The 144,179-nt window shown below is 41.9% G+C and overlaps 3 protein-coding genes and 1 long non-coding RNA gene across 13 annotated transcripts; 1 reads left to right on the top strand and 3 right to left on the bottom strand.

Annotated features, from left to right (window-relative positions):
* Positions 1-3,656: 3,656 nt before the first annotated feature.
* LOC143021908 (uncharacterized) lies at positions 3,657-38,844 on the top strand. 4 transcript variants are annotated; one of them, XM_076179731.1, is made up of 17 exons: positions 3,657-3,790; positions 4,170-4,250; positions 5,608-5,724; positions 10,218-10,346; positions 15,738-15,871; positions 20,040-20,182; positions 20,790-20,875; positions 21,552-21,644; positions 22,430-22,655; positions 22,763-22,957; positions 27,732-27,874; positions 29,725-29,841; positions 32,658-32,827; positions 33,946-34,051; positions 37,443-37,613; positions 37,752-37,838; positions 38,709-38,844. In XM_076179731.1, the coding sequence occupies exons 2-17, from the start codon at positions 4,188-4,190 to the stop codon at positions 38,787-38,789; spliced, it is 2,061 nt and encodes a 686-aa protein (XP_076035846.1). In that variant the 5' UTR covers positions 3,657-3,790; positions 4,170-4,187; the 3' UTR covers positions 38,790-38,844. The 4 variants fall into 4 exon arrangements, with proteins under 4 accessions (XP_076035846.1, XP_076035847.1, XP_076035848.1 ...); XM_076179732.1 differs by having other exon boundaries at positions 27,738-27,874; XM_076179733.1 differs by lacking the exon at positions 21,552-21,644.
* Positions 38,845-38,955: 111 nt separating this feature from the next.
* Uba2 (Ubiquitin-like activating enzyme 2) lies at positions 38,956-57,239 on the bottom strand. The gene is made up of 13 exons (XM_076179736.1): positions 57,073-57,239; positions 54,510-54,664; positions 54,107-54,260; positions 53,855-53,988; positions 52,743-52,914; positions 50,516-50,630; positions 49,796-49,914; positions 43,562-43,688; positions 43,052-43,164; positions 42,662-42,937; positions 39,887-39,969; positions 39,691-39,788; positions 38,956-39,367 (listed from the first exon to the last, which is right to left on the bottom strand). Exons 1-13 carry the CDS (start codon positions 57,214-57,216, stop codon positions 39,186-39,188), a joined length of 1,872 nt encoding a protein of 623 aa, XP_076035851.1. The 5' UTR covers positions 57,217-57,239; the 3' UTR covers positions 38,956-39,185.
* Positions 57,240-90,224: 32,985 nt separating this feature from the next.
* On the bottom strand, positions 90,225-95,770 carry LOC143021805 (uncharacterized). Its single transcript, XR_012966007.1, has 2 exons — positions 95,402-95,770; positions 90,225-90,774 (listed from the first exon to the last, which is right to left on the bottom strand). It is a non-coding gene; the product is annotated as an uncharacterized LOC143021805 (long non-coding RNA).
* Positions 95,771-116,332: 20,562 nt separating this feature from the next.
* On the bottom strand, positions 116,333-126,622 carry maf-S (MAF bZIP transcription factor K). 7 transcript variants are annotated; one of them, XM_076179541.1, is made up of 5 exons: positions 126,468-126,621; positions 120,363-120,442; positions 119,410-119,573; positions 118,358-118,611; positions 117,451-117,584 (listed from the first exon to the last, which is right to left on the bottom strand). In XM_076179541.1, exons 2-4 carry the CDS (start codon positions 120,375-120,377, stop codon positions 118,413-118,415), a joined length of 378 nt encoding a protein of 125 aa, XP_076035656.1. In that variant the 5' UTR covers positions 120,378-120,442; positions 126,468-126,621; the 3' UTR covers positions 117,451-117,584; positions 118,358-118,412. The 7 variants fall into 7 exon arrangements, with proteins under 7 accessions (XP_076035658.1, XP_076035653.1, XP_076035655.1 ...); XM_076179542.1 differs by lacking the exon at positions 126,468-126,621 and adding an exon at positions 122,295-122,313; XM_076179543.1 differs by lacking the exon at positions 118,358-118,611 and having other exon boundaries at positions 116,333-117,584; positions 126,468-126,622.
* Between the last annotated feature and the right edge of the window lie 17,557 nt (positions 126,623-144,179).

Consider the following 144,179-nt stretch of genomic DNA (forward strand, 5'->3'; position numbering starts at 1 on the left):
CAATCAGAACGCGAATTATGTCAACGGTCGTGAGATTCCTGCATTTGATGTAATTCTAGTTTATATTTTCATCTGTTTATGTATTTCTCAATTTATTTGTAGGAACCGTGTTGGAGTAAATTTCAAGGAGGGACATGGCTCTGTTTATTTCTAAAGCTTAAAGAGGGCAGGCCAGCAGAAGAGCTCTTATAAAGAAACAACAAATTCAAAATGCAAATCAAAGTCAAGGGGGAAATAGCAAATCTAATTTTCTTTAGCAAATAGGAACTAAGATATCTGACAGTAAATTTTACAAAAAAAAATGTAAGAATGTCGTCGTGTCAAAACTTATAAAGTATGTATACTTATAAGTTTGCATATTTATAGTTTATACAACAACTACTTTCATTGGGTTACTGATTTGTAAAAAAAAATCTACGTACTGCATAGAATGTTTAAGTCTACATTACTTTGCATTTAATATTTGTATATAGGTCATTATCAAATATTGCCAACAGATATTTTGGGTAGTCCTTTATCTACAAGGAGCTACGATACATAATACAACAAATAGACATTGGATCGGTGTTAGATAGGCGGAGGGTGGGTGGAGAGTGGGTGAGTCCTTACCTGGCTAATTTCCTTATAAGGAAAAGGAGATTTTTGGGTATATATATTAATAGGTCAAAGGATGCGCCATTTAGCATTCTAGATAACGAAATTTGTAATACATGCTTTAGACATCGGTTCTACTTTCTTATCTATTCGTTTATCTATTTATTTATTTGTCTATTTATTTATTTATCTATTCATTTGTTTATTTATCTATTCTTACAACTTATTACAAGCATTCAGTTCACATGAGGAATAGAATATATTGCATTGGCCATGATTATCATTTACCTGAGTGTATTAAGTAAAAACTTCTTTTGTGAAAAATCTTCTTTACTATTCCGATATTTTTTGGCCGTAAACTTTTGATCATGTATTTGACTTTTCCCATTATTGTGTATTATGTCGACTTTGTTGGCATGATTAAAGAAATGCCATCGATTTTAATTTGTGTATTTTAAATTAATCCGATCCTTTCATTAGTTTTGCAGTTTAGCCCCACGCCATAACCAGCTGTCGTCGTTTTCGTTGCCGCCATTTTCGTCGTCGTTACTCATTTGTTTTCAACAAGTCCTGCTAATGACGCCCGAGTAACCACAGCGCCCAGATCGGATATCTGCATAGCTCCCTTCCGTGTTCGCTTTGCCCTTTCAGTATTTCCTCAACCTTCGCCAGAATCCCAACTTCTTCAGGGTCATTTAGGCAGAATAATAACGATAATGCCATCTACTGCAAATATACCTGACAAAATAGTCGTCTTACCCCGGTGGGAAATAATCATCTAGAGAAAAAGTCACTACATCGATGAAATAATGAAATAACGACTCCATCACCTGGTATCCCACGAAATCGACTTTGGTCAAACACAAACACGATTTCTCTCGCCGCGAATAGATGCCTGGCTCCAAGCAGGAAGTAATTATAATTTTTTTCTTCTTCTTTTTTGCGAGATAATAGATGATTGGAAGCTTACTGCGACATAGAAACGCGGGCATCACCATGATTTCAGTACAGTATTCCGTTTCACCAGTTTGGAACTTTTTCTTTCTGTATTTATTTATTTTCTTTTAATATTATTCCAGTGAACAGGGTAACATTTCCTAGTCTAATTAGCCGGGGAGTTTTAACATCAGCAAAAAAAAAAAAAAAAAAAAAAAACTCTTGGTGGAAATGTATTTCTCTACTTTTTTTAGTTTATAGATTCCTTCGCCATTATGAACACTTCCACATAATTTGTTCATCTTAACGCAGCTGAAGGGCTTCAGTCTTGGGAATAAGTTAATTAGAAATTCGGCATCAACCATGCAATACATTCGCACATGTATTTGGTGCGTTGGGATTCGAGCTCGCCTTCCACAGCAACACATTGATCAAAGACTGTTTTTCGTCTGCGTGGAAAGGGGCAAACTTGCCATCTATCGTACACATAGTAATGTACTCTAGATATATATAAACCATCCTATGAATTAATGGGAATTTTCATGTAATGAATTTTCAACTAAAATATAATTTCGTAAATACCTACACACCATATATGTGTGTCTGTATGATTCAATTCTTCGATCGCGTCCACAAAATATTTCAATCCAATCTGCTCTCTCACCCAACTTGTCATCTTCATGTCTTTCTGTGTGGTATTGTGAGGGCAGCTTCGCACTGACAAGTGTTTATTTATTCATTTATTTATTTTTGTCATGTGGTTGCTATCTATAAGGCGGAGATATCCTTTTTTTAAAGCGTACTGTTAATGTTTCATGTGACTTGCTGGGTGTTATTCCCAACTGTGCAGTGATGTATTACTGGATGATTCGAAAGGGATTGTCAGCTCGCTTGCTGCCGGCAATATCAACATGAGATGATACTTGCATATTGATATGATGCTAGTGGATATTTGGACGATAATCGAATGGATTTTAAGGACCAGTCAAAAGCTAAACTTGAGAATGGAAACTGTTTGTAGGTTGTTTTTGAGAAGGGACATCCTTTTTCGCTCTATGGGTTGTGATGCTGATGTTCTTTGGTTTGTGAGATCAGATAGCATTGTGCCAGTTATTGCGTAGTCTTCTGTTCTTTTTTGTGCATGTTATTCTCCGAAAAGTTTTTCCAATCTACACGGGAAAGGGACCAGCGAGGTTGTGGAGTTCAGCGGCGGGTGTTTGAAGTAGGGAAATGCTCACTATGGTGCATGTCTGGTTAGGAGAATAAGGTTATTGTAAGTTAGTGGGAGAAAAGTTTGATGGTGACTGAAAATACTGCCAATCTCATCCGCTGCTTCACTCTCGGCATCAACTCTTGGGTGGTCGAATCCAAGGGAGGTAGTGAGGTAGCAGTCGACATTCCGCCTGCTTCCGAATCCCGCTGCAAGATCTTGCCTCCCTGAAGCCAGTGAAGGCTGCAAAATATCGAAATAGTATTCTCAACAGGAAGGAAAGATCCTGTCCCTTTGCAGTACAGAGGTTTATAAGAGAATTTATTCATAAAGATATTCCCAAAAAACAAGGCGATCATGAAGTCAATCAGAATAATTACTAGTGCAGCTGTCATCTTTATATCTGAAATAGGTTATGCCCTTGGAGCTAGTTTCAAAATATACGTGTATACTAATATATTTTTCTTGTCATTTTTTTTGACAAGAAAAATACAAATATCAAGCCAGTAATTGCAAATTGTATTGAAGGCACAGGCATACTTACTAGTTGATAAATTATATTACAATTTAGTCCAAGTACTCTTCCATACAGTACTGAACAATATATTTCACTCATCGGAAATTTACCCAGTACAGGATATTCAATATTACATAAACACACGTGTGTTAACATGTATTTTTTGTATGAAAATACGAGTTCGGAGAAACAGAATTAATGTACTTATGTGCCAATAATGCATGCATTCGATTTAAAGCTACTCCTAGCACATTTTTCCTTGTATCTATAATAAAAAATCCTTATATCCATTTAGATATTGAACATAAGAATATATAATTTTATTGATATTATCATTCATTCTTAGTGTGTAATTATCTGTAAATGGGAAATTATATTTCCAATGCTGTTCCCGCCTAAACTCAAATGTCGTCTTTAATTCAGTGGACGTTTCCCAGAGAATCGTTGTCTGTCGTTGTTGTGAGCATTCCACTAGTGTTTACAAGATAAGGGGAATCAATATATACTTGATGAATATTCATTGTTATTTCTAGGTAAGATATTGGTATGTAATTAGATGTTCTAAGCTATTCACGTGCAATTATGTAAATTCGAAACGGATATCGTGCAACCTTCGAATTAATCATATGTACACGAATAATTTACAGTTCCTATTATGCATTGTGACTGTCAAAACAACATATATATTGTTTAGATGAACATTGCTATTTACAATAGATATTTTATAAGTAAAATTCAATGGAAGCAGTGATGTCATGATAATGATTACAATTCTATCATTACTGTTTCATGTGTATCAACATGTTCAAAGTTCACAAGATCTCAATGCATGTAATATGCTCCCATTCATAAATTATATAAAAAATCAGTTTATATTTAGATATGAGTAATTTTACTTAAATATCCGTACAGGCGTTTGTTTCAACAAATATGGCGACGACACAGACAACCCGACAATCAAAGACTTCGATTGCACAAGCCAAAACCAACACTGTAAGTACCTCAACCTTTGTATCTGTGAATTACAAATAAATTACTTATAAACAAATTAGATGCAGCAGAAGTGACAACCTATTAGAAGAACATGGAGGTTTGTACATAAGCGGGCAAAGAAATTGAATATTGAAATTGCCTTTGCAACCGTCACAGTTGCCAGATAGTAAATTTTGTCTTGGTTATGTGAAATTGCGACGGTGCTCCTGAGTTAGGCAGTTGGAATTTTCCATTTCATTTTAACTCCTTGGTCACTAAGGGGGATGCCAGAGAAATTAATAATATAACATAGCGGCAGACAATAAAATAAATAGAATCAGACAAGAAACAATGGTCTCAAACTGTCCGGAAATAGATTCAATTTGGAAGTAGGTAGAAACAACTTTGCCAACCGTGTAGTTAATGAATGGAATAAACTTCCTGCACAGGTAGTGCAATGTAGTTCAGTTCGAAGCTTTAAGAATCATTTAGATAAATACCTAAGTAAGATGCTGTAATTATTATAATTTATGTTATATTATTTGTTTTTGTTTTGTTATAATTTGTCTGTCTGATTTTCATTTATTATTAGTTATATGTCAATTTATTATCATTTACTATTTACCTGTTTGTTTGTTATTCAACTATACCAATGCATTTATTTATGTATTTTAATTGTTATTTACATTGTTATAGTTTTAATTTATTATTAATATGATTTTTTTTTTTTTTTTTTTTTTTTTTTTTTTTTTTTGCATCCGACCTAGATATGGATCAAAAGGTCTCCTGTCGGCATGCTTTGCCTTTGTAATCCTTTGTAATAGTAACTCCAATCTGAAAGGAATGTCCACCCAAGGAATGCTAGAGACCAAAGGAATAGTATGAACTATGATTAAAGTTTGAACTATGTGAAATGTAATTGTAGAGATTTTTTCTATTGTTAATGGTCTGTATGTCTATTGAATTTACTAGTACATGCATGCGGCGCTACATCACCAGTGATTACATAATGGAAAATATAGATAAAATCTTAAATGATGGTTAGCAACATAATTCAGCCCATCTTTTTGAGCGTTGAAACAGTTTAAAATACACGGTCCTTTACCACTATCCCTGCCATACATCTGTTTTGTTTGCCCTATCAGATGTTTAGCGTAACAGAATATAGGGATAGTAGAATTTAAAATTGATCATCATAATTTTTTTAATGGAGACGTCACTAATCACAAGAATGGTGGATGACTTGTTACTTCAACCCCTCAAATGTCGACTGCATGAAAAATATGCACTCAACAATTAAGGTTATTGATTTTGTTAAATGTTATTTATCTAGTTATATGTTAGTCTTACGCAAGTGTTCCCTGCATTTCATCCCCAGTGGACATCTGTGTTCCCGCCCGTGCAGAAGACAGAACAGCAGTCTTTGCTGTTCGTGAAGAAACTGATAGCTGTCAGCATATCAAGCATCACGTACCTGCGAGCCATGTTCCCAGAGGTACGTTCACACAGACTATACTTACAAGATCTAGATTTAGGATGAGTAAGGGTTTCAGTGCATTCTGCCAGTCACCCTTGTGTAATATTATGGTATTTTATTTATTTACTTATTTATATTTTAATCAATATTGTGGTGTAACTAAACACGTACCGGCTAGTGACAGCCGGTTTTGTTCAGCTCGGGGGCGAACTCGAACCAAAAGTCTCACATAGAGATTCCGTCTTATCCCGAGTCTTCGGTGTCATTTAATAAATTATGTCTGATAATATTAGCTCTCTATATAACTAGGGTTTCTCCCCCTTATAAGGGGATAGCCAATCAAAACGCGTAGCCACCCATACCAGTCCCATCCACCACACCTTGTCTTATCACACCACTTTTCTTACCTCATGAATGACGAGTCAACCCTGTCTCCCGCCCACTGCCTCGGTCATAAGCAGTGCAGGAAGGCACAGCACATCCACAGAAGGGCGGCTTCACTTGTAAAATACCTGTTCATTGTATATATACAATATGATACAGTAAGTAAAAAAATAGTATAAAATCAGACTTACCATGGATGATGGAGAGGTGTTGCTTGTCGTGATCGTATAGTGAGACTTACAGACTAAGTTGGCTTTAACAGATTTTGTCAATTGCTTCCGACATACGTTAAATGGAAGTCCGTTAAAACGAAGATTAGTGTGTATAGGAGCCGCGCGGTAGCTCATTGGGTACCGTGTCGAACTCATGACAAGGTGCTGAGTTCGACTCCCAGGACCTATTAAACAGCGGTTTGCCGCAACTTACAGGGCCTGTGTTTACTTCCTTCTAAACATATATATTATATGTATATTATCTGTGTGTCACCAGGCTTCCCTATAGACCTTTTGGGAAGTCCGCTCGGAGACTATCACAAGTTCCCCTCATGCCCCGAAAGGGAAGAAATCCGAGGCAGCATGTATGTACGTTTCGCATCACGTGGCATGTGTATTTTCGTCCCCCCCCCCCCACTTCTGCTGATACCCGGTTTCTTCGTCTCCTCTGTTCCTCCCTTCTCTTCTTCCTATTTTTATCTTCCATCTGTTTATCCTCTTTCTCCACTCCTGTCCTCTCCTCATTATCCTCTTTTTTTTTCTTTTATAAGTTCATTCTCCTTCTGCTGTTGTATTTCCCTTTTATTTTTTATTTTGCCTCTAGTTCCCCGTGTATCAGCCTCCTTCTCCACTTCCTCTTCTCCCTCCTCTTCCACGTAAGCCGATTATGGGATTTGTTGGAAATATATATCAGATTTGAGAGTTTGGATGAGAGGCTGTGCTACCATGGGCAGTATTGATGATAATCTCCCCCTGCAGGTCAAATCCCGACTTTTATATGCGACGCCTCATCAGTGGCGCGTAGTATTCTGTTTTGCAAAATAGATTTTATTCTCCCCAACTTTTCAGCCGCACCACTCTGCCATGTAACTAAGCATTGTTGCCTTTATCGGGGCTCGGAGATTTAAGCATGCCATATGCACCCCCCCCCCCCCGCCCCGCGCGCGCACACACACACACACAGTGGTAGCGTTCGCGGCCGCCACTACGGTTGTCCGGGTTCGAATCCCGCCCAGGGCTGAAATAAGTTCAGTATCGCAGCGCTGTGAGTCGTTACTCCAACTCTCGTGGGCGGAGTGTTGGGTGTGTGTGTGTGTGTGTGTCCGTGTAAGGTCACAGCATTACCCATAGATCGGTCATATATGAGCTCTGAGCTCTCTTCCGGGAGGGAAATAGCTGTCGATCACAAGTCCAACACGTGATCCAAGGCCATGGTGGACACACACACACATACATTTATGCCATCACGCGTTGACTCTTAGCGGGACTTGAACCACCACACCTCTGGTTATAAATGTGTGCATGTGCCGTAATATGTGGCAATCGGACTCAATAAGGGATTAATGAGACTCGTGTGGTACTCTGATCTTCAATTAAATTTTGATTAAATGAACTGTGATTGTGTTATATATTTTTTTTAGTTCTGATTTACAACAAATACAAGAGGAATTGTACTTTCCTCTGGTGTCCGTCGCATATATACAGTAATACATTTGCAAGTCTTACTAATGTTTATTCACCTGCTGTATTTAATGAAAGGAATGTAGACTAACGGAGCAATTCGACTGTTCCCTGGGAACACTTCAACCACCGACTCGTGGTGGTCCCTGCAGGACAGATGTGACAGAAAGAACCACCTTGCTGCCCGGGCCCAAAATATCTGTCAACTTTGAACCATATTTCCTTCACCTTTTCACACAAAGATGACAAAAAACCATTGATTGCTTCACTCCTCCTCCCATTTTATGTCTGTGGCATAGAAAGAGCCCCACACCCATGCAGCACAGACAAAGTCCAGAGTTTCTTCCCAGGAAGATCCACAGGAAAGCCCGAGGACCGCTGCCAGATGCTGTGGGGCTTCGGGTTCCCGCTCAGTGAAACTCGAAGCCTTTAGTTATTGTTATCCTTAAAATATCACTTCTAAGATGAGAAAGGAACCCATCGACCAGCAACAAGACACCGAGAACCTAAGTTCGGTGATATTCTCATCTAACGGAAGAAGAATGATGTAAAACGTCAAACCAGCGTTTACTATGGGTGTGGTTGATGGATGAATATCCACCTGAGATAGTCAGTCCTCCCGGTGCAAGTAACAGCGAAGCATCATTAGCGTCGGTGAGAAAGGTAGTTCATGACATCACTTATGTCCAGGACTCGGCTGGATTACTGGACAAGAAGACGACAACGATCAGATGCATTGGCTGCTACGTGTGTTGGAGGCACTGAGCTGAGTTGGCCACACCCAGCAGGCCACGGGAGCTGGATGGAATAAACTTCCTGCAGAGTCGAGGGCACACTTTATTAATTGTATTTCAAGTTGTTACTTATTGGATAATCACCCAAGCAATATACTTCAATATCGTACTTTGTTGTCTGCTTGTTTACTTAAATGCTCGTGTTTGTTCACTTTTACTTAAGTTCCCGGATGACGTCAGAGTTCTATTTCTGAAACATGGACGTAACCCGATTTTTAATTGCACATCGTGTAATTATACCTTACGTCAACGCGCAGGTTGTGTGTGTGTATATATATATATATATATATATATATATATATATATATATATATAAATGTGTGTGTGTGTTTTAACCATGAACGGAATGTTACAAATGTTCTTATGATTACATATATACTTAAAGCAAATAATTCTGAACTCGTCATTCGTATTGCATAAAAATATAGTTAACTCTTGGCTTCGTCCTTCCCGTGGAATTTGCAGCCTACCGACTTCGTTTATTCAATTATATATACAGGTATATATATATATATATATTTTTTTTTTTGGGGGGGGGGGTCCAGAACTGTTCATAAACGCAATAGTGCAATACCTGGGGTAACTGATTCCCAAGTCACGTCATATCCGAGGTGAGCAGTGGTCGGGAGTTACTCAGAGTGTATGTATGCCCTGCCTGCTTATCATCTCTGCACCGCGGCCGGATTTCGAATAGACGATGAAATTACCGCGCAGGAATCGGTAGCACGCTGTACCAACCGAGGTAAGGCAGGCTTCCTGTCGATGTTCGTTTTCCTGTACGGCTTCGGCTGGCGCTCAGCGACTGACTCAGAACGCGCCGACGAAGGAAATTTGACTACCTGATCAAAATATAAAGTATTGAAGTTGGTGGTGTGGTTAAAGTTGACCACTGTCTTTGTAATGCAGGGTTCCAGCCTGCTCCCACCAATGAATCTGTACCGGATGGGGAAGGAGGCTACAAGACGTGACCCAACGCTGCCTTGCATGTGACTTAGGCCGCTTTCACACGAGCGTCTCCGTACGCGCGTTCGGGTGCGTCGCGTTTTAACTTTCAATGGAGTTCATTGGGACCTTTCACACGACGCGTTTTGCGGTCCCATTGAACTCCATTGAAAGCGGCCTTACTCCTGGTGCTTCGCGTCACCCCTCTACAGTCTATCGCGCGGTATTTAAGGTACCTTGGCAGTGAGGCTCATCAGACAGATATGCGGCAGTTAGGTGTGATAGATATCTCGCGACGGACAGCAACATTCACATTTTTGCGACGTGTACCTTTATTCTGGCTGCTGCAACCAGGGGGTTTTATTCGGCCGTGGAAAACCCACCTCGCAGCGGAAGGAGTGAGGGAAGTGAACAAGGGTAGGGTGGGGCCCTTTTCGCCCCGCCGAAGAAAAGGGAAAAATTCGCCTGTGTGTCTTGTCTTGGTACCATGGGGGAGGGTTAGCCATAATTGAATAATACAGGCAGCCAGAATGAAAAGGTGTGAATCGAGTGGGTCATCCACTGTTAATTAAAATCGCCTGGCAGCAGACGGAAGAGAAACTGCCAGCACTGTACTCCACTGATGGGATCGGTATACCCTTTTCCCTTGAGGCGCATTCACATCATCATTGTCATAAACATATGTGTTCTTTCTTCTCATGTTTTATATTCTACACAGTCGGCCTATGGGGACCGAGTTGCCGAAGGCATCAACCTCAAGATTCTTCTGGACGAATCGCACAGCCCCGAAGCTAATACTCTCATTGGATGGATCAAAGGCTGCTTCGATGCTCTGGAGAAGAAATACGTAAGTACTGCTATTCATAGTGTCTATTAGATCATAAAACTACAAAAATAGTAATAATGATAGAGCTAAAGTCATAGAAATAATAGTAAAAGATCATAGTATTCACTCTTGTGTTGTAAGAGTAAGATAGTGTTCTTTTTGCATGTTGTGTGTACGAATTATGACAAAATTAACCAGAAATACGTAAGTACTGCTATTCATAGTGTCTATTAGATCATAAAACCTCAAAAATAGTAATAATGATAGAGCTAAAGTCATAGAAATAATAGTAAAAGATCATAGTATTCACTCTTGTGTTGTAAGAGTAAGATAGTGTTCTTTTTGCATGTTGTGTGTACGAATTATGACAAAAATAACCAGATGAACTGTAACGTATGTTCGGTTGTGTGATTATTTCATTACTTGATACACATTGGCAGTTCCTCATCGTTTGGTTTCTATCATTACATAGTACCATGTCTCTTGTAGAGGAACGGGGTCTCTCGATTAGCAAACGTCTCTCATGGAGGGTATGCTGTACGGATATGATGAGAGCGGGGCAGTGCAAGATGAGATGTACAGTGTTATGATTACGTCTAGTGCAGTTGAGTCTGGTCAGGTCAATTCTGTGTTGGTATTTCTTGAATGCATCTATGGCTATGCCAGTGTGATTTGTCTCTCAGGGAGTGATTTCGTGACAGAGACTTTGATGGGTAAAATTCCAGTTGCACGCAAGCACGGATATTTAACATCAAAATTTCGTTGTTTGATATATCATAGCGTAACCATTCCATAGAAAAACAGGCATTTGAAATGCAAAAACGAAAGAAGTGAGAAATATGCTTGTGTGATGCTGGAATAATACCCATGGATGACTGGGGTTGGAGTCTGTTTCGTGTTTTTTTTTTTTTTTTTTTTTTTTTTTTTTTCAGTGTTTTATTTGTTTTATTTATCATTAGTATTGCTATATATATGTGTATATATATATAATATATATATATATATATATATATATATATATATATATATCTTACAAGTGGCCGATAGCAGTGGGTTCGAATCCTGCATGTGACTGTCTTAAAATTATCGGATATATACATATATTTTTTTCTTTTAAGCATATGCTACTCTCAGTGAAGGACTGGTTTCTGAGTACATATGGTCTATTGAAATAGTTTTGGTGCATCCTGTTATTATTATCAGTGTCTTGTATTGTTGTCTTAGTTTTCTTAATTATTAGAAACCATTGTTTTCTATGAGTGCCTGTATCAAAATATGTAATTCATGTGATAAATACACACAGGAGGTCTTTAAGAGGTCATGAAAATAAATTAAGAAAAACTACATTTCTAAAGGATATTTACTTAGTTGTCTTTACTTAGTTGTATTTTACTTAGTTGTGTCTAGTTTGCTCTTAAATTCATGAATGTATTTTGCACACACTTTTTTCATCCAGTTTGTTCCAAGTGTCCACCGCTCTATGTGGAAAACTGTTCTTTTTCAGATCTCTTCTATAACTATGTTTTTTGAGTTTCTTTCCGTGTCCTCTTGTGTTTCTCTTGTCCCAGTTTAACAAATTCTCTCTATCGAGTATTTCTGTGCCCTTCATGATTCCATAGATGGTCAGTAGGTCTCCTCTCTCTCTTCTTTGTTCCAGAGTCGGTAACTCCAATTTAGCCAGTCTCTCTTCATATGACAATTGCTAGTGCAGGTGCCATTTTTGTTGCTGCTCTCTGGATTCTTTCTATTTTCTTTATATTCTTTTGTGCAAGGATGGTGTGTGGAACAAGAAGGACAGGAGGAAATAGAAGGAAGGGTAGTGAATGGTGGGATGAGGAAACAAAGAAGGTTGTAGAAGAGAAGAAGCGAGCTTTCACAGATTGGTTACAAAATAGGACGAGGGAGTCATATGAGAGGTACAAAGAAAAGAAAAGAGAAGTAAAGCAAAAGGTAAAGGAGGCAAAGAGGAGAGCAGATGTGAAGTGGGGTAAGAGTATGACAGAAAATTTTGAAAGTAATAAAAAGATGTTTTGGAAAGAAATTAAGAGAGGAAGAGGAGGCGAATCAAGTAGAGAAGAAAAGGTAAAAGGTGCAGCTGGAGAGATGATAATGGAAGAGAAGGCAGTAAGGGGAAGATGGGCAGAATATTTTAGGGAGTTGCTAAATGTGAAGGAGGATAGGGAGGGAAAGATAGTTGGAGTGGGAAATGCTAAGAAAATGAGAGTGATGAGTGAGGAAAATGGAGGAGAAATAAGGAAGGATGAAGTCAAGGCAGTTGTTAAGATGATGAGAGCAGGTAAGGCACCTGGTCTGGATGGATGCCATGCAGGATGTCTAAAAAAAGGAGGTACAGTGATGGTGGACTGGCTGGTGAGGTTATTTAATGTTTGCTGGAGAGAGGGTAGAGTGCCGGAGGACTGGAGGAGTGCCTGTATAGTTCCACTTTACAAGGGAAAAGGGGACAAGTGTGAGTGTAGTAGTTTCAGAGGGATTAGCTTGTTAAGTGTAGTTGGGAAGGCTTATGGGAGGATCTTGATTGAGAGGATTAGGAGAGGAACAGAGGGAGTCATGGTGAGGAACAGTGTGGATTTAGGACGGGTAGAGGTTGTGTAGATCAGATTTTTGTGGTAAGACAAATATGTGAGAAAGCTATAGGAAAGGGGAAGGATGTTTTTTGGGCTTTTATGGATCTGGAAAAGGCTTACGATAGGGTAGACAGAAAGGCACTGTGGGAGGTTATGCAGATATACAGGATAGGAGGAAAGCTTCTCGGAGCTGTCAAGAGTTTTTACGAGAGTAGTAGAGCTTGTGTCAGGATTAGAAATGGAGAGAGTGAGTGGTTCGAGGTAAAGGTGGGACTTTGTCAAGGATGCGTTATGTCGCCCTGGCTGTTCAACTTATACATGGATGGGGTAGTGTGAGAGGTGGTGGGTCAGGGATATGAGATGTTTAAAGAAAATGGAGAAAAGTGTGAGGTGAGCCAGCTGTTGTTTGCAGACGACACTGCGCTTGTGGCAGGATCGAAGGAGGGATTGAGGAAGTTGGTGACAGAGTTTGGGAGAGTATGTGATAGAAGAATGCTAAAGATAAAAATGTGGGTAAAAGTAAGGTGATGAGATGTACAAGGGGTGAAAGTGGCAGTAGACTGGAAGTGAGCATTAAGGGAGGGCGACTGAAGGAAGTGGATAGTTTTAGATACTTGGGTGCAAATGTGGCAGGAAAAGGTGGAGTGAAGGTGGAGGTAGAATGTAGATTGAGAGAAGCAAGTAAATGCCTTGGTGGATTGAAGAGTGTAATGAGGAATAGACATTTGGGAATGGATGCTAAGAGGAGACTGTATGACGGAGTGATTGTGCCAACAGCACTGTATGGGGCAGAAACATGGAACATAAGAGAGGAAGAGAGGAGTTTGAATGTGTTTGAGATGAGGTGTCTGAGAAGTATGATGGGGGTTATTAGGCTAGATAGAGTGAGAAATGAGGAGGTGAGGAGGAGAACGGGGGTGGTAAGGGAGTTGGGAGATAGGGTTGATGAAAGAGTATTAGGATGGTTTGGACACATGGAAAGAATGAGTGAAGAAAGACTAGTAAAAGAGGTATGGAAGGCAGATGTGGAGGGAGTGAAGATGAGGGGACGTCCTAGGATGAGGTGGATGGATGGGGTGAAGGGGGCTTTGGGGAAGAGGGGAATGTCTGTTGAGGAAGGACGGGAGAGGACAGAAGACGGGTGAATGGAGAATGGTTGGATATGGATGATGTGATGCATGAAGTGGAATGGGCTGGGGATGGGGGGTGAGGTAGTATGTGTGAGCAAAATTTGACGCAGCCCGAAGAGATTTCTCCCCGTCTTCTCCTCTTATGCATGGGGGGATGGAGAGGGGGGGGTTGCCGATTTAATGAAGCGGCCTTGCTGTGGATGTGCTGTGTCTGGCGACACTGCTTCTGACCCAGGGCAGTGGACAAGGTGCAGGGATGACCCGTCATCCAGGAGGTGCTAAGATAAGAGGGAGGGTGGAGGGGTGTGGAGTGTATTCAGGGATGGAATGGGTGGGAATGATTTTATGCCTTTTCCTTTTTGGCTACCTCCCTTGTAAGGGGAAAAAAGCCTTGGTATATGTATGTTATATTCTTTTTGGTACTGGATGACCATAATGTCACCACATATTCTAGTCTAGGCCTTGTCAGTGTGACTAGTATTTTTCTAATCATTTCTTCATCCAAATATGTAAATGCCACTTTTATTGATCTTAGCAAGTTATAGGATTTTCCGACAATTTTGTTGTTTGAGAAATATAGATGCATAAATACTTAATAGCTTAGACAGTGATTTAGCCCAAGCTAGAACAATACATGAATTCAAATCTGTGAAAATTGGAAATTAAGGCTATAGACTAAGCTGGACCTGTACATGAGTTCGAGGCTAGGTGTGAAAAATTGGAGAATATGAGACAGAACTCAGCAAGCATTGCTCCTTTCCTGTTTGCTGCAATTAGGTAAATTAGGTAAATATGATTGAGATGAAGTGTCTTAGAAGTATGGTAGGGGTTACAAGGTTGGATAGAATGAAAAAAAAGGAGGTGAGGAGGAGAGCAGAGATGGATAGGAAGCTGGCAGATAGGGCCAATGAAAGATTATTGGGATGATTTGGATGAATGGAAAGAGTGAGTGAAGAATGATCAGCAAAGATATGTGGAAGGCAGAGATGGATGGAGTAAACTTGAGGGAACAACTAAGGATGAGATGGATGGAAGTAGATTGTGATGTATAATCTAATCCATATGATATTCAAGGTCAAATTAGAAGAAAAAAATAGATCTTGTTTCCTGAACTATCAGACACTCTTCTAACATATCTGTTCTCACCCTCACATTTTTTGCACCTTCCCAATGCACCCTGTGACATTTAGACACCTCAAAGACACAAACAAATGTATTTTGTCTTCACTATTTGATGTGTTGCTTGTTTATCCCTTCATGGGACATGAATATTTATTTAAAAATTTATTTGTGTATGCTATTGCAATTCCAGTTTACAGGTTAACAGCTACAGTTGAGACCTGTCTTGATCTGTACTTTAAGGCAGACCATCATTCTCAGACCTTTATATGGCTGTCACCAGGTGATTTTATTCAGTCAAGAAAATACCCCACCCAATAAGCAATCAAACTTATCTTGATTAATGCGTGCCTTTGCTCCAGTGCGAATCCTAGATTCTTCCAGGATATGCACTACATACATACATACACATACCAAAGGCTTTTTCCCCCCGCATAAGGGAGGTAGGCATTATAAAATCACTTGACCATAGCCAGAACAAAATATATAAAATATATTTTATCAAAAGGATTAAGACAACCAGTATCTTCTTCTGCCTGCAGTCTTATAATCTTCTCCACCCTTTTGTGATGATGCAGCTACAGCAGATGACACTAGGTCTGTACCTAGATCCAGATGCTCCCGATGTGGCTGTAGAAACATATACTTTTCGGTTTTCATACTCCAGAATGGGAGAAGTTGAGCTGGACATGATGGAAGCAAATTCAAAGAAGTAAGTGTTTTCCCAATATTAGAAAAACTAAATAAAATAAAACTTGTTTTGAGTTGCACAGACTTGAGCCCTGTGACCTTATCTTTTGCTATGGTTTTCATTAACGAGACTTGTGACCTTATCTTTTGTTTTAAGTTTCACAGACTTGAAACCTGTGACCCTATTTTAGCCAGCAATGGTCCTTGAACTCTTCCACAAATACCTGGAAAGAAACATGGAACTAATGCTTTGTAATAGCATGAACCTGTTTCTCAGTTATCACCTATATTCAGTTCATCTGAACTTGACAGCAAAAGCAGGGTGGAAGGTAGAGGTGGATGGAGTGAATTTGAGGGGATGCCTGAGGATGAGGTAGATGGATGGGGGTCAAAAGGGGAATGTCTGTTGAGCAAAGAAGAAAGAAGGCAGGTGTGAGTGGAGAACAGCTGTGTATGGATAATATTTTGATGCAGCCTGAAGGGCCTTTTCCCCCTTACAAGGGAGGTAGCCAAAGTCAAAGGTAAATCCACTCCTGCCCATTTCATCCCCACATACTCCACTCCCATTCACCAGTCCGCCCTCTTTTCTTGGCTCCTCCTGGATGATGGGTCATTCCTGCATCTCCCCCACTGCCCTGGGTCAGAAGCAATGCATCAAGACACAGCACATCCACAGCAAGGCTGCTTCATTTGATCAGCAACCCCCCCCCCCCTTCCATCCCCTCATGCAGAAAAAGAGAAGATGGGGAGAAATCCCTTTTGGCTGCATCAAAATATCATTCACACATACCACCTCATCCCCATCCCCTACCCACTCCCTTCCATGTATCACGACATCATCCATACACAACCATTCTATACTTACTCCTATCTTCTGTCTTCGCCATTACTTACTCAACAGACATTCCCCACCTCCTTCCCAACACCCTTTTTACCCCATCCATCCATCTCATCCTTGGTTGCTTCCTTATGGTCACTACCTCCACCTATGCCTTCCACACCTATTTTACTAATCTTTCTTCTCTCATTCTTTCCATGTGTCTATCCCGTCCCAATAATCTTTCACCAACCCAGTCTCCCAACTCCTTTTCCACCGCCGCTGTCCTCTGCATCTCCTCATTTAGAGCACTTATAATACCCATATCAAAATGAAACCAACCACAAGAGAACCCAGCATCCTACAAACTAATTTCATTACTATCCACCATATCCAAGAGAAAGACTAATCACAGAAAGAAACATAACTAATATACTTACCTCTTCAAGCCAACATGGTTTTATGGAGGGCTTGCACCCATCTCTCGTATATCATGCAAGTGCTGGAGAGGTTTAACAATAAAACACCACCAGAAAGAACTGTAATGGTGACAGTAGATATAGACAAGGCAAGTGATAGTTTGCAGTTGCATACTCTTCAAAAATATCATGAAAATGGACATCCCTAACAACAAGATATTGTACTTGCACTGGGTAACCAAAGCTGCTCCCAGGGATCTGTGTCACCTACAAGGATTGCAAAGGCTTCTTGCTGGGTTCCTTCCATTCTGGGAGTTGGGGGATGGTCCCACAATGTAGACACCACCACACCAGGACTATGCCAGACTCCCTGCTGTCCATCCCTCTGAATCTTCTCTCCCCCTGAGAGGACAGAATCCACCTGTCCAGGCTGCAGTGCAGCCACCATCTAGCCTTTCTAAGTTACCAGAGGAGGCTGGATGACCACATCACAGATTGACCAGGATGTAATACTTCACTCCATAGTATACAAAACATTATGGAATGCTGCTTTGTACACAATCATGCACACCAACCACACAATATACGCTCTAAAAAGGGATTTGTGGGAAAACCCCATTCCAACCATGATGTTCCTCAGGGAGACAGGATTGCTCAGTCAGACAGTTTAAGAAACAACAACAAATGGTTGACAAGTTTCTTAGGTGGTAGTTACTTGGTAGATAGTACAAAGTAACCCAAAACAAAACAACCAAATTTCTGAGACAAAAAATGTATTCAGTGGAGCCCCTCACACTTGGAGAGCTGACAACAGGCAATTGCTCTCCTCGCCTTACAACTTTCAGCCAGTGACATAGAAACTGTACCACAATGATACTGCACAGACAGCAGTCAAACATTTCTTCTCAGAAAGAACTGGGAATTTCCAAGGACCATTGCCAGCTACTGTGGGTTTTCCACGTAGTAAAACTCAGACATTTGGTTGATTAATTCTATTTGGACCAAGGTTGGATGTTTGGAATTTTATCTGTGGCCTCACCATAGGTGTAGTGGAAAAAAAATTAGTAACCCTACTATGTCTTTATTACTGGAAGGAAGGGTGGCAACATCTGTGTCTTTATTGTTATCTTCAAGTTTCTGGACTAGTGGGGCAGAAACTTGTTTTGGAGAAGTAAACATGCAGAATTTTGTTGGGAAATTCTATCCATACATACACATACATGTACCAAGGCCTTTTCCCCTTTCAAGGGAGGTAGCCAAAAATAAATTCTATCCAACCTTTGTATATACTTAACTCCGAGTGTAGAGAGCACTGTAGATCATATCTCCAGAGTTAATAAGAATGAGGATTAAATTACTTGTGACAAAAGCAAAACTTATATCATTGATGTTGTTTTAATCATTGGTATTGTTTGTTGTGATTTTTGTTTTTATGTAATTCCATCCAACCTTAAAGCTTCTTGAAAGCACTGAACCTAATGAACCCCCAGCTTACTTGCTGAAGCTTTCAAATATAAAGAAAAACTCCAGTTAAAAAAAAAATAGGCAAATTAAACCAAGATTCACTTTTATATTTGAAAAGCATACAAAAGAAAAAAAATAACATTCAATTAAAAGTACTCACAAAGTAAGGACAAATGATGCACATTAAGAAGAATTCCATCAACAACCCACCCCAGCAATGCGTTTTGAAGGACCTTCACTGAACCCCTGGGGTTCGGCCAAACCCAGATTTGTAACCTCTGTTGTAAAGAGTATCCTAATGACACTCCTTGAAAGTATTTAATTTGAATGAATGATTGATTTTGTTGTTGTTGTTGTCCTTCCCTAGAATGTCTGGCTGAGCAGTCCCATCTCCCTTAAGAACGCTATGGCTGGAAAGGGGTTTTCACACAAACCCTTCACATAGTGTATATTGTGTTGTTGCTGTGTGTGATTGCGTACAATGCAGTCTGCCATAATGTGTTGTATGGGGTGAAGTGTTACATCCTGGACAGTTATCTGCGATGCAGTCGTCCAGCCTCTTGTGGTAGCTTAGAAGGGATAGATAGTGGGTGCACCACAGTCTGGCCAGGTGGACTCTGTCCTTTTGGGGGAGAGAGGATTCAGCGTGATGGATATCAAGGTGTCTGGCATGCAGCAATGTATTGTCTTTCAGTTTGTTGATGGAGCAGTGAGTGATGTGATTCTGGATATGCTTCTTAAGACTGGTTTCTGGTGGATGTGGAGGAAGAGAAGAGAGTATTTGTGTGGGTGTTCTGCTATGTAGTGTAGTGGGTGTGCAGTGGCGGCACCAGGGGGGTGCTTGGGGGGGTTTTAGCCCCCCAAAAAAGTGGCCAGCCCCCCCATTAGCCCTCCCAACTGAACTGAGCAAATTGAAAATTTAAAACACTCATTGAAATAATTTTATTAAGTGGAATTTTTAATTGAAAGGGCTAAAGATTTGTCAGCCATCAGTGCTAGCCCAACCATTAACCCCCTCCCCTTCTGAAATGAGGATAATATATGTGTATTATCATATTACTCTTAGCCCCCAAAAAATTTGCTCAGCCCCCCCTTAGCCTCCCCAACTAAAAATTCCTGGCGCCGCCGCTGTGGGTGTGCTGTGTTTATGGAGACTGCGGAAAGTGTTTGTGTGTCTCTCATGTCAAGGTGATCCTTGACTTTGAGGACTTGTTTCATGGTGTAAATGGTCTGCAGGTGTTTTATTTGTGCAGTCTGTAATTGTCTTTAGGGCTTTGTTTTGTATGGTCTGTAAGGTGTTATGGTGTGTCTCAGTGAGATTAGGGGCCCATGAATGTCTTTCTTTTAAACAATTATTCTATTCTAAAAAGAGATAGCCCGCAAAGGCAAGATGTTAGTTGTGTAATTTTTTTTTTTTTTTTTTTTTTTTTTTTTTTTTTTTTTTTTTTTTTTTTTTTTTTTTTTTTTTTTTTAAACTCTCCAAATGCAAGGGATAGCTCTGGTTCTCCACAATTATTTGAGGTACGGCGCCCAACCATCAAGCTCCTGCGCACCATCATCATCCTGTCACAGTCCCTGCAGCTCCTGCCCGAGACTGTTTACCTTTCCATGAAGCTTCACTATTTTGATGATGGTATGTTCATTGCTTTCTCCTTGTCCCTTAGTTCCTCTTACATACAGCCCACAACCAGCACTCAAGATTTTCCTCTTAGCCACACTTGTTTCCTTTTCATCTTAGCTCTTTGCAGATGAAGGGAGATCTCTGTCTCCTGTCCACTACCCGGGTCAGAAGCAATGCAGCAAGACACAGCACATAAACAGCAAAGCCATTTCACTTGGTTGGTGACCCCCCCCCCTTTCTGTCCTCTCATGTGGAAAATAGAGAAGATGGAGCCCTTCTGGTTTCATCGAAATATCATTCACACAAAACCACTCCCCACTGTCCCCTACCCCCACCCTAAGTGCTGCATCACAGTATCCACACACAGCCACCTTTCACCCATCTCCTTCCCTGTTCAATAGATATTCCCCTCATGCTCAATTGGTATAAGTATGTATGTATTTAACATAGACCAGTCATTCAGTAACACTGAAGAAGAAACCTATTGCTAAGTTATTCTAAAATGAGTACATGTACTTGATCAAAGCAGTGGTGGTTTATATTTGTAGGAATTTATCCTTTGAGAGATGCCACTGAAACTAATGAAAACATGTATAGGTTTCTTTTCTTGTCCACATAGTTACCCCACCTGACTATGAACCCCCTGGGTTCTCACCCTGCAGCATCGAAAACTATGAGTTCCAGGAAGAAGCTGTGACAATAAAGGTATAGTTGATTGTATTACTTTAATCAGTTTTATCTCACTGAAGCACAGTTTTCAGACATGTATTATATTAGTTTGGAGTTATTTTTATGTCCCTGGCTCATAGTAGTAGGAGGAGGGGAGTCATTACTATTTGTCAGCTTTCCTCATGTGAAAAAGTTGAGGAGATACAGTCAAAATTGAGAGAAGGAGATTTTGGGCCTGGTCAAGAGACTAACAGTGGTATTCTTAAAAAAAAATCTTTCCTTTTATAAATCTTATATAAATCCTTGGAAGGGAAAGATTTATATTAGGAAAAAAAATTAAAGAATACCACCGTAAGAATCTTATGGTAGTACTGTATTCTTAAAAAAATGTTTCCTTATATAAATCTTTCCCTTCCAATAGTTTATATAAGGAAAGAATTGTTTTTAAGAATACCACCGTAAGATTCAGTCCCTTAGAGGTGGACTTCCAGATAGAATTGAGGGTGTTGATGGATTCTGAAGAGAGGTAGCAGAAAAATTATTTTCTCCAAAATTAATTTTGCAGAACCACCTCTTTCAAGTACTTGTTGATCCTTACTTACCTAGTACAGTATATAAACTGATGGATATATGTAGTAACCACTTTTTAAAAAATAAGTATTTCTCATGACAGGAGTTGGTCTTGTATTGAAAATAAGGTGTATATTGCCAGGTTGGAAGTGTATCTACTGCTTTCCATAATATCAAACTGCGGGTTCGCACAGGAGCTTCACAGTTTGACCTTACTAGTAACAATCAGCTCAAGGTAGGATGAATAGTAGGTAAATGCAATTAAACAAAATAGGTATGAGCATGTTATTTGTCTCTCTCTCAGTACACAAGTAGCTTTAAGATGTCATGGAAGTAAATTAAGAAAGACCACATGTCGAAAGGATGTGAAGAAATAGTTTTCCGTTTAGATGTATAAATATGTGGAATAGCTTAGATGGTGATATAGCCCAAGCTCAAACAATACATGAGTTCAAATCTAAATATGATAATTGAAAATCAAAGATATAGATTAAGTTGGAACAGTACATGAATTGAGTTTAGGTATGTTAGAAAGTTAAAGAATAGAAGACAGGACCCAGTGAGCATTGTTCCTTTCCTGTATACTACAATTAGGTAAATACAACAGATTCCAACTGCTCTAGATGCAGCCACCACTTAGAAGACACTTAAGTGTGAGGCAGTAAAGCATTATCTCAGAGATACACACAGGATTTCTGTAATATTTAAAATTTTGAAATAAAAGTCCTATTAGTGCATAATGTTTCACAGTACCTTTAGTTTCTCAAGACTTCATTCCTTAAACTCTTTTCCAAATTGCAGAATACTTAAGAAAATTCTCTATGTAAAATGGCAGTGATGGGTGAGAAGGGTGATTTACGTAGACATGAGTATGACTAGGGCATTCAAGGTGTAAACAAATCATAAGTTTTTTAATCATAATTAATGCACATAATATGTAGAATAAAATATGCACAGAACTTGCACTTCCAATGTATGTTAGGTAGCATTTATTTAGCCATTCATACCACTACTTTCCAGCAAAAAAAAGAAGACTTAAATGATGCACAGGACACACATGACATAAATTCTTCAGTCATGGTTAGTCCACCCTCCACCTCTCGCATGCTGGACACACAGGGCCCTCTGACACTTGATAAGGAATCGTGGAATTCCCAAGAAGAGAGACTTGAGACACTGTCCTCACACATGAAACGTCATCGGCGATCTGTGCACTCGTTGTTTCCTTCTGCCCAGGAACTGCCAGGTTTGGACACTATTTTGTTTTATTAGTATCACCCCTTAAGAAACATGAAAGGTTAATGTGAAATCTTGATGCAACTGTTATCAAAAATATTTTATATTTTTTCACAGATAAAAAATTGTCTTTGAATGGGGCAGCATTTGAGAACCAAGTGCCATGTCTGTCTCCCACACTGTCACAGACTATGAGTGATGTCATTACAAACATGAAGGAGGTACTTGTGGTGCCTTCTTCACCTGACAACCACAGCACCCCTTCTATGCTCTCAGCACCAGCAGTGCCTAATGCCAGTCCTGCCTGTTCAGGTTTGTCTATTGTGCCAGTTCATTTCCTACATGAGAAAGGCATTTGGTAAGGAATTGTGACCCACTCATTTTGAACAACTTAATTGTAATCTGAAATGAAAGCAACTTTATTTTTCAAAGAAAAAAATAGCATTATCATCTATAATTTTTTTTTTTTATGCCAATTTTTGAAAAGTGTATTTGAGTCTTCTAGACACTTTCAATATTGATCAGCATAGATATTTATTAGCTATGTGAAAATGGGAGGAAATAGAAGGAAGGGTAGTGAATGGTGGGATGAGGAAACAAAGAAGGTTGTAGAAGAGAAGAAGCTAGCTTTCACAGATTGGTTACAAAATAGTATGAGGGAGTCATATGAGTGGTACAAAGAAAAGAAGAAAGTAAAGCACAAGGTAAAGGAGGCAAAGAGGAGAGCAGATGTGAAATAGGGTAAGAGTATGACAAAAAAAATTGAAAGTAATAAAAAGATGCTTTGGTGGATTGAAAAGTGTAATGAGAAATAGACATCTGGGAATGGATGCTAAGAGGAGGTTATATGAAGGAGTAATTGTGCCAACAGCATTGTACGGGGCAGAAACATGGAACATAAGAGAAGGAGTTTGAATGTGTTTGAGATGAAGTTTCTGAGAAGTATGATAGGGGTTACTAGGCTGGATAGAGTGAGAAATGAGGAGGTGAGGAGGAGAACAGGGATGGAAAGGGAACTGGGAGACAGGGTTGATGAAAGAGTATTTGGATGGTTTGGACACATGGAAAGAATGAGTGAAGAAAGATTAGTAAAAGAAGTGTGGAAGGAGTGAATATGAGGGGGGCGTCCTAAGATGAGATGGATGGATGGGGTGAAAGGGGCATTACAAAAGAGAGGAATGTCTGTGGAGGAAGGATGGAAGAGGGCAGAAGATAGGGGTGAATGGAGAGGGGTTGTGTATAGATGATGCTGTGATGCATGACGGGAAGTGGGTGGGGGATGGGGGGGTGAGGAAGTATGTATGAGAAAAAATTTGACGCAGCCCAAAGGGATTTCTCCCTGTCTTCTCCTTTTCTGCATGAGGGGACAGAGAGGGGGGTTGCCGAATTTATGAAGCAGCCTTGCTGTGGATGTGCTGCGTCTTGCGTCACTGCTTCTGACCCAGGGCAGTGGACAGGATCCAGGGATGACCCGTCATCCAAGAGGTGCCAAGATAAGAGGGAGGGTGGAGGGGAGTGGAATGTATAGGAAATGAAATGGGTGGGAGTGGTTTCTATGCCTTTTTCTTTTTGGCTACCCCATGTGTAGGGGGAAAAAGCCTTTTGAATATGTATGTATGTATGTAATAAAAAGATGTTTTGGAAAGAAACTAAGAGAGGAAGAGGAGGCGAATCAAATAGAGAAGAAAAGGTAAAAGATGTAGATGGAGAGATGATAATGGAAGAGAAGGCAGTAAGGGGAAGATGGGCAGAGTATTTTAGGGAGTTGCCTTTTTCTTTTTGGCTACCTCCCTTGTAAGGGGGAAAAAGCCTTGGTATATGTATGTACATACATACATATACCAAGGCTTTTTCCCCCTTCCAAGGGAGGTAGCCAAAAAGGGAAAGGCATAAAAACACTCCCACCCATTTCATCCCTAAATACACTCCACACCCCTCCCACCCTCCCTCTCATCTGAGCACCTCCTGGATGACGGGTCATCCCTGCACCCCGCTCACCGCCCTGGGTCAGAAGCAGTGTCGCAAGACACAGCAAGGCCGCTTCATTTAATCGGCGACCCCCCCTCTCCGTCCCCCTTTGCATATAAGGCGAGGACGGGGAGAAATCCCTTCGGGCTGCGTCAAAATTTACTCACACATACTACCCCACCCCCCACCCCTCCGCCCATTCCTCCTCATGCAGTCACAACATCATCCATATACAACCATTCTCCACTCACCTCTGTCTTCCGTCCTCTCCCTTCCTTCCTCAACAGACATGCCCCTCTTGCCCAAGCCCCCTTCACCCATCCATCCACCTCATCCTAGGACGTCCCCTCATCTTCACTCCCTCCACATCTGCCTTCCATACCTCTTTTACTAGTCTTTCTTCACTCATTCTTTCCATGTGTCCAAACCATCCTAATATTCTTTCATCAACCCTATCTCCCAAATCCTTTTTCACCCCTGTTCTCCTCCTCATTTCTCACTCTATCCAGCCTAGTAACCCCCACCATACTTCTCAGACACCTCATCTCAAACACATTCAAACTCCTTCTCTCTTCTTCTCTTATGTTCCACGTTTCTGCCCCATACAGTGCTGTTGGCACAATCACTCATTCATACAGTCTCCTCTTCGCATCCATTCCCAAATGTCTATTCCTCATTACACTCTTTAAACCACCAAGGCATTTACTCGCTTCTCTCAATCTACATTCTACCTCCACCTTCACTCCACCTTTTCCTGCTACACTTGCACCCAAGTATCTAAAACTATCCACTTCCTCCAGTCGCTCTCCCTTAATGTTCACTTCCAGTCTACCAGTCTTCCAGTCATATGTATGTATGTATGCTAAATGTGAAGGATAGGGAAGGAAAGATAGTTGCAGTGGGAGGTGCTAAGAAAATGACCATGATGAGTGAGGAAAATGGAGGAGAAATAAGGAAGGATGAAGTCAAGGCAGTTGTTAAGATGATGAGAGCAGGTAAGGTACCTTGTCTGGATGGATGCCATGCAGAATGTCTAAAAAAAAAAAGGAGGTACAGTGATGGTGAACTGGCTGGTGAGGTTATTTAATGTTTGCTGGAGAGAGGGTAGAGTGCCGGAGGACTGGAGGAGTGCCTGTATAGTTCCACTTTACAAGGTAAAAGGGGACAAGTGTGAGTGTAGTAGTTTCAGAAGGATTAGCTTGTTAAGTGTAGTTGGGAAGGCTTATGGGAGGATCTTGATTGAGAGGATTAGGAGAGGAACAAAGGGAGTGATTGGCGAGGAGCAGTGTGGGTTTAGGACAGGTAGAGGTTGTGTAGATCAGATTTTTGTGGTAAGACAGATATGTGAGAAAGCTATAGGAAAAGGTAAGGATGTTTTTTGGGCTTTTATGGATCGAAAAGGCTTATGACAGGGTAGACAGGAAGGAACTGTGGGAGGTCTTGCAGATATACGGGATAGGAGGAAAGCTGTCAAGAGTTTTTACGAGAGTAGTAGAGCTTGTGTCAGGATTAGAAATGGAGAGAGTGAGTGGTTCGAGGTAAAGGTGGGACTTTGTCAGGGATGTGTTATGTTGCCCTGGCTGTTAAACTTATACATGGATGGGGTGGTGCGAGAGGTAAATGCAATGGTGATGGGTCAGGGATTGGAGATGTTTAAAGAAAATGGAGAAAAGTGGGAGGTGAGCCAGCTGTTGTTTGTGGACAGCACTGCACTTGTAGCAGGATCAGAGGAGGGATTGAGGAAGCTGGTAACATTTTGGAAGAGTGAGTGAAAAAAGAAAGGCGAAGATAAATGTGGGTGAAAGTAAGGTGATGAGATGTACAAGGGGTGAAAGTAGCAGCAGACCGGAAGTGAGCAATAAGGGAGAGCGACTGGAGGAAGTGGATAGTTTTAGATACTTGGGTGCGAATGTGGCAGGAAAGGGTGGAGTGGAGGTGGAGGTAGAATGTAGATTGAGAGAAGCGAGTAAATGCCTTGGTGGATTGAAAAGTGTAATGAGGAATAGACATCTGGGAATGGATGCTAAGAGGAGACTGTATGAAGGAGTGATTGTGCCAACAGCACTGTTTGGGGCAGAAACATGGAACATAAGAGAGGAAGAGAGAAGGAGTTTGAATATGTTTGAGATGAAGTTTCTGAGAAGTATGATAGGGGTTACTAGGCTGGATAGAGTGAGAAATGAGGTGAGGAGGAGAACAGGGGTGGTAAGGTAGTTGGGAGATAGGGTTGATGAAAGAGTATTAGGATGGTTTGGACACATAGAAAGAATGAGTGAAGAAAGACTAGTAAAAGAGGTATGGAAGGCAGATGTGGAGGGAGTGAACATGAGGGGGCAACCTAGGATGAGATGGATGGATGGGGTGAAAGGGGCTTTGGGGAAGAGGGGAATGTCTGTTGAGGAAAGACGAGAGAGGACAAAAGACAGGGGTGAATGGAGAATGGTTGTATATGGATGATGTTGTGATGCATGAGGTGGAATGGGTGGGGAGATGGGGGGTGAGGTAGTATGTGTGAGAAAAATTTGACGCAGCCCGAAGGGATTTCTCCCCATCTTCTCCTTTCCTGCAGGGGGGATGGAAAGGGAGAGTCACCGATTTAATGAAGCGGCCTTGTTGTGGATGTGCTGTGTCTTGCGACACTGCCTCTGACCCAGGGCAGTGGACAAGATGCAGGGATGACCCGTCATCCAGGAGGTGCCAAGATAAGAGGGAGGGTGGAGGGGAGTGGAGTGGATTAGGGATGGAATGGGTGGGAATGGTTCTTATGCTTTTTTCTTTTTGGTTACCTCCCTTGTAAGTGAGAAAAAGCCTTTGGTATATGTATGTGAAAATAAGTGTACAGAATCATGGTTGGTGTTTTACTTGTGTTCTTAAGTTCACTTTGTTGATGGTACTAGGAACAGCATGTTTGATGTTAAGCCCTCATGTATTTGCTTAATTGTAGCATACAGGAAAGGAGTAATGCTCATTGGGTCACATCTACTGCCCCTTTTATCATACCTAGCCTCAAGTCCATGTATTATTCCAATTTGGTTTATATCCTTAATTTTCTGGAGATTGTACAAGTGATCTGAATATTTGTGCACATTTCTGTTAGCTATAGATATGTTTATTCCAGGAACAGTTCTTAGTAGAAGGAGTACCCAGGGCTCCACAAAAAGTGAACCAAACTTTGAATACCCTGTGCAGTGCCCTTGTGGAGTCAACATAGATGATGACCTCATGATTCTGTGTGATGTTTGTGGGTACTGGCAACATGCGGTAAGATTCTTTTTCTTTTTCCTCTTCATATTATTATTATTCTTAGAGTCAACTTATGATTATCTGTTAATTTTGGGACTCCCTCTTTGAAACATCCCCACTCCTCCATTCCAAGTTGTACTCTATCCTTCACTCCCTCCCACTCTTCTCTCAGCTTCTTGTACTCCTCCTTTTCTTTCTCATGTAAGCAATTTTTCCTTAGCACCTCCCTACCTTTTGTCCTTTTCCTTTTTCTCCATCTATCCTCCACTCTCAGCTTACCTTCCAAAAAATTACCTGATATTCCCCCACTCTCTCCCCTTAGAACATGTACATCCAAAACTCTTCCAACTCTTCTCCTGGTTACCAGTATATACTCCATTAAAGCCCTATCTACTACCCTTTCATCCACCACCCTCTCCCATGTGTACTTATGCTTGACTTTCTTCCTAAACACTGTATTTGCTATCATCTTTCTAGATGCATCTTCATCATCTCTCCACTACAATTTTTTCCAGGAACTCCACACTTCCCAGCCACTCCATCTATTGGTTCATCTACCCTAGCATTGAGATCTCTCAATACCACTGCATTGACATTTCTCCTTAAACCCTCTGTGCACTCATTTAAATCCATCCAAAAAGCCTCCCTTTCCTCTACACTCTTCTCACTACCAGGCCCATATGCATTTACAAAGACCCACATCTCCCTTCCCAGTTTCACCTTCATCCACATTAACCACTTCAGTATGATGATGCCTACGTAGGCGTTGTAAGGTGCAAGTGGGTACACGAGGATGCTGGCATCGGTGTATTGATTATTTATATATATATTTTTTTAGCTATCTCACACCTTTTATTGAACCAGTCTTGTTTCTGCTTCTTCCCTCCACTAATTTTTGACACATGTTTGTTCATTCCCATATCGTAAATGTAAAGAAAATTTTCCTGTTTTTCATAGTTCCAGAGGTAGCCTATTCATGAATTTACTCAGTCTAGTTCTTCAAAGAATTTCTTCAAACCAGAGAAATCTGACTTTCCAAATTTGAGTCCACCTTGCATGTGCAATTCATTCCTTAGCTCAATCCCAACTGAAATTCAATTGTTACATTGTCACTTTTTCAAATGGGGCAAAGGAGTTTCAATGAGTCAAGGATGTTTGGCTTTTTGGTAAGCAGCAGATCCAACCTTGTGGAAATATCCCTCTTATCAGAGTCATTTAATTTATCCATTAGGTCATTGTGTTTTCCATTGCTATATTTTACAGGATATTACTCCAGGTATCTGCCTTGCTACTTGCTTCCTATTACTCTCTATTCACCTCATTACAACTGAAGTCTCCCACAAGGGACTATACTATTCTGTTCAATATGTATACTGGATATGTTATTCTTCTTAAGGAGGAGAGTTATGTCCAACATCATTTCTTGATATTCAGCTTCATTCCAAGCTTTCATCTTTGGAAGAACATATGCTACCATAAGGTCTCACTTATTCAACCCTCTAGTTTTAAATTTCATATGAATTGCCTCAGCCTTTCCCACATCCATATGTGTATGTATATATGAGTTTTTTCTATAGAATGGCAAAATAAACTAATCTGGTTCTTGAGTGATGAACTTATTTACATGTAACTCAAGGAAAGTATATGTCAATTTATTATTATTTACTATTTACCTGTTTATTATTTAACTATACCTATGCATTTATTTATGTATTTTATTTGTTATTTACATTATCATAGTTTTTATTTATTATTTTATTATTAATATGATTTTTTTTTTTTTGCATCCGACCTAGATATGGATCAAAAGGTCTCCTGTCGGCATGCTCCGCCTTTGTAATCCTTTATATGTGTTATTCCTTCACCAGGCCTGCTTTGCAGTGGTGGATGAAGAGGTGGCTCCTGAGAAGCATGTGTGCCAAGAATGTGCACCAACACCTCACATATGCACTGATCCTAGGCTCTGCTCCTCTGATTTTAATTTGGTAAGTATCTTGTTTCTGCTAGATTAAGAAATCCTAAAAAAAAAAGGCTTAAAAGTAAGGTTATAAAAAGTCAATAGAAGTTATAATTTTTACTACTTGGTAATTAAGATAGTGATTTTGCATGCCATGAATTGTAACAATCTACATGAGTACCAAAGGCCTATTTTTCCTCTTATAAAAGGAGTGGCCAAGTCAAATATACCCCTGACATCAAAAACATAAAATCTGCTCATGTGCCCTTCCCATCTCAACACATTAGGGATGAAATGTCACTGTTCCCCACCACAGTGCTTGGGTAAAAAATAGATCACTGAAGTACAACTCTTCTCCACAAGAGCCAGACAACCAAAGCAGGTTTATCTCTGCCACTTCACTATATGAAGACCCTCCACACCTAAATCTAAATTCATTGTTAAAAAGAATTAGTGGCTAGATGCAGTAATGATTTTTTCATCACTTACATGAAATGGATTGTATGGAAGTGGCAGTTGCTGACAAGTCTATCAAAATAAACACCAAGTGAGGACGGAGCCTTTATTGTATTAGTACAACGTTTTGCTTGTTACAGCTTTTTCCAAGTACATAGTCATAATACACATGACTGAGATTAAATAAGAAGAACTGGGGAGGGAGTGAGGTAGGTGGGAAGGGGTCACTGAATATTAGGAAAGGTTAAGGAGAAGATGGACCAAATGTCTGGGAACAGGAAAGGCTAAGAATAAGATGGACATTGGGTGGGTGAAGGACATTAGCTCACAACCAAGGAACAAAAAGAAGAAAATAAGAAGGGTGGGCAAATGTCTACTGGAGGGGGATTTTGGAGGACAACTAAGGATGGCTTAAAATTTTGTGGGCAATAGATATTAAAGGAATTGGGTGGGGGTGAGATATTGAACCTGCCCCTGTTTTGTTCAATTGTGTTGGTTCCTTGTATGATGGCTGCTTCCAAACTTTTTCCACAGATCTTGTTGGGTTCATGCACTAGAAGTTTGCATTTTCCCAGTCCATCAGGTGATTGCTACTGTTCCTGTGTACAACACATACGTTGGTACTGACATCACGGCGGATGTCACATTGGTGTTCTCATATCCGGGTTTTTAGATTACATGATGTTTCCCCAATGCAGGATTTTTCACAGCCTGAGCACAGAATCTGATAAACACCGGCTTTATTGGCCGGCATTTTGCCTTTGTTTATTTTTATCCTCATGATGTCTTTATTTGCCCTATTGGTTTGACACACTACTTCCAATTTGGTGGTTTCTTAGAATCTGAGTCAGGTTGGTAACACAAGACATTTGGCTGTCCCACCCTGTTGTCTACGCCCTTCCAGAATCTTGATGGCCTGTTTTCTGCCTCTATCTGTAAAGAAGTATGGAAATTTTAATTTTAAAAAAGTTTCCCTGATATACCAGCACTCTTCTTCTAAGTCTTCTTCACTACATATTCTGAGTGCCCTAAGGAAGAAGCCTATCCCTACCCCTTTCTTCACCCTGATATCATGGTGGGTGTAGAAATTAATTAAATTGTTTTTGTTTGTGGGTTTTCTGTATACTTTAAATTTCAGTTGGTTACCATGTTTTGATATGTGTATATCTAAGAAAAGAAAGGAATCGTTAATTCCTTCTAGGGGAAACTGAATGGTGGGTTCTACCTCATTCAATGCAGTTTGAAAGTGATGAAGGTTGAATCGCCTGGTGTGATGAATAGGGTATCGTCCACATAGCGCAGCCAGGTCACATGCTTGGGGATGATGTCAGCAATAGGTCCTACTTCAAAAAATCCCATAGACATATTGGCAAGGACTGCCAATATGTTTATGGACTCACAGAACTCATGATTAGGACAAGTTGACCAATCCTATTGAGAATTGTTTTGAGTGGACAGGGTGGATGGCTGCATAGGGGCTAGCTGAGAGAAACCATTGGGATTGGCTTGACTTATGAGTAAAGTGATGTACTTCCTCCCCCTGTGCCATATGCTACAATTTGAATTTTTATCATGCTGACAGGAGAAAGAGGGGAGTAGTCACCTGGTGTTGGTTCTTGGGTAAAGACATTGGGGGAAAATAGTCAGAGAGTTGATAGAAAAGCATCTTGGGTCTGGTCCAGAGTCCAAGTGTCAGCTCCTCAAGTCTGTATCTCTTGATGGAGGATGATAGATTTTGAGGATATGTGGTAAGTAGATGGTTTTCTTCAATGTCTTTCTTGCAGAATGACCACTAGCAGGTACCCTCACTTGTTCCATGGTATTATGTTTTGATAAATTAAATTAGGGTTAATGTTTCCTAACATGATGTACTGTTGATCAAAAGAAATACCACAATGTCATGAACTCTTGCTGGAAGAAGATAAGTGAGCTATGGTGGTAGTGTAAAATTACTTGTATAAAACCAGCTTTTATTCAAATTTAATGACTGCTAGGACTGGTGATGGATGTTTTTATGCAGTGATCCAGTGAGACAACCATCAAAAGGAGTTGTTCCACTACTGCATGTCTCCAAAGCCCATCAACACCCTCACCCATCTTTAGATGCTTCCCTCCTCATCTACCAGTTGGTGATATATAAACAGCCTCTCAAATACACACCACAAACATCAGTTTTACATTTCTTTCCATGTTTAGTGTTTTTATTATCAGAAGCACCCTTGACAAAAAGTACTACTTGAAAAAACTTGGGCTGCTTGACAGTAGTGGGAATTTTGAATCAATTCAAATTCAGTTTATGTCAGCCTTGAAAATACACTATTTTTCTTATGTCTCTGAATGGTACATTGTGACTTCTAAACTACTGTTATTCTCCATATTCCTGTGTAGGTCCAAGCCACCTGTTTGTATCGCCGTGCACTTGTGTCTTTGTCAAAAATGAGGGGAAGAATATCAGAAGAAACTATGGCTAGAAGGCTAAAGATTGATTGTAATGTGGCCAAGAAGATTTTGGATAGATTCATTGTTGACAAAATTGTTAAGCCTGGACGCACCCCAGGGTAAGTTAATTACCTGCATTTTTAGAATGCCACAGCCGAAACTGGGTTTTCCCACAAATCCTTTATAGAGTGTATGTTGTGTTGTTTGCGTGCATGATTGTGTATAATGCAGTCTTCCTGGGCAGCTGTTCACAATGCGGTCATCCAGCCTTTTCTGGTAGCTTAGAAGTGCTGGGTGGTGGCCACACCGCAGTCTGGCCAGGTGGACTCTGTCCTTTCGTGGGAGAGAGGATTCAGAAGGGTTGATATCAGGGGGTCTGGCATGCAGCAGTGTGTGGTCTTTCAGTGTGTTAATGGAGCGGTGAGTGATATGATTATGAATATGTATCTATCAGTTCAGTCAATGTCTCATTCATCTCCACAAGGGTTGGTTCTTGTGGAGATCAACCTCTCATGGAGGTGTGACCACAAGAGGCCAGTGCTTGGACTCCAGACAGGCCTGAGTCACTCTATTTGGGGGCCAACCTCAGACCACTGAATTAGCAGGCAAGTTCAATGCCACCATACCACCAATCCATGCTAGCAGTATTACTGGGAAAGAAGAAACAAGTTTTAATTTTCACATCAATTTAGCAGGGAAATTATTGTTGTCTCAAATTACACTGACTGAAAACCAACAGTTCCACACAGCTTGGAAGTGGTCCTTGGGCACTCCCATAGATCTCTGGGATGAATCTTTGGACTACTGCCTGTGCAGTGCGGGATTATTACTATTTCACAGGCTGAAAGTAGTAGGAGGGAAGTAATCAGAAGTTGTCAGTTCTTCTATGAAAAGGTAAGAAATACAGATAAAGTTGAAAGAAATCTTGGACCCTGACTGAGAACCAAGTGTCAGCCACTCAGGGCTGCACCCCAAAGCAGTGAGGAGGTTAATGGGTTTTGGAAATGGGAGGTGATTCTCTATGCTGTTCATCTTGCACAACCACCAATAACAGGTACTAGTCGTGGGTCCCTAGCAGGAAGGAGTGAAAGGGACAAAAAAGATGATCAAGTTCTCAAATGCCTAGGGATCTTTTATGGGTAGCAACGTACGTGTTAAAAAAAATGTAATTTGTACATACAATTATATGAACATTGCAACATTTCTGCTTCATACTCTGCCCTTTTTTTCATAACAGATCCCAAGTAATTGATAAAGATGTGCTCTTCAGTGATGCTTTCCCGAGGTATCTCAATAAGCAGTGGGACACTGGGACCCAAAAGACTAAAAAGCAAATTGGGAAGGTTAGTTGTATAACATTTTATTTTGATAGTGTTTATATTTATTGCAATGCCCTGGTAGACTAAGGCTTTGGTTCCAGTAAAGCACCTCCAGGCATAACCACCTCACCACACCAATGTTTGCTGATGGTTTGGGAGGTTTATCAAAACATGACTTTCCCCGATTCATGGAGAATGCCACCCCTCCTCATATAAAGACAGGTTTCCTAACCTTTGCAGGATGTGAGATAAAGGGACAACTCCTTCCTACCCAATAAAGGAAACTACACTATTACACCTCCATGCCCAGGTTCCCCTGCTGTCCCCTGGAAACAACATCCAGCTATATTTCCCCTCTCAGTTAACTTTATAAATCAGATTTGTTTTTACCACCCTTTATTTTCCTATCTTCATAGCTCCATGAGCTAAGATAAGAAGGTAAGGGTAGTGCATGAGAGTGGAATGGGTGGGAGTGGGTGTGTGCTTTTTTTTTACTTGGCTACTTCCCTTAGTATACATTTATTTTTTTCTTCAAAGAAAAGTTCAAATTCAAATTAGCAGGACTTATAAAGGATGAAATAAAAGCAGAATATACATATACCAAGGGCATGTCTACCAAGGTAGACAGGAAGGCACTGTGGGAGGTTTTGCAGAAATATGGGATCGTTAGAAAGTCGAAGGGCAGTCAAGAGTTTTTATAAGGGTAGTAAGAGCCTCCACTGATCCTGCTACAAGTGCAGTGTTGTTAGCAAACAACAGCTGGCTTGTATGCCATTTTTCTCCATTTTCTTTAAACATCTCCCATCCCCAACCCATTACCCTTGCATTTACCTCGTGCACTACCCCATCTATGTATAAATTGAACAGCCATGGTGACATGACACATCCCTGGTGAAGACCCACCTTTACCTCAAACCAGTCTTTCTCTCCATTCTAATTCTAACCCAGGAAGTTAGTGACAGAAATATGGGAAGATATGCGAAAGAAGGAAGTTGAAGATAAATATGGGTAAAAGTAAGGTGATGATATGTACAAGAAGAGAGGATTGCAGCAAATTGGAGGAAGCAGGTAGCTTTAGATACTTGGAGGCAAATGTGGCAGGAAAGGATGGAGTGGAGGTGGAGGGAGAATGTAGATTGAGAGAAGCAAGTAAATGCCTGGGGAATTAAAAAGTGTAATGAGAAATAGACATTTGAGAATGGATGCTAAGAGGAGATTGTATGAAGGAATGATTGTGCTGACAGCACTGTATGGGGCAGAAACATGGAACATAAGAGAGGAAAAGTGTAAATGTGTCTGAGAAGTATGGTAGAGGTTACTAGGCTGGAGGAGAGCAGGGTTGGAAAGGGAGATAGGGTTGAAGAAAGAATATTGGGATGGTTTGGACACATGGAGAGAGTGAGTGAAGAAAGACTAGTGAGAGGTGTGGAGGGAATGACTAAGGATGAGATGGATGGGGTAAAAGGGGCATTGGGAAAGAGGGGAAGTCTGTTGAGGAAGGGAGAAGATAGGGGTGAGTGGAGAATGGTTGTATATGGATGATGCATGGGAGTAGATGGGGGGAGGGAATATGTGTGAATGATATTTTGATGCAGCACAAAGGGCTGATGAAAGAGTATTGGGATGGTTTAGACTCATGGAAAGAACGAGTGAAGAAAAATTGTAAGAGGTTAGAAGAAATGCAGAAAAACACAATACATCCATAGCAAGGCTACTTCACCTAACTGGTTACCCCACCCCCTGATGTGGAAAGTAGAATTGGAGAGAAATCCCTTCAGGTTGCGCCAACATATCAATCGCACAACCATTCCTTACTCCCTGCCTCCTCTCCTTCCATCGAAGTATCATCTATACACAGCCATTATTCACTCACTTTTATCTCCTGCCCTCTTCCATTCTTGCTCAAAGCCCTTTTCACCCAATCCATCAATCTAATCCTTGGTCGTCCCCTCAAGTTCACTCCACCCACCTCTGCCTTCCACACCTTTCCCTGGCCATCAGCTCTACGCAGATGGCACCGATCCCCAAGAGGAACTCATTCCTTGGGGAGACGGGACTGCTCGGACAGACAGTCTAGGGAACGACAACAACAACAACAACACCTTTCCCTAATCTTTCATCAGCCTTATTTACCATCTCCATTTCCACCCCCCACTCTCCTCCTCACTCTATCCAACCTTGTAACCCCTACCATTCTTGTCACAGTTCATCTCAAACACTTCTCTTAAATTCCAAGTCGTCGCTCCTTCACATAAACTCTTTGCATCCATTCCCAGATGCCTAATCCTCATAACACTTTTTAATCTTCAAAGGTATTTACTTGCTTCTCTCTACAATTTACTTCCACCTCCACTCCTCCCTTCCCTATCCCATGCAACTCCAAACACCTAAAACTCTCCACTTCCTCCAGTCTCTTTCTTCTTAGACTTCCAACTCACTGCCATTTTCTCCACTCGTTTATCTCTTCTTACTTTTACCCACATTTACCTTCAACTTACCTTCTTGTATACCACATACATATACCAAAGGCTTGTTCCCCCGTACAAGAGAGGTAGCCAAAAAGCAGTCATAAATCCATTCCCACACATTCCATCCCCACATACTCCACTCCCATTCACCCACCTCCCTCCCTATTATCTTGGCTCCTCCGATGATGGGTCATCCCTGCATCTTGTTCACTGCTCTGGGCATATTTACATACATATACCAAAGGCTTTTTCCCCTTTACAAGGGAGGTAGCCCAAAAAAAAGTAATAAAAACTTCTCCCACTCATTCCATCCCCATATACTCTACTCCCATCCACCCCCATTCCTCCCTATTATCATGACTCCTCCAGGAGTTCCTGTGGACATATTTAACTTAAACACACACACACAGACATGGCTCAATAGAACAGTAGTACTGCTGTCAACCATTAACTCATCAATGCTGAAAATTACTGCACTGCCAGCCAGTTCTCCAACTCTGGTGGGCAAGGAGTAAGGTGGGAGTGTGTGTAAAATCACAGAATTACCCAAAGATCGAGCCATGTATGAGCTCTTGAAATCTCACCCAGGAGGGTAACAGCTGTTGATCACAAGTCCAATATTTGATCTAAGTCTGTGGTGACCCACATACATCTTTCAGTAGCATGGTCAATAGGGAGGCATGGTGACAGGTGACTAGTATACAGGCAGCTGAAGACAAGAACTTGGATTGCAACCAAAATCACACTGGGTGACAACAGTAAAAGTAGTCTCTATTCTCGACTGGTATATAGACAAATAGTATGGTCTTAAATCTTTCAACTCTGAAAAGAGCATTCATGCCTAGCCACTTTGCAGAGCAAGTAACGAGTGAACAGTTAGGAGGTTGCTAGCTGAGAATATATCTGTATCTCTTTTTCTTATTATTATTACTTTTTCTTCCAACAAGATTATAGATTGCTTGGAATCACCCCATCCAAGTCTTAGTCAAGATGTTCAAGTTGTATCATCACAAGAGCAACAAATGCTGCTTCAACCTAGTAATGATTGTTCATCTCTTGCCATACGAGGTGATAGTCAAACCCTGACACAAGATTTAATGACCGAATACAGTGAAGAGGTGAGCCTATTAATCAAGTCAGATATAGCCACAAACAGTATTAAAAAAAACCTAATACAGTTAAGAGGTAATGAGCTGAGTCAAATATAACCAAACATTAAAATATATATATATATTAATGCTATACTGGTATTTCAGAATGGTTTAAAGGGTAACAAGTTATCAAAATTGAAACTAGCTGCAAATAGAAAACGAAAATATGATGATCAGAGGGATTCCAAAATGGTAAGGCCACAATTTTTAGTTTTTAGCCCATTTCCTTCATCTTGCCCTTACATACTTGTTCTGACTACAACCAGGATATTTTATTTAGCTGAGGGAAGTGAATGGTTTGCAGTGAATGTTGGGAAATATAGATGTTACAAGAATGGATAGAGTGAGAAATGTCCAATCTTCTGCTGTCACCTTTGCATTTACCTCCTATACCACCCTATCGATGTACACATTGAACAGCCATAACAACATACACAACCCTGGCACATTCCCACCTTCACCTCACTCATTCCCAACCTTAACACATGCTTTACTGCTTGTATAGCTTTTGACTGCACTTAACAGCGCTCTCCCTATCCTATACATCTATAAATTCTCCTACAATGCCTTCCTGTCTCCAATCAGCCTTCTCTAAATCCATAAAGGCTTAGAAAACACCCTTACCTATTGCTAAAACTTTCCACAAATTGGACTCCCCACAAAAACATGATCCACACACCCTCTACCTTTTCTGAACCTACAGTTCCTCTCCTAATCCTCTCAACACCCTACCACATGCCTTTCTAACTAAATGAACTGATACTATAAAACTATTACATTCACATGTCCCCTTTTCCTTTATAAAGCAGGACTATACAAGCATTTTCCCAGAGGTAGTCATAGAAGTGGTAAAGTAGTATCATTCCTCTAAGAGTAGACTTAATGTAAGCAAATTATATGTACCTCCAGTTCACAGGGGCACCCTGAAACAACCCCAATAGCATTGGCTGCATAATGCTATGCAGTCAAGTACCCTAGTATAGTGGTTAGTAGAACTAAAGCATACACCCATGCAACTAACCCCCTAAATTGATACTTTTTTCTTACTCTTCCTTCTCCCAGGGGACCTTTGAAATTGCAGATTCACAAGAACCTAAAGTCAAGGCCAAAAAAATTTCCTCAGTTTCGGGAATAGAAGTCTGAACAGCCTGAATATGTATTATTTGGGCATCATAGAAGGATACTCTTTCAACTTTTTTTTCTTTTTTCTCTCCCTTTATTAACTGCCAAAAGGAATCTGGTTTCTTTGAAGGTATATTCTAGAATGTAAGGACCACATGTTTTCTTGTAACAGAAAGAAAATAATTAGTGCTTGAAACATGGAATTTTATTTGCACAGCTACATTCATTTGATGATAAAAATGGGACATAACAAATTTTCATTTATTCTTTACTTTCATCTTTCACTTACCAGTTGTCAAAACTATCAATCCTAGAGGAAAAAATATATATCTAGCAGCCTACTTCACTTGTCATAATCATTATGTCCAAACTACATTCATGGCTGACAAACACAAAGTACAGTTTCACTTTTTCATCTTACAACACTATGATATCGTCATTGTCAAGACAAGTTTGACGCAGTTTTTTGGATGGCTGTTCCACAACCTTGTCCTCATCGGCTTTCCTTTTCTTGGGCAAGTCATCTAAGCAAAGAAGGTCATCGTCATCATCATCTACCTTTGCAACTGTTGTTGTAGACAATGATGAACCTGCACCATCTATCAGAGGAGAAAATCAAATGGTCAGTACTTGGTTATCCTCTACATCTACCTCTAACACTAGGGAAACTGGTGCTACGGGAAACCTACATTAAACCATATTATCATGCCACAACTGATAGATGCACAAACTATTCTGGCTACTGTCATTTAGTGACAAACTTCATAGTAACACACCTAACACTATCTCATATTATTGATTAAAGATACATTCAGAATGTCATGGGGAAATCTTACAATAAAACCTCACATTCCATTCCAATGAAACGAGAACAACCCTGTGATGTTTCCCCCAAATAAATATATATAATGAGACAACTCACCTTCATTAATTTTAGTTGCAGATTCGTCTGCTTCCTTGGCCTTCAATTGGTCTTTGTCACCAATTACTTCAAACTCAACACCATCCTCCAATTTTTCACTACAATGAATGTATCAATTAGTTGTAAGCAGACTAATAATGCCCCAATTATTACAATGTCTCATAATATGCTGGTTTAGTTCATATTCACTACTAACCATTGCAAAATAGTGACGGATAGTGTGTAGTTTTGCAGAAAATCATCGCAGTTAAGTTGTGTGCCATCCCTGATATTAAATTCCTGGAAAAATACAAACATCTAAATCCACAACAATACAAGATCATTTTTCTGGATGTTGTTGTGCAATTAAGTCTACATTCAAAAATTCCACTCCACACTTTGAAATGCAAGTTTCCACCATAAAAATCAAATGGAAACTATTTCCTTTAAGCCACTTGTATCTATATTTACTTCAGTAGTTACTCTTATTGGCATATTGCCAAAGGAATCTTTTTTCAAATGTACAAATTACAATTTCACTTTATCCCCCCCAGCAGTCTCTTAACCATTCATAACTGAATACATATCTACCTGTATTATTTTCATTAAATACAATGACAAACTTAACTGTTTCATTTAACTCCTAATACGTTTTCAAGAAAAAAATCAGATTGCTGGTATCATTCAGTTACCCCGATTCTCTCTTGCAGGAGACCTACAATTATTAGGCAAGAATGTCAGTAAGTCAAGGCATTCTGTCTGTCTCTTCACTGAATGATCTATGGTTTGTATGTTTTAACTAGTCAACAAATAAAGAATCTGTGATTGCTACACCCCTATGTACCACATATCAAATTCATGCATACAACATCTGCCATATGTACAATGCATCACACTAATAAAATATAAAGTCACAAATACTCTCTCCTCTTCCTCCACAAGCATATCCATAATCATAATGTGCACTGCTCCACCAACAAAATGAAATAACACATTGCTGCATGCCAGACCCCCTGATTTCCATCCCTCTGAATACTCTCCCCAAGAGGAGAGTACACCTGGGCAGGCTGTGATGTAGCTACCACATGGCCCTTCTAATTTACCAGAAATGCCTGGATGACAGCACTACAGATAACTGTCCAGGATGTAACACTTCACCCTATACAACACATGGAAGACTGCATTGTACATAATCATGCATCATACATACATATACCAAAGGCTTTTTCCCTTACATAGGAGGTAGCCAAAAACCACTCCCACCCATTCCATCCCCTCTACTTTCTTCCCTCCCTCTTATCATGCAAACAATAAAATATACAATCAATAAAGGATTTGTGGGAAAAAAAAAAAAAAATCCAGTTGTGGCATTCCTCAAGGAGACAAGACTGCTCAGCCAGAAAGTCTGGAGTGACAAAAATGACCCATACCTTCACCCAGAGGTGTATCTGCAAGGAGCCAGTACCTAGTCTCTGGAACAGGCCAAATGCTCATTCACTTTCACAACACTCCAACTTTTTCTAACCTACTGGGGGGTGGGGTAGTATGTGTGAGTAAATTTTGACGCAGCCCGAAGGGATTTCTCCCCGTCCTCTCCTTATATGCAAATGAAGCGGCCTTGCTGTGGATGTACTGTGTCTTGCGACACTGCTTCTGACCCAGGGCGGTGGGCAGGGTTCAGGGATGACCCGTCATCCAGGAGGTGCTCAGATGAGAGGAAGGGTGGGAGGGGTGTGGAGTGTATTTAGGGATGAAATGGGTGGGAGTGTTTTATGCCTTTCCCTTTGTGGCTACCTCCCTTGGAAGGGGGAAAAAGCCTTGGTATATGTATGTATGTATGTGTACTTTTCACTTGTTAAGGAGAGCTGCATACTGGCATTTAACCTCCCTTATCCAAGCCACCGACACAGAAACAAGGCAAATACCCCAGCATATACCCAACATGGAACAAAATTCCTCTACCCAAGGGCTTTTTCCCCTTATAAGGCAGAAATTTTCAATATATACAAAAAAGATCACACCTATGCAACCTCTGCCATTTTTCTGTCTAATTAGAATACACCACATGTACTTGTTAACCTCTTGAATACAATGATGCCTATATATATGTAATGAGCCGCAAGTGGGGTATACGAGGATACTGGCATCAGCTTCCTGATTATTTTGTAGCCGAGTGACCCCCGTATTCTGTGAACAGTATTACATTTTCTGTGACATTATATTTATTCAGTGTGAAAGAGAATGAGTATAACAGTAGTAATTTCATATTTTGTAATGCACATATTGTGATGCACCATTGTACGTCAGGCAACCTGATGTGTGTGAATATTTGACTCATATTGAGAGGTTAACACTAAATAACACAAATTAAACCTGCTGCCTACACATGTCCAAACACTAAGCCAGAAACACCACAACACAAAATGGACACAACCTATACAATTATCCACACAAAATAATTAGACACAATTCTCCCTTCCCTGTTCGACAGACAATGACAAGAACCTGGTTATGTGGCAGTCAATGAAGAAACTGAACAGAGCAGCACGGGAATTCTTACATACATACATATACCAAGACTTTTTCCCCCTTACAAGGGGGGTAGCCAAAAAGAAACAGCTGTTTTGGGTTTACGAGGAAAGGGATGGATGAATAAAATATTGCCTAAGGAATACCTATCTATACCAAGGCCATCATCCCCCTTCTAATGGAGGTAGTTAGTCAAGGCACACACAAACTCCCACCCATTGTTTCCCTTTCATCTTAGCTCCTCATGAATGAAGGGTCATCCCTGACATCTGTCCACTGCCCAGGTCAAAAGCTATGCAGCAAGACACAGTACATATACAGCAAGGCCTTCACTTACGGTCACCCTCCTCACCCTATCATGTGGAAAAGGGGGAAGACAGGAAGAAATCCCTTAAGGCTGCAACAATATATTGTCCATACACAACCATTCTCCACACACCCTTATCCCTTATGGAATACCTACCTTCAAGAATTTGTCATTGTTTGAATCAGTCTCCCCTGGCTCAGATGAAATAATAATAGTTCCTTTGCCATCTGCAACCTCAACATCTGGTGCGACCATATTGAGGGCATTCTTCAAAATCTTTTCTTGCAGCGTGTGAATAGTAATGGTCTCCACATTGAGGCGAACACAAACTTCAGGTTTCTCCGAACATACATAGCATTTAGGATTGGGCTTATCCAGAATGCACGGCACCAACAAGCGTTTCTTTGGATTCGGTCGCCTATTCAAATACACCTGTAAAACAAGTTACTTAATAAGTTCACAATAATATAGCTTCATGAAAATGAACATATTAAAGCACACAAGAAAATACCATGGCCATCATTCCAAAACATTACATCCACTTACTGTTCTGCACTGCTCAATATTTCCTTGTAGTATTTTTATGCCTTCCAAGACTATAAGGCCAGCTATAATAGCATTTGTGGTGGCAATGGCTGGGATGATATTGCCTGCCATTGCTGAAATAAAGCAAAATTATTGGGATTATTCATACATTACAGTTTTCTATACAATGTCCCAATATTCAAAATCTATTTCAAGCGAGAAAGTGTGCATGTTTTACTGATGAAATTATGCCTTAAATTTGATTCTACATTTGTTTGTATAGAAGTTTATATTCCACTCCTAATTACTCATGAACTTTACCTAGGTCTTCCTGTAACAATTTATTGTACTATATTCTTCATATTCTAGGTATCCTCTGCAAATAAACTTGTGTTTGTGAGTGTGTGTGTGTTTGTATGAGGGAGAACAAAAAATAATAAAATAGTTTGGCAATATCCCAAACAAAAAAATTGTCACCATTTGGTTTGGAAAAAATAAAACTGCAATTTAATATTCTACAGTTCAACTTACATTTAACATCAAATCTTGTCTTCATGGTAATGTTGAAAATATGTGCCCTGATGTTTGCACAGGCTGTGACAAAATCCAAACAGTCTGCATCATCTTTGTCCCACACCAAATGATCATCATTAAGTTCCTGTGTACAAAAATCATGAGTTAAAAACATTTCACAACTTGGCACTGCCAAACTTGAAAACCATAATTTACTGCAGGAGGAGTAAGTGAATAGGATTTTTTTTCTTTATGTGGATATAGATTTTGACTTAACTATCCCTTTATAAGGGGCACCCTTCAGTACATTTATAACTAAGTTCATCCCACACTTCTATCACTCATTAACTCGTACAGTTAACAAGTCAGTGGAGAGATGGTGATGAGCTAGTTGCTCTACCTCTTGAGCACTATGTTGTCTCCAAAGATATAAGAGCTGGTTTTTGGTAGCAAAATGCTAATCCTCTATGTTGATGTAACCACCCAGATACAGCCCCACATTCACCACAAGCAATTTACTTTCTCCAGACCCTTCCATATGTCTGCTCAAGTAAAATTTTACATAAACATATTTTCCCCATTCTACAAACTTTTCTATCAGCCCTAGTATCTTTTCAAAGTGCATGAATTCCTGGAAAACGTTTTTGTATTTTGCTAAATACTTCTCACATACCTGTCTTATCAAAAAAACTTGATTCATGCACTCTTTTTCTCTCCTAAATAACCCACATACAAAGTCTAACCAGATTTTATCTTACCTGCACCACAACTGTGTAGTTAGCCGATGGTTACATAACTGGCGTGATGCAAATACCCATACCCATCTAGAACTTCCCACACTACATAAATGGTGTGCAGCAGTGGTGGCAGTCTGCTACCCCTCGACACCATCCAAAGAAACTGTTCGCACTGCCAATGTAGAGCCAAAGGCCCCTGCAACCTCACACCCCTACTACACTTACACTCACTTCACTCATCATTCCATGTGAAAGGAATTCTGACAAACAAAAGTATTTCATTAAAAAATAGTTATAGTGAACTCATGTTGTATAAGCAAATATTGAACATTTCCTGATAACTACAACTAACCAAAGAGTATTAATGTGTAAAGAAAATTAATACTAAAAACATTTCCATATACCAAATTGCCTCTTCCATCTTATATGGGAGGCAGTCAGCAAAGGCATGTACCCACCCTTCACCCATCCCACAACCATTTGTTTTCCCTTTTATCAAGGATCCTTATGGATGAAGAGCCTGGATCAGAAGCAAAGCAGCAAGACAACACCTCCACGGCTGGGCCTGAAAGCCAAAGCTTGTTTAACCCCTTCCCAGGCAACTTTTTGTATGTGGCTTATCTGGGATGTATTGTATCTTTTAACACTGCTTCTGACCCAGGGCAGTGGACAGGATACAGGAATGACCCGTCATCCAGGAGGTGCCAAGATGAGAGGGAGGGAGGAGGGTGGAGGGGAGTGGAATATGTAGGGGATGGAATGGGTGTGGGAGAGGTTTCTATGCCTTTTTCTTTTTGGCTACCCCCCCGTGCAAGGGCGAAAAGAGCCTTGGTATATGTATGTATGTATCTGGGAACTACTTATTTTTCAATTATATGATATTTCAAAAATAAAATGTGAATTAATTTCCCTATGTCTTGGATCACATGGACTCGTGATCGACAGCTATTACCCTCCCAGATGAGAGCTCAGAACTCGTATATGAACAATCTATGGGTAATGCTGTGACCTTACACACACACACACACACACACACACTTCAGCGAATGGACGGCTTGGATGACGTTCTGAAGAAAACTGAAGTCTGTGGATCCCAATGCAAAGAGAAGTGCCTAGTGTTTTTACAGGGTGGGGGGAAAATTGCTCGTGGAGTAGTGGGAAAGTAGGGAAAGAGGAAAAGGGGAGGGATTACTGAGGGAAATGGAAGGAAATGAGGAGGGAGTAGACTTGGCCCAGCCAGACAAGCGAAAGGTAAACAAAAGACTGAGCGATGATGAAATGTCTAATAAAAATGTAAAGATTAGAAGTATAGAGAGGAGCAATACAGTAGAAAGTGACGAGAATATGTTCCAGGGATTTAAAGAGGGTGGGGGGGACACAACCCCCCCCCGACTGATAAGACTAGAGGAGAGAGTTGATAAGGTGATCGAGGACTTGGAAAGTAGGTTAGGTAATGTTGACTCCATTTTCCAGAGAATTGAAAGGTTGGAACTAGAGAAGGCAAACAGAAACTTAACTGATGAAATAGAGGACCTAAAAAGACAGTTAAGAAATGTAAAGGAGGAGAATGAGAAATTGAAGAATAGTAATGAAAACAGAGAGACAATAGCTAAAGAAGCTAAAAATTGGAGAACAACCCAAGAAGGGAATAAGGTTTCATTCACTGACATAGTCAAACAGCAATTGAAAGAACATAATGAAGACTCAGTTATTAAAGTGATGAGACAGAAGGAGAATATAGTAAGAGAATTAGCTGACAAAAATAAATGTATAATCATATTAGGAATGGAAGAGAAACATAACCCAGATAGAACCGCAAGAATCAAGGAGGAAAATGAAAGAGTAAGCAGTTTATTAAAATTAGTCCAGGAAGATGAACCAGAAATTATAAAGGAAATTGAGGAAAAATTCAGACTCGGAAAATATAGTACAGATAAGACCAGACCAATTAAGATTAAATTCAGGTCACAAACAACGGCAGAGGAAATTCTATCCAAAACAGGGAAACTAGCAACAAATGATCAATATAAAAAGGTATGGATAAAAAGAGAAATGAATAAGGAGGAAAGAGAGGCAGAAAAGCAGAAAAGACTTGAAGCTAAGGCAAAAAACGAGGAAAGAACGGAGTCAGAGAAAGAGAGATTCTATTGGAGAGTAGTGAACATGAAAATAAAGCAGTTCGACATACAAAAGAAAAACATAAGGGAAACAGAGAACACAATGGAAGTGGCAGAAAACTAAGAGCGTCTTACACAAATATAGATGGATTGATAACAGGATTGAATGAACTGAATGATTATTTGAAAGAAAAAGAACCGGACATAATGGGAATTGTAGAAACAAAATTAAAAGGCCCACTACCACCCAACAGTGTAGGACATGATGCATACAATTATTGGATTAGAAACAGAGAGAAAAAACAAGGGGGTGGAGTTATGTTCCTGACTAAGAAGGATATAAACGTGAAAGGTGTCATATATGGAAAGAATACAGTAGAGATGATTATGATAGAAGTGGAAGACCGAGATAAGAAAAGCAGAAAATTTATGATCAATTATGTGCCTCCGAAAACAGCCTCATGGGAGGAGAGTGAACATAAAAGTATGTTAGAGGACACAAAGATAGCATTAACTAAAATAATGGAAGACGGAGGAAGAATAGTTATGATGGGCGACTTTAATTGCAAAGAAATCTGCTGGGAAGAAATGACAGTAAAGAGTGGTGATGACTCATGGGGAAATGCTCTACTTGAGATGATTACTGACCATTCAATGACACAATGGATACAAGAGAACATTAGGTATAGAAATGAAGAAGAACCATCGAGACTAGACTTAATAATTACATCTGAACCTAGAATAGTGGACAAGATTGAATATAAAACACCAATAGGTAAAAGTGACCACATATTGATTGAACTGGAACTTAATGAAGAAAAATATATGAAAAGAAATGAACAATATAGAAAAGGAAGAATGATGCATGAAAAAACAAACTTTGATAAAATAAGAGAATTCTTCCAACAAGAAAACTGGGAAGAAATATACAAAGAAGAAACATCAGTGGAAGAGAAATGGAATATTTTGACAAAAATTTACAAAAAAGGAGTGGAAAAGTATGTCCCAAGACAAAAACAAGAAAAAGAATATGTAAAATGCTGGTACAACAAAAGTTGTAGGGAGTTAAAAGACAAAAGAGACAAAGCCTGGACCAGATGGAAAAAAGACAGAAGACCTGAAAAATGGAAAATATATACTGGTTATAGAAATGAATATGTACAAAAGTGCAGAGAGGAAAAAAGAAAATATGAAAAAGATGTTATAGAAAAGTGTAAAGATCAACCAAAACTATTCTACAGATTTGTAAACAATAAACTGAAAAACAAACAAGACTTGGAGAAATTAAGACAAGGAGGAGTTGAATACACTGAGGAAATGGAAATGGCAGAAATTATGAACAAACATTTTAAATCGGTGTTTACAAGGGAAAATATACAACCTGAAGAGATTGAGTGGAAAGAAAAAGTCCCCCCTATGGAAGAAATAGAAGTAACAAAGAATGAAATATTGACACACTTGGGTAATTTTGATGTCAGAAAATCGCATGGGCCAGATGAAATAGCAAACTGGATTCTGAAAGAATGCAGGAATGAACTGGCAGACAAAATACATAGCATAATAAGCAGTTCCTTAAAAGAAGGAAAAGTTCCAGAAGATTGGAAAAAAGCAAATATAGTACCTATATATAAAGGAGGAAATAAAGAAGAACCTACCAACTATAGACCAGTCTCTCTAACAAGTACAATAGCAAAAATTTGTGAAAGAATTATCAAAAGTAGATGGGTAAAATACTTGGAAAAAAACAACGTACTAAATCCAAGGCAATTTGGATTCAGACAAGGACGATAATGCGTCACCAATTTAATATGTTTCTATTCAAGGCTAATAGATATAATACAAGAAAGATGGATGGGCTGATTGTGCATTTCTAGACCTAAAAAAAGCTTTTGACAAAGTACCACATAAGAAGTTGCTTAAGAAATTAGAATATGAAGGAGGAATACAAGGTAAATTGCTAAATTGGATGGAAGACTTTTTGCAAGAAAGAAAAATGAGAGTAGTGATAAGAGACCAGCACTCAAAATGGAATGAAGTAATAAGCGGTGTCCCGCAGGGAACAGTTCTGGCCCCAATAATGTTTGCTATATATATTAATGATATGGATGAAGGAATTGAAAGCTATATGAGCTTCTTTGCAGATGATGCAAAACTACTGAAAAGAGTGAAAACTGAAGAAGATTGTGAATCACTACAGAGAGATCTAAATAAAGTACAAGAATGTAGGAAGTGGGAGATGGAGTTCAATACAAAAAAGTGTAGTATAATGGAATTTGGAAAAAGCAAAAACAGAATAACAGGATCATATAATTTGGGAGAAGAAGGAATAAAAAAAAGTAGAAAATGAGAAGGACCTGGGAGTCATTGTTATGAATAATATGTCACCTGAGAAACATATAAATAAGATTTTTGGAGAAACTTATAATTTAATAAGAACAATCAAAGTGGCATTTACATACCTGGATGAAGAAATGGTGAGGAAAATCCTAATCACCCTGATAAGACCAAGATTGGAATATGCAGCAACGATATGGTCACCATGTACAAAAAAATGTATAAAAAAACTTGAAAGAATACAAAGAGCAATTACAAAATTGGCACCAACACTCAAAACTATCATATGAAGAGAGACTACAAAAACTTAAACTACAGACACTAGAGCAAAGAAGAGAGAGAGGAGATTTGATAGCTATTTACAGAATCATGAAAGGCATAGAAATTACTGATAGAGAATCTGATAAAATGGGATGACAGAAATACAAGAGGACACGGAAAGAAAATAAAAAAAGACAGCTATAGAAGAGATTTGAAAAAGAACAGCTTTCCTCACAGAGTAATAGACAGTTGGAACAAGTTAGATGAGAAAGTGGTGTGTGCAAAAACAATACATGAATTTAAAAATAGTTTAGATAAAATGAGATATGAAGACGGGACCCCACGAGCATAGCTCCCCTTCCCGTAAAATACAACTAGGTAAATACACACACACACACACACACACATTATTGCTTGAATCATTGTGTGTTCATTATGATCTAATAGTATTTGAAAAATAAAAGTAAAATGTTGTATGGTGAAGGGTGGAAAGCCAAGCATGTCTCTCAGAATGCCTTGCGGGGGACAAGAGAAATTGGTGCCAAGCATACATGTGACTGTGTTGCAAGACATAGATGACTCATCTTGAACAAGGAAAGGCTCAGAGTATTCAGGTGTTTATGAGTATACACACAGTGAACTCCAGAATGTAAATAAATTTTTGGAAAAGCATACTCGTCATTGCCAGAGAAGAGGTTAACCCCACTGTTTCATTACATGGCTACCCTCGCTCCTCACCCACTTTCAAGTTATCAGAATACTAAAACCTTTCATGAAAACACATAAATGATAGAAGAAAGTACCTTAAATCTGTCTCTTAGCTTCTTGACAGACTGTTCCAAGACATTCCGGCATTCTAAGATGCTCCACTGTTTTTGATCATGAATGAGTCCTTCTCCATTCATGCTCCCATCATCCTTACCTGAAAACGAAGAACATATCAATATGAATATATTTTATAACTTGTGCAATATCACCTGCAAAACAAGTTCCTTTACTCAGTCAAATCTGCATAAAAAAAATAAATAAAAATACTCCATGAATCATCCATACACAACCAATTACTTAACTCTTGAAAATATCTTCCCCAGTCTTTTTCCTGAACATATTTTGCCTCTATCTTCTGCAAGCACTATGACTGCTAATAAAAAAGTATCATCAACATTTAGAAGACTCCATAATCTATTCTGAACCCCTTCTCTTAACTTCACTTCCCTATTAACTTTCATACATTTCTATCCTCATTTTACCTATACATTCAGAAACTATAGCCAAATTAAATAACTCGCCTAAAATCAACATTAACCTCAACATTTTACTTTCATTGATGCCCAATGACAAGTTTTCACTTCTAAATAGTTTATTCCCACTCAAGACAACAAAAGTATTCAACCAATCTAGTATCAACAGACATATCAGGCAAGATTAACCACTCCTGCCCCCATTTCAGGTCTAATTACTCTTAATCAACCATTTCCAATTAACTATGTAAAAGGTATAACCAAGGTTCTTATATATCTTACTTTCAGTTTCCAGTCTCTCCCATACAAGTGGGGTTGGGGGTTTTCGTTTCAGCCAAAGCTTGTCCATGGAGAGCAAATACTCAATGTCATCATGAAATAGCTTGCGGAATAGTTTCTGGAGAAAGAAATATATAAATTTTAGTGCTGTATCATGTTACATACATACATACATACATAAACCTAAGGCTTTACCCCCCTTACATGGGAGGTAGCCAAAAAACAAAGGCATAAAAACCACTCCCACCCATTCCATCCCAACACACTCCACCCCCATGTTAGCTTTCAAAAAAAGTATTGGGACCAGCAGTGATGGCCTACATGTAGTACTCCTACAAGACATCAGAGAATCAGCCCTGTCACTCTTATTCTAATCCCATCAACCTCATCCTTATCTGGAAGTGCAGCCCTGATATTTGGTCTCAGGACCTGGCCTAGATTTCTATTTATCCCCTAATATCCGCCTTCCTCCATCCATTCACTCCACACATGGTCTATTACTGATGGGCAATTATAACATATGAAATAATTACTCTTGTGTACTATTAAATGAAACATGGTGTTCTTGAACAATTTACTGGATACATAGATACATATATGAAAGGCTTTTTCCCCTTTACAAGGGAGGTATCCAAAAAACAAAGGCATAAAATCCACTACCACCCATTCCATCCCCACATACTTCACTCCCATCCACCCCCCCTCCCTCCCCTTATCTTGACTCCACCTGGATGATGGGTCATTCCTGCATCTCGCCTACTACCCTGGGAGCAGTGTCGCAAGACACAGCACATCCACAGCAAGGCTACTTCATTAAATTGGCAACCCCCCCTCCCCATCCCCTCATGCAGAAATGGAGAAGACAAGGAGAAATCCCTTCGGACTGCATCAATTTATTTTTCATACATACTCCCTCACCCCCCATCCCCCACCCACTCCCTTTCATGCATCACAGCATCATCTATACACAACCATTCTCTATTCACCCCTATTTTCTTTTTTCTCCCATCCTTCCTCAACAGACATTCCCCTCTTTCCCAATGCCCTTTTTACATCCATCCATCTCATCCTTGGTTGCCCACTCATGTTCACTCCTTCAACCTCTGCCTTCCACACCTCTTTAATTAATCTTTCTTCACTCATTCTTTCCATGTGTCCAAACCATCCCAAAACTCTTTCATCAACCCTATATCCCGACTCCTTTTCCACCCTGTCCTCCTCACCTCCTCATTTCTCTCTCTATCCAGCCTAGTAACCCCTATCATACTTCTCGGGCACCTCATCTCAAAAACATTCAAACTACTCTATTATGTTCCATGTTTCTGCCCCATACAGTGTTGTTGGCACACACTCATACAATCTCCTCTTAGCATCCATTCCCAAATGTCTATTTTTCATTACACTTTTTAATCCACCAAGACATTTACTTGCTTCTCTCAATATATATTCTACTTCCACTCCTCCCTTTTCTGCCACATTCACACCAAAGTATCTAAAAATATCCACTTCCTCCAGTCTCTCTCCCTTAATACTCACTTCCAGTCTGCCACTTTCTCCCCTTGTACATCTCATCACCTTATTTTTACCCACATTTATCTTCAATTTCCCTCTTCCACACACCTTCCCAAACTCTGTCACTAGCTTCCTCAATCCCTCCTCCGATCCTGCTACAAGCAGTGTCATCAGCAAACAACACCTGGTTTATCTCCCACTTTTCTCTGGACATTTTCTTTAACCATCTCCAATCCATGATCCACTTCCTTTGCATTTACGTCTCACACCACCCCATCCATGTATAAATTGAACAGCCAAGGCCACAGAACATGTCCTTGGTAAAGTCCCACCTTTACATCAAACCACTTCATCTATTTATAATTCTAACACAGGCTTTACTATTCTCGTAAAAACTTTTGACTGTTCTCAAAAGCTTTCCTCCTATCCTATATATCTACAATACCTCCTGCAGTGCCTTCCAGTTTACCATGTCACAAGCCTTTTCCAAAACCATTAAGGCCCAAAAAACACCCTTACCTTTTCCTAATGCTTTCTCACATATCTTAGCACAAAAATCTGATCCACACAACCCCTACCTGTCCTAAAACCACATTGTTACTCACCAATTACTCCCTCTGTTCCTCTGTTCTGATCTACTTTAAGACCATTATGTACAAAAAGGAAGAAGAAAAATAAAAACAAGAGGTCACACTTGGGTGACGTATTTCCACCTTACCTGGGCATCATAATTATGTGACATCGCCCATGTGCGTGTTGATGTTCGCGTGACATTTCCTGTATTATTTGCCTCTGCATCCAGAGCAGATTTGCCAGCTTCCCCAACTTGTTCAGGATCTGCTGCATCTGGAGATACATCCTCATCTGGATCTGCCTCACCAAACAGCTGACTAAAAAACAAGAGAGAAAACATACATTTAAAAATCCAGAACTATTCCCTTGATTCACTCTTGCATAAGATTCACAATCCCAAGGAGTCCAGTTGCAACCACGAAACGAATCAAATCACTTTGAGAAGAGGTTTAATATTGTTGTCTAAATACTACTGTATTTTCTTTATCACTGCACATGATGTCTGCAGGAACCAATGAGAATTATAAGTGGTGCTCCTGTAAGATGGAATGTGAAGCTGCCCATTTTCGAAAATCCATTAACTGCCTTCCCTTAAATTCAACTGCATTTGTTCACTCCACTTTTTCACAAATAAGGAGTTGACAAACAGTAACAGTTCCTTCCCTACTATCACCTTTAAGTGTGTTTGTTGACCAACTGTGCCAAGTGGTGACTCTGTTAGTAGGTCAATATGGTGGTTGTGCTTGGGGAAACTCTATATCAAAAGGTAAATCACCAATGTAAAACTGGCTCATTATTATTACATCTATTTTGGGAGTGGCAACTGGAGGTGCCTGAGCAGTGCAAGTACTTTCTGAGATGAGGCAATGACCACCTGAAAACTGAGCATCATCTTTTTTCCCAATACAAAATGCAGTACAAGTAGTTATTGAATTACAACCCATGTGACTTAAAACCATTATTCACATAGCATGCAGTATAAAATTATGTAAAAATGTAAATTCTGTCTGAAATTTCCGATTAAAAAAAAAAGTATAACAAATAAATAGTAATAAATATTCAATCTATATACAAAGGGCTTCTTTCCCCCTTGTAAGGGAGGTAGCCAGTACTCCCATTCACCACCTATATAGGCTGCTTCACTCCTCCCTTTCCTGCCACATTGGGGTACCTCTGATTTCTTTTTAATGCATGGTTACTACTATCATTCATCATTCAAACAGTCAATCAAAATCACCCTTTCATTCCTCAACTTACTTGAAAAGATGTTTGGCCCACACAATGCAATGTATTGGTTCTGATGGGGTGTTCCGAATTGTACAGCCTGGGAAGGTTTTCTGTGTTGGTTTTGGCTGACATTCATAACATTCTGTCATTCCTTTCTTAATTACCTGTTGCAAACAAGAAAATTTCACTTAACATGTACAATTCTAATATCTTGCATCACTATATCAGTGATGTACAAAATACAAAGCCATCAGACCACTGAAAACACACAATGTTACTCACTGTGACTTGACCCAAGTATCCTGCTGTGCCACTTTCCACAAGTGGGACATTTGCTGCCAGACACATTCTATTTACATGATTACGTGCTGCTCTGTTGTCTAGAGCATTCATCACTACATTAAACTTTTTGTAGAATGTCACACCATAATCAGGCCTGTCAAAGAAGATGATTCAATATGAAGATAAATCCAAGTCAACAATATAATGTAAAAAAAAAAAAATAAATAAACAAGTAAATAAATAAATAATAATAATAAAATATAAAATGAACTGAGACTAAAAACACAAATCACTACAAAGTAAAATAAATATACAAGTCACCCTTTAACCTAAAAACAATAAGAAATACTTCTTTCCACAAACAAAACATACCAAAAGAAAATCGCAAATTTCAACTACTCACCCCATTATCGAATCATGGTAGGCAACAATCTTAGCTTTTGGATTAAATCGCAAAGCTGACTCCTTTGCAACTTGTGATTTGCTACGACCAACATGCTTCTTGTGGAATAAGAACTGTCTATTCAAGTTGCTTACATCAATAGTGTCGAGATCAATCTGTAAAACAGCATGACAGTTATCATGTAAAGAAGAAGTAATATAAACACATTTATCGAAGTGTTTTTAGGTCAGGCACTACCCAAGAAATTAGGTAAAACTTATTTACTAGGCAGTAAATAAGGCAGAACCAAGGGAACTTCATGTTTGAAGTTTGGAAGTAAATAAATAATGTATTTTTAAGGTAATCAAAATGTAAAAAACATGAAAAATGTTCATTTACAATAAGATATAGTATGATAAAAAAAATTACATTATTAAAAGTTATAAGAAAATAATACAGTGTGATTGTTGTAATTTTTTGGTTCATTTCAAGTGTGAGGGGTTCACAGGTGCAAAAACCAAAGTTTGGAACAAAATAGGCAAACATGCTAAATTCTACTGCACCATGTGAAATTGTGAGGAAATAGCCAACCATTTAATCACTGGCTTAGGGCCACTCAAATAACATGTTGAAGGCAATATGCATCTAATCACTGAAAATGCGACGCACCAAAGAACTGGAGAAAAGCTAGCTCAACAAGAAACAGATAAAAACAGAGAGCAAAGCTGTGCACTGGGCAACTGATTAGGCTGTCAGTACTGTAAAAGCTGAAAATTCTAACATTCAAAGTACTGTCAAAGATAAAGTGTCAGATGTTTTCTAAGATCAAGAGAGGGTGAAAGGACCAAACTTGGTGGATGAGGCAAGCATGCAGGTGGTGGTGATGGTGGCGTGCGCATGCACGCACGCACGCACACACACATATATATATATATATATATATATATATATATATATATATATATATATATATATTTTTAAACTCTAATTTATATATATATATATATATATATATATATATATATATACTGTATATATATATACACATACATACACATATATATACATATACATATATACATATATATATATATATATGCATATATATATATATAAATATATATATATATATATATACATATATATAATTTATATATATTCACATATATAATGTATGTATATACACATACATACATACACATGCATATATGTATGTATGTATGTATGTATATATATATATATATATATATATATATGTATGTATACATATATATATATATATATACATACATGTACTAGCCCTGGCTGATAAAAAAAATAATGAAGAACAAGATGAAACATTTTAGTGGATTGTTGACTATACCAAAAAAGGAGATAGAGGACACAAAAGACAACACTGGATTAAAGAAATTTCACCAAAGAAAATACAATAAATACCTCATGGAATCAGCCACATCAAACCTCAAGTGCATATACATCAACTTTGATGAACTAAACAAAGTTGCATACTACAAACTATTGGATTAAAGAGGACTTTCTTAAGTAAATACTCTATTATAATAATAAGTTTATCTGGCAATGAATCAATATACATGAAGTGCAGATAATGAAAAGAACATAGTAACAGTTCGAAATAACAATTGCAATAGCCAAGGATAACACAAAAAAGCATGACTAACCAAGAGATGTTAAATTGCAACCTTTACGACATGTATGAATATAAGAAGTGACAGAACAGTTCAAAATGCGCCACAAAACAGGGCTGCAATGCTCATGAAGAAATATCTGCTGGTAAACGATTTCTCAGTGTCTAACCTAGCAGTGCACAAGGCAATCTTGTGTGAAATTAGGAATAAGGATGGGAGGCATATAGCTTTGGGAACCATTTAATGATCATAGTCATCTCTTGTTGAAAATAATTACCTCATTTGTGATATGTTAAGATTAAGTGGTATTACAGCTAAGGAAAATAAATTATTAGTGTGGACTGTGGGGTCCTTAGGCCTTACTCTGTCCTGCTATTTGTTTGGTTTAGGACCTCTGCACAGCCTCTGGCAGTTGTAACTCCCTTTGTGAGATGACTACAACTGGCTCCAGAAGTCCAGTAAGGAGTCTAAGGGCTGTGCTTGGGCCTTCCACTAACATCTCTCTCCTCTGACATTTCAAGCTATAATTAACCTTACACAATGACAATGTGCAACACTCAAGTTTAACACATTAGTGGTGTGTTGCAATCTACGGGTGCTGTGTTTTGTATGAGGAAAGTAAAAATAATAAAAATGTCTGTACATTTAACAGCAAGAACACACACCTGATTTATTGACATTCTCAATCACGGAGATCAATAAGGCAAAAAGTCTATTTCGCCTCGACATATGCACTGTTCACCATCTCCTCAGACGTTCCCATCATAAAACGTTAATTACAAAATCATCTTCCCAATATAACAAAATAAGTACCTTAGGCTCTGATCCAAACCTGGGTAACTGACATAAAAAAAAATCAACCTAACTCGAAGCATTTTGACGCGCCAAATCACCCAAAACGGATGTAGCCACATCAAACACACATATACTCCACTTACCAGTTCAATATCTTCAAATCCTGTTAGTACGAGATTCTTTAATAACTCGCACCCAATTCCACCTGCTCCCACAACCAGCAGTTTACAAGATTTTATAACATTTGTTAAATCTTCTGACAACACACCCGGCATGTGGGTAGCCATGTCGCTTGCTTGCTTCAACCAAACTGTAAATGTGTAACTAAACCACTGAAGTGTGATAAAAACCAATTTGAATAAATTATATCAAATATCTCAAACCGAATAAGATATGTAATGTGTTTTGATTGGAGAATATTTTAATATTTTTGTATACATATATATGAATAATTCAACATCTTTATTTCCAAGACAATATAGTTTTTTACTAATGTTCAAACATAAACAAAACCAAGACTACAGAAAATAAGAAGTATTAAGGAGTGACTATTATACCCACAGATACTCACAGAGTATTATTGTCCATTCCTTTTCTGCATTTACTCATTTGGCCATTATAACCTGTCCTGATAAGACAAAGAAGGGATGGGCCTAAAAGTCACAGACAGAAGCTCCAGCCAGTCAAGCATGCAGTACTACAAATAATAATCACGAGTAGTGACTGCGTCAGTGCATCTCTCAGAAAGAAAATTAAAGTTTACCAAAGGATGGTGCAGGTCGTAAAGTGCTTATTGTACCCACAATGAGATAATTTCATAACACAATGATAGTTACAGCTTAGACTTAAATTCGGACATGCTGGAGGGTTCAACTACGTTATGGGGTAGAATTTCATAACTGAACCACTCGAAAAGAAACTAATAGTTTCCCAAAAAATGTGCACGCTGCACCTGGCTCTTGAATAAATATATTATTCCTAGTACCCACAGCTGGAGACATGGTAAAACTGTCAGAGGACTGCATAGCGCAGAACCCCCGGAAACTACGGTAACTATATTATATTTTGTCTTATCATCCTATCTTTCACTGAGAAAATAGTCTGATGCCATTTGCCTTTGCTACTTCTTTTGAGTAGAAACGACTTTAGTTACAATATTCTAGACTTTCATAAGAACATCTCAACAATGTGTCAAGCATTCTCTTGGTTCGTCATTTAGCTTATCAATGTATGACGCAAGAGTAATTTGATACTAGGAAATTCGAAAAACAAAATATCGTAACCGAGGTCGTTTCTATTCAAACGAATAATAAATAATTAATAGCGACAAATGCCTAGCAGCGGGAAATTTATGTTTCTTGTTAATTACGCGAATATCTTTGTGTGTAAAACAGAGGGTTATCGGTGTATCATTGAACGAGTAGAGAGAACTAATGTGGTGATTATTAGTATGGCGTTGTTTTGCAAATCGAAGGTGAAAGAATTTACCAGAGGAGAATCTCTTGCAAGAAAAAGCGGTCGCAGACATTATTGTTTTTATTTATTCTTATTTATTTGTCTATTTATATTTATTTATTCTTTTTTTTTTGGGGGGGGGAGGGCTAGTACCTGTTCGAGTCTTAACCTTGTAGGTGGTCCAGAAGAGTTTATAGTTGGGGTCTGTTGTCCACGCAATCATCAGACGTCGGCAGCTCTTAGCAGCAGACAGTCCGTACTTGCACGAGCATAGTTATACTCGCTAGGGCTACTCCCTAGAGTTAACTTGTTCACGCAATCCAACTTTATGTTGGATAGCCTTGTTGGTAGTTAACACTGCCACCCACTTCTGGGCATTTCCCAGCACTTTGACCTTATACCATTTTCTCATCATTTCGTAGCTCTCCGGGATCCGCACGAGTTCTTGTTGGCTCGTGAGACTTCTTCGTCGTCCGGCCCGGCGAAATCTAGTAAATTCTGTCATAGTTTAGAAGTAGTGTAGACCCCGTACCCACTGGGCACACAGTGGTCCTACTACGCGGCTGTCACCAGTCGCCAAAGGAAGCTGTGTGACCCCCGTTATATTATATTTTGCTCTGCTGAGCACATTTTTCTGTGTACCAGGGGGCTCGTCCCCCCACCCCAACGCGCAGGATGGAGTCCTCAACTCCATCCCTGTAAACTAGGAAGACTTCCCCTGACGACCCTAATATCGACCCGGACAAGGCTAGACATGTGTTTCTACATTCCGACCAAACCCGATTAGCTGACCTCAATCCATTTATGCTTAAAAAATGTCTGTCTCAATTTACCAATGATATTAGCCAAGTTAAAAAACTTAGAAGCGGAGACCTCCAAGTTACCACCAACTCTGGGAAAGCTACACGCGATCTCCTCAAGGCCAGGAAGTTTCATTCCTTCGATGTTGTTACATCCCTCCCTAGGTCACTCAACTCCTGCAGAGGAGTAATCCACTGCAGAGATTTGATGACCATGGACGAGTGTGACATCCTTCAAGAGATGAAATCTGAAGGCATTCTAGATGTTAAGTTTATCACGCGACTGGACCGGGAAAAGAACATGCGAGTGAACACGCCTCTCATAATCCTCACGTTCAATTCCACAACCCTCCCTGATCATGTCAAAATTGGATATATCCATGTCCCAACACGACCATATGTCCCCAACCCTTTGCGCTGCAACAAATGCTTTAAATATGGTCACCTAGCCAAATTCTGCAGCAAGCAAACAGTCGTATGCGGTAAATGTGCAGGCGAACATCCTATGGATGCTTGCTCTGCAAAGGTGTTTCAATGTGTTAACTGTCCCTGTGCCGTTACGAGAGGTAACGGGGCTTTTTTATACGTCCGTGTATCCCCATGTTTACATATCTTTTTGTCGTAAGGCTCGTTTCCCCTCGGAAGAGGTTTTCAATTTTGTTTTTTGTAATGCTTTAATTTAAGTATGCTGCGAGCAGAAGCTTCGTCTGCTTAAGAATACTATCGTTGTAAGTTGTCTGCAAGCTGTGCTGCAAGATAACATCTCATTATTTGTGCAACGTGCACTTAAAGAATTAGACTTAAGAAGGTGTGTAAGAACCGGTTACTGTGGTGTGATGTCACGTCACCTCTAGGCGCCAGTCTTGGTCCGATCTAGAAAGATGTACACACCCCACGCCTAGCCAAACAATGTAAGTCTTAAAACTCTTTGTATTTGAGGTTTAGAGTATTCTAGTGCATCCTTTGTAATACCTTTTTCTTGTGTAGCCTTTAGCCTATAGTAATTATAGTACTTTTACAGTTTTCATCAATTCCAACGTATTATCGAACGATGGATCAGATCTGCATTAAATACGCATCAAATATCCCCGTGATTCTATAACCTTCAGTCCCAAGTCTGTCTACGTCACGGATACTAGATGCAAGTGCCATTTGACCTGCGCAGCCCCAGTTTTGGCAGCGCCAAAATGAAAAATTGTTCGATAGAAACGAACAGATGAAGAAAGCATAGGAATGAGGTTTCGGCCAGACCACGCCCTGCACGCCGTTGCCACGTCTAGATTCCCCTCGTCGTCACCACATGAACTTGATGTGCCGCCTTCCTGGCATAAGTTGCGTGTGTATACTTAAGTGTAGTGGCGCAGGTTAAGTGTAGTGGCGCAAGTTAAGTGTAATGGCGCAAGTTAAGTGTAGTGGCGCCAAAGTGTAGTGATCTTGTGTCGTCTTAGTAATCGTATCGGCGCGCGAGTGTGATGTGGCAACAACGTATGGTTGCCAAGTCCCAACAGTGTTTACATAACAAACCTCGTCGTATGTATCTGAGCATGTGTTTTTCCTTTTGAAGGCAAGCTACCTTGCCTAAGATCCTGTCATATGTTAATATAAGCATGCGACTAATGTGCATTTTTAGATTGAACCAAATGTAGGGTTTAATCTGTTGTTGTCTACCTCAATAGTCGTATAGTTAGGAGTGTGGTAACGTACTCCGTGGTTTTCGATTAAGTTCGAGTTTTCCTTGTCTTCTTTATCATATTACTGTCTTGTCTCTCACTGTTTCTCTCGCTTGGCAATATGTCTTCCAACCACAGTATAGATGAAGGACCCGTCTCCGGTAGGGTCAGAGTCCTCACGGCTGAAGGGCAAGAGGCCTTTCAGAGAGCGTCTGATCAGCATGAAGAGAGGGTAAAGGCGAGTAGAGAAGGAGTACAAGCCTTATTGGAAGAACCGAATCATAGTCCTTGGTTGTATAAGGCCCATGCTGTGTACCAGGATACTGTAAAAAGGTATCTGGAATTCTTAATGCGTGAACGTACTTCAGAAAGTCTGGCTCGTGCTGAATCAGTGAAGCACGAAGACAGGGATTTTCAGGCATCTTTTCGTCAGGTAATCAGTAACTATGCTTCCTCTTCCTCAGTTGAAGTCACGGAAGAGGAACACCACACTGAACCGTTTTTACAAGATGACCCGAAGTCCAGTCAAGTTCCTTTATCCCTCGTCGACCACTCTGAGTTTTGTATGCCCCCTTCCATGAAGGGCAGTTCAAGAAGGTCGGTTAGGTCAGGTCGTTCCAGTAGCACCAGTGTTAGTGTTGCAAGGAAGCAACGAGCCAAGGTGGAGACCGCTCGTATCAGAGTCAAGTTTGCCGAACAGGAGGGTCAGCTTATGCAAGAGAAGGCTGAATTGCAGACCAAGTTCAAAGTTATGACACAGCAAAAGGAGTTAGAAGAAGCCGAAGCCGAACTTAGGCACTTAGGAGCCGACGATGATTGGGAAACATGCAGTGACTGGGACCAATTAAAAGGTACAGTCGCTACCCGCACCCAACTATATGTGGAGCAACGGGGTGGTATAGTTGAAGTTTCCGCTAGTCAGAAGGATCCGGTAGGCTTGAATCCTGAAAGCCCTGTTTTCAAGCCCTGTTCTGATTTCAGAGTTAACTCACAGCCTGCTAACAATGTTCCATTCAGTTTTGAACCTCGTATCGAAAAAGTAAAGGTGAGGTCTGTGCAACCTGCGCAGCAACCTGTTGCTAACCATGTTTCTTATGCGTCACCACCTGTAGTAAAACCTCCCCGGAGTGCATCTCCTAGATTGGGGACAACCTCCAATTCTGCCGATTTGAGCAAGTTCTTCTTGCGGAAGGATTTACTTCTTAGCAGGCTGTCTACGTTTGATGATACTGCGGAAGACTATGCTGTTTGGAAAGAGAGTTTCAAGGAAGTCGTGCAAGAGTTAGGCACCTCATGTAAGGAGGAAATAGACCTGTTAGTTAAGTACCTAGGTCCTGAGTCTAAAGAATGGGCCCGTACAACCAGAAACTCAAATGCCAAGAATCCAATCCTGGCGTGCAGTAGAATTTGGGAGCGCTTGGATGACAGGTTTGCTGCCCCTTCGATCATTGAGACTTCAATTAAAAAGAAGCTCGCCAACTTCTCTAGGATTTCACCTAGAGACACCTTAAGGTTATACGACCTGTGTGACATTCTGTACCAGATAGAAGCCTTGAAGGCTAACCCTGTATACAGTACACTGTTTGCATATTATGACGCCTCGTCAGGCATCAATCCCATTGTCGCAAAACTTCCACCCTGTATACAGAAAGCGTGGACTGGCAGAGCCATGAACTACAAGACTGCTCACGGTGTGCCGTACCCACCTTTCTCCTTCTTCATTGAGTTTGTGAAGGAGATGGCAAGGGTCGAGAATGATCCATGTTTCTCTTATCAAAGCCTTGGAGCCGATGGTTTTGTGAAACCAGAGAAGCCACCTCCCTCTAAGTTTCCTCAAGTGCGTGTGAAGAAGACTGACACCATGTTGTCCAGTGGCAGTAAGTCGACCACGGGCGCTGACAGGTCTGTTGGCGCCGCTAGTCCTACCGAGCAAAGAAAGGCAGAAAAGGGAGATTTTTGCGTCTACCATGATGCCTACGTACACCATTTGGATTTCTGCAGGGCTTTTCGCACCATGTCAGTGAGCGAGAGGAAGGTTTTCTTAAACGATAAAGGAGTGTGCAACAGATGTTGCAAAGGTAACCATCCTCCTTCCAGCTGCAAAGAGAGAACTTTCTGCAAACTCTGTAAGGCCCATACTCATGTGACTGCCTTACATCACGATGAACCCAGGTCGAAGAGGAGTTCGACTCAAGCGGTTACACAGCATGGAAGGGAGGTTGCTCAAGATAAAACACCTCACTCCCCTGTAGTCAATCAAGTGCCGCTTCCAAATGTTCTTACCCCCATAGTAAAGACTCAGGGAGGGGAGGATGCTGCGGTCAATTCCAAATGTACCTTGATATGCAGTAACCCCACCTCCATGAGTAAGTCCTGCGCCAAGACCTTCTTGGTAAAGGTCTATCCTGAAAGTAAGCCAGAGCTCGGAGTGTGGTGTTATGCCATCCTAGACGATCAGTGCAATTGCTCTTTAGCAAGGTCTGAGTTTTTCGATTTGTTTGACAAGCTGAGCAAACGGGTTTCATATCGTCTAGCTACCTGTGCAGGTGTAACGGGCGCTTCTGGGCGCACCACCAAAAATTACACCATCGTGTCTTGGCATAACTCACAAGAGGTACATATCCCTCAGTTAGTGGAATGCGACAGCATTCCCAATGTAAGAGAAGAGATACCCACCCCCGCCATTGCTCGTGGTTATCCCCATCTGTCCGACCTGGCCGAATGTATTCCACCTCTGGTTCCTGAAGCTGAGATTCTACTCATCATTGGTCGAGATGTGCCTTCAGCTCATTACATTTTTGACCAGAGAATTGGACCTGTCAATGCCCCTCTAGCTCAACAGACCAGTCTGGGTTGGGCAATCATTGGGGAAGTGTGTCTCCATGGCACTTGTAGGCCTCCTGTCATTAGCAGTTTCAAAACATCCTTCGTACATGATAGACGTCCCTCTATAGTCGCACCATGTGGTAACCAGATTCATGTTTCTGAAGTAAAGGATGATTTGTTCAAGGTAACCAAAGATGATGAAAAGGCTGCCCTGGCAATTGAAGACAGGAAGTTCTTGGATGTTATGAACTCAGAGTTCCACAAGGATCAAAGTGGTCATTGGGTCGCGCCACTGCCTTTCCGTCCCAATGTCGTAGCCACCAGTAATAATAGAGACTTTGTGTGGCACCGCACACTGTCTCTCCATCGTAGCCTCAGCACAAAGCCTGAAAAACGTCAGCATATGATGGCCTTCATGCAAAAGATGTTAGATCGTGGGCATGCTGAGGTTGCACCACCATTGAAGTCTGATCAGAAGTGCTGGTATCTTCCATTGTTTGGGGTGTACCACCCTAAGAAACCTGACAAGATCAGGGTTGTGTTCGACTCTTCTGCCAAATCCAGAGAGTTCTCCCTAAATGATATGCTGATGTCAGGTCCTGATATGACAAACAGTATTCTCGGGATTCTTCTACGTTTCCGTCAGGAAGCTGTAGCAGTGGCAGCTGATGTAGAACAGATGTTCTACAATTTCAAAGTGAAGACTGAGCAAAGAGATTACCTCAGATTCTTCTGGTACAAGAATAATGACCCTGATGAAAGGTTGATTGAGTATAGGATGACTGTTCACGTTTTTGGGAACACGCCATCTCCCGCCATTGCCACCTATGGCTTGCGTAAGTCTGTAGAAAATGCCTCTCCTGAAGTTCGCTATTTCATAGAGAACAATTTCTACGTGGATGATGGGTTAGCATCTCTGCCAGATGCGGAGACTGCTTACAAGTTAATCCAAGACTCTAAGTCAGCACTCCAAGAAGGAGGACGCCTGCGCTTGCACAAGATCACTTCCAACAGTAAGGAAGTGCTGGAAAAGTTTGCCACCAGTGAGCTGGCCGATAACCTTCAGGAGCTGAACCTAACTTCTGACTCTATGCCTATGCAGTCTAGCCTGGGCCTCTTATGGGACATCCAAAGAGACGTTTTCGTCTATAAGTTCATGGATTCAGACAAGCCTTCGACATAAAGAGGGATACTGTCTGTTGTAAATAGTCTGTTTGACCCCATGGGATTCTTAGCTCCAGTAATAATAGTGGGAAAACTACTCCTAAGAGAGATAACCAATCTAAAGTGTGGTTGGGATGAACCCATACCAGCTAAGATCCATACCAAATGGTCCAGATGGCTAACGTCCTTAAGGGACCTCAAGGACATAAGCATCAATCGTCAGTTTGCTAGTATTTCTTTGTCTCAAGCTCACAGGATAGAGCTTCATACCTTTTCAGATGCTTCCAGAGTAGCAGTAGGAGCTGTATCATATCTTAAGGTTTTCAGTGATACCAAAAGCTACCAGGTGTGTTTTGTGAGGGGACAAGCTAAAGTAGCTCCCAACCATGGTCATACTATTCCCAGGTTAGAGTTGTGTGCTGCAGTGATGGCAGTTAATCTCAGCAATTCCATCTCGGATTGCTTGGACAAACCCTTAGACGCAAGGCATTTCTATTCTGACAGCATGATTGTCTTGGGCTATATTCATAATGAAAGGCGTAGATTTCATGTCTACGTGAGTAACAGAGTAGACCACATTAGGTCGTCCACCGAACCTAACCAATGGCATTATGTACCTACAGATTGTAATCCAGCAGACCTGGCTACCCGTGGTCTTGAAATAACTGACCTAAATCAGAGTGATTGGTTGTCAGGTCCCTCAAGCTTATTTGAGGATGTTCTATCCACCAGTGGAAGTTTTCCTCTTGTAAGCCCTGAGACAGATAAAGAAGTAAAGGTATCAGACTACACAATTGAGTCTGAACCCCTTGTTAGTGCAAACAAAAGCAATGTAGAGCCTGCAATTGCGTCATTAGCTCAGAGGTTCTCTAATTTCTCCTGTTGGAGGAGACTTGTAAGAGCGGTAGCTCTCCTTAAGCATATAGCCCGTTCTTTCAAACAAGGTAACAAGTGTTGTTCAGGTTGGCATATGTGCAACAAACATAAGTCACCCGATCAACTAGAAGATGCAGCTGATTTCATTGTTCAGACATACCAAAAGGATTATTTCTCGTCTGCCATGACTAAATTGCAAGGTGAAGTTTGTTTACCTCCTTCCAGTCCCATTGCATCTCTGTCTCCTTATTTAGACCAGAAGGGCCTACTTCGTGTAGGAGGCAGGTTGAGTCAAGGCGGTGATGTACTGGGTATGCTTGCAAGGCCTATTATTATTCCAAAGGAATCCCATTTAGGCTTGTTGTTGATCCGTCACTACCATGAGACAGTGCACCACCAAGGGAGAGTGATTACAGAAGGAGCTGTCCGTACAGGTGGTTTCTGGATTCTGGGAGGGAAACGTACCATTTCTAAGGTCATTTCCAAATGCGTCACCTGTAGAAGGGTAAGAGGTAAGGTGTGTGTTCAGAAGATGGGAGACTTACCCGTCGATAGACTTACTCCCAATCCGCCATTTTCCTATGTAGGAGTTGACCTTTTTGGCCCCTGGCATATAAAAACTCGGCGCACTAGAAGTTCCTTCCTCGAAAGTAAAAGATGGGGCGTTCTGTTCACCTGTCTTGTTTCCAGAGCTATCCACATAGAGACTGTAGAAGAATTGAGTACTTCCTCCTTCATTAATGCCTTAAAGAGATTCATCTGTATTCGTGGCCCAGTTAAGATGATGCGTTCTGACAGAGGCACGAACTTTGTAGGTGCTGTCAAAGCACTGAACTTGCTTGCCATTACCGATGAAGGTGGTGATGTCAATAGTTTCTTGACAAGTCAAGGTTGCACTTGGTTGTTTAACCCTCCTCATGCTTCTCACATGGGTGGAGCATGGGAGCGTATGGTGGGGATAGTCCGCAACATCATGAATGTGATTCTGACTAACCATCACCCCAAGGCATTATCACATGAGGTGTTAGTAACCTTCTTTGCAGAAGTATGTAAGATCGTGAATTCCAGACCTTTAGTTCCTGTTTCCTCGGACCCTAGTAGTCCTTTCATTTTGTCTCCGTCCATCCTTCTCACTCAGAAAACTGATATTCCTGTAACTCTTCCTGAAGAGATAGATATTAAGGCAGTATACAAATCTCAATGGAAGCATGTCCATCACCTTGCTGAGGAATTCTGGAAGAGATGGAAGAAAGAGTATCTTTCCTCTTTGCAACCCAGAAGAAAGTGGGTCAATTCCTCTCCAAATGTAAAGGTGGATGATGTAGTGTTGGTAAAAAATCAAGAGTGTCCCCAAGGACAGTGGCCCTTGGGTATTGTAAACAAAGTATTCCCTAGCAAGGATGATTTAGTCAGGAAGGTCCAAGTAAGAGTTGTGGTAAACAACAAAGCCCATGAATATGTAAGACCCATTTCTGAGCTTGTGTTGCTAGGTCAATAGATTTGGTAATTTTTCCCCCTAGAAAATTAGGAAGGGAGTGTGCCGTTACGAGAGGTAACGGGGCTTTTTTATACGTCCGTGTATCCCCATGTTTACATATCTTTTTGTCGTAAGGCTCGTTTCCCCTCGGAAGAGGTTTTCAATTTTGTTTTTTGTAATGCTTTAATTTAAGTATGCTGCGAGCAGAAGCTTCGTCTGCTTAAGAATACTATCGTTGTAAGTTGTCTGCAAGCTGTGCTGCAAGATAACATCTCATTATTTGTGCAACGTGCACTTAAAGAATTAGACTTAAGAAGGTGTGTAAGAACCGGTTACTGTGGTGTGATGTCACGTCACCTCTAGGCGCCAGTCTTGGTCCGATCTAGAAAGATGTACACACCCCACGCCTAGCCAAACAATGTAAGTCTTAAAACTCTTTGTATTTGAGGTTTAGAGTATTCTAGTGCATCCTTTGTAATACCTTTTTCTTGTGTAGCCTTTAGCCTATAGTAATTATAGTACTTTTACAGTTTTCATCAATTCCAACGTATTATCGAACGATGGATCAGATCTGCATTAAATACGCATCAAATATCCCCGTGATTCTATAACCTTCAGTCCCAAGTCTGTCTACGTCACGGATACTAGATGCAAGTGCCATTCGACCTGCGCAGCCCCAGTTTTGGCTGCGCCAAAGTCCCTCCAATAACAACCATGCATCCACCTCCCGAGACTGTCCCACTTTCAATATAGAGAAACAAATTTGTACCGAGAAAGCAACTTGTGGCATATCCTTTTACGAAGCAAGGAAGCGTGTGATGGAAAGACTAGTTACCCCAACTAGTACCTCCGGAGCAACTTCCTATGCTTCGGCAGTAAAAAAAACCTACAGAACCATTGAAACGCAAACTGAGAGCAAGCACTTCAAGGACAAAGAACACCGCCAAAGTAACAGGCAAACTCACTCGCACCTTCCTTCCCCGGCCATCCCAGAGCCTTCCAAACGTGTGCCCACACGTACTGAAGAGGATGTCAATATGGAGATCTCCGTTTCCCAAAAACGACTTTTAAGTCCTATTACCAGCCCAGACCGTTCATCCGGGGCTAAACACACCTCTCCCACTAAGGCCAAGAAAGGAAGAAACCGAAGCAGATAATAAATAAATAAATAAATAAACAAATAAATAAATAAATAAATAAATTAATAAAAAAAATGAAAATAATCCAGTGGAATTGCCGAGGTGTTTGAAGTAAATTAAATGACTTAATAATTTTTAACTCGCTCAACAACCCCTCAGTTATTTGTCTACAAGAGACTCATCTTAACCCCAGTGTTGAGTTCAAATTAAAGAACTACACCACCTATAGGAAGGACAGGTTGGCGCCTGGAGGGGGGGTCGCAGTTGCAGTCAGCGACTGCCTTCCCCAAGTGGAACTACCACTGGCCACCACCTTGGAAGCAGTCGCTATAAAAACGAAACTGCACAACAAACTCGTAACCATCTGCTCCCTTTACCTACCTCCCGACCCTCGTTTTCCATTAGAGGAACTAAACGGGTTGATAGAACAACTACCCCACCACAAACTGATAGTGGGAGATTTCAACTCCCACCATCGCATGTGGGGTAGCAACAAAACCTCTCCTCGAGGGGAGCAGATGGAAGAAGTGCTCAACACCAACAACCTGGTCCTCCTAAACACTGGCAGTCCCACTCGAGTAGACAATACTAGGGGTTCATTTTCATGTATAGATTTATCCATATCATCTCCTGCGTTGGCTGACAACATGCAATGGAAGACGCATGATGACACCATGCTCAGCGATCATTTCCCAGTAATATTAAAAATAGGGGGTGACCACGCTACGGCTCCTCCAGCCTACGGAGACAACCCACCCCCTCCCTGTCCCAAATTTAACATAAAAAAAGCCAACTGGGAAATGTATCGCACAACCACCAACGTCAACATCACAGGGGATAATACGGATGACAAAATATTCAATTTATCAAACTCGATTTTGAATTCAGCTATTAAGCATATACCAAAAACCTCGGTATTTCACAAGCATAGAGTTCCCTGGTGGACATCAGACTGCAGAAAAGCACTTTGCAAGCGGAATAGGGCTTACCGGACTTTTAAAAATAACCCTATTGCACCAAATTTTATTACTTTTAAAAAGACGCAAGCAGAGGCCCGTAGAACAATAAAACAAGCCAAACGAAAGTCTTGGCATGATTACATCTCCACAATAAACGCAAACACTCCTCTATCACAAATCTGGTCAGCCGTCCGTAAAATCGACGGCAAATACACACCAAAAATTAAGACCCTAACCATTGGAAACACGTTTGTAGATGCTCCCCTGGACATCGCAAACACAATCGCAGACACATTTACGCAAACAAGCAACACAAATAACTATTCACCAACCTTTTTACAACACAAACAAAGACGGGAAGCAGAACCTCTGATCTTCCATACACAGACACACCACGATTATAACACCCCCTTCCAACTACACGAGCTTCAACAAGCCTTAAGCTCGTGTAGAGGAACTTCTGCTGGCCCAGATGAGATTAGGTATGAGATGCTGCAACATTTGAATTCAATTTCACTGAAAAAATTATTAGAAATATACAATGCAATTTGGATTAGTCAAGAATTCCCAAAAACATGGAGACATGCCCACGTCATACCTATTCTCAAAAAGGGGAAGGACCCAAAGAGTCCTTCCTCTTATCGCCCTATAGCGCTTACCAACTGCTTATGCAAAGTATTAGAACGTATGGCCAATAACAGATTAAAATTCATCCTAGAGTCTCAAAATTTAATAGTTCCTGCCCAATGTGGTTTCAGGAAAAATAGAAGTAGTCTTGACCATTTGGTCAACTTAGAACAAGATATCCTCTCCTCCTTCGAGAGGAAAGAATATCTTGTTGCTTGCTTTTTAGATTTAGAAAGAGCCTACGACATGGCATGGCGACGTGGTATCCTCGAAAAACTCTATGCCCTTGGCCTTAGAGGGAATCTCCCTATTTTCATTCAAAATTTTCTAAAAGACCGTACATTTTCGGTCAAAAATCAAAATTTCTTTTCAACAGTACGCACACAAGAAAATGGCGTACCACAGGGAAGTGTGTTAAGTCCCACATTATTTATGTTGCTGATAAACGATATTCTACCCGCTCCACCTCGGAACCTTAAATACTCATTATACGCTGACGACGTCGGAATCTGGCATTCCTCACCGAACGCAAAGTTTTCCGGCTCTCGCGTACAACTGGCCCTGGACTCGCTCCAGGACTGGTCTGACAAATGGGGATTTAAGTTTTCGGAATTAAAGTCAACAGTAATTGTATTTTCACGCAGAGCCCAGGCAGAAATAAATCTGCAATTACATGGTAACCCCATTCCAGTACAAAACTCAACCTTTTTCCTTGGCCTGAAACTGGACTCCAGGCTAAACTGGAAGGCCCATGTAAAATACCTAGTTGATGCGTGCAACAAGAGAATTAATTTGCTACGTAAACTAACGGGCACAAATTGGGGAGCAGATAGGAAATCCCTGCTAATGATTTATAAGTCCCTGATTAGATCTAAATTAGACTATGGGTGTCAGATTTATGGTTCGGCAACACCAACCACGTTACAACCCCTGAACATCATCCAAAACAAAGGCCTAAGAATAGCACTTGGAGCATTACGCTGCACAAGGATCGAGAGGCTGGAGGTCGAAGCAAACGTACCCCCCCCCCTCCAATACAGGCGCGAACTCCTTACAATCAGATACGTTGCCAAAGTGCTCCGTATCCCTAGACATCCCTGCAAGGAAACAATCGACCAACACGAGCACTTCACCAACTCCAGCCTAAATCCCCTTTCCATCAGGATCCGATCCTTGTGTGACCAATATTCAGTGCCACTGTGGTCAATAGAACGGATGGAAGCCACCCACTTACCACCGTGGAAAAGCATCGCCCTCAAGATTAACATTCAAGAACTCAACAAAAAGTCTTCCACAGAAGAACTCAAACAGAAGACCCTGGAGAACATCCATAAGTACAATGACCACAGGGCACTGTACACTGATGGCTCCAAGTGCGGCCCCAAAACTGGGACAGGGTTATACTGCAACAAAACCCGGATGATGTTCAGATTGCCGGACCATACGAGCATATATATCGCCGAACTCTACGGTATATATCAAGCCTTAGAATATGCTCAATCTGACACACATAGTAATTTCGTCATATTCACAGATTCACTAAGTGCACTTCAGTCAATTAAGTCAGGTAACCATATGGAGAACTTCCTCTTGGGCAAAATCATTAGCACATTGTCGATAACTAACAAGTCCATTACTCTCTCTTGGGTTCCCAGTCACATTGGGATCTTCGGGAATGAGAAAGCGGACACCTTAGCCAAAACTGCCTTAGAAAAAGACTCTATTACAGACATACCCCTGGACATAGGAACCTTCAATTCTATATTAAGAAAACAATTACACACCCACTGGCAACTCCAGTGGAACAACCTTGACATCTCGCACAAACAAAAAGAACACATAACAGATTGGTCGACATCATACAGAAATAACAGACAGGAGGAAATCGCCATAGCAAGACTGAGGATGAACTCGACCCGCCTCACCCACCTAAGCCCATACATTAACGGCGTATTTCCTCCCCAATGCAACACCTGCAACACTACACTATCCATAAGACACATACTCCTACACTGCTCCAGATACAACACACAGCGCCAAGCGCTTATACAACACTGCAAAATTAAGAAAATTCAGCTAAGCACCACAAATCTTTTGACCGACGACCGTTTACTTATTGACAAAGTAGTATTTTATTTGCGCACTACAGGACTATTGTGGAAATTATAATGGTAGAATAAAAAGGATCGCAGGTTCACACCGGGCTTAATGACCTCATTATAGGTCGATAGCCTTAAAGATAAAAAAAAAAAAAAAAAAAAAAAACGCAATGCCACTGTCAACAGTGGCGGTACCCTGAGATCAGGAACAAGGCGTGACCCCTCAACCGCAGTCGACGCCAGCGGGTGAGTGTTGCCCCAAGAATTTGATGGTTGCCTCGAAAGGGGAGACGGTGAAGTTGAGACCTAGACGAAGAATGACAGTGGCTCTGCACTCTAGCAGATACTAATGGAGGGGCTGTTGCATCTTGGCCTAAAAGAGTTTGTAGCGTTCGTGACTGTTCCTTCCCGACAAGGGGAGGGGCGGGGGGCAATGCCCTGGGGCGGCACTTTAGGTGAAAAGAAGGTAAAGCAAATTCTCCCTAATATACTTTCAATGCATGATTTATTTACCATGAGTTGTGTGTATGAATGATGTGTGTATAAACGTTATTTTGTGGATGAATGTTACATGTGAATCGTGCTAGTGACCATCAGATGTGGAAGGTGGTGGTAGTGGTGGTGTGTGTGTGGGGGGGGGCACTTTTCGACTCGCCCCGGGGCTGCACTTACCCATGACGGTCCCCTGCTTCCCGCGCGTAACACTTCCCATCCACAGCGATACCCAAGAGGGATCCTGTGGACATTGGATTCTGTCCTTCTGTCTAGAAGCAGGTGGACTGTCTCGTACCTAGTGATGAGGTGGTACCATGCAGCGTTGATTCTGATGAATGGAGTTTGCTGTTGTGGTTGACCATGGCCATCAATCTGGCCTTCTTGATGGTGAAGCCTTTAATATGTGTGGTCATGGGTGCCAAAGGCAGTGTAGTGTTGCTAAACCTCGTCTCTGTCTTGGCAGCAGCATCCAGTGATATTTTGCGGGCCTCTCATGATAGTGCAAAAGGTCCAGTGAGTCATGAATTAATGTTATTAACTTGACGTCATCCGTTATCATCCCCCGACAGGATGACGTCAATAGCAACCGTTGAGTGTGTGTTGATCACGTCTGCCCCCTGTCGAGCAGAGAGAGAGAGAGAGCGTGATCCAGGACCTTGGAGATGACAGCAAGCTCCGCCTGTAGAATGAAGCTTCCGTCACTCTCCATAGCGCGGTCACACCATCGGAGGTTATAAAAGCCGCGCTTCACCTTCCCGTGAGCGTCCGCAGAGCCGTCCATGTAGTGCGACAAGCTCGCTGGGGGTTGGGTGATGAACCTTATGACCTCAAGGACCATGTGTCGCAACCGTGCCGGGTCGCAGCCCGCCTTACTTCCGTTGAGGTGGAAAATTTGGAAGCTGGCGCAGGGAGATCGCACGGAGGAGGAGGGGGGGGGGTATAATCTGGATGAGGTTTGTCTAGAGCACATCGCCGAACTAATTCCCGAAGTTCAAAAGCGTGAATCGCACTCACGGCATGGATCCTTCAGGAGTGACCGGTAGGGTCTCCCTCGACGTCCGGTAGATCATTCGTATGCATGTTGTACATATTGGGGACAAGGAGCGAGCCTTGAGGCACTTCAGCCTTAGGTACCAAAGGTCGGGATAGGCACCCCCGCCACTTTATTCTTATTGTCCTGTCATCTGGGTAGTTGAAGTGCAACCGTGTGAGTGGCAGGGCAAAGTTGAAATAGTGGTACAATTTTCACTTGAGGCCTTCATTTCAGAGTCAAATATCTCCACCAGGTAAGGCGACGACAGAGGACATGATCGAATACCTTACCAAAGTACTCTTGAAGGGAGATGGGACGGAGGGATAGGGCAGTATTTATATATATATATATATATATATATATATATATATATATATATATATATATATATATATATATATATATATATATACTTTTTTTTCTGCGACGCCTACAAATTACTTCGATAGATTCACGACCAACTACCCCAGCAACAAAGTATGTCTGACAATCACTTTAAACACATTTCCCTGTTTCTATGCATCTGCTTGCCTGTCTGCATGTATGTATGTATGTACGTGTGTATGCATGTATGTATGTATGCATGCATGTACATATGTAAGCTAGTGTGGAACTCTTTCTCACACACACACACACACACACACACACACACGACTCGACGACGCAATGGTACCGTTTGCAACCGCTGTTACAGCGGTTCGAGTTGAAATCCCTCCTAGGGCTGAAATAATTTCAGTATCGCTGCGCTGCGAGTTGTTACTCCAACCCACGTGGGCGGGAAGTTGGGTGTGTACATGTAAGGTCACAGCCTTACCCATAGATACGTCATATATGAGCTCTGAGCTCTTTTCCAGGAGGGAAATAGCTATCGACCACGAGTCCAACCCGTGATCCAAGACCATGGTGAATTTTTGGATTTTGGGTCGTATTGGTCACTTGCTCCGATTTACCTGCCATGTCACCCACAGGTCTAGGGGGGCCAGGGTTGCTGTGGAGTCCAATTTGACACCACTCAGGCCAACGGTATGGGTGCCAGAGGCCCAAACTTGATTACCAGGTGAAAAGGCCCAAATATGGAGGGGTGCCACCTCCACGCCCCTGGGCTCAGGCTGCTCATGTCTACTTTGCTGTGCACTGTGTCCGACTCTCTCTGTCTGTGGGGCAAGTTTGGACCAAATCGGTCATCATCGGATTTTTGGCTTTTGGGTCATTTTGGGTCATTTTGTTCACCTCCTCCGATTTATACACCATGTAACCCACAGATCAAGGACGGCCAAGGTTGCCGTGGAGTCCAATCTGACACCACTCAGGCAAACGGTATTGATGCCTGAGGCCCAAAAGTAAATACTGGGTGAAAAGGCCCAAGATTGAAGGGGTGCCATCTGCACCCCCCCTGTGCTCAGGCTGCTCATGTCTACTTTGCTGTGCCTTGTGTCCGACTCTCTCTCTGTGGGGCAAGTTTGGACCAAATCGGTCACCTTCGGATTTTTGGCTAAATTCATGGAATAAAATCCTTTGATTTTTTTATTTTTTTATTTTGGGTCATATTGGTCACCTCCTCCGATTTACCCGCCATCTCACCCACAGGTTGAGGGCGGCCAGGGTTGCAGTGGAGTCCAATTTGACACCATTCAAGCCAACGATATTGATGCCAAAGACATGGATATCAATAACTAGATGTTCAGCCACTTGATTCACCAGCGTAACAAAACGATTGACAAGAACGAAATGCCACTCTTTGTAATCCTTCCCTCATCTAATAGGTAACGAAGGCTTCTTATGGTGTCACTCACTCATGGCAATAGCCACAAGAGAGGTGGGGTTGTGGTTAAAGGTCGACCGTTTTCATAATGAATATCTGAAAGGTCGAATATTAAAGTTCACACTGAAAATGAAAAGTTGTGAAGTTGTGAAAGTAGGTGTGTATGATCCAGGGAGTGAGGTGTCTTTGCTTCTTACTGCCCCGTCTTTCATTCTCCTATGGTTTCCAGAAACCAAATAGTATTAGTGAAGTCTTAACTGTCTGAACTATGAAAATCCATGTGAACAAGTTGTATAGACACGGTAAAGGAAACATGGACTGGAGGTGAAGCTTTTATTCCTGACGTTTCGTCTAACGACTTTCTCAAAGGAATGAGCATACTAGATACATACAGAGTTTATAAACACGCCATATGGCTCAAGGGGGTGTGCGAGCGTATAGCGCTGTGTTCTGATTGGCCCGCTGAGACAGCCAATCACGAAGCGCTATATTCGCTGAAGATTTGGCCCAGGTGAAGCTCTGTTAGACATGAGTAATAAATATCTAAATTACATACATTAGGTAGTATAGATTACAACCATTAGCCTTAACAATCTCTGCTAGCTAACAGAAAACCACTAAAAGTTATACACCAATGCTTAACTAACAACTGTTAGCTAGCAAACAGTTGTTTGTCAAGTACCGCTAAACAGCGCTGAAGTTAGCAGCTTATGAACATGTAAATGGACGTATTATCAAAAATTGCACACATAAAACAGTGTTATTAATGCAGTTGTTCAGAATTTATTAATAAAGTATCATGATAGCACATAGATATTGTATGTATGGGTTTTTAGAAGTACTTATTAACCAACGACAGATATTTTTGGACGAAGGCGCATTGTACAGGCGGCCGTGCCACAGACAAATCTCCCGACAGAAGACTCAACAATAATTTCAGAGGACATAGACATGGCAGAAGAAACACAGAAAAAGAAAAGGAAGCCAAACTGGTCACAAGAGGAAACACTCCTCTTGATCAACGTGATTATGGAGAAAAAATAATAATAAATGGGCGATTCAAGCCAAGTTTAAACCACAAGGATAAGAGGGAGGCATGACAAAGCACGTTGATGCTATGGTATTGTTTTCTGTTTACATATAAATGTTCATCGACACTTGGAGCCCCAATTCTAATGTTTGTGCCATCTATGGTACCCACAACACCGGGAAACCTACAGTTTTCCATGAACTCTGCTTGTTTTACTTGCACTTCTTGGCGAGTCAATAGGAATTTTACAAACTGAGTTACAATATCTGGTTCTGATAGTGCATCAATTGTTTGAGTAATGACACGGCTGATTGATGCTTGCGAGGTCCCAAATTCGTCACTGCTGCATTTTACCTGTGGCTAAATATCATAGGGTAATTGCCACCTTCGTCTCAGGACTCAGTGGTCGATTCCGTTCTGTTCGGGATTGAAGTTTGTCCCTCACTAAATCAGCCATTTTTATTATACCAGCACGGTTCATTCTGAAGCGTTTGATGAGTTCGTCATCATTGTACTCGTTAAATATGTCCGTCGCTGTCGATAAACTCGCAGTCATCTTTTTAGTTGTTGTTGCTCCGCCATCTTCTCTACTAACAGGAACTTGTTAAGAGCTTAATAGTCCTCCTCAGCACTTTTATCTTAACAGTACTTTTAAGGCCCTAACAAGTTTTCTGTATCACTGTTAGTGCTTAACAGCTAAATGTTAGCCTTAACAGGAATTTGTTACCCTTAACAGCTATTTGTTAGTGCTAACAAGTTTTGTGTATACGGCCCCAGGTTAAGAACAACTGCCATAATGGATGAATATCAATATGTGAAATGGCAAATGGGTAAAGACAAGCTAGCATTCAGAGGGCACATCTACCGACATCGACGGTATCGAAATAACAATCCTTATTTTCGGTGCGCAACACAATTTTCAATACCTCTGATGCCTCGGTATCAGTGTAAATTTAGCACACGATCACGCTGCGTTGACAAAGAGAGTGGAAACTGTAGGGACCAAGAATTTAAAAAAAAAATGAAAATGCTTAAACATTTTAATCATTCTACCTTCTGGAATAAACGCGTAATAATTCTAACAATTCCAATAATTTCAACTATCATTCTTTTGAATTACTATTTTTGTCCTGTCCCTCATTCGTTTTGTAATTCCTTTGATACAGTATATTCATTCCTTTGTGTCACTCCTGTGGAATGTCACGCCTCCTTCTCCACACACACACACACACACACACACACACACACACACACACACACACACACACACACACACACACACACACACACACACACACACACACACACACACACACACACACACACACACACACACACACACACACACACACACACACACACACACACACACACACACACACACACACACAAACACGGCCCGGTGGCGGATCGGTAGGGCACTGGCCTCACAAGCCAGAGAACCGGGGTTCGATTCCCCGGCCGGGCGGAGACAAGTTGGGTTTGTCTCCTTTCACGTGTAGCCCCTGTTCACCTAGCAGCGAGTAGGTACGGGACGTTAGTCAAGGAGTTGTGACCTTGCATTCCCGGTGTGTGGAGTGTGAGTGGTCTCAGACCTACCCAGAGATCCGCTAATAATGAGCTCTGAGCTCACTGCCGTAGGGTGGTGTCTGGCTGTCTTGAAAAGAGGCTGCAGCAGATCCGGGGTGAATACACACACACACACACACACACACACACACTCTCTCTCTCTCTCTCTCTCTCTCGGTGGCACGGTTGGTAGAGCGCTGAACTGGAAAGTAGAAGTGCTACCAGTACCCAGTTCGAATCCTGCCCAGGGCCGAAATTATTTCGGTATCGCTGTGCCTCGGGTCGTTACTCTGACTCTCGTGGGCGGGGAGTTGGGTGTGTGTGTGTGTGTGTGTGCAAGGTCATAGCATTACCCATAGATCGGACCTACGAGCTCTGAGCTCTCTTCCAGGAGGGAAATAGCTGTCGATCACGAGTCCAACACGTGATCCAAAGACCAAGTGAATACACACACACACACACACACACAATGAGATATGAAGACGGGACACTACGAACATAGCTCCCCTTCTCGTAAAATACAAGTAGATAAATACACACACACACAACTCGTGGCGCAGTTGGTAGAGTTCCCGGCTGCCACTACAAGGGTTCGGGTTCGAATCCCGCCCAGGGGTGAAATAATTTTAGTATCGTGCTGTGAGTCGTTACTCCAACTCTCGTGGGGGGGGGTGCGTGTAAGGTCACAGCATTACCCATACATCGGTCATATACGAGCTCTGAGCTCTCTTCCGGGAGGGAAATAGCTGTCGATCACGAGTCCAACACGTGTCCAAGACCATGGTGAATCACACACACACACACACACACACGCATACTAATTTTGTTTACCCCATGCTTTGCAGACTCTTCGTATCCCTTTTCTTTTTCTTTCCATTCGATTTGTCCAATTCCTTCTCTACGAGTATATTCTTTCATTTCGTTTGGCTCCGTCTCAATATGTCCCTTGCGACCAGACAAGATGGAAGTTCACTGAAGCCGTTTACCACACAATTCGAGGCGGGTTCCCTTCAATTATGCTTTCTTCTTTTGCTTTGTTGACTTTTAGTGTTCCATTTTCCATTTCTGCCATTTTGTTTCTCTTTGTCTTGGTAGGTTAATCCTCCTCTCCGACTATCCAAAAGATCCTTCCTTGCCTCTTACAGGCGCCTCTTTCTTAGGGTTCTCAACAAGCTACACTCTGAATCATGTGATCCATTTAAGTAATTTTTTATTATTTGTTTATCTATTTATTTATCTATTTATTCATATTTTGAGTACGCCTTAACAAAGAATATTGTGGGAAGAAAATTCATCAATTGGTATGTTTTGACAATCGTACGAAAATCGGTATATAAAATCTTACGTCAGGGTCAATCATGAAATATTTCTGTAGATCACAAAATGTATAGGAAAATAAGAATTCAGAATGAATTATTTTTTAAGTAATTCGTACATATTTCATCAGCGTAACAAAGGAAAAAGAAATAAAACACACATTGGATACAAGTAAAAACAATTTTATTTTCGAGTTTACAATGACCAGCAAGCCTTTGAGGGACACATCAGTTGCTCTGTCCTGAAGAAGAACTACAGAGACTTCGCTGACTTTAACCATCTCGCCACGTATGAGCAGCGGGCCCTGGAGACTTACTACTTCGTCACCGGTGGCGTCAGGTAGATTCGCTCGTGGCCCCTCTCCAGGGATTTCTTAAAGAAAAGAGTCGATCGACTGGTCTCTCTATCCTGTTAAGAGCTAACGAGGACCTAAGCCGACGGTGACACACAGGCTACAAGCAAGGGGCGTCGGTAGGTAACCTCCCACAGGTAGCTCTTCTCCACGAGTCTCTCTAGAGTCGAGAGCCACTCTCGCTCCTAGGAAAACTACGAGGACCTCACCTACGTTGACCACATACTCGAGTCTACTTCGGTCTTTGTGGGACCTACTACTCAGGTGAGCAGGGGCGTCGGCGGGTACCTCCCACTGGTAGTGTTTCTCTAGGCCTTCCTCTAGAATCAAGAGCCAGAAGTCGCTCCTCCTGAAGACGAACCACGAGGATCTCCCAGACTTTAACCATCCGGATCCGTTTGAGCATTGGTCTCTATCGGGCCCACTACTACGCAACGAGTGGCGCAAGAAAGCTCATCATCAACTATGGTACTTATCTTGAGTCCAGAGCAAGTGATGTGTCCTTCCAAAGTCGCTGGTTTGGTTCCTCGACTTCCTCTTCTTGGGCGCTGCCAGGTCCATCGCCGGCTCGGTCCGCGCAGTCTGGTCGTCGCGTTGCTCTGCTCCTGACAAAGCCTGGAGGGGAATGGAGCGCGGCGGCTCTTCGCGACTGAGAGGAGGACGTCTCAGATGAGTGGCTTTTCGGGAAAGAGTTGTACATGACCAGAGGATCCACCATGAATATCTTTCCGTTTGCTCAAACACTTGACTGATTATGATTTTGACATTCTTCGAGGGCGGCCAAGGTTGCCGTGGAGTCCAGTCTGACACCACTCAGGCAAACGGTATTGATGCCTGAGGACCAAAATTGAATACTGGGTGAAAAGGACCAAGGTTGGAGGGGTGCCACATCCACGCCCCTGGGCTCAGGCTGCTGATGTCTACTTTGCTGTGCCTTGTGTTCGACTCTCTCTCTGTGGGGCAAGTTTGGACAAAATTGGTCACCTTCGGATTTTCGGCTAAATTGATGGGGTAAATGCTTTGAAATTTTTTGGATTTTGGGTCATATTGGTCACCTGTTCCGATTTACCCGCCATCTCACCCACAGGTTGACGGCGGCCAGGGTTGCAGTGGAGTCCAATTTGACACTACTCAAGCCAACGATATTGATGCCAGAGACCCAAAAGTGAATACTGGGTGAAAAGGCCCAAATTTGGATGGGTGTCACCGCAATGCCTTTAGGCTAAGGCTGCTCATATGTCTAGGGGGGCTAGGATTGCTGTGGAGTCCAATTTGACACCACTCTGGCCAACGGTATGGGTGCCAGAGGCCCAAACTTGATTACTGGGTGAAAAGGCCCAAATTTGGAGGGGTGCCACCTCCACGCCCCTTGGCTCAGGCTACTCATGTCTACTTTGCTGTGCACTGTGTCCGACTCTGGCAAGTTTGGACCAAATCGGTCATCTTCGGATTTCCGGCTAAATTGATGGGGTTAATCCTTTGAAATGTTTTGGATTTTGGGTCATTCTGTTCACCTCCTCCGATTTATCCGCCATCTAACCCACAGATCAAGGGCGGCCAAGGTTGCCGTGGAGTCCAATCTGACATCACTCAGGCAAACGGTATTGATGCCTGAGGCCCAAAAGTGAATACTGGGTGAAAAGGCCCAAAGTTGGAGGGGTGCTGCTCATACCTACTTTGCTGTGCCTTGTGTCCGATTCTTTCTCTGTGGGGCAAGTTATGACAAAATCGGTCACCTTCGGATTTTCGGCTATATTGATGCTTTGAATTTTTTTGGATTTTGGGTCATATTGGTCACCTACTCCAATGTACCCGCCATCTGACCCACAGGTTGAGGGCGGCCAGGGTTGCAGTGGAGTCCAATTTGACACCACTCAAGCCAACGATATTGATGCCAGAGACCCAAAAGTGAATACTGGGTGAAAAGGCCGAAATTTGGATGGGTGTCACCGCAACGCCTTTAGGCTAAGGCTGCTCATGTCTACCTTGCTGTGCACTATGTCCGACTTCTCTCACTGTGGGGCAAGTTTGGACCAACTCGGTCACCATCGGATTTTCGGCAAAATTGATGGGGTTAATCCTTTGAAATTTTTAGATTTTGGGTCATATTGGTCACCTGCTCCGATTTACCCGCCATGTCACCCACAGGTCTAGGGGGGCCAGGGTTGCTGTGGAGTCCAATTTGACACCACTCAAGCCAATGGTATGGGTGCTATAGGCCCAAAAGTGAATACTGGGTGAAAAGGCCCAAATGTGGAGGGGTGCTACATCCACGCCCCTGGGCTCAGGCTGCTCATGTCTACTTTGCTGTGCACTGTGTCCGACTCTCTCTCTGTGGGGCAAGTTTGGACCAAATCGGTCATCTTCGGATTTTCGGCTAAATGTTTTGGATTTTGGGTCATTTTGTTGACCTCCTCCGATTTATCCGCCATCTGACACCACTCATGCAAACGGTATTGATGCCTAAGGCCCAAAAGTGAATACTGGGTTAAAAGGCCCAACTTTGTAGGGGTGCCACCTCCACGCCCCTGGGCTCAGGCTGCTCATGTCTACTTTGCTGTGCACTGTGTCCGACTCTCTCATTGTGGGGCAAGTTTGGACCAAATCGGTCATCTTCGGATTTTCGGCTAAATTGAATTTTTTTGGATTTTGGGTCATTTTGTTCACCTCCGAATTATCCGCTATCTAACTCACTAATCAAGGGCGGCCAAGGTTGCCCTTGTGTCCAATCTGACACCACTCGGGCAAACGGTATTGATGCCTGAGGCCCAAAAGTGAATACTGGGTGAAAAGGACCAAGGTTGGAGGGGTGCCACCGCCACGCCCTTTGGCTAAGGCTGTTCATGTCTACCATGCTTTGTACTTTGTCCGACTCTCTACCTGTGAGGCAAGTTTGGACGAAATCGGTCACCTTCGGATTTTGGGCTTAATTCATATGGTTTCTCTTTTGAGATGTTTTGGATTTTGGGTCATTTTGGTCACTTCTCCGCTTTACCCGCTATATCACCCACAGGTCGAGGGCGTCCAGGACTGCCGTGGAGACCAATTTGACACCACTCAGGGATCCGGTATGAGTGCCACAGGCCAAAAAGTAAATACTGGGTGAAAAGGCCCAGGTTTGGAGGGGTGCCACCGCCACACCCTTGAGCTAAAGCTGTTGATGTCTACCTTGATTTGTACTTTGTCCGACTCTCTACCTGTGAGGCAAGTTTGGACCAAATCGGTCAACATTAGATTTTGGGTAAAATTTGATATGGTTTCTCCTTTGAGATTTTTTGGATTTCGGGTCATTTTTGTCACCTGCTCCGATTTACCCACCATATCACCCACAGGTCGAGGGCGTCCAGGGCTGCCGTGGAGTCCAAGTTGACACCACTCAGGGATACGGTATGGGTGCCACAGGCCCAAAAGTGAATACTGGGTGAAAAGGCCCAAGTTTGGAGGGGTGCCACCTCCACGCCCTTGGGCTAAGGCTGTTGATGTCCACCTTGCTTTGTACTTTGTCCGACTCTCTACCTGTGAGGCAAGATTGGACCAAATCGGTCACATTTGGATTTAGGGCAAAATTCGTATGGTTTCTCCTTTGAGATTTTTTGGATTTTGTGTCATTTTGGTGACCTATTCCGATTCACCCGCCATATCACCCACAGGTCGAGGGCGTCCACGGCTGCCGTGGAGTCCAATTTGACACCACTCAGGGATACGGTATGGGCACCACAGGCCCAAAAGTGAATACTGGGTGAAAAGGCCCAAGTTTGGAGGGGGGGGGGGCACCGCCACGCCCTTGGGCTAAGGCTGTTCATGTCTACCTTGCTTTGTACTTTGTCCGACTCTCTACCTGAGCGCCAAGTTTGGACCAAATCGGTCACCTTCTGATTTTGGGCAAAATTCATATGGTTTCTCCTTTGAGATTTTTTGGATTTTGGGTCATATTGATCACCTGCTCCGATTTACTCGCCATATCACCCACAGGTCGAGGGCGTCCAGGGCTGCCGTGGAGTCCAATTTGACACCACTCAGGGATACGGTATGGGCGCCACAGGCCCAAAGGTGAATACTGGGTGAAATGGCCCAAGTTTGGAGGGGTGCCACCGCCAGGCCCTTGGGCTAAGGCAGTTCATATCTACCTTGTTTTGTACTTTGTTCGACTCTCTACATTTGAGGCATATTTGGACCAAATCGGTCACCTTCGGATTTTGGACATAATTCATATGGTTTCTCCGAGATTTTTTGGATTTTGGGTCATTTTGCTCACCTGCTCCGATTTACCCGCCATATCACCCACAGGTCGAGGGCGTCCACGGCTGCCGTGGAGTCCAATTTGACACCACTCGGGGATACGGTATGGGCGCCACAGGCCCAAAAGTGAATACTGGGTGAAAAGGCCCAAGTTTGGAGGGGTGCCACCGCTAAGGCTGTTCATGTCTACCTTGCTTTGCACTTTGTCCGACTCTCTACCTGTGAGGCACGTTTGGACCAAATCGGTCACCTTCGGATTTTGGGCAAAATTCATATGGTTTCTCCTTTGAGATTTTTTGGATATTGGGTCATATTGGTCACCTGCTCCGATTTACCCGCCATATCACCCACAGGTCGAGGGAGTCCACGGCTGCCGTAGAGTCCAATTTGACACCACTCAGGTGTACGGTATGGGTGCCACAGGACCAAAAGTGAGTACTGGGTGAGAAGGACAGAGTTTGGAGGGGTGCCACCGCTACGCCCTTGGGCTAAGGCTGTTGATGTCTACCTTGCTTTGTACTTTGTCGGACTCTCTACCTGAGAGGCAAGTTTGGACCAAATAGGTCACCTTCGGATTTTTTTGGGCAAAATTCATAGGTTTCTCCTTTGAGATTTTTTGGATGATGGGTCATTTTGGTCACCTGCTCAGATTTACCCGCCATATCACCCACAGGTCGAGGGCGTCCACGGCTGCCGTGGAGTCCAATTTGACACCACTCATGGATACGGTATGGGTGCCACAGACCCAAAAGTGAATACTGGGTGAAAAGGCCCAAGTATGGAGGGGTGCCACTGCCACGCCCTTGGGCTAAGGCTGTTGATGTCTACCTTGCTTTGTACTTTGTCCGACTCTCTACCTGTGAGGCAAGTTTGGACCAAATCGGTCACCTTCGGATTTTGGGCAAAAATTCATATGGATTCTCATTTGAGATTATTTGGATTTTTGGTCATGTTGGTCACCTGCTCCGATTTACCCGCCATATCACCCACAGGTCGAGGGCGTCCGTGGCTGCCGTGGAGTCCAATTTGACACCACTCAGGGATAGGGTATGGGTGCCACAGACCCAAAAGTGAATACTGGGTGAAAAGGCCCAAGTTTGGAGGGGTGCCACCGCCACGCCCTTGGGCTAAGGCTGTTGATGTCTACCTTGCTCTGTAGTTTGTCCGACTCTCTACCTGTGAGGAAAGTTTGAACCAAATCGGTCACCTTCGGATTTTGGGGAAAATCCATATTGTTTCTCCTTTGAGATTTTTTGGATTTTGGGTCATTATGGTCACCTGCTCCGATTTACCCGCCATATCACCCACAGGTCGAGGGCGTCCAGGGCTGCCGTGGAGTCCAATTTGACACTAATCAGGGATACGGTATGGCCGCCACAGGCCCAAAAGTGAGTACTGGGTGAAAAGGCACAAGTTTGGAGGGGTGCCACCGCCACGCCCTTGGGCTAAGGCTGTTCATGTCTACCTTGCTTTGTACTTTGTCCGACTCTCTACCTGTGATGCAAGTTTGGACCAAATCGGTGACCTTCGGATTTTGGGCAAAATTCGTATGCATTCTCCTTTGAGATTTTTTGGATATTGGGTCATATTGGTGACCTGCTCCGATTTACCCGCCATATCACCCACAGGTCGAGGGCGTCCAGGGCTGCCGTGGAGTCCAATTTGACACCACCCAGGGATACGGTATGGGTGCCACAGGCCCAAAAGTGAATACTGGGTGAAAAGGCCCAAGTTCGGAGGGGTGCCACCGCCAGGCCCTTGGGCTAAGGCTGTTCATAACTACCTTTCTTTGTACTTTGTCCGACTCTTTACCTCTGAGGCAAGTTTGGACCAAATCGGTGACCTTCGGATTTTTAGATTTTTTGGATTTTGAGTCATGTTGGTGACCTGCTCAGATTTAACCGACATATCACGCACAGGTCGAGGGCGTCCATGGGTGCCGTGGAGTCCAATTTGACACCACTCAGGGATACGGTATGGGTGCCACAGGCCCAGACGTGAATGCTGGGTGAGTGGCCCAAGTTTGGAGGAGTGCCACCGCCACGCCCTTGGGTTAAGGCTGTTCATGTCTACCTTGCTTTGTACTTTGTGCGACTCTCTACCTGTGAGACAAGTTTGGACTAAATCGGTCACCTTCTGATTTTGGGCAAAATTCGTATGGTTTCTCCTTTGAGATTTTTTGGATTTTGGGTCATATTGGTCACCTGCTCAGATTTACCCGCCATATCACCCACAGGTCGAGGGCGTCCACGGCTGCCGTGGAGTCCAATTTGACACCACTCAGGGATAGGGTATGGGTGCCACAGGCCCATAAGTGAATACTGGGTGAAAAGGCCCATGTTTGGAGGGGTGCCACTGCCACGCCCTTGGGCTAAGGCTGTTCATACCTACCTTCTTTTGTACTTTGTCCGACTCTTTACCGGTGAGGCAAGTTTGGACCAAATCGGTCACCTTTGGATTTTGGGCAAAATTCGTATGGTTTCTCCTTTGAGATTTTTTTTATTTTTGGTCATATTGGTCACCTGCTCAGATTTACCCACCATATCACCCACAGGTCGAGGGCGTCCATGGCTGCCGTGGAGTCCAATTTGACACATCTCAGGGATACGGTATGGGTGCCACAGGCCCAAAAGTGAATACTGGGTGAAAAGGCCCAAGTTTGGAGGGGTGCCACCGCCTAGCCCTTGGGCTAAGGCTGTTCATTTCTACTTTGCTTTGTACTTTGTTCGACTCTCTACCTGTGCGGCAAGTTTAGACCAAATCAGTCACTTTCGGATTTTGGGCAAAATTCGTATGGTTTCTGCTTTGAGATCTTTTTAATTTTGGGTCATATTGGTCACCTGCTCAGATTTACCCGCCATATCGCCCACAGGTCGAGGGCGTCCACGGGTGCCGTGGAGTCCAATTTGACACCACTCAGGGATACGGTATGGGTGCCACAGACCCAAAAGTGAATTCTGGGTGAAAAGGCCCAAGTTTGGAGGAGTGCCACCGCCACGCGCCTGGGCTAAGGCTGTTCATGACTACCTTGCTTTGTACTTTGTCCGACTCTCTACCTGTGAGGCAAGTTTGGACCAAATCGGTCACCTTCGGATTTTGGATTTTGGGTCATTTTTGTAACCTGCTCAGATTTTCCCGCCATATCACCCACAGGTAGAGAGCATCCACGTGTGCCGTGGAACCCAATTTGACACCACTCAGGGATATGGTATAGGTGCCACAGGCCCATAAGTGTATACTGGATGAAAAGGCCAAAGTTTGGAGGAGTGCCACCACAACGCCCTTGGGTTAAGGCTGTTCATGTCTACCTTGCTTTGTACTTTGTTCGACTCTCTACCTGTGAGGCACGTTTGGAACAAATCGGTCACCTTCGGATTTTGGGCAAAATTCGTATGGTTTCTCCTTTGAGATTTTTTGGATTTTGGGTCATTATGGTCACCTGCTCCGATTTACCCGCCATATCACCCACAGGTCAAGGGCGTCCAGGGGTGCCGTAGAGTCCAATTTGACACCACTCAGGGATAGGGTATGGGTGCCACAGGCCCAAAAGTGAATACTGGGTGAAAAGGCCCAAGTTTGGAGGAGTGCCACCGCCACGCCCTTGAGCTAAGGCTGTTCATGTCTACCTTCCTTTGTACTTTGTCTGACTCTCTACCTGTGAGGCAAGTTTGGACCAAATCGGTGACCTTCGGATTTTTGGCAAAATTCGTATGGTTTCTCCTTTGAGATTTTTTGGTCGTGGTGGCTTGAGTATGCATTTTTAACCCCAAAAAATATTATCCAATATAGCACCATATGTTAGTGTTTCTACCTGTTTTATGGTTGGTGATGGCATGTACAAAGGGTCAGTTTAGGTATAAAAGAACAACAGGAGACCATAAGGCCTACACTGGGCAGTTCTATGTCCATTACCACCTATCATCCCCATCCATAAAGCTATCTAACCTCTTAAAACAACCAAGTTTCAGCACTCTTTACAAGGTTACTAACTCTTTTCCATTTGTTGCCCACTATTGGTAAACCATTTCTTACCAATTTCCTTCTTAGATCTGAATTTATCCAATTTAAATCCATAACTGTGAGTCCTGCCCTGTTAATATGATGACCTTGTCTACATTACCCTTGTTAAAGCCCTTGATCCATTTGAACACCTCTATTAGAGCACCCTGCACCCTATGTCTTCCCAGAGTGTGTAGATTAAGGTGTCTAAGCCAGTTCTCATAAGGTAAATTCCTGAGCCCATTTTGATCATTTTCTGTATTGATTCTAGTAAATATCCATTCTATAGGATGGAGACCAAGGATGGGTCAAACTAATGCCAAATAGTTTGATACCTTTGCACTTTTATTTGTAACCATCCTAGCAGTGAATCCTAATGCTTTGTTAGCTCTATTCCTGGTGCTAATGTACTGTTTCCAGGATTTAAGGTCAGGACTCTCTAGCACTCCCAAATATCTCATTCATTTTTCTCTAAAAAGGTGTTATCTAAGTTATATCTGCTTTCTGGGTTGTGTAAACACACTTTTAACACACTGCACTTTAAGATATTGAAGTTCATTTGCCATTTCACCAACCATACAAACAATTTATTAATGTCTTCTTGCAGTATCTTGGCGTTTTCTCCTGACCTATTTTGGCATCTTATTTTAGTGTTGCTTATAAATTTACTAACATCACTACTAATCCCATTATCCAAGTCCTTTATATACACATGAACAGTAAGGGACCCAAAACCGAGCCCTGGGGAACTCAATTAATAACACTCCTCCATTTGGATTTTACGCTGTTAATAGTGACCTACTGTTTTCTACCACTGATCCATGCTTTAAACCAGTGGTTCTTAACCTTTTTCACTGCCTGTACCCCTTGACATCTCAAAAATAAAATTCCCATACCCCCACCCAATTTAAATACAATGCAAACATATAAAAAGGATAGTGATACGAACCTTGCTTTGCTTTCTCATGGTAAATGTACAGTACCATTGCACTGGCTATCTTGTCATGTACCCCCTCAGGGTTCAAGGTTTCATATCCCTTCAGGGTACAGGTACCCCAGGTTAAGAACTACTGCTCTAAACTATTCAAACACTTTTCCTCCAATGCCATGGGCTTTGACTTTATTTAGGAGCCTCTGATGGAACACAATTGTTTTGCTAAAGTCAAGGTAAATAACGTCATAACTGTCATGGTTAACTGACACCTTGTAGACATTAGTGTAAAGAAATAGCTGATTAGTTACATTTGACCTACCCTTGATGAACCCTTCATATAATCGCCTCTTAGGATCCATTCTCAAATACTGTATCTAATATCAATTTTTTCATTACACTATTTAATCTCCCAAGGCATTTACTTGCTTCTCTCAATCTACATTCTACCTCTACCTCTACTCTCACACCACATATGCCCCCAAGTGTCTAAAGTTGTCCATTTCCTCCAGCCTCTTTTTTTTTTTTTTACCATCTCCAGTCCCCTTCCCATTACTCAAGTTGTATTTATTTGCATTTACCTCCCACACCACCCCATCCATGTACACATTGAACAGTCATGGCAACAGGACACATCCCTAGCAAGGTCCCACCTTTACCTCAAACCACTCAATCTTTCCACTTCTAATTCTAATACAGGCTCTTCTACTATCATAAAAACTCTTGACTGCTCTTAACAGCTTTCCTCCTAACCTATATGTCTGCAAAAAAAACCTATGTAAATACTGTGATAAAATATTTATTAAATGCCACACTCGTTATTTTCCCTGAATCTATCAAAACATCTTTATCGGCTTTAATTGGGCCTAACATTTACTTATCTTTTGCATTGTAGAGATGATAGAAGACCTATGTAAATACTGTGATAAAATATTTATTAAATGCCACACTCATTATTTTCCCCTTTATGCAGAGGAAATGTTACCAGACTACCAAAATGCCAGACAGCACTACATCCAACCTACGGAATATAACATTGTTTTTGGCTTCCAGCAGCTCATTGCTAACATGGCAAGTGTCAGCCACATTTCTGCCCTTCAACTTTATTTGCAGAGAGTAGAGGCTTATTTATCGGTGGATCAGCAACCATCACCCATACACCAGCCAGAGGATACTGGCCTCTTGTATGGTCAACCACATGCAACTGCTAAAAGTACTTGGCCCATCGTTACCCATCAATTGTTCAGACTTTGATCACTTGGATCTCATATTTGGAGCAGAATTTCTCCAGGTCTCAGTATTAAGTAGGTCTGAGGTCATTCACACTGATATCTCATCCAAGGTCTTCAACAATTCATTTGACATACTTCATTTTATCCCTCCTCAACAGAGTTCTAGCCCACCATTGCAGAGTTCTGGATAGGTGTAATACCATGTACAGTGTACAACTTAAGACCAAGGATAATGAAAATCCAATTCACCAAAAGAAGTTCAGATGTTTAAATGTGATTTCAGTAGAATTAAATAAAAGACACTGAACAAAATCACTATTATTTTGCTAATTGCTATCATTCATTTATATCAAGTATAACAATGCCAACAGGCTAAAAATTAAAATAAAATCACCAAGTCACATATTTCACTGAGAACTTAAGCTTCCTGTTATATATTCACACAAAAAAATTAAACAAATCTTTTGCATTTACACCAATAATGCATGCTTTCAAAGAAATATTTGGTCATATTCCCAAACAGCATAATACAAGCTATTTTTTTTTTTTTTTGACAACACTCATATATCAGTTGCTGCCATGTTATTTTCCTTTTCCAATGATTATGTAACAACTATTTACCTGTTGATTGATATGTGTCTAACCTGCTGATCTCCGAGAGGGAGAGCATTCAAGTCATTCATGTTAGTGGAGATGAACTGGGAAGAGACGACGTGATTTTTAGTGATGTCATAATGTAACACTCCAGCAGCTGACACCACACACCACAGAACTAGTAGTCACATCTGCATTCTCTGCGATTGAAAAAATAAGAGAAATCATATGACACAATGAAACTGTTTTAACTACTAATGAAATATTCTATTTGTCGATGGTAATAAAGTTTTAACACTTTTTTTAGCGCCATCATTAGAATACTGTACAGTTTTTACGGTCCACTCAACACACATGGGTAAAATGGGTGATCATGGCATTTAATTGCCCGTGGTACTTGCGCATGCGCAAACACACTGAACTACCACAAAATCGTTCGAAGAACTCTTTTTTCATTTTTTTTTTTTTCTCTTTTGTAATTTCATCACCAAATAATAGGTTTAGGGGCCCTAAAAGAGATACTTCTACAGGCGATTCTTTCAATATTCCTTAAAAGTAATATTACATGTCAAACATTTAGTGAATATATTCAACCCAATGCGTACTTCATATTGGATATGTTTGATATCGTACCTTAAAAAAGACATTGCAGATAGACATTGTATATATTCTTATACAAATGATGAAATTCATCATTTGTATAAGAAAACATGCAATGTATATCTGCAATGTAGGTACGGGCACAAAATAAAAATAAAAATTAACCCTTAAATTATTGTTGCATATTCTTTCAATATTCAATATGTTGCGATTCTTTCAATATTCCTTAAAAGTAATATTACATGTCAAACATTTGGTGAATATATTTAACCCTATGCGTACTTCATATTGGATATGTTTGATATCGTACCTTAAAAAAGACATTGCAATTTTCTTATACAAATGATGAAATTCATCATTTGTATAAGAAAATATGCAATGTCTATCTGCAATGAATATAGATTACACTCCTACAAGCAAAGGAATGGAAACAATTATTTGTAATATTGCACATATAACCAATTTGTAAATGAAAAGATTGGTACATGAACCTAAAGGTTAATGTGATTATATGAAAAGACAATCCGGTTATTTCAAGCCCAAAGGTAATTCACTATTTAAATACAAAGTTAAAATAAAAGTTCTGAGCTGTGTATGTGAGCAGTTAACCTGAATATCTCCATATGGTCAGGATACACAGAAGAAAAAGAAAATTATTTTGGATATTTTAAAATAAATAAATTCACATAAACATCATTGTAAGAAACATATTTCCAGAGGCTACAGGAAAGAAAATAACACAGATTTCACACACGAGATAAGGTATAAATAGAACGTGAAACACTGAATGTTAAATCCTAACAGAGCAAAAGGTACAGTTAGGAAACGGGCTAATGTAAGTTACATGAGTAGCATGATAGTAAATGATCTCATCATGTTTACTAAAGATTACCTAAAATCCTACATTGCACACATACCAACGCATATACATACATAAATATATACGAGTACATATACATGCGTACACACACAATATATATATATATATATATATATATATATATATATATATATATATATATATATATATATATATATAAACTCACCATCCCACTTCCACGAAATGGGAAGTGAAAAACCCCTGGGAGGTCAAAGCCCTGTCAGTTGTGGCAAGCCTGATTTTTTTTTTTTTTTTTTGGGGGGGGGAGTGGATATTTACGTTTATAGCGGAGATTTGTTAAAATGTGCAATGAAAGGAAAATTGTGACAATGAACGCAGTAATGAAAAAGAGCTACTAGAATAAGTATACGTGGGGCAGAGTGGTAGGTATGAGTTAATGAACTATAAAACGGTGCCCAAAATGAGGATTGGAAGAATTCTGGATTAACGTATTCAAAGGAGAGTGCATCGGATTGTTAGAAGGGAAATTGGAAGTAGAGGTTATGTAGAAGGGTCAGAAAAGTTAGGTGGGCAGAGAAGTGGGAAAGGTATACAAACTAGATAAGGGAGGAAACGAGAGGAGAAAAAAAAAATAGAACATAAGAATAAAGGAGACTGTAAGAGACCATAAGGCCTACAATACGCAGCTCCGTATCCATCACCACCTGTCATCCCCATCCATAAAGTTGTCTAATCGTTTTTTTTTTAAACAACTGATAGTTTCAGCGCTTACTACATGGTTACTAAGTTTATTCCATTCATCGACCACCCTATTAGTAAACCAATTCTTGCCTATTTCCAAGCAAAGCTGAGAAAAATACAGTATTTAGTGAAAGATCAAGAAAGAACAGGAGTAGAAGAACAGTGGGTATGCTGTAAGGAGGAAGTGCTAAAGCTCGCAAAGACGGTACGTGGAATGAGGAGGAGGTGAGGGAATAGAAGGAGAGGGTAGAGGCAATGAATTGAGGAATGAAAAGGTGATGGCAGTGTTGATAAAGAAAGAAGCACATAGATATAGGTTGCAGTGTTGCCACTGTGATCTGTGCCAGTTCCCACAAATGAGCGAGATTTTTTCCACAAAATTCCCACAAGGAAATCTGGAATTCCACTTTTTTCCCACAAAAAGAAGTAATGATTATACAGACGCAAATAAGTTCATTGTAACATATAATTTGCTCACAAAACATCCCATGTGAGCAAATTTCTCGGACACAAATGTGTGGAAAATTCCCACAAAATGGCGTTGGTGATAGGTTGTGAAGAAGAAATGAGGAAGCATATGAGAAGTACAACATAAATAGAGTAGAAGCAAAACGAGATGTGAGGGAGGAAAGAGGAGGTATAATGTAGGACAGTCGTTTGACGGAGAAGATTAAAAAGAATGAATAGATGTTTTAGAGTAGTGGTTCTTAACCTTTTTCACTGCCCTTAGTACCCATTGGCATCTCTAAAAAACATCCCGTACCCCCATCCAATTTAAATACAATGCAAACATATGAAAAGGATTTGTGATATAAACCTTGCTTTGCTTTCTCATTGTAAATATACAGTGTCATTGCACTGGGGCTATCTTGTCTCGTACCCCTTCGGGGTACAGGTACCCCAGGTTAAGAACCACTGTTTTAAAGGGAAATGAAATGTATGAAGGGAGAGGTTGTCTGGCAGAGAAAAGGTCAAGGGTGGAGATGGAAAGGTACAAATGAAAGGGAAGGCGGTACGGGAAATATGGAGAAAGTATTTAAGAGATTTGTTTAATAAAGAGATGGGTAAAGAGAGGCAGTAGGAGATGCCAGGAAAAGGACTTTTTTGGGAGAGGAAAATAATGGGCCACAAAGGAATATTGATTAAGGTGGGTATTGTTATAACACTTGTGTTAGATGGTTGCTATGTGGAGTGGTGTAGTGGACACCCACACTTTGTATTCCCGTCGTTTCTTTATTTCTGCCGATTAAGATCTATGCAGGTAACGAGGCCGGTCACGGCGTCTTTTGCTCCACAAAGAGCAAGCAAGGCGTTGCTGCTCCACAAAGAGTAATTGCCACCTCTCTTCCCCGTCTGATTTCGAAACATAATCGCAGTTTGCACAATAAAGTGAGCGAACACAACCAGTGTTTTTGTCAGCCTCACACCCGTTTGTGCTACTCTATTTAATTTGTACTATTCATATTCGTATCTGACCTGTTTGAGGTCGACTGATTCTAAACCTCCTTGACAATCCCTCCTCACTTTCCTCCAACGGTACTATCTCAACTTCTGACATCACAGATGCATGAACTAGCTGGTTAACAACCTTGTTAAGTCACATGCACACACACACGCACGCACATAGATACCTCCACACACCTACACGACATTGACAAATGTATAGAGAACACGGGCGCATATAACTACATAGCAGTGGCGGATTAAGGCTCTTGTGGCCCTAAGGCAAATTTCAAGATTTTTTAAAATATGGCCTGAAATAATGATAACATTTATATCATTGTACAATAACAACTATCCATTAGTAAACATTTATTTCTAAACAAAACCTTATCAATTTTACATATGTTAAGGTAAGGTACTACTACATACATGTGTTCTTGTATACATTATTAAATTTTCACTTTTCTTGCGTTGACAGTAGCAAACTCATCAAACCACTTCAGTACGGAGTACGGACTTAAATCTCGCGGGCAGCAGCCAATGCCAGCCGTACGACGTGTCGTAATAATACTCGCATCATAAAATATAGTCACCGCTTATATCGATCGTTCTCTCTTTCACCCGCGAATTTTGAAAACCACAGAGAATGGGATTCAGGGCACATTTGAGAGAATGTAAAAACACAGGGGCGACTACAATAAATATAATCAAGACGCCGATATGGCAGCGTCGCGAATCCACTTGCTCCTCATGACGCCTACGTGTGCGGCACCGTATGGAAGGGGTTGTCAATTTCGGATAGCAAATCTCTTACAATACACAGAAGTGCCAACACACCAAGGCGGTGCTGACTCATTGTGGATCGCTTTACAAACCAATATTAACTACACCCGGCCGGGGAATCGAACCCCTGATCTCTAGCTCGCGGGGCCAGCGCGTTAAAAATCTGCCACCGAACAATCATACGTACACGGGCGTGCATGTGCGTCTTTCTGAGTGTATGTCAAGATGTACAACAAAGTAATTGAATGTAAATGAATGTCCCGAGGGAATGTCACCAAATCGAGCAGATTGAAAACCTTGATTGTATAGTAGTACTTGAGCTAGCATCTTTGATTTTCAAATGTTACGTTTCGAGGAGTTTACTCTTATCATCAGATCTTTTAAACACAAGAAGTAATATAAAACACACAGGTTCTTACCTCTAAGCAGGAGATCTGGCGAATGATGATTAAAACTCAGTGAACCCAACATTATACATAGTACATACAGTACATAGTCTACAGACAGACTAATAAACTGGTTCTTGGTCGTTAAAAATAAAAAAAGATCCTTAAAACTCTTATTTTATATGTAACTAAATATACTGTGTCTAAACAAATGAGAAAACGTTAATAGAACAGCGAGGGACAATTCTGTAAACAAAAATATGAATCACTTGACAAAAACGTCTCAAGTAAAACCTCGAAGCCTGAATGAATGATCTACTAGATCATTCATTCAGTGAAAAGTTTCTATCTAGATCAGATCTAGGTAGAAAGAAACTTTAAACTGATTTACATATGATGGAACATAACGAGAAAAATGAGAAAATATTTATAGAACAATGAGGAACACTACTACAACAAAAATAGGAGAACAAATTTCCGATGAATTATGTCAACATTTATTTTGATCAAACTGTAATAAATACACTAAATACAACTCTCTCCTTTGTTGTACATCAACAACAAACTTATTGAATTGAATGAACTGAATTGAATTTCCGATTAATCGTTTGGCAAAAATATGTGTCGAACAAAAACTCGAAGCAAAAATGAACTATTCGAGTAGAAATAAACCTCTCAGCACTGAGTCACTCACGATGGGCCATAACCGTTCACGGTTTTCTGAGAGTTTCTGCCACCAACAGTACACACGGAGAAGGACATACATGTAGAATATGTAAACAACGTCAAAAGAAATGTCTGTTGTTCTGATGATTACGAAACTTAAGAATTTTATTGTTTTACAGCCAAAGCACTTCAAACATAGTAAACAACTTCAGACCTTTCACAACGTGGCTAATTACCGATAACTGACACGTAACATTTTTCTCTGTCATATTCACAATGTTTTTGGACTGCCAGAAATGGCCTGGATTTTTTTGTGGCCCTAAGGCATGTGCCTAGTTTGCCTTATGGTTAATCCGCCACTGCTACATAGTACTACACGCCACCCTGATGTGCGAGATCAGAACCAAGTCGATGTTGACCTGATACACTCTTGTACATTTATGGATCAACACCAGGTGCATATACATCTGGCTGCCCTGATCCAGTAAAGTCTTGCTGTAGTGCCTCATCCTTGACGTGCCTCAGGATGTCATCAACATCCACTACCTGGTGAGAGTTGACCCCAGTGGTAACTCCAGGCTGCGTCACTCAAGTACAGTGATCACGCTTTCTACCCCAAACGTTATCGGATATTGCATACTTCCCGCTTTCGTTATATTGTCAAATAGATTCCTTGCCTCCGGGTACTTCCCACACTTTTTCAAGGCCTCCCATACAATCACAAACCTATATCTTCACCCCGTTTCCTGTTAGCCAATCTCCCTTTTAAAGTACGTTGGTAATGTGTTCGAGCATGTCCTCTGCCGTCGCCTTAGCGAGTATTTGAAGGTCAAGAATGTGCTGAGAGACTACCAATTCGCTTTTTGGCCGGAGCGAGGTACAGACGACGCAATTTCCTGAATCCGATTACCTTTACTGTACGACGGTTTCCTTCTTCGATGCCATTGCCGCTCGAGGGATACTATACCGCCCCAACGTGCGACAAAGGCTGTAAACCAACACTCACACAAAATGCTCCCATTATCGCACAGCAATTCGGCAAGTCTTCCTACCTTTCCATCTCCATCCTTGACCTTCTTTTCTCTGCCAGACTACCTCTCCCTTCATACATTTCATTTCCCTCTAAAACAGTGGTTCTTAACCTGGGGTACCTGTAATCCCAAGGGGTACGAAACTTTGAATCTGTACGAGACAAGATAGTCCCAGTGCAATGACACTAGTAGTAATTTTGTTACTTTGGTAAAAAAAAAAACTTCATGGTGGATTTTCTGTTGACAATATTTTCCATTTTAACTGTATGAAATGATGATATCTTCCATGGTGAAGGCACTGTTTCAAACTTTTTACCTTCTTTTTTCACCTGCCTATACTGAAATTTTGTGTTTCACATCCTTAGACTTTTCACCACGATTTGACCCATTTCTACCACTGTGGGCTGCCCCGGCGCCGAAGGCGCTACGTCTTCTGTATATTATGAATATTTATACACCGAGCATTTTGTGTAGCATGCGAATGAATTAGGCTCATGTTTTTGCGTATACAAGGTATAAGATCATTCAGGATTTGGCTGTCTTCTTTTTATTCTATCAAGAGTACTTTCAAAATCGCTATATCTTACAAAAGGATGTTCTCATTTTTTATAGGATGATCTAAAAACAATAGGTCCCTCTACAACCTCCATTCGTACAGGTTTATGGACTGAACATTCAGGTTCATGTTTATCAAGTACCTCCTTCTTTCAGAAGGGATGCAGACATTATGAACAAGGGAAAACTCGTCCATCATGACTTTTAGTAATAAATGGGCTCAAATCTTCCATTAATACATAGTGGTTATTTTCTTCCTCAGACATATACAGAAGATTTACATCTTTATCTTTTTTCACTTTTGCAATTCTTAAAGGATACAAACTTTTATTTTGACTTTTATTTTGACTTTTATTTTCATCATCAAAGGCAAAGACATTAACACTGATGGGATTCTTCTTTTCAAATATGCTCATCTTATCTAATTTGACTGGCAATTCTATTCCACTCCAATCGTCATTTTCAGCAGCAGCCTTAACTGTCTTACTAATTCTCTCTTTGTTTTCTTCTTCTAAGCAATCTCACCGGGCAATGCACCATTTCAAACATTCTTGATCCTCATTTTTAATATTCACTAGTTTATATTTGGCCTTTTGATATTTATTAGGAACTTCAATATAACTAGTCCCTTTCAATAGTTCGTATTTTGCTATTTCTATTTCAAAATTGAGAAGCTTCTCAATTATCCAACCTGAGCCCTCTCTGGTCAATTTATCAATCTTATTTTCTAATTTACCAATCATATCTAGTACTACACTTTTTATTTTTGAAAGATCAGTCATCGGCTTCATCTTACCACTATTGAACCAGGGTTCTAGAATTGATCTCCTCCCATTTCCTAACTTTTTGTACAATCGAACTTTGAGACAAAGAGAAATTTTCAAACCTTTCCAATTCTGCTCTTTGATTCTCTTCTCTATAACATCCACCATACTCATGATAAAGAGTTTTGGATCAATTGTACTAATGTCGGAATAACAATAAACTCGTAATTGACCTCCACAACCTTACCGACTTTTATCGTATTTACATGTCATTTTAGATTTGAGCTTCCGAAAATGTTTTTTGGTTCCATTGTGTTTTTTGAGGTTTGAGACTTCAATGTTACATATCCCACATTTTGGTTTTGATTTTTTAGGAATATCTTGGGGGTTAACCTTATAGTAATGTTTCTTACATTTTTCATGACGAGCGAGGTTGAAAACATTCCTATCGCAAATTTCACAATGAAATTTTCCCTCCTTATTTAACCTATTGTAATTAGGATTCAACCGTTTCTTGTGATAGACTGATTTGTCATGTCTTAAACGGTTAAAAATAATTTGATCACAAATTTCGCAATGAAATTTTCTCTCTTGATTGTAATTAGGATCTAACCGTTTCTTGTGATAGACTGATTTCTCATGTCTTAAAGGCTTAAGAATGGTCTTGTTATAAATTTGACAATGGAATTTTAGACATACTCGTTTTGAGGATTTCATCATGGTATTTCGGTTGATATTTGTATCCATTTTTATATATATCATTTTCTTGAAATCATTTTTTGTTTCTAAATTTCAATTTTTTTCGGTGACCTGTCAAAGATATAATTACCCATTGACTAATGAAAGAAAATGAGGGAGATAATACTTGGGTTCGATTCCCATGCTGGGGACGAATGTTTTTGATTAATCTATGAGTAGAGGGGGAAAAATATCAGGAGGAGAAGGAGGAGATGAATAAATTGAAGGAGAAGGTTCCAAAAATTGATCTGGAGTGAAATTACAGGGAACTTATTGTTAATTTTCTACCATGGTATTAAGTTCTTGATTCATTGTAGGTTGGGCACCCATGGCCAAGTAGACTACGATTCGACCTTATATGCCCAAAGGTCCGGGTTCGAGTCTACATTGAGGTGCTCCCTCGAAGGGTTATCCAAGTTTGAAAATGGTTACCAATTGCCGAGTGCGCATTAAGCAATTGCATATAATCATGTTCAGGCTTAGATGACTATTAATACATGCTATCCTTCTCCCCCAATTCAGTACTAGTTCGAAAGGCCATGCACAGGACTATGGATTACGGTCGGGTGGCTAGGTATATAGAATTGAGGTGCACTGTGACCCCTTCTGAAGATGGAAGCGGCTTGAAGATGTGCAGTTGGAGAGGGTAGTATGGAGGCAAGGGACGCTTTTACTTGACTTTTGATTCAAGTTAGATTTGGTGGTTGAATTTCAAGACGATATATTAAAGTTAGATTTGCTGGTTGAATGTAACCATGATATGTTAAACTTAGATTGATGATATATTAAAAGTAGATTTTGGTGGTTGAGAAAGGCCCAACTTTGGAGGGATGTATCCGAATCTTTCCTTGTGGGACAAGTTTGGAGGAAATCGCTGACCTTCGGATTTCCCCCCAAATTCCATGGGGTACCCCCTTTGAGATTTTTTTGATTTTGGGTCATTTTGGTCACCTCCAGCGATTTAGCCGCTATGACACCCACCCAGAGGTCCGGGGCGGCCTGGGATGCCCTGCAGTGCAATGGCACAGCAGTCAGGCACACGGTATCCGTGCCACAGGGCTAAACGTCAAAAGGCGGAACTTTGGAGGGCTCTGACGGCCACACCCTTGGTCTCAGGATTGTGCTGTCTACGGTGATGTGCACCCTATCCCACTGTGTACTTGTGGCGCAAGTTTGGAGGAAATCGCTGACCTTCGGATTTCCCCCCAAATTCCATGGGGTACCCCCTTTGAGATTTTTTTGATTTTGGGTCATTTTGGTCACCTCCAGCGATTTAGCCGCTATGACACCCACCCAGAGGTCCGGGGCGGCCTGGGATGCCCTGCAGTGCAATGGCACAGCATGTAACGGGAGCGAGGAGGTCTATGTTCTGTGAATTTAAGTCTATGAGTTTCCCTTGTTGTTGGAGTACTCTTGTTATTTTTCCTATGTGTGAATCAACTGTTTGGATGTCTTGATCAGTAGCAGTTCCAAATAGGGATTTAGAAATAATGCCAACGAAATCGAATAGACCTCTTTTGGTTCTTCCGGTGGTTGTAGTGTCGTTGTCTGGGTCTGGGAGGTGGTATATTGTGTATTTTATCTTGTCAAGTTTACTTTGTAATGAGTTGACGTTGTGGTAGAGTATCTGTGAGATCTCATAATTTTGATGAGTGTTATTTGGTACTTGCCTGCCTATCATTTTCTCTACTTGTAGTAGGTCATTTTGTAGTTTAGTAATTGGTTCTAGCAAGGATGTGGGTGAGATGCAGAGTTTCACCATGATGGAGTCTTCGACGCATGCTGTGGTGCCATGTCTGTGGACTATGGCGCCGGGCAAAAGCCTTGGGACGGAGAGGGCGAGGTGGACGATGAGAGGGAGGAGTTGTAGGGATTTCATCTGTGGAAAAAGGGGCAGTGTCTGAGTGACTAAGGATATGTTTATCTGACTCTCGCTAAGGTTATATTGGTCGGAAGGAAGTAGAGAAGTTTCGATAGATATGCGGAAAGGAGTTCTTATTGGAAATGGGCCATTTTAACCTCCACTGATAGATACATGACGTCCTGCATCTTCAGGGGCGAGAGCTAGAGTGCATGTTTAATTGCGTCGACGCAGAGTCATGGGATGAGACTTGCGTTTTGGTGATTGGTGTGTGTCTGTGGTAGGTGGGTTGTGGATGGGAGGTGAGATTAGGTCGAGGTTCAGTTTGACCTTTCTCAACTTCTCTCCATGTATGGTGAAGGTGGTGTGATCGGAAGGATCTGTTAGTAGGAAAACATTGTTGGGGAGTGAGCTTGTGACTGTGAAGGGGCCTAGGAATTTGGGTTTGAGTTTGTTTGTTCTACTTGAGTCTTTTACCATGACTGAGTCGCCAAGTGCTATGTCAAGTGGAATTGACCGTTTGTGTTGTTTTGTCTTTGTCTTTTCCTGGGCTTCTTTCAGGTTTGCTCTAACTTGTTTGTAAATGGTTTGCATACCTCTTTTGATGCAGTGTGCGAGGTTATCTAGGTTGTATAAGGGTGGGGGTGGTTGGTTGAATATTTGGTAGGGTAGGCGCATTGGTTTGCCGAAAATGATCTCATGTGGGGACATCTTTGTTGCGGAATTGAATGTGCTATTGATACTGGCTTGTACCTGTGGTAGCCAATCTTCCCAACTGTCCATGAGGTCGTTGACCAAGGGTTTGAGAATCTCTAGGACCTTGCGATTTGTTCGCTCAGTCAGACCGTTTCCCTGAGGGTGGTATGCAGTGGCAAATGTTTGGTCAATGTTGTAGAGGTGTGCTATTTCGCGCATCACCTCATTTTTAAACTCTGATCCATTGTCAGATAACATTGTGTGTGGTATGTTGTATCTACAAAATATATTGTTGACTAGGGTTTTGGCTACAGTCTCTGCTGTTTTGTCTTGGAGTGGTATTAAGATTGTGTATTTAGAGAAATAATCAACTGCTGTGAGTACATAGTTGGAACCTTGATGGCTCGTTGGCATTTTCAGTAGGTCAATGCCAAGTGTTTCCCATGGCTCAGCAGGGAGTGGGATATCTTTTATGTTGATTTCCCTCAGGTTAGGGCCTCTGAATTGGTTGCAAGTTATACAAGAATCTATGTGTGTGGTTATATATCTTTTCATGTTAGACCAGTAGTATGTGTGCCTAGCAGTGTTTAGTGTCTTATCTCTGCCCGAGTGGCCTCCCATTGCACCGTCGTGCAATATGTGTAGGAGCTTGGGGACTAGGGCTCTGGGGATAACAGTAACCTCTCTTGTATTAATGGTTCTCCTTATGACTCCGTCGACCAGATTGAGTTCCTCAATAGGGACAGGTGGTCGGGAGTGTAAGGGGGTTTGTGAAATGAGATGTTGTTTTATTGGGGACCATATTGGGTCTCTGTCTGTTTCATCCCTAAGTTCTTGCATAGGTATGCATATGGTTTGGGTTATGGGGGTGATGTAGGTTTGTCTGCTTAGGCAATCTGCCACTACGTTAGCTTTCCCAGCTAAGTATACGATCATGGGATCGTAATCAAGGAGAGTTGCTTTCCATCTAGCAACTCTCCCATGTAAGTCTTTGGAGTTAAAAAGATAGACTAGGGGTTGGTGGTCTGTTAGTATGGTAATCTTGTAGCCTAAAATGAGGTATTTAAAGTGTTTTAGTGCCCATATGATTGCAAGTCCTTCTTTGTGTGTAGTTGAGTAGTTACTTTCAGCTTTATTGAGGACTCTCTTTGCGTAGGCTATGGGGTGCTCTTTGCCATTGTCATCTTTCTGTTGTAGGACTGCGCCTATTCCTTTAGAGGAGGCGTCTGTGTAAAGAAAGAATTCTTTCTTCATGTCAGGGAAAACTAGTACAGGGGCTGTGGTGAGTGTGTGTTTGAGAGTGTCGAAACTTTGCTGTTCTGTTTCTGACCATTGAAATGGCTCGCCTTTCCTTGTGAATTTGGTCAGAGGGGAAGCAATATCAGCAAAGTTTCGGATAAAGTGTCTGTAGTATGAGGCTAACCCTATGAAACTTCGTGTTTCATTTGCGTTTCTGGGGGTTGGGAAATTGTTTATTGTATCTATTTCATCTGTGTTTGTGTGAATCCCCTTTGCATCCACTTTATGGCCTAGGAAGATGAGTTCCTTCATGAGGAATCTACATTTCCTTAATTGAATCTTTAACCCCGTATTTTTGAGACGTTTGATGACAATCTCTAAACTGTTAAGGTGGTCTCTTTCTGTGGGACTATATATAATGAGGTCGTCTAAATAGACGAACAATGAGATTCCTATCATGTCGCTGAAAATGCGGGTCATCAACCTTTGTTGGGTTGAGGGGGCATTCTTAAGGCCAAAGGGCATACGCTCAAAGTTGAAATGCCCTTTATCAGTGGAGAATGCAGTTACGGGTTTTGATTCCTCTGTTAGTTCGACCTGCCAGAAGGCTGACTTGAGGTCTATTGTGGAAAAAACAGAGTTCCCGTTGCCAATGCATTGTAGTACATCTTGCATGGCGGGGAGGGGGTGTGGGTCAGATTGAGTGAGGTGGTTGACTTTCCTAAAGTCCACAACAGGGCGTAAGGTTCCGTCTTTCTTAGGGACCAAAAAGAGGGGACTGTTCCATGGGGAGTCTGAATGGGAAATTACGCCTTGGTGTATCATCTCTTGTACACTGTCATTGACTTGGGATTTCCTACTGTGAGGTATGCGGTAAGCGGGGGTGTATGAAGGGGGGGTGTTAGGGGGAATTTGGATGTGATGTTTGATTATATCACATTTGCCTAGTGGTTCACCTTCTAAGGCGACAGCTGATCTATTCCTCTGTAGGAGAGCTAATAGCTCGTTATGAATTTCTCCGTCAGCTGATGTTATGATTTGGTCTGGATTGATAGGGGTGAGGGGTTGTGTTGGTCTTACTGGGTTGATGTGTTGAGGGAGTGGTTCCTGGATAGGGGAATTATGGAGGTGGACTGTGCAAATGTTAGTATTCTTCCTGATTTTACGGTGTTGGTCTGAGAGGTTAGTTAACATGGCTAATGCCGTTCTATTTTCCTGGATTATGTCCCAAGAGTGTTCAATGGAGATGTTGGTAAGTCTAGACGTTTCTGAGTCAATTATGGCGTCCTGATGTCCGATTGCTCCGGGTATGAATAGTGGGACAGTCATGGAATGTCTAGGGGGAATGATGACTGTGTTAGACATCAATGCCTTTGAGGTGACATAAGGGGGTGGTCGGAAGGAATAGCTGTTAGTTGGAATTGGAGTATTTGAGGAAGGGAGACATGAGAGAGGTTGTGTGTCTGAGTCGGGTGTCTCAGTGGCAGTTGGCTCATCATTCACATCTGAGAAGGAGATGTTATTTTTGTCTAGGTCTATAATAGTTTTCCATGTCCTCAATGATTTTAATCCTATTATACCTTGTTGATCAAGACTCCATTCATCAGCTATGTGGAAAGGTGTGAAACCTACTTTGGAATCGTTCACTTCTATGCTCAGATCAACCATGTCGTGAAGTGAAATGGTGCTCCCTTCTATTAGGAGTCCTTCCATATTGGAAAATTGAATTTGGGGTGGGTCATTTAATGCTTCGTAGAGAGCTCTTGGGATTATGTTCAGGTTTGTTCCTGTATCAACCATCATGTCAACTTTAAGTTGATCTACACTCACTTCTAGGGTGAGGTAGTTGTGTTGTGTATGAGATATTCCTATGGTGGTTTGGTGCGTGAGGCTGGTACACGTTCCCCCAATCGGTGGTGTTGGGTTGAGCGTGATGTGTGGGAGGGAGCTGTTTGTCGAGGGGTGTGTCGAGGGGTGGTGAATGGTTGGTTAGTTCTCTGATGAGTTTGTTGTTGTGTTTTCTGTAGGTAACACTCTTTGTTGGAGTGAGTTGTTGTTTTGTGTAGGTTGCAGTATTTGATTGGATGTGTTGGTGTAGGTAGGAGTGGGTGTTTAAAGGGGGGTGGAACTTGTTTGTTTTGATTCTGAACTTGACACTGAGCATTCGTATGCGAGGTAGTAGCATGCACTGAGCAAGGGATGGGGGTGGTGTTGTACCTGCGGGTGTTGTTTTTGCTGTGTCCAACACTGGGCATCGGTGTGGGAAATGGTTCCATGAACTGAGCAAGGGATAGGGTGGCGTGGTGCCTGTGTTTGTATTTGTTGTTTTTGTATGCAGTCTTTTGTGTTGTGACTGGTTGATGAATGGTAGGAGCACCACTTAGAAGGTTGTCCTTGATTGGTGGGAGGGGGCTGCTGTGAGTGAAGGCTATTTAGTCTGGGGAGATGGTTGGGGGTGTCTAAAGATACATTGCAAGCATTCATGATATCTAAGATATAGGTATAAGCTAGAGGGTTTCTAGTGTCTAGTTCCCTTTTGGAGGCTTCCTTTAAACACTTTGGAGGGAGTTGGGAGAGATAGGAAGCTATCTCAAGGAATGTTAGTAGGTGTTTTGTTGGTATTACATTTTGACCAAATTGGTCAGTGTGAGTCCAAGGAGAGTTATTCTCTAGGTCTTCTCTGACCTCTTTAATTCCGTTTGCTACGAAATCCATAATGTTAGTAACGGAATGTGGTTGGACTCTAGTGTTATTGAGGAAAGTGATAAGGAAGGATATATTATTTGCTTGTTTGTTGTGAAAGACCTTAAGAAGGTGGCGTTTATATTCCTGATATGTGATTCCACATGCAACTAAGCTGTCTAGCATCCTTGCCTTTGAACGGCAAATGTCAGATGGGTCTATTTTCTGACGGCACAAATTTATTTTATCTGTCTCAGAGTATTGTGTGTTCTTTGAAAAGAACAGGTCACATGCTGTCAAGAAGTCTGTAATGGATAGTCCACTATCTTGGGAAAAGGTTGGGATTTCTGTGAGGGGGGTTATGGTTTGATAGTTGTTAATTATTGTTGGTTGAGGTTGTGGGTAAGGATAATATTGTGGGTTTGGAGGAAGGTTAGGTGGTGGTTGGTGGTATGGTGTGGAGTGGGTTGGACCAGATGGGGTATGGGGGGAAGGAAAGGGGAAGTTTTGGTACTGCTGCTGAATGGGAGGGGGGTTATTATGTGTTGGGATATGGGGGTTGGATGGATTATGGTTTATAGGAGGTTTTGTTTGCATATTTGGTTGGATGGGAGGAATGGGTGGTTGTGGCTGTGAGGGGTGAAAGGGGTCTACTTGAGGAGGCTGGTTGAAAGGTATGATATTAGGAGGAGTAATATGAGGAGTTGGTTGGGTGGGTTGTTGTGGTTGAGAGGGGTTGGAGGGGTCTATTTGAGGAGGCTGGTTGAAAAAAGGTACGATATCGTTCTCATAAAGAGGGTCTATTGGGGTATCTGCATTAGGATTAGTTTTGTCAGGATTATTTAACTGGTCATTGGTTAACTGTTTAGAGGTATTGTCAACCTGTGGATATAGGTAAAAATTGTCTGGTTTGTCATTGCCAATTAAGTCTTCTGTGTGTATTTCCTCTTTGTCACTGGATATGTCATGTTGTTGTTTTTCTTCTCTAGATTTTGAGAAGACGCTATGCACCCTTTGTAAAACTTTGCTTCTGGTGCCAGTGGCCATGTTGCCAAGTCATGTATTAGTTAATAGTTAGTATGTATTAGTTAATAGTTAGGTTTGATTTGTAATCTAAGAAAAAAGAGCTGTTAAAATATGAATACTAGGTATATAGTAACTAAGGGTAATATGTTATGCTTAGATAAGGGAGGGGGGGATATGGGATGTCAACATTTATATATGGGTTATATATAAGAATATATAGTTATAATGGGCAGCCTGAGTCCAAGGGCGTGGGAGTGGCACCCCTCCAAATTTGGGCCTTTTCACCCAGTAATCACCTTTGGGACTCTGGCACCCATACCGTTGGCCTGAGTGGTGTCAAGTTGGACTCCACGGCAGCCCTAGCCGCCTCGACCTGTGGGTCAGATGGCAGGTAAATCGGAGCAAGTCACCAATATGACCCAAAATCCAAAAAATCTCAAACGATGAATTTAGCTGAAAATTCGAAGGTCACCGATTTGGTCCAAACTTGCCCCACAGGGAGAGAGTCGGTCAAAGTGCACAGAAAGGTAAGCATGAGCAGCCTGAGTCCAAGGGCGTGGTAGTGGCACCCCTTCAAATTTGGGCCTTTTCACTCAGTAATCACCTTTTGGCCTCTGGCACCCATACCGTTGGCCTGAGTGGTGTCAAATTGGACTCCACGGCAGCCCTAGCCGCCCTCGACCTGTGGATCAGATGGCGGGTAAATCGGAGCAGGTGACCAAAATTACTCAAATTCCAAAATAACTCAAACGATTAACCCCATGAATTTAACCGAAAATTTGAAAGTGACCGATTTGGTCCAAACTTCCCCCACAGGGAGAGAGTCGGTCAAAGTGCACAGCAAGGTAAATATGAGCAGCCTGAGTCCAAGGGCGTGGCAGTGGCACCACTCCAAATTTGGGCCTTTTCACCCAGTAATCACCTTTTGGCCTCTGGCACCCATACCGTTGAAAATTTGAATGTCACCGATTTGGTCCAAACTTGCCCCACAGGGAGAGATTCAGTCAAAGCATGAGCAGCCTGAGTCCAAGGGCGTGGGAGTGGCACCCCTCCAAATTTGGACCTTTTCACCCAGTAATCACCTTTTGGCCTCTGACACCCATACCGTTGGCCTGAGTGGTGTCAAATTGGACTTCGCGGCAGCCCTAGCCGCCCTCGACCTGTGGGTCAGATGGCAGGTATATCGGGGCAGGTGACCAAAATGACCCAAAATCCAAAAAATCTCAAAGGATTAACCCCATGAATTTATCCGAAAATTCGAAGGTCACCGATTTGGTCCAAACTTGCCCCACAGGGAGAGAGTCGGTCAAAGTGCACAGGAAGGTAAGCATGAGCAGCCTGAGTCAAAGGGCGTGGCAGTGGCACCCCTTCAAATTTGGGCTTTTTCACCCAGTAATCACCTTTTAGCCTCTGGCACCCATACCGTTGGCCTGAGTGGTGTTAAATTGGACTCCACGGCAGCCCTAGACGCCCTCGACCTGTGGGTCAGATGGCGGGTAAATCGGACCAAGTCACCAAAATTACCCAAAATCCAAAAAATCTCAATGAATTTAGCCGAAAATTCGAAGGTCACCGATTTGGTCCAAACTTGGCTCAGAGGGAGAGAGTCGGTCAAAGTACACAGCAATGTAAGCATGAGCAGCCTGAGTCCAAGGGCGTGCCAGTGGCACCCCTCCAAATTTAGGCCTTTTCACCCAGTAATCACCTTTTGGCATCTGGCACCCATACCGTTGGCCTGAGTGGTGTCAAATTGGACTCCACGGCAGCCCTAGCCGCCCTCGATCTGTGGGTCAGATGGCGGGTAAATCGGAGCAAGTCACCAATATGACCCAAAATCCAAAAATATCCGAAAATTCGAAGGTCACCGATTTGGTCCACACTTGCCCCACAGGGAGAGAGTCGGTCAAAATGTACAGCAAGGTAAGCATGAGCAGCCTGAGTCCAAGGGCGTGGCAGTGGCACCACTCCAAATTTGGGCCTTTTCACCCAGTAATCACCTTTTGGCCTCTGACACCCACACCGTTGGCCTGAGTGGTGTCAAATTGGACTCCAAGGCAGCCATAGACGCCCTCGACCTGTGGGTCAGATGGCGGGTAAATCGGAGCAAGTCACCAATATGACCCAAAATCCAAAAAATCTCAAAGGATTAACCCCATGAAAATATCCAAAAATTCGAAGGTCACCGATTTGGTCCAAACTTGCCCTACAGGGAGAGAGTCGGTCAAAGTGCACAGCAAGGCAAACATGAGCAGCCTGAGTCCAAGGGCGTGGCAGTGGCACCCCTCCAAATTTGGTTCTTTTCACCCAGTCATCACCTTTTAGCCTCTGGCACCCATACCGTTGGCCTGAGTGGTGTCATATTGGACTCCACGGCAGTCCTAGACGCCCTCGACCTGTAAGTGAGATGTCGAGTATATCGGAGCAAGTGACCAATGTCACCCAAAATCCAAAAAATCTCAAAGGATACCCCATGAATTTCGCAGAAATTCGAAGGTCACCGATTTGGTCCAAACTTGCCTTACAGGGAGAGAGTTGGTCCAAACTTGCCCACAGAGAAAGAATCGGTCGAAGTGCACAGCAAGGTAAACATGAGCAGCCTGAGTCCAAGGGCGTGGCAGTGGCACCCCTCCAAATTTGGGCCTTTTCACCCAGTAATCACCTTTTGGCCTCTGGCACCCATACCGTTGGCCTGAGTGGTGTCAAGTTGGACTCCACGGCAGCACTAGTCGCCCTCGACCTGTGGTCAGATGGCGGGTAAATCGGAGTAAGTGACCAAAATGACCCAAAATCCAAAAATCTTTGAGATTTTTTGGATTTTGGTTCATTTTGGTCCACGGCTGCCATGGAGTCCAATTTGACACCACTCAGGGATACGGTATGGGTGCCACAGGCCCATAAGTGAATACTGGGTGAAAAGGCCCAAGTTTGGAGGGGTGCCACCACCACGCCCTTGGGCTAAGGCTGTTCATGCCTACCTTGCTTTGTACTTTGTTCGACTCTCTATCTGTGAGGCAAGTTTGGACCAAATCGGTCACCTTCGGATTTTGGGCAAAATTCGTATGGTTTCTCCTTTGAGATTTTTTTTGGATTTTGTGTCAATTTGGTCACCTGCTCAGATTTACCCACCATATCACCCACAGGTCGAGGGCGTCCACGGGTGCCGTGGAGTCCAATTTGACACCACTCAGGGATACGGTATGGGTGCCACAGGCCCATAAGTGAATACTGGGTGAAAAGGCCCAAGTGTGGAGGGGTGCCACCGCCACGCCCTTGGGCTAAGGCTGTTCATGTCTACCTTGCTTTATACTTTGTTCGAATTTCTACCTGTGAGGCAAGTTTGGACCAAATCGATCACTTTCGGATTTTGGGCAAAATTCGTATGGTTTCTCCTGTGAGATTTTTTGGATTTTGGGTCATATTGGTCACCTGCTCAGATTTACCCGCCATTACACGCACAGGTCGAGGGCGTCCACGACTGCCGTGGAGTCCAATTTGACACCACTCAGGGATACGGTATGGGTGCCACAGGCCCAAAAGTGAATACTGGGTGAAAAGGCCCAAGTTTGGAGGGGTGCCACCGCCACGCCCTTGGGCTAAGGCTGTTCATGTCTACCTTACTTTGTACTTTGTCCGACTCTCTACCTGTGAGGCAAGTTTGGACCAAATCGGTCACTTTCGGATTTTGGGCAAAATTCGTATGGTTTCTCCTTGAGATTTTTTGAATTTTGGGTCATTTTTGTCACCTGCTCAGATTTACCAGCCATATCACCCACAGGTCGAGGGCGTCCACGGCTGCCGTGGAATCCAATTTGACACCACTCAGGGATACCGTAAGGGTGCCACAGGGCAAAAAGTGAATGCTGGATGAAAAGGCCAATGTTTGGAGGGGTGCCACCGCCACGCCCTTGGGCTAAGGCTGTTAATGTTTACCTTCCTTTGTTCTGATCCGACTCTCTACCTGTGAGGCAAGTTTGGACCAAATCGGTCACCTTCGGATTTTGGGCAAAATTCGTATGGTTTCTCCTTTGAGATTTTTTGGATTTTGGGTCATATTGGTCACCTGCTCAGATTTACCCGCCATATCACCCACAGGTCGAGGGCGTCCAGGGCTGCCGTGGAGTCCAATTTGACACCACTCAGGGATACGGTATGGGTGCCACAGGCCCAAAAGTGAATACTGGGTGAAAAGGCCCAAGTTTGGAGGGGTGCCACCGCCACGCCCTTGGGCTAAGGCTGTTCATACCTACCTTGCTTTGTACTTTGTCCGACTCTCTACCTGTGAGGCAAGTTTGGACCAAATCGGTCACTTTCGGATTTTGGGCAAAACTCGTATAATTTCTCCTTTGAGATTTTTGGATTTTGGTTCATTTTGGTCACCTGCTCAGATTTACCCGCCATATCACCCACAGTCGAGGGCGTCCACTGCTGCCGTGGAGTCCAATTTGACACCACTCAGGGATACGGTATGGGTGCCACAGGCCCATAAGTGAATACTGGGTGAAAAGGCCCAAGTTTGGAGGGGTGCCACCACCACGCCCTTGGGCTAAGGCTGTTCATGTCTACCTTCCTTTGTACTTTGTCCGTCTCTCTACCTGTGAGGCAAGTTTGGACCAAATCGGTCACCTTCGGATTTTGATTTTGTGTCATTTTGGTCACCTGCTCAGATTTACCCGCCATATCACCCACAGGTCAAGGGCGTCCACGGCTGCCGTGGAGTCCAATTTGACACCACTCAGGGATACGGTATGGGTGCCACAGGCCCAGAAGTGAATTTTTTTGGATTTTGGGTCATATTGGTCACCTGCTCCGATTTACCCGCCATCTCACCCACAGGTTGAGGGCGGCCAGGGTTGCAGTGGAGTCCAATTTGACACCACTCAAGCCAACGATATTGATGCCAGAGACCCAAAAGTGAATACTGGGTGAATAGGCCCAAATTTGGATGGGTGTCACAACAACGCCTTTAGGCTAAGGCTGCTCATGTCTACCTTGCTGTGCACTGTGTCCGACTTTCTTACTGTGGGGCAAGTTTGGACCAACTAGGTCACCTACGGATTTTCGGCAAAATTCATGGGGTTAATGCTTTGAAAATTTTGGATTTTGGCTCATTTTGGTCACCTGCTCCGATTTACCCGCCATATCACCCACGGGTCTAGTGGGGCCAGGGCTGTTGTGTAGTCCAATTTGACACCACTCAGGCCAACGGTATGGGTGCCAGAGGCCCAATCTTGATTACTGGGTGAAAAGGCCCAAATTTGGAGGGGTGCCACCTCCACGCCCCTGGGCTCAGGCTGCTCATGTTCACTTTGCTGTGCACTGTGTCCAACTCTCTATCTGTGGGGCAAGTTTGGACCAAATCGGTCATCTTCGGATTTTCGGCTAAATTCATGGGGTCCTTTGAAATGTTTTGGATTTTGGGTCATTTTGTTCACCTCCTCCGATTTATCTGCCATCTAACCTACAGATCAAGGGCGGCCAAGGTTGCCGTGGAGTCCAATCTGACACCACTCAGGCAAACGGTATTGATGCCCGAGGCCAAAAAGTGAATACTGGGTGAAAAGGCCCAAGATTGGATGGGTGCCATCTCCACGCCCCTGGGCTCAGTCTGCTCATTTCAACTTTGCTGTGCCTCGTGTCCGATTCTCTCTGTGTGGGGCAAGTTTGGACCAAATCGGTCACCTTCGGATTTTTGGCTGCTCTGATTTAGCCGCCATCTCACCCACAGGTTGAGGGCGGCCAGGGTTGCAGTGGAGTCCAATTTGACACCACTCAAGCCAACGATATTGATGCCAGAGACCCAAAAGTGAATACTGGGTGAAAAGGCCCAATTTTGGATGGGTGTGACCGCAACGCCTTTAGGCTAAGGCTGCTCATGTCTACCTTGCTGTGCACTGTGCCCGACTTTCTCACTGTGGGGCAAGTTTGGACCAACTCGGTCACCTTCGGATTTTTGGCAAAATTCACGCAACCCCTCAAATTATTTCACAATCCCTCTGGGTCCTGGGACCCCGACTTTGAGAACCTCTGAGATTGGGGAGCAGAGGTAGATGCAAAGACTTCAACAAATACTTCACCCATGAGGCTGATAATTAATCAGAAATGTTATCATTGACCATGAGGGGCTCAACTCTAGATCGATCAACTTTTTTGTTCCATATATATGAGTGAACTAGTTTAGGTTTGATGGAACATTGCTGGATGAGATTTATTGAAATAAACACCATATGAGGACGGAGCCTTTATTGTATTAGTACGATGCTTTGCTTGTTACAGTTTTTTCAAGTACATAGCCATAATACACATGACTGAGATTAAATAAGAGATATGGGGAGAGGTGGGGGGAGGGGGGGAGAGGGTCACTGAATACTAGGAAAGGTTATGGAGAAGGTGGACCAAATGTCTGGAAACAGGAAAAGTTAAGATGGAACAATTGGATGGATAAAGCACATTAGTTCACAACTGAGGAACAAAAGGAAGAAAATAAGAAGGGTGAGCAATTGTCTACTGAGGGTGGACAACGACCTTGAGAAGAAAAAGTGGATTTTGGAGGACAACTAGGGATAGCTTAGATTTTCCTCACAGTCGATCCACCTTAGATATTGTTGAGGGTGACAAGTGCCTGCCACTCACCTCAGAAGTAAGGGTGCAGTATCTTACAGTATCCCCTGCTGAAGTAACCCTCAACTTCCTGAAGGCACACCCTCCCCCTGGTGCTGTCTAGGGTTAAGGGATGCCTTCCCTTCCTAATCCCTCTTCACCCCCCTCCCCTGCAGATTTGCTCTTCCCATGCCATAGAGCCCGTCAAGCACAGACAGGTCCCTTCTTCCTCTGAATATTGCCACTCTCAACAGAATGGCATATCTGGGGCACCGCCTCTCGAGTTTTATAAGCCAATGGTTCTGGACCCCTGTAAAGTTGTGGTATAGACAGGTGCAAGTTCCACAATAAAAAACGAGTTGGAGTCAGAGTTCAGTAGCCGCAATATCATGTTCTTGACAAAACTTATAGATCGTCAATCTAAATTCTACAGTGCAATATACTTTTTTATAGCATAATTTGTATATATCAACTCCTATATGGGCATGTGGCACTACAGTCTGATGCTGATCCTGCTCACAGTTGTCTACACAACAGACAACACCCAATGGAGTAGATGAAGGAGCAACCACAGAACTCATGGTCAGGGCAAGTTGAACAAACCTGTCAAGAGTTGTTTGGAATGGAATGGGTGGCCGCATGGGAGCTCATGTAGACTATGGTGACTGGAGACAGTGTATTTACCTAGTTGTATCCTACAGGAAGGGGAGATACATTCGTGATGTCCTGTCTTTGTGTGTTGCAGTGTCTAAATTGCTCTTAAATGAAACAATGTGCCACCTGGCACATGCTCCCAATTGGCGATGAGGGTCAGGTGTGAGTCAGGATTCAATAGGTACTCGTTCATTCATGTCGGGTCTTGTGGGGTACTGGAAGATCTAGGTTTATATACAGTAGGGGTTGATTTAGGTGTGTGTGTGTGTAGCTGGCATTAGGAGATGATGGATTTCAGCTTTTACTTTTAAAGTTCCAAGGGCTTCAGAGGATATTGCGGATGGAAAAGATTTACTCCAGTTATTTGTAGGAAGAATGTTTAGTAGTGTATTTCTATGGTGGAAAGGTTACTGATGTGATGTGGTTGTTGTACTCCATCTTGGGTACAAAAAATATATATATATTCAATGGAGTTCCTCAAGGAGTATTTTTTTTTTTTACTATTCAACCTCTTTAAGAATGATTTACCAACTCCTGAATTGGCTACCTCCCTTGTAAGGAGGAAAAAGCCCTTGGTATATGTATGAATCAGAAATAAACACCAAAGTTCTCTTTAATGTAGATGCCAACAATCACTCAGCACAGTGAATACAAAATGGCATAAAAATAAAACACCCAAACATACCTGAACTTGAACAAACTAAAATAATGGCTCAAAAATTATAAAACAGGGGCTTCACCCCAGAAATTAACAGCAACACTGCTCATCCCCTGACAACCGTGAATAAAAGAATAAAAATAAATAAATACCATTGTGAAGCTAAATGGACAAATGCTTCCATTGGAAACTAAAAAATTCTTGGATTAATATTTGATCCCCCTGTGACGTTCAACCCCACTCATCAAGGATCTGACAGTGAGGATCAACAAGAAAACAAACCTATTGAAAACCATCTCTAGTACAGACATAAAGAAACTCTAATAGTGTCCACAGCATGGTTTCCAACAATCAGTAAATCAAACATAAACAACTCACAAATACTACAAAATAGAGCACTAATAGGATGAATAAAAAAAACACCTCATTAGGACACCTTCCAATAGAACATCACATGAAAATGACAGGAACATAATTCTATGCCAAAATCTTGAATGACACACACCCTTCACACATTTTATAAGTGCAACCAACAGAACAGAAACATAAAACTACACCAACAGCATATTACTCAAACATCTACAACAACCTACCACCCAAACCACACAAAAACATTCACAGCCAGATAACTAATCAATCCCTTCAAGGAGGACCACTAAACTCAATACAGTACTACAACAACAATCCCTAGATATATGTTCCACAGGAAAAAACCCTCCCACACCAAACAAGAATCACTCTAGCACAATTGTGCTCTGGACACCATCATTAAGACAATACCAACACAGAATAGGCCTGGCTACAGACTCAAACTACCCCAGATGTAACCACCACACAGAAGACACAGAACGCCACATACTATTATGCTCCTCACTGCCAACACAATATCTCTTCACAAAGTGACTTGTGGTCCCAAATGGAGGCGGTTGCCTTTTCTTGTACGCCATGGGTCTTCTACAAGAGAGACTTGGGGTAATGGACAGATTGACTGATTGTATTCTCATGAGAAATTAGTCCTTTTCAAGGAGTGGAGGGGCTATTTTGGGAGAGATGAGAGGAAAGGGTGAATGGGTTTGTGGGAGAGGGTTGTAGTGGATTGGAGGGGGTGGGCATTGTATAGGTGGTTACTGCACTCTTTTCTTATGGTGGAAAGATTGTAGGTGTTGGGAAGTGAAGAATGGGATTGTGAGTGAGGCCTTTGGTGAACTGGAGTGGTTCTTGTACTTCAGATGAGTTGGTAAGGCTTGAACTGTCACACTGAAATCTTCTCTCTCATCCCACCCTGCCACACACGGTACACACACACACACACACACGTAGCCAAAGTCCAGTCACTCAAGAACATATTTGTAAACACCAAACAAAAGACTTTGGACTGCATAGCAACTTAAGATTGCATTACATGAAAATTTTGGAGTTTTCATAGAGGCTAATTGCACTTAAACAAAAGTACCATATATTTTTGCAGAAACCACCAGGAAAAAAAAAAAAGGGGGTTGCTGCAAAAATAGTTTATCACATGTGTTTTGTGATTTCTTTGCATATACCATATATATATATATATATATGATATATACCAAATGCTTTTTCCTCCTTGCAAGGGAAGTAGCCAAAAAACAAAGGCATAACGGCCACTCCCACCCATTCCATCCCCACATCTCCACTCCCATCCACCCCTTTCTTCCCTCTTATCTTGGCTCCTGCTCCTCTCCTTGACCCACAAAACTTCAAACCTCCACACTAATTCTATCCCCAAAGTAAACATACAGACATATTAGGAATAAAGGAAACATTGCATTCATATATTGATTTTTTTAACACTTCAACAATTATTATAAAATAATACTCATTAACTAGCAAACACCTTAACATCTATTTCAGATATATTAATTTCTTTGAACTAGTCAACTAGAAAAATGCACATTTGAACTTAAACTACTGAAGTTTACAGCTTACATAGTTTTGCATTAAAGACAAAAGGTATACCATGCATGAGATCCATGTAAAAAAAAAAATAATAATAATAATTATAATAATACAAATAATAAGTAAATAATAACCATCAGCAAATAATAAGTAAATAATAACCATCAGCAAATAATAAGTAAATAATAATAATAATCAGCAAAACCTGGTATTTCCAAGCATGCTTTCTATCTAAAAGTAACCACTTTAAATTCTAATATTAAATCAATAAACTTATTTCAACACAGGCATACTTTATATATTTTCTTTTGGCAACTGCCAGATGATTCTATTCTGTAGCAACTTTGCCTGAATGGAGTCTTAACTAATGAGGGTCACATTAGTCTCCCATTCGGCTGCATAAAATTGTCTGACACTAAACAATACCAAAATCTATAAAGTTGGCTAAATTGATGAAGTTAAGAACTCATATTGTTCATAAAAAACTATAAATCAAAATTATGGAACGTTTAGTATTTCCTTATTTCCATGGCCCCTTTCTGCAGAGATCACTGGTATAAGATTAAACCAGCATTACACAACAAATATGACTTAAGTTCTGAACATTTTTGCCTATTAGCCATTAATATTCACTGCAACATGTCTTTTGTAAATTTACAAATTAATATAATGAACACAGCAAAATCTAGGCAGTAAAAGAAGTACTGGAAATCACTACAAAACTAAGTATCAATCTTAAAAAAAAGAATAATAATAAATAAATGATAATAATATTATATAAATAAATAAGCTTTACAAATTAAAAACTTCATGTATCACAAACTTGTTCAATTGAAGGCCCCAACATCTTATGAATTAAAATTTTCAAACCTGAAAAAAGTAGAATTTAGCCTCTTAATAACCACATCAAAGCTGGTCTTTAAATCATAAAACTTCTAATTCTGGAGGAAGTGGGATGTTTTTCTGATTTGCAAACTTCTTCAGTGCTTCATAATTTTGATACAGACGATCAATTTCTGTTCTCATATGGATATTTTCTTTTGCTACTCTTTCTATTTCAATCTGTTCAGCTGACTTTTCTGTTTCCAGTTCATCTTTCTGTTCAATGCGTTTAATGCGGCAACTGAAAAATAAATTACTTCATTTGAAAGATCCATCGAGTTTAGACCATTCCATACTTGATCAAATTCCCTGCTTCAAAAACTTCTCTGTAGGGAGACACCATCCTAGCTCTCTCTGACAAGGGAAGTATGCAACATAAAACTGAATCATTAAAAACCAATTATAAGGACAATCCACACAGAAACACATTCACATCCAGATACTCGTAACTAAAGAACCACAGAGAAAACCCTCCCACACCAGGCTAGCACCATACTAGAACAACTGTGTATAGGACACCAACTGGCATCAAGACATTACCAACAAAGAAGAGAACTGACCTGATTCAAACAGCTCCAAATGTAACCACCACACAGAAGACACAGAACACATTATACCACTATGCCCCACACTAACAATACCATACATACATACATACATACATATACCAAGGCTTCTTCCCCTTTACAAGGGAGGTAGCCAAAAAAGTTAAAGGCATAAAATCATTCCCACCCATTCCATCCCTGAATACACTCCACACCCCTCCACCCTCCCTCCCATCTTAGCACCTCCCGGATGACGGGCCATTCCCGCACCCTGTCCACTGCCCCGGACAACACAATACCTCTTCCTATCACTACAAAACTAAGTATCAATCTTAAAAAAAAAATAATAATAATAAATAAATGATAATAATATTATATAAATAAATAAGCTTTACAAATTAAAAACTTCATGTATCACAAACTTGTTCAATTGAAGGCCCCAACATCATATGAATTAAAATTTTCAAACCTGAAAAAAAGTAGAATTTAGCCTCTTAATAACCACATCAAAGCTGGTCTTTAAATCATAAAACTTCTAATTCTGGAGGAAGTGGGATGTTTTTCTGATTAGCAAACTTCTTCAGTGCTTCATAATTTTGATACAGACGATCAATTTCTGTTCTCATATGGATATTTTCTTTTGCTACTCTTTCTATTTCAATCTGTTCACCTGACTTCTCTGTTTCCAGTTCATCTTTCTGTTCAATGCGTTTAATGCGGCAACTGAAAAATAAATTACTTCATTTTAAAGATCCATAGATTTTAGACCATACCACACTTGATCAAATTCCCTGCTTCAAAAACTTATCTGTAGGGAGACACCATCCTAGCTCTCTCTGACAAGGGAAGTATGCAACATAAAACCGAATCATTAAAAACCAATTATAAGGACAATCCACACAGAAATATATTCACATCCAGATACTCGTAACTAAAGAACCAGAGAAAACCCTCCCACACCAGGCTAGCACAACTGTGTATAGGACACCAACTGGCATCAAGACATTACCAACAAAGAAGAGAACTGACCTGATTCAAACAGCTCCAAATGTAACCACCACACAGAAGACACAGAACACATTATACCACTATGCCCCACACTAACAATACCATACATACATACATACATATACCAAGGCTTCTTCCCCCTTACAAGGGAGGTAGCCAAAAAAGTTAAAGGCATAAAATCATTCCCACCCATTCCATCCCTGAATACACTCCACACCCCTCCACCCTCCCTCCCATCTTAGCACCTCCCGGATGATGGGCCATTCCTGCACCCTGTCCACTGCCCCGGACAACACAATACCTCTTCCTGGAGGCCACAAGTCTTCTACAAGAGAGTGCAGCGGCAAGAGATTTATTGATTGATTCCAGTCAGTGAAACTCAAGGCAGCAGCTAATTTATTATTTATTTTATTTTTCCTGGAACCAAACCTGAACCAGGAGCTTTGATTTGATTTAAATTAGATTACACTTCATCTATGCTTTGCAAATACAGTGACATACAAAACATCTTACCTAGCAGCATAGCCCCTATTTTTCAATGTTCTTCTCCTTTGTTTCATCTTCACAATGTCCTCACGAGTGAGTCCTCGTAATTTGAGCTGGCGGTTGAGGTCCCGCACACTGATAGTAACAAGCTCTTCATCACTAATGTCCACAGGGGATGGTGACAAAGGTTCCTATAAGAAAAGAACATCACAGCTACTGGCTAGCTTGAGTATGGCTATTATTTCAAGTGTGTAACATGACAAAATGGTTGAAAATCAGTACAGTAAAATAAAGTATTGCTTACAATATTTCTGAGGTCTCGCTGCAGGCCGAGATCATGTCTACAAACATACACCAAAAATTAACTAACAACCCTGATATCCAGAACTACACTGTAACTGGAGTTTCCTTACAAAAGTATGCATCCAGCTATAAAATGAAACCATTTGTGCTCACTTTTTCACATACACACAAACAAAATTCTTCAGATGCATTCCCCAATACATCAATCCTGCAAAACAAAGCACCCTTTCTCTGAGGACTACTACTGCACATTCATAACATTAATGGTCGCTTACTGACACCAGTGATATCAAATTCAAAATAAAGCAGACTAGGAGAAAAATGATGACACATTCAGCCTTTGGCTTACATTTGCCAAGTCTTGTATAACAACAGCTGTTCACTACCTACTCAAACCTGTACCCACCCATTTATTTACAAAAAGAAAAAGAAAAAGAGGAAAAAAAAAATTGGTTCATTCAATCAGGAAGTCTTCTTTCACGATGAATCTACATGTGAACTTTATAATCAATGGGTTCTTTTTTTCTTCTTAAAATCTGAAAAATAGAACTAGCATATGCTAATTTAAGCGGATCCCACTAATGCTAGCATCCGCTGATCATTGCCTATAAGTCTTAAATTGTAGAAATAAAAACAGTATTCTCCACTTTCTCATTTAAATGTTATTTTGAACAAACCAAATCGTCATCCATGTTGTATCTTCACCACAGTAGCAAACAATGTCAATGTTTGTTCATTTGCAACATCTCACCCACTCCTGAAATAAGGGCAGTAGATTTAAATAAACTTTTTGTACAGGAACTACACAAAATTTCAATAACAATCACTGTTAATTATGGTTAACTTTTCACTGAAAAGTATAAGTAAAAACTTTCTCAGCTTTTTCACATTTTAAATTTAACTACCGTATTTTCCGGCGTATAGTGCGCGACTTTTTTCCATTGGAAGGGCCTAAAAATGGGGGGTGCGCGTTATCCGGTGGTGCGCATTATCTACGGCCTACGATAAAAATTCTGCGGCTGTGTGTGTAATTTTTTTTCACAACAACGTGACGATGTTGGCCGTCACAAAGTCGGGGGACACACTTCTCCGTGACGTTCCGTGAGAACAAGAAGAACAGCCATGGTGACATGAAAGAATACACCAGCATGGGCTACCGTATATAGATTTGGTATAGGTAGGTACTATCGAATCTTATTTTTCATGTTTAAATAGGCCTAAACACCATGAAACATGATCAATATTCATGATATTTGCCCATGTTCACAGCATCCTAGTTTGAATTTTTATGTTGGCTTTGTTGCTTCACTTTAGGTATGGTACGAATTCCGTTGCGGCCGTTCATAAACTCGTGTCAAACACCTGACTACAACACCCTCTTTCGGGAGTTATATTAACTAACTGTCACCTCGATGAGAGACTGTCCTATTTCACCACTGTCATTGCAGGTTCAAAGCTAAAACGAAACAGTCTGTAGTTTGTTTCAGTATTAAATAAAAAATGGTAAAGACGAATTATTTCCTCAAGATATAACATGAACATTTTCTGTAAAAATCCCGAAATTTTTCTGTACATTTTACTTTCAATAAACTTTTTTTTAGATCATATTTCCTACAAACTATTTAAGCTACAAAGTAATAAGGGACCAATGCACAACATGAGTCATATACCGGTACATGTAGTTCCGACTTTTTCTTAGTTGTGTCCTGATTGATGCCTAAACTGACACTTAATTTAGTGACATATCAACAGATTTCCCAGCGGTGGCTCTAGCCAATGAAAAATACTTCTCCATGTAACCTCGTTCACATGATATAAATACCGAGGTAAAACTGCGTTATAGACAAATGCGATCGGGCATGCGCGTTATACGTTGGTGCGCGCTATCTGTGTACTGAGATAACGTAGTGCATGGGTGCGCATTATAACCCGATGCGCATTTTAAGCCGGAAAATACGGTATCATAAATACTGAAAATTCTTGAAAATTTCTTTTTTAGATAAATTTAGAATTTTCCAAGCATTGTCCCTTTGACAAACATTTCAAATCTAATAAATATAAAGATGAAATCAACTATAATCAGCATTTCATGATGTGTTTATATTAACTGGATATATAGCACATGGATCAAACTTGAAATTCCTTCAGGAAGATTTTCAACTTTCAAAATTTACTAATGGGTATGTGTTAACAACTGGAATATGTAGCCAATAAATACAATACATCATGATATGAGAATATTTTACACTTACAAATGACAAAAATAATAATCGACATGCAGCTCATTTCTAAAACATTATCAAGAATTATCGCAACAAAATAAACTTTCAGTAAGCCTTAGTCAGGCCATCTTTGAAATTTACACATGCACTACTTAGCCCTTTCACTGCAGAAACCAACTTAGATTTTATTCTAGCTCCTGCAAAGCAATTTTATTTGGCTGAAGGATACTTTCTGGAGTCAAAGGGCCAAAAACTATATTGATTATCCCTTTTACTGTGGAAAGTAACTTCATACATTTTATTCTGGCTCTTGCCAGGAAATCTTAACCAGCAAAGGAAAACCTCCCACAGTCAAAAGTTTAATCTGTTAAGCCATACCCAACCAACCTTTTACTTCCACCTTGTTAACAAAACGCCTCACATCCCTCTCTTCTGAAAATTCCAACCCCATTAGTTTTTGTCACACTCATACCCCACCTTTCAAAATTACCCATGCTATTCAATATTATATATATATATATATATATATATATATATATATATATATATATATATATATATATATATATATATATATATAAATTATCCTGTTTTATTTCTAGTTTAAAAGTTGCTTTTCATTGTGCTTGTCCTGTACAACTTTTGAAAGATCTTTTCTAAACTATACCTTTAGTTTACAAAAAAAAAAAAAATCATCCTTTTATCATTTTATTTAAATTGTAAAAATCCACAAATTTATCCTACCCCACCACCACAAACATAAACTGGTACAAAAGCACAACTAATAATAAAAGCATTTGTGCTTTCTAACCACAATGCCATTGATGGACACAAAAATATAATCTCTCAGCCCCATAATTTCACTGAAACAAATACAAAATTGGATAGTACCCTTTAATTTCCATATTTAAAAATTACATTAATCATTTCTCATTATTTTATATGCCAAGTTTACATAAAAAATTGGAGCCCCCCCACCTTTAAGGAAAACACATCTTGTCAGAATCAACAATATAATCTGTAGCTTAATGCCTTCAATGCCATGATGCAGTTAAGATTTTTCATACAAACATCTGAGAACTCTATTGAGATTTGCTGTAGACACCAGGCATAACAAAGCTCTGATAAATCAACGATGTTCTGCCCCTTAGATAAATATAACCACTCTACTTATGCTACAGCAAATCTATAGAAGGCACCATGGTACTGAAGGAGCTAAAAGGACTATCATGATCACAATCATGATACCGTTTCCTTATCCATATCAAAGTGTTGTTTAAATCCATAGATTTTTTTTTTTTTTTTTTTTCTTTCTAGCAAATGGTTTCACAAAACTTCTATCCTTGAAGACAAAATTGTGCTGCTGCTGCACATTATCTTACACTTTATGTATTGGTTTAGTTAGTCAAGGGTGAACCTACATTGGAACAGTTTTCTTTGGTTGTGGGAGTGTCCTACGTCAGTTTTATTTTGTAGGGTATCTATAGTTTGCTGGGAATCCTGTTTTTTTGTAGGAAGTTGCAGAGGGATAACTGTGATGTTGGTGTTTTATCACCCAAAATTTGATGTAGTATAACTGTTCTTGGAGAGGGGTGATGAGAGAGCAGGTGGTTGTTATGATAGAGCTGTGTCAAGTCATGCATTCTAGTAACAAATGGCATTGTAAATAAGGTTTTGCATTGGCAGGTGGGCTAGTCTGTCATGAGGGGACTAGGAGTAAAGTAAGACTGCCATATTGTTCAATGCAATAATGCTATTTCAAAATGTAAATGACAACAATGTAAGGAGAGGCATAAGATATATATGGGGCTTGACTGTTTTCATCCATCTCATTACATCACACAAGCACAACCAAGTGAACACAACACTTCAGCAGTATACTACTTGAGCATCCACAACAACCTCCCATCTTCACCACACATATCTAAACAATCAAAGGAGGTACCAAGTCTGGCAAAAATAGAATTTATGGTAAAGGATGTCAAGGTATTACAAAATGTTTAATGATGAGTTACCAAACCAATACCACTGTTGAAGAATCTTCCCTATGTCAAAAGATTGAAGCTCTTCTTACTTGATCTCTAACTCACTTTCTAACCCTAACCTGTGTCTTCTTCCTATCTATTCTCCCTTGTTACCTGGTTGGCAAGTTGGCATTTTGGAATACCTTTGGGACTCCTCCAGGTAAGACCTATCCTTGTCTACAAAAGATCTAGGAAGTGACCAGATTGAAGTATACAAACTCATCACTCATAAATATGATGAACACTTTACAAAAGGGGTATTTCTAATGAGGGAGGAAAATGCAACCCAAAGTAATTCCGAGAACATGCTTATGACCTGATCAAGACAATGTAAGGAAGTTAGCTTTCTTAAATAGAATAGTTTTAACAACTGCAGCAGTGTGTGGGGTACAGGATCAGTTTTTCTAAAGCCTCAGATCTCTCGCACATGAGATCCACAGCTCCCAGGTAACCAGCAACAGCCACTGAATTGGCCTATGAGTCATTCACAGAAAAAAAAATTTGTCGTAGTCTAGGTATGGCTAGGGTGGGGGAGCATAGGATGTGTTCAATGTCTTCTGTGTGAGTGTTGCATCTGGGATAGTTTCTTTCTATGGGCAGGCCTATGCTAAGTTGGATTTGTTTAAGTGGATCATGACCAGAATACTTTTGTGCTAATGTGGATTTTGTTTCTCTTGGGAGGATTTTTTTCTGTGTAGCTAATCTCTAAAGGGGTGTTATAAATTAGGGGATATGGTCTATAGTGAGGAGTTTGTTTTGTGAATTGAATCTATTTTGTATGGATGTGTTGCATGATGCAGTGATAGGGTGTTGTAGATATTCCAATAGTCTGCTACTGGTGCCATCTCTTTTGTTGTGTTCATTCAGTTGGGCAAGTAGACAGTTCTTGCATAAAATTGTGGACCATTTCCATGTGAGAAGAATTTGGTTTCTGTATTTTAATGGGGTGGTTTAGGTGAATCCTGTTATTATTCTAAAATATTAATTTTATGTAGTTTGAGGTACTATATTTTCTTATTAATGGGAACTATGTTGTGATAATATAGTCAAGTGTAGTTCTCACTAAAGCAATATATACCTTTAAATAAAAGGCCAAGTTGAAAGATGATCCACAATAAATATCTCAACCCTGTAAGATACATGAAGGTAACTCAACAGGTGTCTAATAGGTATACCAAATATTTTCAAATGATGTGTTCAGGTGCTTCAGAATATTATTCACTATCCACAATATCTATACCTCAGAGGATTTGAAGTATTCAAGCACATTTAAGATTCAATTATATATATATATATATATATACATATATATATATATATATATATATACATATATATATATATATATATACTGTATATATATACACAAGAAATTAGTGGCTGCTTATTTTGGCTGTCCAATTTTGTGATACCATTTTATCTTATTAGACATCTGAATTATAATGTACATTACACCATGTCTTAGGTTTAATAGATCTTACATCTAAAAATGTAGGTAAAAACAAATTTCAACACGATTAACTTATACTGGTAACTGGTTTAGGGAGAAGACTGTCCATAGGCATTGCTATATTCTACAAACCCCTAGTGGCCCCATTAGGCATTACTGTATCTCTCAATAATGTTTCACCTTTAAAATTGTACAATTGTGTTAAGAGCTCACAATTCTTTCTTCAATTGTGTGTCAATATCAGTCCCTATGTATAACAATTGTAATTTCTTATTGTAGAACTACATATCATCAGTTATTTCCAAACCACACATTCTAATCAAGATATGGTTGTTTTACTGAATACTGTCCTAAAACCATTTGTAAAAGGGATGTCATATGAAGAAAGACTGAGAACATTAGAGTCACCTACACTGGCATATAGAAGATCCCGAGGTGACCTCATTGAAACATACAAGATACTGAGTGGGAAATATGACAGTGAATGCACCGAGGGATTGTTCAAGATGAGGGAAGACACCATCACTAGAGGGAATTCCAAAAAAATATTTAAAACAAGAGCTCAGCTAAATACCAGGAAATACTCTTTTTCCCAACGAGTGGTTGACACATGGAATGATCTGCCAGAATCAATTGTAAGTGTTGGCTCAATTACTTTTTGAATCCAGACTAGACAAGTATTGGAAAAACCAAGAGCAAAGATATAACTATCGAGCCAATATAACCACCACACGCAGCCATAGTGAATGTACTGAGGCTGCAGCATTGGAGTCACAGGCTCATTAGGGCCTCTTCCAGAAATTCGTCCATGTAAATTTTCCTACTAACCACTTCAAGACTATCTCATCCGATGAGCCTCATGAACAAATGCAATCATATAAACATTTCTGGTACGTGGGCATACATAGTTAGTCCCTACTGTAGTTTTTGTAGTTATACATCTGTTTATCCATCTTATCTACTTCTACTGTTCATAATATGGTAATTAATAGCATAATTACTTTTCCATTTTGCAGACACAATGTACACCCACCCACTTCATATTACAACAGTGAGTCTGTCACGATCCTAAATATCTGTACTTACATTTCCTGATCCTTTGCCCATGTTTAAAAGAAATGATGAGAGACGCAGGAGGTTGGGAAATGGCGGACTACAGAAGAAAGGAAATGCTGATTCATGCGCAGGGAAGCACCTTCTTGTTCCTCAATATGTTTACAAAGTCATTGTAAGCAGGGTTACCAACCAAAAAAATGTTCACAGTTGCCTTTTAAATTACTAAATATTGTGCATATTATTCACTTACCATAATACTTAATTTATTTTTTTTCATTCCAATTTGTCAGAAATTATTTTTTTTTTAGAGAAAACTGGCATTTTCATGTTCACTTTGCAAGTACATGGGACACCCTGAGTGCAGTCGAGCAGAAAAAGTTTTTCAAACATTTTTTTAAACACATTTACTTCTTTGCTCATACATATGTTCACAAATATTTTACTTATATTCTTTCTAAAACTGTACTATATTGTGGAGTTCTATATGTCTAGCACAAGTACAATTTGCAATTACAGTTTCCGCTGATGAAAAGAGAAAATCCATGCTGTGTTGCAACATCCATGATTAACTGTTGTTTAACTATATTAAGTATTTCGTATAAAATGTAAACATGTAAATTACTATACTAACTCTAATTTCTCTAAGTGGTAATAACTTCTAATTTTGAGTTTCGCAGCAACAGTATTGAAGTAAATACCCTCTACATTATGACCCTAAAATTATATCACGCTCGAAGTCAATGACCATACTATTCGTATGGGTCGTCTCCTGTCGGTTCAAAACAAATTATATATGTTGAGGATCACTAAAACCGTTCTTATTTCTTGGTATAAAGCATCATGCACACTTGATTCAGGCCGAAAAGAAATTTCTTAGGTCACACATGCTTTTACATGCACCAACCTTCTACCAGCTATCCCTACATGGATTTACGAAAAAAAACGAAGCTTATAAACAATTACTTACTTTCTTGTTGGTCCTGTTGAACTCCATCCTGGTGTTATAATTCACTCGAGGTCAGCCTCCACAAGTTCAGTATGCTGCCTCTCTCGCTCACCGGAATTCCCGAACAACTTGAGCCTTTACCCGTTGGGGACTCCGCGCTGATCCAGTGTGAGGCTGGGGTGGAGAAAAGACGAGAGGTGACCCAATACAGTAGCATACAATATATCTGCCACACATACTAGAAATAGGCCAAGACAAAAATGTGAATGTGACTGGTTGAATTTGAGTTGGAAATCAGAAATGAGAGGCTGAGACTGCACATTAGAAAATGACAGCAAATAAACGTATGTTTATACAATTAACAATAATTATAAAACATAAACTGTGTTTGAGGTTAGGGTACAAAAAATTCCATTGCTTTAGGTTATCTGTATATTACGTTGATAAAAAAAAAGTGCTGAACTGGAAATTCTGCAATACTTTCAGGTAGGGAATCCCAAGCTTGGGCAAAATAATCTTGAAAAAAAAATCTGCCCGGGAGCGTTCAGTTTATATATAGCTTAAATCTGTGACGAGGCATAACCATTTAAAGATAATGGATTAATACATAAAAATGCAGTTTCACAGAACAGAACACATGCTGCAGTAACATTCTGTGCAACAAACACATAAACATATGTAAGTTAACTTATCTGTGGTCCTTCTACGCTGAACAGACTCCAAAAAAATTAATGCCTATATGCTGACCCTTATTTACTTAAACGTATTTATTGATAGAATAACACCATATTGTGATAAAATCCAACTCCAGTAGAGTGTTAACACAATTCACATCCATGTGCCCCATATGGGGTGTTGAATGTTTGTGATATCCAAGTCATTCAGTATTCCTCCATGACTAAAGACTACTGTAGTCTACCTCCGGTCTGCTGCCCTACTTAAATGCTTCATTTACCTCCTCTACATCTCTTTTTTTTTCTGTGTGATATCATCCCCATGGATAGAGGTGCAGAGTATTTTTGACAAAATACCACATATACACACATATGTTTATAAGACCATGGTTTAATTTGTTGCAAGAAATACCTGTAGAGTGTCAATTATTCATTCTATAATAGCGTGCACACGCACATGTATTAGCTACACGACGTCAGATCTGGTGGTATAAACAAACTTTCAACGGACTACCTATTGTGTGGTCTGATCCTCGGTCAGAAAGGGTGGCCTCACGGCTCTTCTGTACAAGCGACACCTTGCGATGACAACCAGGAATATTACCAAACCATAGCTTTTCGACAAATCATTCATTACGTCAATAGGATAACGTTTCTTTCTGTATATATGTATCTATATGTTATACTGGGTGCTCACAGTTCTATAATGTATATAAATGTAGTCATATGGAATATATTTATAGAATTATAATCGTGTTGGCAACCGACACTCATTCTCTTCATCGCGCCCTAATTGGCAAGAACCAGACTAGGCTTGACTACTCTGTTGTCAAGACTTACCAATAAAGAGAAGAACCCAAGCGACGCTTTCATCTCAACGCCTCCAAACTAATGTAGTCAAACAACCTACAAATTGCAGCAATCGTAGGTGTCGTTACTACGTACTCTGGAAAAGTATTACAAGAGTCGATGACCCGCGTGGCAAACTAGTTCCTTTTAATAAAGGTCCTCCAACATTCTGGTGAGACCAGTTTCAGGCTGTGATCCCTAAATTTATTAATGCTAACAATAGAAATAATTGGAGGGAACATCCTCGAGGTCATGAATCTTTTTATGTATGTTTATCATATTTACCCTCATTCGTCGGTCCACAAGAGTTTGCAAGTTCAGTGTTTCGGATCTCTGTTCGTACGGCAGATTCCTCAATTCTGGCACCATCTTGGTATTACTGCCTTGAACCCGCTCAATAAGTTTCATGTTTCTGGCCAGGTGTCAAGAATAGTACTGGGCTCCATAGGCCTGGCTAATGTCATGCAGAGGAAAGGTATCATCTCCCTGTCGGTGTACGTGAAGTTCTTTCTGATTACAAAGTCCGCTGTTTGCTTTGGCTGTCACTTTGGCAGAATGTACCGATGATTTTAGGTCCGATGACACTTAAGCCCCTGAGTACTTCTCCACCGTGGATATGGCCAAGATTGAGTCGCTCGGTTTGTAGTCTGTGGCGGGGTTCTCTCGTCCAAAGCGCATGGTTTTGCATTTGTCAATGTTGAGCTGCGACATTCACTTCTTACTCCACTCCTCAAGCCGATTTAATGGGTCTCGATGGTACGGAAGATCTCTGTGCCATCCATGAAGAGACTGGCATTTTACTCCAACCCGTCCACCAGGTCGATGGTGTCAATGATATATATATATATATATTCGTGAAGTAAGGAAGCAGGTTTTCTTTGATGCATGTAGAATTAAATACGACAGCATTCTGACAATTGTTAAACTTTTTCTTAATGTTTTCTATTTGTCTTATCAACTTTTTTCCAGTTGTAGGGTGAGCTGATACAAGTTCTCCAAAGTTTTCCATTTAATATTCTCGAGCTTTCGTCTTCAAAGAGACATCATCAGGATTGACATAATTTCTGCAAAAATGAATACAAATGTTGGTACATATAAGTTACAAAATAAATTACAAAAATACAAATACAAATAAACAGGTAGAACAAAAGATATATAACAAGAGTTATTACTTACGTCTATAAGGAAAGTACAAATGATAGTTCAAGTTTCAAGTTTTGTGATTTTAGTCCCAGCGGAGCTAGCCGATTTAGGGACTGGCTTGTAGTTTCTGGGTGGCTTCAAATAGTGTATTTGGAGATGTTAGGGAAGTGTTGGGGTGATTTGAGAAGTTGTGTAATTGGGTAAGAGTTTTGATTTTCGCTTGTGGGCATGCGGGTGCATGTGGGGGTGGTCGGGGTGTTTACAGCAGTCCCCCGACTGGGGAGGAGCAGACGAGGTTGGCTGCAAGGACGAGGAGGTCGACTTTGGAGGAGGAGTCCGCAATGAGGCGTTCGAGGGCTGTGGCAGGGTCATTGAAGTTTGACCTTAGGGGCCAGAAGTGGGCTTCCAATTCGGGGCACAAGAAGAGGCAGTGCTTGAAAGATACTTCCGCGCCACAGGTGCAGCGGGAAGTGGTATATTTGGTCCGCCAGTGATTCACCCGTATCCTGCTGACTGTTGCCGCAATGTACGGGGGTAGAGAGGAGAAGGTAGGGGGGGTCGGTCCAAGGCAGGTCTTAAGGAGCCATCCACGTTCAACAGCAGTAGAGTGGTACTCCAATTTCCAGATGTCCCAGGCAGCGCGGTCAATTTTGCAAAAGAAGTCATGTGCAGAGGGTTGGATTGAGGTGACTTTGCTGTTAGGCAATGTGGCACCTGTTTTGGCAGTTTTGTCTGCCATCTCGTTGCCAAGGAGGCCCACGTGCGAGGGGACCCATTGGAATCGGAAGTGGACTCCTGCCCTGCCGGCCTCCGTTAGAAGGCACAGGACGTCGTTAAGGATGGCGGGACGTGACGCACAGCTGCCGTTCTGGATAGCTATTAGACTAGATTTCGAGTCTGATAGCACCGTTACCTGCGGTGGTGGGTGGGGAAGGGCGAGTACAATTTGCACTGCCTCTCTGATGGCGACGAGCTCAGCCGTGAGGATGGAGGTGGGGGGTAGTTTCACTGGGTGAGCTTCCTTTGTGTTGTACAGGTAGATGCCTGCTCCTGAGCGTCCATCTTCGAACACTGATCCGTCTGTATATATCAGCAGGTCGTCACGGTATTTGAGCGCAATCTGCTCCCTTGCTCGCGCTGCAAGCGTGTGTGGGTCGTCTCGACGGCTAAGCCCGGGAAGGTTAAGCTCCACCTCAGGAGGGGTGAGGGCCCACGGAGGGAAGGGGTCCACCTGGCACTGGGCAATCCTCCGGCGTTGGCCAGGTTGGATTTTGGCCTTCTTGCAGATGTCCCTTACTGTAAAGGGAAGGCCGTGAACGGGAACGGGGGTGGAGGCTGAGTTCCAGCTCTCATCCATCTCTTCATCTGTGGAGTTAGGTACCCTTGCAGAGCTGAATAGGTATGTACAGGCACCCTTCTTTAGGCAATGCCTGAGTGGTAGTAGGCCGGCTTCATTGTAGATTTGGGCCTGGGGAACCGACTTTGCTAGACCTAGCCCTAGGCGGAGCGCTTGGCACTCTACCCGAGCCATTCTTTGCACGGCCGTCGGAGGGAGGTCGTGGAGAGCGGGGGCGCCGAAGAGAAGGCGGGAACGCACGAGGCTCTGAATGATGGGAATCAGAGTTTCCCTGCGTTGGCCCCATTTCTCCCGACGGATGACTCTGACGAGATTGAGCGCCCGTCTGGCACTGAGACAGGCTAGTCTCAGGTGCTCGTTCCAAAGGCCGTCCCGCTGGAAGGTGACCCCCAGGTAGCGGACGGAGGCAGCGGGTTTCACAGCAGTACCGCAGACCGTGATTTGATTCCAGTCCGGATACTGACCTGCGTTATAACCCTTGCTGTGCACCGGCATGTATACAGTTTTGGTCCCGGAGAGGGTGAATCCAAGGTCCATGAGATGGTTTACGACCACGTCTACTTGCTCTTGAAATACCCTTACCTCCGCCCGATGGTTTGCAGAGTTCTTCTTTGGCCGTCGGTACCTGGACTTCCTCCAGAGGGCTATGTCGTCCGCGTAGGCAGTGACTATGGTGTCATGTCTCACCCCCTCTCCCACCCCCGCTAGTAGCAGGGTGAAGAGTAGGGGGGCGACGACGGAGCCCTGGGGGACCCCCATGTCGATTTTGGCTTGCGAACTGATGATCCCTTTCCACCGAACCGCAATTGTTCTGCCGGCGAGAAACGACTTCACGAAGTTGAAGATTGCCGGGGAGACCCCTATGGACTTCAGCTTCAATAGGAGCTTTGTGTGCCAAACGGTGTCAAAAGCCTTGGAGATGTTCAGGAAACAAGTGTGAAGAATTCTTCTCTGCCTTCGGGCTCTCCGGATGTGTTCGGCGAGCTTCACGACGTGATCCGTTACGCTTCTACCCCTCCTGAACCCTGCTTGAAGCTTCGGGAGGCACTTGTTTGAGTCCACATGGTGGCTTAGGCGGTTCAGGATGATACGTTCGTAGACCTTTCCGACGTGGGAGGTGAGGGCCACGGGCCGGTGGTTTTCCACCAGGTTCCTCTGTTTTCCCGCCTTGGGAATGGGGACCACAATTGCATGTTTCCATGCCAGTGGTACCAAGCCTTCTCTCCAGCATTTGTTGTAGATCGCCAACAAGGATTGCTGGAGGGCGGGAGGGAGGTGTCGCAGAAGTGGGTACACAATTTTGTCTGCACCTGGGGATTTCTTGGTGGCCTTAATGGCCCTGAGAGCCCACTTCAGCTCGAAGAGCGAGAGGTCCGTGTGCTCTCCCTTGGGGGGGGAGAGGTCCACAAGGTCATCATGGGCTGCCCGGAAGTTGCGCTTCTCAGCGGGGAGGCTAGCTGAGGAGCTCGCGCTGGCAAAGTGGTGGAGGAGCCCCTCTGCCTTATCCTCGGCTGTGCGCAACACCCTCCCATCGGGAGCCTTGAGGTCATCATCGGGGGGGCTGTAGTGACTCTTAATTTCCTTGAACCTCTTCCATGCTTCGGTGAGGTCCAGCTTGTCCTTCTTGACGTTTTTCCAGTAGTCCAGTTTTGCTTGAGCAATGGTCTTCTTGCACAGAGCTTTGGTCTGTTTCATTGCGATATGGGCGGACTCCGAGCCCTCCCTCCTGTACCGCTGATAGGCCAGTTTTTTCTTTTCAACAGCCTCCTTGCAGTTCTCCGTCCACCATGGATGGCCGCGTCTTCCGTGCTTACCGCCAGTCACTGGGATGGCTAGCCGGGCCGCCTCGAGCACAATGTCCGTGAAGAGGGTGTTTAATTCCTCTATCGGGCGGGTGAGCTCGAGTTTGAGGTGGGCGTCGGCTAGGTGGGCTTGAAAGGTCGTCCAGTCCGCTTTTCCCAGGTTGAAAGTTGCTTGAGATGGCGGGGGGTGGGTAGTGGGGGTGAGGTGTAAGGTGACGGTGATGGGGAGGTGGTCGGAGGACAAAGGGTCGTCCTGGACCGCCCATTCCGTAATCCCCGCAATGTTTGGGGATGCGAAAGAGAGATCTAAGGCTGAGGTACCATGTTCTGGGCAGTCAGGTAGCCTAGTGTGTCTCCCATCGTTAAGAAGGACGATGTCAGCCGCGTCTAGTTGGGAGCATAATTCTGGTGAGGAGCGGGGGTATCCGTCCTCCCAAAGGGCGTCCCTTCTGTTGAAGTCACCTACCACGATCCAATTGTCCGGGAGGGTTCCCAGCCACTCGAATTTAAGCGACGTGGTTGGGTTGTAAAAGTTGAGTATGTGTACTGACCGGCCATCTTGTAAAGAAACGGAGGATACCACCCCGTAGCCTTCTTCTAGGGGGGAGCCTGGAAGTGACCCAGCACGGGCGGCCAGTCCTATGGAGACGTACGTGGCGGTTCGAACCTTGCCGGAGTCGTCGGTTGCGAAGAAGGGAGGGTAGTGATACCCTGGCAGGGTTGGCAACTGGTGGGGAGAGGTGTGGAGGGATTGTAGTGCAAGTACCTGATAGGAGCTTCCTGCAAGGTGCTGCACTAGGAGGTCTCGGGCGGTGTTAATCGCCCTGCAGTTCCATTGCATAATTTTAATTACCTCCATTATTTGTGATCTCTGAGATGGATTTTAGGATCACGAAGATCCCATCTAATAGCTTGGCTGCCTGTGGGTTGGACCGTGCCAGGTCCCGTTGTAGGGACTCAATGGTGGCCACGAGGTAATTCATGGTGCTGGCTGCGGGTGTGTCGTTGGGTGGGGGTGGGGAGGGTGACGAGGTGTGCTCGTGTGTGGTCTCGCTGCTTTTTGTATGCCTAGTGGTGCTGTCCCCATCATCTAGGGGGATGCCCTCATCCTCTTCCCTGGGGTGGGTAGGCATTGTGGATGGTTCTGCCTCTTTGTTTTTAGTTTTGGAAGCCTTGGATTTCCTCTTCCTGGGTCTGAGTTTCTTTCTTTCCTCGGTGGTCTTGCCGACTTCGGTGGGAGATGAAACGTCCAAGGAGACGGTGGTTGGGGTGGGAAGCCTTAGATTTGCCTCCTTTTTCGGGGGTTTTGAATTCTTGGGGGGAGCAGCGAAGTCTCTCTCTTTCGCCCATTCATCCTTTAAACGGGATTCCCAACGTTCCCTGGCGATGACCAAAGCCTCTGCGAAGGGGGTGTAGCGCTGGTTTTTCACTTCATGCGCTATTTTCCGGATGGCTACTTCCGGACAGTTGGGGTACGCTGCAGAGTGTTTGCCACAGCAGTTGACGCAGAATAGTTGACTTTCCTTACAGTCTTGCGTGGCGTGACCCTTACCACATCGAGCACACCGGGGAGCCTTGCGTCGACACTCCTTCCTGGTATGCCCCAGTAGCTGGCACCTGGTGCATCTACGTACGGGGGCGACATAGGGAACCACCTGGTGAAGGGTGTACCCAAGTTTCACTGTGGAGGGGAGGATGTTCGTTTGGAAGGCTACTCTCACTGACCCGGTTGCAACGCCATCTCTTGTAGTGAGACGCTGGACTGAATCTACGGGTAGTTCCTGGGCCTCCAAGTCTGCCTTAAGAAGCTTCTCTGCATCGTCGTCGATGGGGACACCTTTCACAACTCCCACTACGATGGTTCTGGGTATTCTGGTCATGATCTTCATGGGTGGCTGCCGGACTGATTTCAGGGTCGCCGTTCGTAGGAGCTGGCCCTGCTGCTTCTCCGATGTACAGCTGATAAGCCATTCTCCGGATGGTGTTCGGCGGATGCCATCAACAGGTCCTACTGCATCCTTTACAAGCTGTGCCTGTCGCCAGGATCCCAACTTGAGGAATTGGGAAGGGTCCTCAGTAGGCTTGATGAGGACCGGATATTTGGTGGGGCCCGGGTCGAGGCGGGGCTTCTGAGGACGTTGACGACGGTTGTTGACAACTCGCCATTCTCCCTGTCCAGAGGAAGCGGTGACGGTCGCGTACGAATGACGTGCCGGTCCTCTCCCCTCTCCGTCGACGTTGTTGGTAGCGTCCGTAGCTGAGGGGAGGGTAGGGGGCTGGTCGGCTATTGGGCCGTCCGGCTGTGGATGGTGTTCCATAGGTGGGGAGGACTCTTCTTCCATACTTTGTGGTAGATCCCAGTATGTTTGAGACCTTGCGTCAGAGGCAGCTCCTCGTGGGCGCTTACTGCGGTGGAGGGTGCCCTGGAGTCTAGGTTCTTCATCTTCTTCGCTGTCGGAAAAAATGCTCTTTGTACTCGGTAGTACTTCCATGGCCGCCATGATGGAATGCGCGGAGGCACTCCACATCAGGGACTCTGCCCCCACTATAAATATCCAGTCGGACATGACGTCCAGCATTAAACTGTACAGTAGCGCTAACCTGAGACATCGCTACATTGAGGTCCCATCTCCCCCTCCCCCTCCCCTCCTACCCCCCACTCCCCCACCACTCAGACGATCCGCCAGACTCCGTAATGGGAACTCGGATAGCAGTTTATGTATTTAAACCTTTCTCTCTCTCTATCATTTGTACTTTCCTTATAGACGTAAGTAATAACTCTTGTTATATATCTTTTGTTCTACCTGTTTATTTGTATTTGTATTTTTGTCATTTATTTTGTAACTTATATGTACCAACATTTGTATTCATTTTTGCAGAAATTATGTCAATCCTGATGATGTCTCTTTGAAGACGAAAGCTCGAGAATATTAAATGGAAAACTTTGGAGAACTTGTATCAGCTCACCCTACAACTGGAAAAAAGTTGATAAGACAAATAGAAAACATTAAGAAAAAGTTTAACAATTGTCAGAATGCTGTCGTATTTAATTCTACATGCATATATATATATATATATATATATATATATATATATATATATATATATATATATGTGTGTGTGTGTGTGTGTGTGTGTGTGTGTGTGTGTGTGTGTGTGTGTGTGTGTGTGTGTGTGTGTGTGTGTGTACACATAGGCGCCCACAGCCAGACGCACCAAGAGCACCTGCGTCCATTCTTGGCCCATAGACCCACACAATGCCCGCTAAGCCCTTATTATGGGAAATCATCTTAACTAGCAAGGTTTGTTTCGCTCGCCCTTGAACGCTGGGCCTTTTTGCGTCATGTGTGTCCACCACAGGTACTTCTGAAGTCACTCCTGCCCCTCATTACTGCCTCAAGGTATCTAGTCATCCACTTTCCTTTCACCGTCACCTTTCGGATGACTAGCCGGCACACACTAAAGACATCATTCGTTTCTAGTGTTGTATGAATGGTATCCACACTTGTTTGGTGCTTACCCCACAAAACTCTTCCTCCCAGGTTGCACAATGCCAGCGTGTTGGTTTTTGAAGTAATTGTGTCTTCCACTCTTCCCAAAACACCTGTGGTATCTTGTGTTTTAAATTCCGAAACGAATTCATAGCGAAACGAGGAATGTTTGTTAAAGGTTAATGGGACTAGGTATCCCCAAAACTTCCACCTCGCTGCCTAGACAAGGTTGTCTTGATGATCTGTCCGTGGTTTGTGTGTGTCAAGTCGCCAACATGTAACGTCCAGAAACAACAACTGATTGCGTCCAAGACATTTTGAGTCTATTTGTAGTCATGTTTTCCTTTTCATGCTATTTTTTTCCCAACTTATGACAATGAAATTAAAGTCTCCACATACCAAGATTTACCTGTTCCCCACATATTGTTTCGTGTCGGTAAATAGCAAATGGATGAGTTATTTGTGGCTGGTAGTGTCAGACATTTGGTCTTACATCAGACTTTTCCCTCGGCTCTACTTGTTGCAAACACGTTACCTAAGCATATTAATCTTGTTTGTCTTTCACAGTGATCACATACTGTACTAATGGAGGTCACACAGGATTTAGGACCTCATCATTTACTTTAGTTTGCGCTAAAAAGACAAAATCACGTTGTTCCCAGTTGACTATTTCACCTAATTTATCTACCTTGTTATTCATGGCAATACTGTTGCCTCCCACCCGTTCCTGGGCTAGTGCCTGCAGACCGTTTCATTCAATAGAATCCTCCTGAATGGTCCGTCTCAACGATCCCTTTCCTTCTTTCCCTTCTTACCTGATCCTAAAATCAGTTTGAGCTAGTTTCAGGAGGTTCAGGCAGGCATTCATCAAAAACTAAATTTTCTCATGGTGGGAATAACCCAAGCTCCGGCTAGTCAACACCTCGAAATTTCTTTCCATAATGTAGTGTTCTTCTTCGACGTGACTAGTGTATTCTTGATTACATCGTGTTGCAGCTGAGCGTAACGGTAATTCAAACTAAGATCTATATAACGGTAATTCAAACCAAGATCTATATATAGACCTTGATTCAAACAACCGTTCGTGGAATTCATACGATTTACAGTGCGAGGAAATTTGTAAACGTGTATTTGTAACTTCAATGGAAATTTAAAATATATGAAATGAGACTTCAAAGGCAAAAGGTAAGGTAAGGTAAATGGTGTAAATTTGCCGTTTTCACCCCTCCCATTAGTGAAAAATCCTGCGAACGCTACAATATATATTTTCCGCTACTTTGTTTATTATTTAAGTATTGTATACCTATGCATTTATTTGTTTTATTTATTTATTACTTATTATTATAATATTTTTTATTTAATTATCATTATATTTTTCATACCCGACCTAGTTATGGACCAAAAGGTCTCCGGTCAGCATGCTCCACCTTTATAATCTTCGTAGTCAGCTGCAGTAAGTCCTTCAGGAATCGCATCATAGATCATCGCTATTTTTATCCTTATCGCTCATTTTTATGGTGACTATGACTCCATATTTTTAAATCCGGGCGGTTCAAACCTGACAGGCACTTCCTCCTTGTCGTTTATATCAGCGTTTATGATACACCAGCATAAAACGTTATGATGCGCCATTAAACAGTAGCACGACAAGAGATGGTACACGAATGACGAATGTAGAAGGCAGTATTACCTGGTGATCCTCTTCCACATTATGTTCAGGCAAACTGAATGTATGTGTGTGGATTCTTGCAGTTCCCAAAAGAAATACCGGAGATCACGTCAACACATCCGTTATTTACTACGACCACGATGCTTTATGAGATCCATCTCTCTTTCTTTTTTCTTTTAAATATAATTACACTGAGAAGTGTCGTTGCACGGAAGACTTTTAAGACGAAAACCAATAATTATCGGCTGAAAGAAACCTGCACAGCGAAGTTATAGCGATAATCCCATACCACACTCCTGGTCATATGGCCATTTCCCGAAGGTTGAGTGTGGTTTGAATTTTCCGCCAAAATCATCGGAAATTTAAAATTCCCGGCTCTGTGCAGGCATGCGCATTGTCGACCCCACCTCCCCCTCCCTATCCCCTCCCTTCTTACCCGGCTAGCTCGAGCCGGACGTCAGCACTTAGATCGCGGAAACGGAACCGAGTGGTTAACTCGCTGCCCACATGGGAGCAGGCGGTCCCGTTTCCTGCTGGTTAATCGTCTGTTAGTTTTATCGCTTTCCGCTTGGCTGCTGGTTTGTCTCATTCTTCGACTTTGATTTTATACGAGCACAATCCGTCCCCGTCTTCGAGCCGTCCCTGGTAAACAACCCGGGTCCTCTCGGAGGACAGGGGACGTGTCTTATGGTACGGAGTGTGGCGCCCCCCAGGGTCATCAGGCCTCTCGGCAGCGCCATACCTCTGACCATCATCGGTCGTCTATTGCCTCACGGTTTGTATCAGGACCTAGGCGTAGACTTTGACCATATACGATCGCAATACGTCCCCGTCTCCAGGCCGTCCGTGGTAAGAACCCGGGCCTCTTTGAAGACGGGGGGGACGTGTCTTATGGTACGGAGTGTGGCGCCCCCCAGGGTCATCAGGCTTCTCGGCAGCGCCATACCTCTGACCATCATCGGTCCTCTATTGCCTCACGGTTTGTATCAGGCCCTAGGCGTAGACTTTGACCATATACGATCGCAATACGTCCCCGTCTCCAGGCCGTCCGTGGTAAGAACCCGGGCCTCTTTGAAGACAGGGGGACGTGTCTTATGGTACGGAGTGTGGCGCCCCCCAGGGTCATCAGGCCTCTCGGCAGCCCCAAACCTCCGGTCATCAATGGTCCTCTAACAGCCTCATAGCTTGCTTCGTCAGGCCCTAGGCGTAGACTTTGTCCTTATACGATCGTAATCCGTTCCCCATACGTCTTCGGGTCGTCCGCGGTAAGAACCCGGGCCTCTCGGAAGAGAGGGGGACGTGTCCTATGGTACGGAGGGGGTGCCCCCGAGGGTCGTCAGGCCTCTCGGCAGCCCCATACATCCGACCAATAATGGTCCTCTAACGCCTTAATGGCTCCCTTTGTGAGGCCCTAGGCGTAGACTTTGACCTTTTCCACTCGTAATCCGTTCCCCATACGTCTTCGAGTCGTACGTGGTAAGAATCCGGGCCTCTCGGAGGACAAGGGGACGTGTCCTATGATACGGAGGGTGACGCCCCGAGGGTCATCAGGCCTCGGCAGCCCCATACCTTCGACCAATAATGGTCCTTTAACGCCTTATAACTTTCTTTGTCAGGCCCTAGGCGTAGACTTTGACCTTTTCCACTCGTACTCCGTTCCCCATACGTCCTCAAGTCGTCCGTGGTAAGAACCCGGGCCTCTTGGAGGACAAGGGGACGTGTCTTATGATACGGAGGGTGGCTCCCCGAGGATCATCAGGCCTCGGCAGCCCCATACCTCCGAGCTTCAATGGTCTTCTAACGCCTCACGGCACCACCCTCCTTCCAGGTTTCTTAAAAAAAAAAAAAAAAAAAAAAAAAAACACCCAGCCCTTCTCATGAGCCACAGCCAACCTCTTATCAACTTCACTTGGCTTGAGTTTAAAGATGACTTACCTGATGTTCCACCCCCAAGTAAAACACAAAAGAACTTTAGACTTAGGGAGTCTAGTGTTAGTTAAAATGAGTATAAATTAGTTCAAAGAAACTACAATCGTTTAGTGTAATGAGAAGAGGAGAATCAGTTTTAAATAGTACAGTTTAAGTTGGCGCAAAGTGCTAGGTATTACATAAATAAAATGCCTTGACCTTGAAAAAAAAAAAAAAAACAGGTCGAAATGGACATGACTTCTCCTATTCAACTTAAGCTAATCTATAGTCATGATGGTCAAGAACTTTACCATGTTGAAATTAATTTCAACGCTCACTGTGACTCAGGTCGAAATGACCATGACTTTTCCTATTCAACTTGAGCTAATCTACAGTCATGATGGTCGAGAATTTTACCATGTTAAAATTAATTTCGACGCTCACCGTGACTCAGGTGGAAATGGACATGACTTTTCCTATTTAACTTGAGCTAATCTACAGTCATGATGGTCGAGAATTTTACCATGTTAAAATTGATTTCGACGCTCACTGTGACTTAGGTCGAAATGACCATGACTTTTCCTATTAAACTTAAGCTAATCTGTAGTCATGATGGTCAAGAATTTTACCATGTTAAACTAATTCAACGCCCACTGTGACTCAGGTCGACATGAACATGACTTTTCCTATTCAACTTAATTTAATCTACAGTCATGATGGTCGAGAATTTTACCATGTTAAAATTAATTTCGACGCTCACTGTGACTTAGGTCGAAATGAACATGACTTTTCCTATTCAACTTAATTTAATCTACAGTCATGATGGTCCAGAATTTTACCATGTCAAAATTTATTTCAACGCTCACTGTGACTCAGTGATGTCACGGTATGATAAGATGACGTCATTGTGATAAATTGACGTCACCATGTAGTCCTATGACGTCAATTTGTGTCCCTGTGACGTCACGAGACGATCCTATGGCGCCATGATCAATCCGGTGACGTCACAGTATAATCACATGATGTCACTAGGTATTAAACATATAGAAGTCCGCTTGTGGGGGATGGGACGTCACAAATTGCCATAGCACACTATTGGATGAAGACGCTCGCCACGGGCTTCGAGAACTTCCCGCGGGAAGACTTGGGGTGAGTTGGATACATACCGAGGGTCCAGGCCCGTCTTCGTGGGAGACGCTCAGGGAACGTCTTCACCCAGGACGAAGCCTCTTGACTAACGCCCACGGACGAGGTCGCTCGGAAACGAACTTGGCCTCGCATACTCCCTTTTGGTTTCTCGCTTACCCCGAGGATCTTCACGAAACTAGTGAGAGTGGTAGGCGTACGTTGGACGGAAGCAAGCGTCTCCACACTCATGTTCCTAGACGGCTAGTTGATGCATTTGCCCACCGGGGAGGGTGCATCGGCCGACATCTCAGTGGCTCTGAGTGTGTTGGCGGACGTGGAGTTCGGGGTGGACTGGGACGGGTCTGCCCTTGCTCCCACCCAGAGACTTTATTGGCTCGGGATTGAGTGGGACACAGTCAGCGTCCTTCGGGTGCTCCCCTGCGCCAAAAGAGCGTGCTTCTCTCACACGTCCTCCCTCCTTCGGTGGCGGGGGGGGGGGTTGCCTCAACTTCGCGACCCCGGCCCTTCCACTGAGCCGCTTGGGGCGCCGACGGCTGGTACGGGAGGTCGACAGGAGCATACTGCTTCTCCCGCGTGACCTGCCCGGGCCGATACCCTCAGCACTCCACAGGTTGTTGCGTCCCTGGCTTCGGTCGGGGGCCCTACGCCGGTCGCTGGAGTTTCTCCGCACCCACTCTGTGGAGCGGGTGCGGGACCTAGGGACTGGACATCGACGACTCCCTTGGGGACACGGTGTCTCTACCACTCGGTCGCCCCTGTCCCATGTGTCGCCATGGAAACGGCTCCACCCCTCTCATCTCAAAAAAGTGGAGGGGGCAAAGGGCGACCGAGGAGTGGGGAGGGGCCAGGAACCGTTGAACAGGATACAAATTTCGTATAATTTACGCATTGTGTGAACAGTGCAATGTTGTGCATGTCACATTCTTCGGCGTGGGTACTTGACGTTTCTGTCTCCCCTCTACTGAGTGATAAAATGAATAAGTCTCCCATAGGAAAGACACACGTAATAACGGTTTGATTCAGGCTTCACCTCTCCTCCCACCTGTCCTCGTCTCATGCATAGCTTCGCTGTGCAGGTTTCTTTCAGCCGATAATATTTCTTTGTCGCGGCTCGTGCCGCTTAAATTCTTCTTATCGGCTTAAGAAACCTGCACAGATTTAGGGTCCCTCCCTCCTCCCACAGGCGAAGCCTTCATTTCTCATTGAAGTGACGCGACGTCCGGCTCGAGCTAGCCGGGTAAGAAGGGAGGGGATAGGGAGGGGGAGGTGGGGTCGACAATGCGCATGCCTGCACAGAGCCGGGAATTTTAAATTTCCGATGATTTTGGCGGAAAATTCAAACCACACTCAACCTTCGGGAAATGGCCATATGACCAGGAGTGTGGTATGGGATTATCGCTATAGCTTCGCTGTGCAGGTTTCTTAAGCCGATAAGAAGAATTTAAGCGGCACGAGCCGCGACAAAGAAATATTTTCTTCAGCATAAACAAATATCTCATGTACAAACTAACGTTCTACAGTTTTATTCTGCTGAGAAAAAAAAAAACTACACTCCCCAGGGATTAACACGTTCATGGCGGGAATTCACACACACACACATGTATGTGTATATATATGTATATATATATATTATATATATATATATATATATATATGTATATATATATATATATATATATATATATATATATATATATATGCGTAAGTAACCACTAGGAAAAGTAAGCTAACGAAGCAGAGCGCTTTCGCATAATTACATCTTCAGTGCAGATACAAAGAAGGAATTCCTTCTTTGTATCTGCACTGAAGATGTAATTATACGAAAGCGCCCTGCTTCGTTAGTTTCCTTTTCCTAGTGGTTACTTACGCATTTGTGAACACACGCTCCTTGTGTTTTTATTGCATATATATATATATATGCGTAAGTAACCACTAGGAAAAGTAAACTAACGAAGCAGAGCGCTTTCGTATAATTACATCTTCAGTGCAGATACAAAGAAGGAATTCCTTCTTTGTATCTGCACTGAAGATGTAATTATACGAAAGCGCTCTGCTTCGTTAGTTTACTTTTCCTAGTGGTTACTTACGCATTTGTGAACACACGCTCCTTGTGTTTTTATTGCATATATATATATATATATATATATATATATATATAGATATATATATAGATATATAGATATATAGAGACATTGGGACAAATTATGGGAAAGGTGGAGGGGGAAACACGGGTCTTTATCTGATTATCGAGTTTATTCCTGACCGGTTTCGCTTACAATGGCTTCTGAAGAAGCTATTGTAAGCGAAACCGGTCAGGAATAAACTCAATAATCAGATAAAGACCCGTGTTTCCCCCTCCACCTTTCCCATATATAGATATATATATACATATATATATATATATATATATATATATATATATATATATATATATATATATATACATATATATACACGTTGCCATAAGCATAGCCTGGGCCATGATCTCCTAAAATGTGGGAGAGGTGGAATCCCGCGGCTTTAGCGTTAACGGCATCAATTATGCCATTGCATTTAGATTTCAACTTATTGGTGGGATCCCTGGAGTTTCGTCATATGTAGAGGCGTCTACCAAGATCATATCCATCTTTTGTAAGTACTCACATTTTGGCATGATAACGAACACCGCAGATTTGTCGGCTCTTCTTATAACATTGTCTTCGCTTTCTCGGTTTTATGTGAAAACAGATAAAATTGACCACCCGCTTAGACCCA

The sequence above is a fragment of the Oratosquilla oratoria genome, chromosome 43 (assembly GCF_046742065.1).
Source record: "Oratosquilla oratoria isolate Oo_2021 chromosome 43, ASM4674206v1, whole genome shotgun sequence".
In the NCBI taxonomy this organism is placed as follows: domain Eukaryota; kingdom Metazoa; phylum Arthropoda; class Malacostraca; order Stomatopoda; family Squillidae; genus Oratosquilla; species Oratosquilla oratoria.

Coding starts and splice junctions, on each gene's coding strand:
- LOC143021908 (XM_076179731.1), top strand. CDS start 4,188: ATGGCGACGACACAGACAACCCGACAATCAAAGACTTCGATTGCACAA. Junction 22,656..22,762: donor TTCTGCCCAGGAACTGCCAG/GTTTGGACACTA, acceptor ATTTTTTCACAG/ATAAAAAATTGTCTTTGAAT. Junction 32,828..33,945: donor AAGCCTGGACGCACCCCAGG/GTAAGTTAATTA, acceptor TTTTCATAACAG/ATCCCAAGTAATTGATAAAG.
- Uba2 (XM_076179736.1), bottom strand. CDS start 57,216: ATGGCTACCCACATGCCGGGTGTGTTGTCAGAAGATTTAACAAATGTT. Junction 54,665..57,072: donor GATTTGAAGATATTGAACTG/GTAAGTGGAGTA, acceptor GCTGTTTTACAG/ATTGATCTCGACACTATTGA. Junction 39,789..39,886: donor TCCGTCACTATTTTGCAATG/GTTAGTAGTGAA, acceptor CATTCATTGTAG/TGAAAAATTGGAGGATGGTG.
- maf-S (XM_076179540.1), bottom strand. CDS start 126,488: ATGGGCAAAGGATCAGGAAAT. Junction 119,574..126,467: donor TGGGCAAAGGATCAGGAAAT/GTAAGTACAGAT, acceptor CTTTTCTTATAG/GAACCTTTGTCACCATCCCC. Junction 117,585..119,409: donor AATAGGGGCTATGCTGCTAG/GTAAGATGTTTT, acceptor TTTATTTTTCAG/TTGCCGCATTAAACGCATTG.